At 43.1% G+C, this 144179-nt stretch overlaps 6 protein-coding genes and 1 pseudogene across 13 annotated transcripts in view; all 7 read left to right on the forward strand.

Annotated features, from left to right (window-relative positions):
• The window catches only part of LOC139407022 (BTB (POZ) domain containing 11b), a 139006-nt gene extending 120187 nt beyond the window's left edge, over positions 1–18819 (forward strand). Inside the window, exons 8-17 of one of the 2 annotated variants that reach the window (XM_071150314.1) lie at positions 1–14; positions 728–863; positions 1156–1388; positions 8626–8804; positions 11015–11120; positions 14088–14190; positions 15215–15296; positions 16348–16416; positions 16713–16826; positions 17169–18819. The exon at positions 1–14 is cut by the window's left edge and continues 80 nt beyond it. In XM_071150314.1, coding sequence (XP_071006415.1) covers positions 1–14; positions 728–863; positions 1156–1388; positions 8626–8804; positions 11015–11120; positions 14088–14190; positions 15215–15296; positions 16348–16416; positions 16713–16826; positions 17169–17378 — 1246 coding nt within the window. In that variant the 3' untranslated portion in view covers positions 17379–18819. The remainder of the gene's footprint in view (positions 15–727; positions 864–1155; positions 1389–8625; positions 8805–11014; positions 11121–14087; positions 14191–15214; positions 15297–16347; positions 16417–16712; positions 16827–17168) is intronic. The other variant, XM_071150305.1, reaches the window with a different exon arrangement.
• A 2685-nt stretch (positions 18820–21504) lies between these two features.
• Positions 21505–36505, forward strand: LOC139416233 (modulator of VRAC current 1). Of its 2 annotated transcripts, none has more exons than XM_071164667.1 (12): positions 21505–21618; positions 29889–30197; positions 30530–30619; positions 30945–30998; positions 32563–32664; positions 32878–32979; positions 34225–34296; positions 34487–34603; positions 34795–34851; positions 34941–35063; positions 35290–35451; positions 35933–36505. In XM_071164667.1, the coding sequence occupies exons 2-12, from the start codon at positions 29964–29966 to the stop codon at positions 36011–36013; spliced, it is 1194 nt and encodes a 397-aa protein (XP_071020768.1). In that variant the 5' UTR covers positions 21505–21618; positions 29889–29963; the 3' UTR covers positions 36014–36505. The 2 variants fall into 2 exon arrangements, with proteins under 2 accessions (XP_071020768.1, XP_071020759.1); XM_071164658.1 differs by lacking the exon at positions 21505–21618 and adding an exon at positions 25101–25185 and having other exon boundaries at positions 35933–36230.
• Positions 36506–46409: 9904 nt separating this feature from the next.
• LOC139416244 (pannexin-2-like) lies at positions 46410–54603 on the forward strand. Its single transcript, XM_071164678.1, has 5 exons — positions 46410–46638; positions 51070–52184; positions 52933–53059; positions 53295–53483; positions 54293–54603. Exons 1-5 carry the CDS (start codon positions 46410–46412, stop codon positions 54601–54603), a joined length of 1971 nt encoding a protein of 656 aa, XP_071020779.1.
• Positions 54604–66820: 12217 nt separating this feature from the next.
• On the forward strand, positions 66821–80341 carry LOC139407031 (TraB domain containing). Of its 4 annotated transcripts, none has more exons than XM_071150325.1 (10): positions 66821–66884; positions 67961–68037; positions 68391–68460; positions 68854–69035; positions 71060–71200; positions 73127–73237; positions 73467–73606; positions 73912–74084; positions 74467–74563; positions 74706–80341. In XM_071150325.1, the coding sequence occupies exons 2-10, from the start codon at positions 68014–68016 to the stop codon at positions 74884–74886; spliced, it is 1119 nt and encodes a 372-aa protein (XP_071006426.1). In that variant the 5' UTR covers positions 66821–66884; positions 67961–68013; the 3' UTR covers positions 74887–80341. The 4 variants fall into 4 exon arrangements, with proteins under 4 accessions (XP_071006426.1, XP_071006435.1, XP_071006453.1 ...); XM_071150334.1 differs by having other exon boundaries at positions 66821–66860; XM_071150352.1 differs by having other exon boundaries at positions 66831–67283; positions 67510–68037.
• Positions 80342–80657: 316 nt separating this feature from the next.
• Positions 80658–87632, forward strand: LOC139392797 (protein adenylyltransferase SelO-1, mitochondrial-like; annotated as a pseudogene).
• Positions 87633–92295: 4663 nt separating this feature from the next.
• On the forward strand, positions 92296–118913 carry LOC139407051 (mitogen-activated protein kinase 12a). Its single transcript, XM_071150366.1, has 12 exons — positions 92296–92609; positions 112800–112929; positions 113316–113374; positions 113586–113697; positions 113822–113851; positions 113933–113980; positions 116263–116377; positions 116726–116797; positions 117067–117146; positions 117235–117313; positions 117506–117679; positions 118150–118913. Exons 1-12 carry the CDS (start codon positions 92491–92493, stop codon positions 118215–118217), a joined length of 1086 nt encoding a protein of 361 aa, XP_071006467.1. The 5' UTR covers positions 92296–92490; the 3' UTR covers positions 118218–118913.
• Positions 118914–129646: 10733 nt separating this feature from the next.
• The window catches only part of LOC139407058 (protein MTSS 2-like), a 45025-nt gene continuing 30492 nt past the window's right edge, over positions 129647–144179 (forward strand). Inside the window, exons 1-3 of one of the 3 annotated variants that reach the window (XM_071150379.1) lie at positions 129647–130161; positions 141584–141645; positions 141836–141909. In XM_071150379.1, the coding sequence (XP_071006480.1) occupies positions 130093–130161; positions 141584–141645; positions 141836–141909 (205 nt within the window). In that variant the 5' untranslated portion in view covers positions 129647–130092. The remainder of the gene's footprint in view (positions 130162–141583; positions 141646–141835; positions 141910–144179) is intronic. The other 2 variants (XM_071150389.1, XM_071150400.1) reach the window with 2 other exon arrangements.

Consider the following 144179-nt stretch of genomic DNA (forward strand, 5'->3'; position numbering starts at 1 on the left):
GGCCTCCGCTGCAGGTACACTACTGGAACAGCATGCCTCTGACAGCCTGCAGCCGACCTTGCACAACCAATGTGGCCTACATCATGATGGCCCTGCTGATAATAACCACAAGATGCAGTGGGATGTTATGAATAGGTCCTGGATTTTGGGCTGACCACCTGCCTAGAGAAATCTCAGGGCCCCGCATTGGGGAAATAATTCAGCACTGTTATAAGTTTTATTTTTCTGGGAGATCTAGCGTACTCATGCACACACACACACACACACAGACACCTTGCAGATATACAGATGTAGGATCTTAATTTGAGTCAGTTTGCTACAGTAGGAGAATAATCCTGAAGCAACAGGAAATGTGAATTATTATGTGGATTCGAATTAATGGACATTTCTTGTAGGGGTTGATACATTTTTCATTAGGGAAAGTCAATTGGGATATTTTTAAGTGGAAATTACAACATTTTGAAGCCTTTTTAACCTTGAATACACTACAAGTTTGTATTTCCTGCACACTTCTCAGCAACAAAAAGGTGATCAAATTAAGATTTTACATCTGTAGGCACACTAGCGAAAATGTTCACACACACAAGAGCACAACTACGGCCTCATGTACACATGCATGGCACATGATTGACACACGCACACAACATCTGCAACAAACCACCCTCATACACACATTCTCAGCTCAACTTGACCCGGAACTTGACAGGCAACATTCTATTCCCCCTAGGTAACTTTGAGCTGGTCAGTCTGTTGTTGGAGCGGGGAGCAGACCCCATGGTGGGAACTATGTACCGTAATGGCATCTCTACAGCCCCTCAGGGAGACTTGAACTCCTACAGTCTAGCAGCAGCACATGGACACAGGTAACACTTCCATAGTAGGATCAAAACACTTTACAGAGAAAACACATCTTTCAAACCACCCTCACACCCTCACACACACACACACACACACACACACACACACACACACACACACACACACACACACACACACACACACACACACACACACACACACACACACACACACACACCAGACACCCCCCTCCCCACACACTCACATTGCATAGTTTTGTGTTGACATCATCATACCTTGCATTATCACAACTGTCACTACTAACAAATATTTCTGTCTGCTATCCTCCACGTACAGGAACGTGTTCCGTAAGTTGCTGTCCCAGACAGAGAAGGGAAAAGGGGACGTGCTGTCCCTGGAGGAGATCCTGGCTGAGGGGACAGAGGAGGAGAGGGGCCTGGAGGAGAGGAGCCCCTCCCAGCTGGACCTGGTCCGGACAGGCAAGGCCAAGCTCAAGGCCCTGAGAGAGGCCATGTACCACAGCTCAGAACACGGACACGTGGATATCACCATCGACATACGCAGCCTGGGTGAGTGCATACTTGGTAACACTTTATTGGGATAGTCCATCTATATAGGATAGATCAGTGGTGGCACTTTAAGTCGGAGGACAGGCTAATGGTTAGAACGGAACGAATGGTATCAAACAAATGGTTTCCTTTCCATTCACTCCATTTGAACCATAATTATGAGCCATCCTCCCCTCACCAGCCTCCTCTGGTATAGAGGCTCAACAAACAATCAATAGACCAGATCAGTAACATGTCAAGTTGTCAACTGCATGTCTGTGACCTTGCAACAGGAAACGATCTACAGATGTTTAATAAGACCCATGGTCTTATTATTTCTAAACAACATATACATTCTGTAGGCCTTCACAGTAGTTACAGTATAGATACGTGCAGCCTTTGTCAGTATACTAGATATACATTCAAATCAAATCAAATTTTATTTGTCACATACACATGGTTAGCAGATGTTATTTGCGAGTGTAGCGAAATGCTTGTGCTTCTAGTTCCGACAATGCAGTAATAACCAACGAGTAATCTAACTAACAATTCCAAAAACTACTACCTTATACACACAAGTGTAAAGGGATAAAGAATATGTACATAAGATATGTGAATGAGTGATGGTACAGAACGGCATAGGCAAGATGCAGTAGATGGTATCGAGTACAGTATATACATATGAGATGAGTATGTAAACAAAGTGGCATAGTTTAAAGTGGCTAGTGATACATGTATTACATAAAGATGCAGTAGATGATATAGAGTACAGTATATACGTAGACATATGAGATGAATAATGTAGGGTATGTAAACATTATATTAAGTAGCATTGTTTAAAGTGGCTAGTGATATATTTTACATCAATTCCCATTATTAAAGTGGCTGGAGTTGACTCAGTGTGTTGGCAGCAGCCACTCAATGTTAGTGGTGGCTGTTTAACAGTCTGATGGCCTTGAGATAGAAGCTGTTTTTCAGTCCCAGCTTTGATGCACCTGTACTGACCTTGCCTTCTGGATGATAGCGGGGTGAACAGGCAGTGGCTCGGGTGGTTGTTGTCCTTGATGATGTTTATGGCCTTCCTGTGACATCGGGTGGTGTAGGTGTCCTGGAGGGCAGGTAGTTTGCCCCCGTTGATGCGTTGTGCGGACCTCACTACCCTCTGGAGAGCCTTACGGTTGTGGGCGAAACAGTTGCCGTACCAGGCGGTGATACAGCCCGACAGGATGCTCTCGATTGTGCATCTGTAGAAGTTTGTGAGTGCTTTTGGTGACAAGCCGAATTTCTTCAGTCTCCTGAGGTTGAAGAGGCGCTGCTGCGCCTTCCTCACGATGCTGTCTGTGTGGGTGGACCAATTCAGTTTGTCTGTGATGTGTACTCCAAGGAACTTAAAACTTACTACCCTCTCCACTGCTGTTCCATCGATGTGGATAGGGGTGTATTCCCTCTGCTGTTTCCTGAAGTCCACAATCATCTCCTTAGTTTTGTTGACGTTGAGTGTGAGGTTATTTTCCTGACACCACACTCCGAGGGCCCTCACCTCCTCCCTGTAGGCCGTCTCGTCGTTGTTGGTAATCAAGCCTACCACTGTTGTGTCGTCCGCAAACTTGATGATTGAGTTGGAGGCGTGCGTGGCCACGCAGTCGTGGGTGAACAGGGAGTACAGGAGAGGGCTCAGAACACACCCTTGTGGGGCCCCAGTGTTGAGGATCAGCGGGGTGGAGATGTTGTTACCTACCCTCACCACCTGGGGGCGGCCCGTCAGGAAGTCCAGTACCCAGTTGCACAGGGCGGGGTCGAGACCCAGGGTCTCGAGCTTGATGACAAGTTTGGAGGGTACTATGGTGTTAAATGCTGAGCTGTAGTCGATGAACAGCATTCTCACATAGGTATTCCTCTTGTCCAGATGGGTTAGGGCAGTGTGCAGTGTGGTTGAGATTGCATCGTCTGTGGACCTATTTGGGCGGTAAGCAAATTGGAGTGGGTCTAGGGTGTCGGGTAGGGTGGAGGTGATATGGTCCTTGACTAGTCTCTCAAAGCACTTCATGATGACGGAAGTGAGTGCTACGGGGCGGTAGTCGTTTAGCTCAGTTACCTTAGCTTTCTTGGGAACAGGAACAATGGTGGCCCTCTTGAAGCATGTGGGAACAGCAGACTGGGATAGGGATTGATTGAATATGTCCGTAAACACACCAGCCAGCTGGTCTGCGCATGCTCTGAGGGCGCGGCTGGGGATGCCGTCTGGGCCTGCAGCCTTGCGAGGGTTAACATGTTTAAATGTTTTACTCACCTCGGCTGAAGTGAAGGAGAGTCCGCATGTTTTGGTTGCGGGCCGTGTCAGTGGCACTGTATTGTCCTCAAAGCGGGCAAAAAAGTTATTTAGTCTGCCTGGGAGCAAGGCATCCTGGTCTGTGACTGGGCTGGTTTTCTTTTTGTAATCCGTGATTGACTGTAGACCCTGCCACATACCTCTTGTGTCTAAGCCGTTGAATTGCGATTCTACTTTGTCTCTATATTGACGCTTAGCTTGTTTGATTGCCTTGCGGAGGGAATAGCTACACTGTTTGTATTCGGTCATGTTTCCGGTTCACGTGAATGCTGCCATCAATCCACGGCTTCTGGTTTGGGAATGTTTTAATCGTTGCTATGGGAACGACATCTTCAACGCACGTTCTAATGAACTCGCACACCGAATCAGCGTATTCGTCAATGTTGTTGTCTGACGCAATACGAAACATATCCCAGTCCACGTGATGGAAGCAGTCTTGGAGCGTGGAATCAGATTGGTCGGACCAGCGTTGAACAGACCTCAGCGCGGGAGCTTCTTGTTTTAGTTTCTGTTTGTAGGCAGGGAGCAACAAAATGGAGTCGTGGTCAGCTTTTCCGAAAGGAGAGCGGGAGAGGGCCTTATATGCGTCGCGGAAGTTAGAATAGCAATGATCCGAGGTTTTGCCAGCCCTGGTTGCGCAATCGATATGCTGATACAATTTAGGGAGTCTTGTTTTCAGATTAGCCTTGTTAAAATCCCCAGCTACAATGAATGCAGCCTCAGGATATGTGGATTCCAGTTTGCAAAGAGTCAAATAAAGTTTGTTCAGAGCCATCGATGTGTCTGCTTGGGGGGGAATATATACGGCTGTGATTATAATCGAAGAGAATTCCCTTGGTAGATAATGCGGTCGACATTTGATTGTGAGGAATTCTAAATCAGGTAAACAGAAGGACTTGAGTTCCTGTATGTTGTTGTGACCACACCACGTCTCGTTAACCATAAAGCATACGCCCCCGCCCCTCTTCTTACCAGAAAGATGTTCGTTTCTGTCGGCGCGATGCGTGGAGCAATCAGCTGGCTGCACCGACTCCGATAGCGTCTCTCCAGTGAGCCATGTTTCCGTGAAGCAAAGAACGTTACAGTCTCTGATGTCCCTCTGGAATGCTACCCTTGCTCGGATTTCATCAACCTTGTTGTCAAGAGACTGGACATTGGCGAGAAGTATGCTAGGGAGTGGTGCGCGATGTGCCCGTCTCCGGAGTCTGACCAGAAGACCGCTTCGTTTCCCTCTTTTACGAAGTCGTTTTTTTGGCTGGGATTCATTCCGTTGTCCTGGGTGAAAGGCAGAACACAGGATCCGCTTTGCGAAAGTCATATTCTTGGTCGTACTGATGGTGAGTTGACGCTGCTCTTATATTCAGTAGTTCTTCTCGACTGTATGTAATGAAACCTAAGATGACCTGGGGTACCAATGTAAGAAATAACACGTAAAAAAACAAAAAACTGCATAGTTTCCTAGGAACGCGAAGCGGGGCGGCCATCTCTGCATCAGTAGTACTGCATCAGTAGTAACAGTAGTACTGCATCAGTAGTAGCAGTACTGCATCAGTAGTAGCAGTACTAGCAGCAGTAGTAGCAGTACTAGCAGCAGTAGTGCAGTACTAGCAGCATTCTCACCCTATACATTGTAATCTAAGAGATCTAATAATCTGGGGTCATTGCATCCCAGTCACATGAGGTTAGCTGTAGATTTTCTGCCTGTGTTGTTGTCGTTTTCCCACTGGAATGAAGGCCTGGCTGTTTGTGTAACAACCTTGTGTTTTGTTTCCCTTTTGTCTCTTAGTTGCACTGAGCTCTCTTAGTGTGTTCTCACTTCAATCACTCACACTTCAGCCACTTAAAGTCTATAATGTTAAGCAAAGATCTTGTAGTTTATTGACAAGATACAGTACCAGTCAAAAGTTTGGACACACCTACTCATTCAAGGGTTTTTCTTAATTTTTACTATTTTCTATATTGTAGAATAATAGTGAAGACATCAAAACTATGAAATAACAATATGGAATCATGTAGTAACCAGAAAGGTGTTAAACAAATCAAAATATAATTGAGATTCTTCAAAGTAGCCACCCTTTGCCTTGATGACAGCTTTGCACACTATTGGCATTCTCTCAACCAGCTTCATGAGGTAGTCACCTGGAATGCATTTCAATTAACTTGTGTGCAAATAAGTTAATTTGTGGAATTTCTTTCCTTCTTAACCTGTTGCGACGACCAAACCCGGATCCGGGATTCTATTTATAGACCTAAGCTCATTACCATAACGCAACGTTAACTATTCATGAAAATCGCAAATGAAATGAAATAAATATGCTAGCTCTCAAGCTTAGCCTTTTGTTAACAACACTGTCATCTCAGATTTTCAAAATATGCTTTTCAACCATAGGAAAACAATCATTTGTGTAACAGTAGCTAGCTAGCGTAGCATTTAGCGTTAGCATTAGCGTTAGCATTAGCGTTAGCATTTAGCAGGCAACTATCACAAAAACAAGTAAAGCCTTCAAATAAAATAACTTACCTTTGAAGAACTTCTGATGTTTTCAATGAGGAGCCTCTCAGTTAGATAGCAGATGCTCCGTTTTTCCAAAAAGATTCTTTGTGTATTAGAAATAGCTCCGTTTTGTACATCACATTTGGCTACCAAAAAAAAAAAAAAAAAAAAAAAAAAAAAAAAAACGAAAATTCAGCCCTCAAAACGCGAACTTTTTTCCAAATTAACTCCATAATATCGACTGAAACATGGCAAACGTGGTTTAGAATCAATCCTCAAGGTGTTTTTCCACATATCTCTTCAATGATATATCCTTCGTGGAAGCCTGGTTTCTCCTTGCTCTCAAATGGAAAAATAATTGCACCTGGCTTTACGCTCCAATTTCGACGCAGGGACACCAGGCGGACACTTGGAAAATGTAGTCTCTTATGGTCAATCTTCCAATGATATGCCTACAAATACGTCACAATGCTGCTAACACTTTGGGGGAACGACAGAAAGTGTAGGCTCATTCCTTGCGCAATCACAGCCATATAAGGAGACAATGGAAAACAGAGCTTCAGAAATTCTGCTCATTTCCTGGTTGATGCATCATCTTGGTTTCGCCTGTAGAATGAGTTCTGGGGCACTTACAGACAATATCTTTGCAGATTCTGAAACTTCAGAGTGTTTTCTTTCAAAAACTGTCAAGAATATGCATAGTCGAGCATCTTTTCGTGACAAAATATCGCGCTTAAAACGGGAACGTTTTTTATCCAAAAATGAAATAGCGCCCCTAGAGATCAAAGAGGTTAATGCGTTTGAGCCAATCAGTTGTGTCGTGACAATTTAGGGGTGGTATACAGAAGATAGCCCTGTTTGGAAAAAGACCAAGTCCATATTATGGCAAGAACTATTCAAATAAGCAAAGAGAAACGACAGCCCATTATTACTTTAAGACATGAAGGTCAGTCAAAACTCGGAAAATGTCAAGAACCTTTCAAGTTTCTTCAAGTTCAGTCGCAAAAACCATCAAGCGCTATGATGAAACTGCCTCTCATGAGGACCGCCACAGGAAAGGAAGACCCAGAGTTACCTCTGCTGCAGAGGATGAGATCATTACAGTTACCAGCCTCTGAAATTGCAGCCCAAATAAATGCTTCACAGATTTCAAGTAACAGACACATCTCAACATCAACTGTTCAGAGGAGACTGCGTGAATCAGGACTTCATGGTCAAATTGCGGCAAAGTTAAACCACTAGTAAAGGACACCAATAATAAGAAGAGACTTGATTGGGCCAAGAAACACGAGCAATTGACATTAGATTGGTGTAAATCTGTCCTTTGGTCTGATGAGTCCAAATTTGAGATTTTTGGTTCCAACCACTGTGTCTTTGTGAGAAGCAGAGTAGGTGAATGGAGGATCTCCGCATGTGTGGTTCCCACCATAAAGAATGGAAGAGGAGGTGTGATGGTGTGGGGGTGCTTTGCTGGTGACTCTGTCTGTGATTTATTTAGAATTCAAGGCACACTTAACCAGCATGGCTACCACAGCATTCTGCAGCGATACGCCATCCCATCTGGCTTGGGCTTAGTCCCACTATCATTTGTTTTTCAACAGGACAATGACCCAACACATCTCCAGGCTGTGTAAGGGATATTTCACCAAGAAGGAGATTGATGGAGTCAATCTGGCCTCCACAATCATCCGATCTCAACCCAATCAAGATGGTTTGGGATGAGTTGGACAGCAGAGTGAAGGAAAAGCAGCCAACAAGTGCTTAGCATATGTGGGAACTCCTTCAAGACTCTTGGAACAGCATTCCAGGTGAAACTGTTTGAGAGAATGCCAAGAATGTGCAAAGATGTCAGGGTGGCTACTTTAAAGAATCTGAAAATATAAAAAATATTTGTATTTGTTTAACACTTCTTTGGTTACTACATGAATCCATATGTGTTATTTCCTAGTTTTGATGTCCTCACTATTATTCTAAAATGCAGAAAATAGTAAAAATAAAGAGAACCCTTGAATGACTACTTTTGATTGGTACTGTAATTCACAGAAGACAGAAATAGAACAAAACTGTTTGACATAGAAACACCAGATATTCGTCCAGTTTAAATTTTAAAAGACGTTATTATTGAATTATTAAACATTCCACCCATGAGGCTAAAGAGGGCGCTTTTGGTCATTGACTGCAGGAAAGGGCTACGGTTCGGCTGTCCCCATAGAACCATTTGAATAACTGTTTTTGGTTGCAGGTAGAACCCTTTTGCCTTCCATGTAGAATCCTTTCTACAAATGAGTTCTGTAGAACCCTTTCTACAAACGGGTTCTACCTGGAACCCAAAAAGGGTTCTTCCTGGAACCAAAAAGGGTTATCCTGTGGGGACAGCCGAAGAACCCATTTGGAACCTTTTTTTTTAATACATAATGCCTCTTGGTGTGTCTCAGGAGTCCCCTGGACGTTGCACACCTGGCTGGAGTCTCTGCGGACATGTTTCCTGCAGCACCGGAGACCACTGATCCAGGGCCTGCTCAAGGAGTTCAGCTGTATCGAGGAGGAGGAGTACACACAGGAGCTCATCACCCACGGCCTGCCACTCTTGTTTCAGATCCTACGAGCCAGCAAGGTGACTGGATATCAAGGCCTCTATTCAAAAAGTGTCTCAGACGATTGCTGATCTAGGATCAGGTCCCACCTCTTATTCATTATGATCTGAAAGGCAAAACTGATTCTAGATCAGCACTCTTACTCTGAGTCGGGCGCATATGTCACTGTCTGCCTTCTGCTTTTCTCCATATCCACATTCCACTTTCTGTCAACTTTCAACCTAATTTGTTGCGTAGGGAAATTAGTTTTGCAGGAAGATCATACACACATTAGAGGAATTTCAAAGGGCAATTCACAATGTGAAGGTTGTCATCAGATCCCAACACACAATCACTCTCTGTCCCGTGTCTCCATCTCCATGTGTCCCTCTTTGTCTCCTTTTCTCTCCTGACAGTGAAGATAATCATGTCTTCTCTCTGCCTCACAGCCAGACCCTGAAGAGATAACCTATAGTTGTTCTAATTTCCTTCTATGGGCCCTGGTCAAACGTGGTGCACTAAATACGGAATAGGGTTCCATTTGGAACTCAACCTATTTGTCTTCCTGTGATTATGTAATACAGCCCGTAGCTTCACAGTGACTGACAGAATCACCCAGAGGCCCAATCCATTTCAATTAGTGCCTTGATTTATGATTTATGCCCTCCGGTTATAACTTAGTACCCATTCTTGAAAAACCCACCTTCTCTCTTTTTCTCCTCAAGATTCACTGCAGCATTAGATCCAACAGAATATCTCTGTAATATATTAGAACTAGAATCTCCTATTTTGAGTCTCACAATAGAATGCCTTTCATTTCCAATCTAATGTTTGGCCTGTCATGTAGTAGGGTGTGTGCATTATTGCTGAGAGAGAGAGCAGATGAATACACACATGCACATGGGCACTCACACACAAATACACACATACACACACACACACCTATTCTCTCTCTCTCTCTCTCTCTCTCTCTCTCTCTCTCACACACACACAAACACACACGGACACACATTGCCCTCTCATGTGCCATTCCAGCAGCCGCCCTTGTCCCTGTCAGGGTTGATCTATGGCAGAGGCAGTGACCCCATCTCTTTGAGACCCCAGGGACCCCGTCACTGTTTGTCCTGTCATATCCCTGCTAATGATGTGTGACTTCAAGGTAGAACACATTCATCTTCCTCTAGCCAGACTGAGTGTGTGCCAGTCTATTCACACCTCCTTGTTCTCCTTGTTTAACACACACAAGGGAAGGCTGACGCACAACAGAGAGGGAGTGATACAGAGAACATTTGTACATTTGTTTTTCTGTTCACGATGTGATATGAGAATTTGCCTGTGTTATGTTTCAGTAGTTCTACTGTGTCTCTCAGGAGAGTATACATCAGGTATCCATGTGACACATTTTAATAGCTTTTGTTTGTACAACTACGAGAGCTCAGCCTCTGCCTGGAAAGTTAAAAAAAACACATGAACCTCCTTGTGGAGTGAAGTGGCTGGTAATTGATGTTGGAGGCGTCATGCTAGCGTGGTGCAGGGAGGCAGATTTGTTGAATACACAGGGGAATTGTTCTATAAAGCGCACCGGTCCATTGTGTATGCGCGCGTGTGTGTGCGCGTGCGTGAATGCATGCGAGTGTGCGAGACGGGTGTGTGCATGCTACTACCCCTCTACCTTCTCTCCCATAGGCTCTAGTACAAAACGCAGTGACTCAGACACACCCTCCAACAGGAGAAGCCCATTCTGTCCCTGGAGACGTCTCACACTCAAGCCCGACATATTATGTTTATCATCGTCACGTGGATATACAGCACATACAACAATTATAGCTACAGTACATCAGTGTGATACTCACCCCATCCACAGATAAAGGGTGTGGGTCACCTGATGTCTGCAAAGTGGCCTTTACTAATGGTTGACTGTGAGCTCCTGTGCTTGATCAGTTAGTCGCCTTTGTGACTTGGGATATTTGAAGATTTGTTAGTGAATGTGGTAGTGGATATCTCTACATGAACAGGCCTTTTAAATTATGGGTATGGAGTAATCTCGGAACCCAGAACTAAATTCTTGCATAAGCGCTGACCTCCGACCAGCTAATGGATTGTGGGTGTTGGGAGAGACTGGGTATGGAGTGTTGTATTTAAATACCCATGTATTGTGGGTAGGAGTGTTGTATCTAAATACACATGTATTGTGGGTAGGAGTGTATAAAACCAGTCTGATGTCTAACCCCTCCTGTCTGTTATGTTCCAGAATGAGGTAATCAGCCAGCAGCTGTCAGTGATCTTTACCCAGTGCTACGGGCCATACCCCATCCCCAAACTCACAGAGATCAAGAGGAAACAGACCTCACGCCTGGGTGAGCACTATAATTAGGATTTTGACACTTTGCAGCAATAGCTAGACTTCTACATACAGTGCCTTGCGAAAGTATTCAGCCCCCTTGAACTTTGCGACCTTTTGCCACATTTCAGGCTTCAAACATAAAGATATAAAACTGTATTTTTTTGTGAAGAATCAACAACAAGTGAGACACAATCATGAAGTGGAACAACATTTATTGGATATTTCAATTTTTTTTAACAATTCAAAAACTGAAAAATTGAGCGTGCAAAATTATTCAGCCCCTTTACTTTCAGTGCAGCAAACTCTCTCCAGAAGTTCAGTGAGGATCTCTGAATGATCCAATGTTGACCTAAATGACTAATGATGATAAATACAATCCACCTGTGTGTAATCAAGTCTCCGTATAAATGCACCTGCACTGTGATAGTCTCAGAGGTCCGTTAAAAGCGCAGAGAGCATCATGAAGAACAAGGAACACACCAGGCAGGTCCGAGATACTGTTGTGAAGAAGTTTAAAGCAGGATTTGGATACAAAAAGATTTTCCAAGCTTTAAACATCCCAAGGAGCACTGTGCAAGCGATAATATTGAAATGGAAGGAGTATCAGACCACTGCAAATCTACCAAGACCTGGCCGTCCCTCTAAACTTTCAGCTCATACAAGGAGAAGACTGATCAGAGATGCAGCCAAGAGGTCCATGATCACTCTGGATGAACTGAACAGATCTACAGCTGAGGTGGGAGACTTTGCCCATAGGACAACAATCAGTCGTATATTGCACAAATCTGGCCTTTATGGAAGAGTGGCAAGAAGAAAGACATTTCTTAAAGATATCCATAAAAAGTGGCGTTTAAAGTTTGCCACAAGCCACCTGGGAGACACACCAAACATGTGGAAGAAGGTGCTCTGGTCAGATGAAACAACAAAATTGAACTTTTTGGCAACAATGCAAAACGTTATGTTTGGCGTAAAAGCAACACAGCTCATCACCATGAACACACCATCCCCACTGTCAAACATGGTGGTGGCAGCATCATGGTCTGGGCCTGCTTTTCTTCAGCAGGGACAGGGAAGATGGTTAAAATTGATGGGAAGATGGATGGAGCCAAATACAGGACCATTCTGGAAGAAAACCTGATGGAGACTGCAAAAGACCTGAGACTGGGACGGAGATTTGTCTTCCAACAAGACAATGATCCAAAACATAAAGCAAAATCTACAATGGAATGGTTCAAAAATAAACATATCCAGGTGTTAGAATGGCCAAGTCAAAGTCCAGACCTGAATCCAATCGAGAATCTGTGGAAAGAACTGAAAACTGCTGTTCACAACTGCTCTCCATCCAACCTCACTGAGCTCGAGCTGTTTTGCAAGGAGGAATGGGAAAAAATTTCAGTCTCTCGATGTGCAAAACTGATAGAGACATACCCCAAGCGACTTACAGCTGTAATCGCAGCAAAAGGTGGAGCTACAAAGTATTAACTTAAGGGGGCTGAATAATTTTGCACGCCCAATTTTTCAGTTTTTGATTTGTTAAAAAAGTTTGAAATATCCAATAAATGTCGTTCCACTTCATGATTGTGTCCCACTTGTTGTTGATTCTTCACAAAAAAATACAGTTTTATATCTTTATGTTTGAAGCCTGAAATGTGGCAAAAGGTCGCAAAGTTCAAGGGGGCCGAATACTTTCGCAAGGCTACACTACATGACCAATAGTATGTGGACACCTGCTCATCGAACATCTCATTCCAAAATCCTGGGTATTAATATGGAGTTGGTCCCCTCTTCACTGCTATAACAGCCTCCACTCTGTTGGTAAGGCTTTCCACTAGATGTTGGAACATTGCTGTGGGGACTTGCTTCCATTCAGCTACAAGAGCATTAGTGAGGTCGGGCACTGATGTTGTGCGATTTGGCCTCGTAGTTGACGTTCCAATTCATCCCAAAGGTGTTCAATGGTGTTGAGGTCAGGGCTCTGTGCTCTCACCAATCTCGACAAACTATTTCTGTATGGACCTCGCTTTGTGCACATGCTAAAACAGGAAAGGGCCTTCCCCAAAATGTTGCCACAAAATTGGAAGCACAGAATCGTCTAGAATGTCATTAATTGTATGCTGTAGCTTTAAGATTTCCCTTCATTGGAGTTAAGGGGCTAAGCCCGAACCATGAAAACAGCCCCAGCCACTTATTCCTCCTCCACCAAACTTTACAGTTGGCACTATGCATTCGGGCAGGTAGCGTTCTCCTGGCATCCGCCAAACCCGAATTCGTCCATCGGACTGCCAGATGGTTAAGCGTGATTCATCCCTCCAGAGAAGGTGTTACCACTGCTCCAGAGTCCAATGGTAGTGAGCTTTACACTACTCCAGGCGACACTTGGCATTGCGCATGGTGATCTTAGGCTGCTCGGCCATGGAAACACATTTCATGAAGCTCTCGATGAACAGTTCTTGTGCTGAGGTTGCTTCCAGAGGCAATTTGGAACTCGGTAGTGAGTGTTGTAACCGAGGACAGACCATTTTTACACACTATGCGCTTCAGCACTCGGTGGTCCTGTCTGTGAACTTGTATGTCCTACCACTTCGCGGCTGAGCCTTTGTTGCTCCTAGACATTTCCACTTCACAATAACAGCACTTACAGTTGAACGGGGCAGATCTAGCAGGGCAGAAATTTGATGAACTGACTTGTTGGAAAGGGTGCCACGTTGAAAGTCACTGAGCTCTTCAGTAAGGCCATTCTACTGCCAATATTTGTCTATGGAGATTGCATGGCGGTGTGCTCAATATTATACTCCTGTCAGCAACGGGTGTGGCTGAAATAGCCAAATCCACTAATTTGACTGGGTGTCCACATACTTTTGTATATATAGTGCACAGATCCACATGAATATAGACATGTGCCATCTGGTGGCTAAAGATAGTAATAAACTGGGTATTCAGAAGTGACTTGGAATACATGATGAATCTGTGTGCCTTCCAGACCCTCACTTCCTGAACAACAAGGATATGTCAGATGTGACCTTCCTGGTGGAGGGCAAGCCCTTCTACGCCCACAAAGTCCTGCTCTTCACCGCCTCCGGCAGGTCAGGACGCTGCACTGCACTCTCTCTCTCTCACACACACACACACAGACAGACACAGACACACAGGGCAAGTTTTCTGGACACAGATTAACCTAGTCCTGGACTAAAACACACTTTCAACAGAGATTCTCCAATCATGATTTCTAATCTTGGATAGGCTTAAACTGCATGCTGGCATATTCCTACATTTCTCTTTGCCCCTAGATCTGAAATGATTGGATAAGTGTAAGTGAAAAGGTATAAACTCCCCCCAATCTATCTGAGGGAAAGTGAGAGCTTTTCCTGATCAGGTCACTAAACACTCCTGTCCCCAACTACCCATACATAACTCAAAACCATTAATGCCGAGGTCATTTGATCCCTATATTTCAAATGTGCTTGTGTTTCACCATATAGATCTGGATACTTGCGCCATCTGTACTCTGCTTACACCATTGACACACACACACACAAGCACAGCAATTGCACATTGGCTACACAATGATGAACAATATGACTGACTGCAGATATGTGTAGAGACTGTGTCTATATTGTCAGTGCGTTGATCCATAATGTCATTTTCTCCGGCCTTTGGGACCCTAAGAATACTCTCACTTCAGATCCTGTCACATGTCATTAAGGATGATTGACCCGATAGGTCATACAGTGAGTGAGGACTTGTCACAAGATGGTGGATGTCCTTGACAAATGCTCTGTTGACGTGTTCTGGAGATCTGGTGGTATGTGTGAGGGGCCTTGTAAAAACCTGGATCATATTTAAATGGATGGGAAGCATTACTTTCTCTATACCGTAAAATACACCGTTTTTTTCAGTCATTGTGTTTTACTCTGTACCATAGAATACAGTGTATGACTTGATCACAACAGTGATTACGGTTTTCATTGGTGAAGTGTAAAGACCATGATTGAAACGATTGTGAATCAAGGTTTACTACGGTAATATCAACCAAGATAAGGTTTCTAATTCCTCATTTTCTCTATCTGGTTTGTATTTATCTCTGTCTTTCTCGCTCCTCTCCTCAAGGTTTAAGTCTCTTCTGGCGAACAGACCAGCTGCTGAAAACACATGTATTGAAATCAGCCACGTCAAATACAACATATTCCTGGTATGTTCAAAGAGAAAACGACCGTTCTGTTTACTTAGATATCTGTTTTCCCCTTACAATCTGATCATATCGATACATAGATCCAGAAACGATCCAGACACATGCACAGGTCGGGCTCTATCTGTGCAGACCACATGCCACTTTCCCCTTCCAGTTTCTAAAGTGCCCTTTTATTGTTGCGCTGAACCCACTGCCCGCAAGTCAATGTTAAATATGTGTAATTTACAGTGTTGGGGAAGCTACTCTGAAAATATAGTTTACCAATCACTTCACACTGGAAGAAGTTAAGATTCCCTACAGCTACACTTAAGAAACATATAGTTGACTTAACTAAAGGTACTTTGAAAAAGTAGTTCACTACATCCAAACTACTTAAATGTTCAATATGTAAATCTGAAATGTCGTAGACTACAAATTGCATGAACAGGTCATTTTTGGGTCAGATGTTAACAGAATGTGTCCATTTAGCCTATTAAACACAACAACTCTGTTTCAAGTGAGAATTAGGCAGGTGTGATGCTGAAAAAGAAAGTCAATTCTTACCTACTTTACCCATATTCTCTTATTTAGTTCCTGTAGTTAGCTACACCATTACATGGCAAAAAGGTAATTATCTACTGAAAACACTAGTGGATTTGAATTTAGATAAACTACCACCAAGCTACTGCCTAATGTAGTTCAATTACTAGCTGAACTACATATAGTTCACTATTCCCCAACACAGGTCATTTAATTAGCCATTCATATTTGGCCATCTATTGCTTTTATGTAACTTAATAATCAAAGTCATAATTGCTGTGTCTGTGTCTGGTTCGTGCAGAAAATCTTTTTTTTGGGTGCCCTTTTTTTTTGTTAGAGCACCTACCCCTTAAAAGGTCTGTGCACGGCCCTGCATAGATCATACAATGTTGTGATACGTTCTCAAAATGGACTGTTCATACAACAACAAGAAAAGAACCCACATTATTTCCCATGACAAATCCATTTCCAGGTCGACTGAGTCTAGGTTTTATGAACGTTGTGTAAACGTCAGTTCTCACTACTGTTACAGCTGGTGATGCAATACCTGTACTGCGGTGGGACGGAGCATCTGCACATCAGAAACACAGAGGTTATGGAGGTAAGACTGGTACAGTAGCTCACTCCTGGACATTGTCAGTCGTGCTGAGTCATAACCTCTACGATGCAGTGAATCCTAGACTGATATGGATGCATCAATGTAGATACCTGATATGAGAAGATTCATGTTCTATTTGTCACAGTTCGTGAGAAGCAGTAATACAATATATGTCCAACAACATGTAATACTTTACCTAGCATGGACCCAGATTTGTGTCGTTGTGACCATAGGTCAGGAGTTAAGGCAGCACAAATAGATGCTACCAGGCTATAACTCCTCTTTTCTGGTGTGTGCAGCTGCTGTCAGCGGCCAAGTTCTTCCAGCTGGAGGCGCTGCAGAGGCACTGTGAGGTCATCTGCTCTAAGAACATCAACACAGAAACCTGTGTGGAGATCTACAGCCACACCAAGGTGAGAGGGTTGAGTTGAGTTGAGAATGGATGTATATGTGGATGGTTGGGTTTGGGGGTTGCCATGTGCATGTCTACTGTCTATCCATGTGTGTGTGTGTGTGTGTGTGTGTGTGTGTGTGTGTGTGTGTGTGTGTGTGTGAGGCTGTAGGTGTGCGTGTGCGTGTGATCATGTGTAAAAATCTTTGCCTGTGGTTGCCTGCCTGCTAGGTGTCTGTGTTTGTCTGTGCTGCTGCAGTACGCACGGTAGGCATGTGTGTGCGTGTGAGCAAAAATGAATAGGTTTGGCATACATCTCAAACTAGGTAACACTCATCTGTTCTCCAACCTTTCGCTCTATCAGTTCCTGGACTCCCCAGAGTTGGCTGCCTACATCGAGGGCTACTTCCTGAAGAACATGGTGGTGCTGATCGAGCTGGAGCCCTTCAAAACGCTGCTGTACGACACGCCCCCAGGCAGCCCCGCCACGAACGTACTGCTGGACCTGGAGAAGACCCTGGGCATCCGCATCCAGTCCATCCACCTGTCCTCCTCCAAGGGCTCCATCGTCTGATTGGTTGATTGATTGGTTGGTTGATTGATTGATTGAGCTGCTACTGGGACTGGAACTGTCTATCTGTCACCATTGTCCCCAGTACAATACATACCTGTACTGAACCACAATCGACAGTAACGCTATTGAATCACTTGCTGTGCTGACTCACGTCATTGCCATTCCCCTGCAGCCTACTGAGCCTATAGGTCCGAGCAGTTAGGCAAAGTGGACAGCGCTGGAACCTCAGAAATTTCTGTAGAGCTGTAGTAAAGCTGATTGATCAAAGCAATAGTGGGACTATATCACTGAGACCCAGTGAGAAGAGTGTGTGTGTCTGGGATCATTTGTAAAGCTCCAGTCAACATTGCTTCGCTCCTTGAAATTAGTCTCCAGACTGCAGTCAAACCTGCCATTGTCCACTTGTATTCTGGACAGAATCGTTGTTGGTACTTTTCTTAGCATTGTTCTGCAATCCTACATAGCTTTATAGTCTATTTATGACTGGACCTAGCCAAACTAAACATAAGAGCAGACCTGGGTTCAAATACTTTTTGAAATCTAGTCTGCCTGGAGTGTCAGATGGGTAGGGTTTGCACTTTTGCGACTAATATATTGGTTCCATTGCAACGGGGAAGCTCAATCGCCCAGTTCTTAAAAGGATGTAAAACGATTTCAAATAGTATTTGAACCCAGGTCTGTTAAATGTAACGTGATATATGGACATACTGTTTGTAATGTGTTCATATCGTTCAAGGGAGTCATGCAAAGGAGAGAGGTATTGGGAAATTCTTCAAGCTACGTTTGGGAAAGCTGGAGAACGCAGGAACACATTTCCTTCCTACATCCGCTGTTAGAACTGTGTAAATATTGTGAATAAAACACAGAGCTTTGGCTCTTCCTGTAAGTTAATGTATATATCCTACAGATGTTTCTTCTCATGCGTCTCACCGTTGAATATTGCTGTAAAAAAACGCTCTTCTTTTCAATGTGTTATCGTTCTGTATGTTTCAAGTTGCATGTCACGAGAATGACTGTTTTGTTTGTGTTCCGTTTGGTTTAAGAGTGGCATGAGACTGTAGGAGGGAGTGGGAGGGGTAGAGGATTGATACTGTCAGCATGAATCTCTAAATGTGTAGAAGTGTACTGGTGTCTTCATTTCAGGGGAGAACGACGAAGGGCCTGGATCTGTATTCAAAAAGTGTCTCAGAGTGGGAGTGCTGATCTAGGATCAAGTCCTCCTGTCTGTTTCGTCTTATTCATTATGATCTAAAAGGCTAAAACAGGCCCTAGATCAGCACACGTACTCTGAGACATTTTATGGTTAGGGGCCTGGTTCAAAATATTACCAGGGTCTTAAATCTTAAACCGGAGAAGCGTCTTTTGTGTTTTCCAGACATTGTGAAACCACATGTAAATGTGTGACTTCCTCTATAAAGATTAATATAAAGAATTATATGAATCCTCTCTCAACTGGTACAATTCTTGGCTCGACAACAATCTCAACTGTTTTTCCTGCTGTGAAAACTTCAAACCTAAATACATGTTTTCCAGTTGTTGTTGGAACCTGTGGATTTGCCCTCTGGTGTTCTGTCATTAGCTAGATCCCCCATGGCGGAAGGTTTGGATGGTTGTCTTCGATCCCAGCTAGGGAGTTGGTTCTGTGATACAACCACACACTTAGCACTGTACTACAGAGAATGAGTGAGTTTTAGGTTGCATTCCAATTCTCCACCCTTCTCTCAGTGTGCACTTGCAGTCTTCCAGTCATGGATTTAAAAGTAGTGGAAACTGCCTCCAGCCAATGCTTATGCCAATCCAATGGTTTTAAATCCATGACAGTGAGTGCGCAAGTGCACACTTTGGGAGAAGTTTGGAAAATAGGGATGTAGCCTTAGAATACAATCCTGACAACGTTGTCTTGTGCAACTGTTCAACCCATCTGTGATCATTAGATGTGAATGCCTTTAGCCTGGTCTCCAACGTGATATGATCCCTTTCACTATCATCTCACTCCACGAAAGGGGGCATATCAGTTTGGATCCTGGGCTAGAATGTCTGCAGAGCACTGCTGGAGCCCAATAGACAGGACTCAATGCTGGGAACACATACAATGCACCGTGTAAATAAGGCAGTATACAAACAGGATTGTGATATTCTTAGCAAAGTAACTCTGTGTCTAGAGGGAGAGAATACAAGTGGTCAGAGATAAGTAGTAAGCATTCGAGAAGGAGAGAGACGAGAGAGAGAGGCAGCCAGTCAGAGAGAAGAGAGAGACACTCGGACGAAGAAGAGAGATGGAGTTTAAAAGGGAGAAGAGAGAATCAGTGCCATTGTAACAGCAGTGCAGGGGAAACAGGCGTGTCATTGTACTCCGCTCTTCTCTTCTCTAGTCAAGAATCTGTGGTTCTACTTTACGGAACAGTGCTATAGCATCAATGGACTGCTGCATAATGGACTCCCAACTCTACTCTTTTCCATCTCCACAGTGTTTTCTCCCTTGGCTGTTTATGTGACAGATTGTTTAGATTCATCGTGCAGTTGGATGTTATTTATTATTAAATTGAGGCCACCATGCTGGCTGCCAGTCTGTCTGTCTGCCAGCCAACCTGTCTGTCTGTCTGTCTGTCTGTCTGTCTGTCTGTCTGTCTGTCTGTCTGTCTGTCTGTCTGTCTGTCTGTCTGTCTGTAGCAGCAGCCAAGTGTATCTGGCCTGCCAAACAACATAATGAATCAAAAATAAAACCATTACTCCTCATGTGTACAACATGGCAGGACTATAAGGACACCCCAGGTTAGTTACCTCTGTGTGTTTTTCTATTTGCAGGATAGATAGGTTTTTAAGAGGAACTTGTCCTCTCCCACAAGATGTATGTAGGCCTACTTATGTTGCCATGCAAATTCACCTATGGGGCATTTAAGGATTCTATTACATGATATTCTATTCTACTCTCCACTGCTTCAAACTTCTTCAAAACTCAGACATGATAGATCAACAACTCTGTGCTCTGCTGTGACCTTAGACACAGAATGGTACTGTGTTGAACTAAAGGCCTATGCTTTACTGAGACTGAGCAGCCATTCTGTGTCTTACGTTTGTTGAATTGTCCAGTGTGTGTAGAGGGGACGGAGGAAGGTGGAGGGGTGGAGGAGTTGTTGAAGAGTATCCATGGAAACGGCTGTCCAGGAACAATTTTAAACCAAGAGTATACTGCTTTGTTCCGAGTCTGAATGGAATCCCTGCTTGCGGGAACACACACACTCTCTCTCTCTCTCTCTCTCTCTCTCTCTCTCTCTCACACACACACACACACACACACACACACACACACACACACACACACACACACACACACTTTAAACACACACACAAACACTTTAAACAAACACTAATTATATTCAAAAGGATGTAATTTAGGGAAAAGTATTATGGGGAAACTTTCCATCAGATTAGCTGTTGCAGATGTGGCATGAAATCACGTGAACCAAATGCCTCTCTGTCTCCTCTTTTCTAAAGCCCTGCCGGACAATTTGATTTACTGGACTGTGAAGTGTAGCTAGCAACTGTTGGTCAGGCAATGGCAAGGAGCAGGGGGAACTTCTAGAGGGGAGAACCCAGAGTTATTTAACTGAAACAATGAGATTATTCTCGCTGTGTGTGTGTGTGTGTGTGTGTGTGTGTGTGTGTGTGTGTGTGTGTGTGTGTGTGTGTGTGTGTGTGTGACTGTTTGTCCCCATACCTTACGGAATTTGTGTGTGTCCGTGTGTTTGACCAAGTATCTGGGCCTGTGTATTAGCTAAAGTGTGTTTGTATGTTCTGGGTGTGTGAGTAGATGGGTGGAAGGACAGAAGGGAAAGGTGGTCTGCCCTATCTATCTCTGCCCCTAGCGCGAGCCCCTTCTCCCCTTGTTTCTCTCCCCTCCTCCTCTCCTTTCCGCCTCTCCTCTTCCCTCTTTGTCATTCACAGGCTGTATGCCTCTGGCACAGAACGCGCTGGCAGCCTGAGAGGCATGGGTTTTTGTTCCACTCTTTGAAAACAGCTAGCTCCAGAATTTTGTTGTCTCTTCTAAAGAGAGTGAGAGGGAGAGGGAGGGTGAGAGTGGGAGAGGGAGGGAGAGAGAGGGGGAGAGGGAAGAAACTTCTTTCCGAACGACAAAAACAAGTGTCTTCTATATGGGATTATAAAATTGCTGTGTGTCCATTGAGAGATATCTTGTGGGTAGATAAGTTGGGGAGATACTACAAGACGGACAACTAAACAGGTGAGTGGGAGAGGAAGACAAGGGAACGGGAGATGAGAGGAGGGGAAGGAGAGGGTGGAAAGGGGGGGGGGGGTGTTTGAGTCAGATGAGACCTGTAGGAGAGAGGGGAGTGGGTGTTGTTTTTGAAGTTCTGTAGGATTCATGTGAACATTTATTTGCGTGTACTTCCATTTGTATTGATCTTGTTCCTTGATATCCCATTTTTATCTTCTATCCACTCAAACATATACCTATTTTTCCTACACACCATTTTCACCCAGAGGTACATAATGCTCTCAGATGTTGTTTAGTCTGAACTACTTTGATGAATATAACTCATAATACATCCTGTTGATCTTCTATATTTTTTATTGGAAATAAGATTCAAGAAATCAAGATTAATGGTAAAGAAAACTATTTTGTCTTATGACACTTTGTGCAAAAACCTTATTTATCAACTGATAATTTACTGAAATAACTTATTATTTCCATTTGTGCAGCCATTTTATCTCCCTAAAGAACCAAAGATATTGATGTTATTGTTTGTTCACGATTCTGATTCCTCAAAGTGCCTGAATGTCACACAATAAATTATAATTTGATTCAGATACTGATTCTGTACTTCTGACAAAGTGTTGGAGCCCTTTCCTGCAGTCAAATGACCATGGGTGGAATGTTATTCATATTTTTCATATTTTCATAATTAATCAACATTATTCAACAACAAAAAACTGCCTAAAAGCCCGTGTTTCTACACTCTTAGAAAAAAAGGGTCTATCTAGAACCTTAAAGGGTTCTTCGGCTGTCCTCAGGGACGAACTGGGAATGAAAAATGGCCCTGGACTTTTTGACTCAGACCGGCCCACCAAAACCCCCCAGCGATACACCACCATCCACACAACCCACGCCACACTTTATGAAAAACAAGATTACTGAACAATGTTTATAACAATGACTTTAGTAAAAATAGATGTAAAATAGAACAAGGGGGATGTGTTGCTCTTAGGGTGAGGCTGGCTGGAAGGAGCACATATTGGCATAATGGCACTGGCAGCAAGGTGGCAAGAATCTCTGGAACCACCTGACCAGTAAAATTAATAATACAGGAAGAAATTTGGGGGTGAAAAGACTTGTGAGTAGGCAAGTCATAGAATAAAATTAAAAGAAACATATTTCCTACCTTGTAATATTAGCCATTTCTGCAGCAGCTCACTTCTCTCAGCAGTGCCATCTATAACCAGGTCATGGTCTAGGGCCGTTAAAACATCTCACTCAGTAGCCATGACCATAAAAGCCTCCAGGTGCTGTTGAGATAGAGTGCTCCTTTGCCTACTGTTGATACATTTCAGAGTAGAGAAGCTCCGCTCGCAAGCTACCTGGGTTACTGACAGGGTAAGTAGGAACTTCTAAGCAAGGCCCAGGATGTGGTATGCGTCGGTCAATAGGTTGTACTGACTAAGAATACGGTAGCAACACACTGGACAGTCCTTGCAAGATGAACAGCTCTTGTTCACCATCTCCACGTCGTCTTCATTTCCTTCAGGTCCATAGTCATCCATAGTCCTGGTTGTGTATTCTTCAAATCACGATTATTTTGACCTCTCTGGGATCGTTCGGGACGCTAGCGTCCCACCTCACCAACAGCCAGTGAAATTGCAGGGCGCCAAATTCAAAACAACAGAAATCTCATAATTAAAATTCTTCAACCATACAAGTATTTTACACCATTTTAAATATACACTTCTCGTTAATCCAACCACGGTGTCCGATTTCAAAAAGGCTTTTCGGCGAAAGCAGAACATATCATTATGTTAGGTCAGCAACTAGTCACAGAAAGCATTCAGCCATTTTCCAACCAAAGAGAGGTGTCACAAAAAGCAGATCAAATTAATCACTAACCTTTGACGATCTTCATCAGATGACACTCCCAGGACTCAATGTTACACAATACATGTATGTTTTGTTCGATCAAGTTCATATTTATATCCAAAAACCTCAGTTTACATTGATGCCATGTTCAGAAGTGCCTCCAAAACATCCGGAGAAATTGCAGAGAGCCACATCAAATAACAGAAATACTCATCATAAACTTTGATGAAAGTTTTTACATAGAATTAAAGAAAAACTTGTTCTTAATGCAACCACTGTGTCAGATTTCAAAAAAGCTTTACGGCAAAGGCACAATATTCAATAATCTGAGAACAGCGTTCAGCCACAAAAGCAAGCCATACAGTTACCCACCAAATTGTGGAGTCAACAAAAGTCATAAATAGCATTATAAAGCTTCACTTACCTTTGCTGATCTTCGTTGGAATGCAGTCCCAGGACTCCCACTTCCACAAGAAATGTTTGTTTTGTTCGATTACGTTCATATTTAAAAACAAATACCTACGTTTTGTTCGCGCGTTTAGTTCACTATTCCAAAGGCACAGGCGCAAGTGCAAAGTCCAGACGAAAAGTCAAAAGAGTTCCATTACAGTTTGTAGAAACATGTCAAACGATGTTTACAATCAATCCTTAGGGTCTTTTTATAATAAATCTTCAATAATATTCCAACCGGACAATAGCGTATTCATTACAGAGGAAAAAGAAGGAACGGGGTGACCGCGCAGTAAACAACTGATTGGCCTCAGCCTAGTCCACTTGTTGAAACAGCTCTTATTCGACACCCTTCCACAATAGAAGCCTCAAACAACTTTCTAAAGACTATTGACATCTGCTGGAAGCCTTGGGAAGTGCAATCTGGCCCCATAGACACAGCCTATTGGATAGGCAATCACTTAAATGAAACTACAAAACCTCAGATTTCCCACTTCCTGGTTGGATTTGTCTCAGGTTTTCACCTGCCATATGAGTTCTGTTATACTCACATACATCATTCAAACAGTTTTAGAAACTTCAGAGTGTTTTCTATCCAATACTACTAATAATATGCATATATTAGCATCTGGGACAGGCAGTTTACTCTGGGCACCTTATTCATCCAAGCTACTCAATACTGCTCAATACTACTAGTTTTAACCTAGTCCACTGTTCTACCAGACTCATGAGCTCACTCTGTAAATTGGTCACCGTTGCTCTGCTGTCAAATTTAATCAAACATTGTCTTAGTTATTGAAGGGCTGTCTGTGGAAGGCCACTGGCACTGCATGTTAGCTGACTAAAGTTTTTAGAGTCCAGAAGAGCCATGTCGGCATACAAAGTGCCATTACTCAGAAATTGCCGATGGATGCTATAATTGTATCCAGAATTTGATTATGGACACCAATCCTGTATGCACTCTCTGCCCAAGTCTCATCTTGTGCCATCTCTCCAGGCATGGTTTTCTCCTTTCTAGCCCTTTTCGTTGGCAGAGTGGTCTCTAACTCCAGCTCTGTTTCCTCATCCCGTTCCTGCAACTTTCTGTTGGCCCACTGGACAAATGTGTCTGCAGCAGCCTTGACTTTTTCAAAATCTCTTGCTGTTCCTTTCAGCTGTTCCTCTGTAGACACATCCATACGATGCGCAGACAGAATGTCCATTCCACTTGTTTGAAGATATTTTGAGACTGGTGAGGTGACCTACATAATTCTGAGGAATATCTGAGCTGTAAGTATTGTTTCATACTTCAGCAACCCCTCAATGTATCCTTGTGCCTTGACCCATGCAATGGTGTTGATGTTTTTCTGATCTTGTATGGTTGAAAGAGTGAGAAGGACATCAACATACAGACCCTCATCTGGATTTCCAAAAGTTCCAAGCCTTTCTTTAAGGCACTGTCTTCAGCCCACCAGCAGGTCTCTCCAATTGGAGCAAGACGTCTGTGTCTTTGGTCCTTGCTCTCCTTCTCCCAAATGTTCATCCTCTGGTAGGATTCACGGAAGAACACAGCTATGTTGTTAAGAAATACATAACCAACGTTTATCAATTTTTTAGGTTTTGTTCCATCGTTAAATCCTTTTGCAAGAAAAATGGTCTACAGTCAAGGCAAAAAGTTTTGAGAATGACACAAATATACATTTTCACAAAGTCTGCTGCCTCAGTATGTATGATGGCAATTTGAATATACTCCAGAATGTTATGAAGAGTGATCAGATGAATTGCAATTAATTGCAAAGTCCCTCTTTGCCATGCAAATGAACTGAATCCCCCCCCAAAATTCCACTACATTTCAGCCCTTCCACAAAAAGACCAGCTGACATCATGTCAGTGATTCTCTCATTAACATAGGTGTGAGTGTTGACGAGGACAAGGCTGGAGATCATTCTGTCATGCTGATTGAGTTCGAAGAACAGACTGGAAGCTTCAAAAGGAGGGTGGTGCTTGGAATCATTGTTCTTCCTCTGTCAACCATGGTTACCTGCAAGGAAACACGTGTCGTCATCATTGCTTTGCACAAAAGGGCTTCACAGGCAAGGATATTGCTGCAGGTAGGATTGCACCTAAATCAACAATTTATCAGATCATCAAGAACTTCAAGGAGAGCGGTTCAATTGTTGTTAAGAAGGCTTCATGGCGCCCAAGAAAGTCCAGCAAGTGCCAGGACCGTCTCCTAAAGTTGATTCAGCTGCGGGATCGGGGCACCACCAGTACAGAGCTTTCTCAGGAATGGCAGCAGGCAGGTGCATCTGCATGCACAGTGAGGCAAAGACTTTTGGAGGAAGGCCTGGTGTCAAGAATGGCAGCAAAGAAGCCACTTCTCTACAGGAAAAACATCAGGGACAGACTGATATTCTGCAAAAGGTACAGTGTTTGGACTGCTGAGGATTGGGGTAAAGTCATTTTCTCTCATGAATCCCCTTTCCGATTGTTTGGGGCATCCGGACAAAAGCTTGTCCGGAGAAGACAGGGTGAGCGCTGTGTCATGCCAACTGTAAAGCATCCTGAGACCATTCATGAGTGGGGTTGCTTCTCAGCCAAGGGAGTGGGCTCACTCACAATTTTGCCTAAGAACACAGCCATGAATAAACAGTGGTACCAACACATCCTCCGAGAGCAACTTCTCCCAACCATCCAGGAACAGTTTGGTGATGAACAATGCCTTTTCCAGCATGATGGAGCACCTTGCCATAAGGCAAAAGTGATAACTAAGTGGCTCGGGGAACAAAACTTTGATATTTTGGGTCCATGGCCAGGAAACTCCCCAGACCTTAATCCTATTGAGAACTTGTGGTCAATCCTCAAGAGTCGGGTGGACAAACAAAAACCCACAAATTCTGACAAACTCCAAGCATTGATTATGCAAGAATGGGCTGCCATCAGTCAGGATGTGGCCCAGAAGTTAATTGACAGCATGCCAGGGTGGATTGCAGAGGTCTTGAAAAAGAAGGGTCAACACTGCAAACATTGACTCTTTGCATAAACTTCATGTAATTGTCAATAAAAGCCTTTGACACTTATGAAATGCTTGTAATTATAATTTAGTATTCCATAGTAATATCTGACAAAAATATCTAAAGACACTGAAGCAGCAAACTTTGTGGAAATTAATATTTGTGTCATTCTCTAAACTTTTTGGACACGACTGTACATTGGTGGTTAGTCTCTAAGTACTAACTTGTCAATAATCATAACCATTCATGCATAACAATGACTTCAACATTTCGAAAGTTTGCTGTAGTACGTCAACCTTGTTTTAATGTCCAGCCCCATCCAGGCTGTGATTGGTCTGTTCACAAAAAGTGACATTGACGAGCGCTTGTTTCAACAAAAGGCACCCGATATAGCTAAATAGCCAGCTAGCTAAACCCAAACATTGCTTATCTTCCCTCTCTTTTTCGCCTGTAACATCAGTTCTGTGGCACTCACAGACAATATCTTTGCAGTTTTGGAAACGTCAGAGTGTTTTCTTTCCAAAGCTGTCAATTATATGCATAGTCGAGCATCTTTTCGTGACAAAATATCTTGTTTAAAACGGGAACGTTTTTCATCCAAAAATTTTAATAGCGCCACCTAGTCACAAGAAGTTAAGGAGAAGTGTATCTTTAATTCTATGTAAAACACTTGTATCTTTCATCAACATTTATGATGAGTATTTCTGTAAATTGATGTGGCTCTCTGCAAAATCCCCGGATGTTTTGGAGGCAAAACATTACTGAACATAACGCGCCAATGTAAACTGAGATTTTTGGATATAAATATGAACTTTATCGAACAAAACATACATGTATTGTGTAACATGAAGTCCTATGAGTGCCATCTGATGAAGATCATCAAAGGTTAGTGATTCATTTTATCTCTATTTCTGCTTTTTGTGACTCCTCTCCTCCGGAAAATTGATGTTTTTTTGTGACTAGGCGCTGACCTAACATAATGGTATGTTTTCGTTGTAAAGCCTTTTTGAAATCAGACACTGTGGTTGGATTAACAACAAGTTTATCTTTAAATAGTGTATAATACTTGTATGTTTGAGAAATTTGAATTATGGGATTTCTGTTGTTGGCTGTTGTCAAATCGATCCCGTTAACGGGATTTGAGCCCTAATTAACAGAGATGGGAAAAGGGGCGGTGCCCAGGTAAAGATAGAATGGACTGGACCAAAAGTATTTGGCACGGGAGAGAGAGGCTGACAGATGGGCCAGTCAGTCGCATGGGCCAGTCAGACACACAGCACTTGGTTATTTTAATTTAAGCAGGGGCTGGGGTAATTTATAGTTTGTGTTGCATGGGCCCCAATTGTCAAGCGGCCCACTGGGAAAACTCCCGGTGCTCCAGATGGCCAGTCCGTCATTGGCTGTCCCCATAGGAGAACCCTTTGAATAACCATTTTTGGTTGCAGGTAGAACCCTTTTGGATTCTTTGGGTACCAAAATGGGTTCTCTTATGGGGACAGCTGTAGAACCCTTTTGGAACCCTTTTAAATGTTTCTATCAACAATGATAAGCCACCAGGGTCTGACAATTTGAATGGAAAATTACTGAGAATAATAGCACATGATATTGCCACTCCTATTTGCCATATCTTCAATCTAAGCCTACTAGAAAGTGTGTGCCCTCAGGACTGGAGGGAAGCTAAAGTCATTCCGCTACCTAAGAATAGTAAAGCCCCCTTTACTGGCTCAAATAGCCGACCAATCAACCTGCTACCAACCCTTAGTAAACTTTGGAAAAAATTGTGTTTGACCAGATAATGGAAGCATCTCCAACATAATCCAGGTAGAATCATGAATTCCCCAGGGCAGCTGTCTAGGCCCCTTACAAATGTTTGCACTTTACTAATGACATGCCACTGGCTTTGAGTAAAGCCAATGTGTCTACATCTACTTAAATGACTGCAACACTTAACAAAGAGCTGCAGTTAGTACCAGAATGGGTGGCAAGGAATAAGTTAGTCTTAAATATATTTAAAAAAACTAGAAGCATTGGATTTGGGACAAATCATTCACTCATCCCTAAACCTCAACTAAATATTGTAATGAATAACGTGGAAATTGAGTAAATTGAGATGACTAAACTGCTTGGAATAACAATGGATTATAAACTGTCATGGTCAAAACATGTTGATACAACGGTAGCTAAAATGGGGAGAAGTCTGTCCATAACAAAGCTCTGCTCTGCCTTCTTATCAACACTATCAACAAGGCAGGTCCTACAGGCCCTAGTTTTGTCACACTTGGACTACTGTTCAGTCGTGTGGTCAGGTGCCACAAAGAGGGACTTAGGAAAATTACAATTGGCTCAGAACAGGGTAGCACGGCTGGCCCTTAAATGTACAGGAGGAGCTAACATTATTGATATGCATGTCAATCTCTCATGGCTCAAAGTGGAGGAGAGATTGACTTCATCACTACTTGTTTTTGTAAGAAGTGTTGACAAGCTGAATGTACCGAGCTGTCTGTTTAAACTACTAACACACAGCTCAGACACCCATGCATACCTCACAAGACATGCCACCAGAGGTCTCTTCACAATCCCCAAATCCAGAATAGACTATGGGAGGCGCACAGTACTACATAGAGACATGACTACATGGAACTCTATTCCTCATCGGGTAACTGATGCAAGCAGTAGAATCAGATTAAAAAAATTGATATACCCCTCATGGAACAGCGGGAACTGGGAAGAGACACATACACAGGTACAGCCACGTGCATATGCAGACAAACGCTAGTACTCTACACACACCTACATTGAAATAACGCTGTATGGTGGTATTATCCATTTTTGTATTGTAGATGTGTAGTGGTGTAATAATGTAATGATATGATGTACTGTTTTATCTTTTGTTTTATATGTAATGTAAGTGCCTTAATGTGTTTGGACCCCAGGACGATTTAACCCACTGCAGTAACAGGTTCATGTCCACTCTGCCAGACACACACAGGTTCCTCAGACCCAGTGTGACCGTCCCATTGGACTATCTGGGGGCGCTGTCACTCATCTCTCACTATGATGCAGCGGGACGATCTGTCTGCCATGGAGGAGTTCAGCTACACCCAGATGCCCACGCTGGAGAGGGGGGGTGGCGGGGGTACAGTGGGCCGGCGGGGGTGTGCGGAGAGGGAGCGGCCAGAGAGCTACACGGTGGACGTGAGGGCCAGTGACCTGCAGCTTGCCCACTCTGAGAAGCCCATGCACCCCTGCCTCAGCTACAGGACCTGGCTCTACAGCGTCCTCATTGGGGTGAGAGGTCGGGAGGTCAAGAGTTAAAGGGATGGACAAATGTGGTATTCCAAAAACCCAGTGCTGCTGTAATTGATTACTCAATGCCCTTGATTGGTTAGAGAGAGCCCATACATCTGGTTATTCCATTCACATTCATTCGGGTTTGAAGACAGAAAAACACGAGCATAAAATCATCCCTCAAAGGGGGAATGTACAACCTCCTCACAGGGGTGAGAGAAAAGAGAACAGGGGTGGGGGAGACAACTTTTTGGTAAGTGAACTCTCCTCTTGGCAGTTTACATGCTAACAATTGTGCGGTGTGTGTGTGTGCGTGTGTGTGTGGTTCACAGAGCAGTCTGTTGGTCACAGCAGGCTTCTCTCTCTACCTGGGCAATGTGTTTCCTGCTGCCATGGACTATCTGCGCTGTGCTGCAGGCTCGGTGAGTGGCTCTCAGCTGACCAGAGTCTGAAAACAGGCTGATCCTCATGATCGTTGTTATTATTATGATAATTATCGTTACTTGATAGTACAGTACCTTCAAAATAGAACCCTTACAAGAGCAGAGACACGTGCTTCTATTCATGTTCATTAAAATAAAGACAAATCTGCCCAGTTACAAAAACGTTTAACACCTGGTGCCTATGAAACAGCATAGCACTGCAGGCAAGCAAATATTGAGAGAATGTACTATATTTGTGTAATCATGCATGCCAGGCTTGAGAGCTACAGAGTGAGATTAGTATTTGTGTGTGTGTTTGTTTCAGAGTGTCCCGGCAGCAGTTGTCAGCTTTGCCATTGCCAAGAACCATCATGTTGCAGTGAGTACACAACAAATAGGCTTACGCTACTCAATGAGCAAATGTGCGTTTGTTGCATGAATGTTGTCCAGGGGCCACTGAGCTAATGCTGTCAGAATGTCCTCTTAATACTGTAAACATGTCCCCGTAATAATGTCAACGTGTCCCCGTAATAATGTCAACGTGTCCCCTTAACCTTAATACTGTAAACATGTCCCCGTAATAATATCAGAATGTCCCCTTAATACTGTCAGAATGTCCCCTTAATAATGTCAACGTGTCCCCTTAACCTTAATACTGTAAACATGTCCCCGTAATAATATCAGAATGTCCCCTTAATACTGTCAGAATGTCCCCTTAATACTGTAAACATGTCCCCTTAATATTGTAAACATGTCCCCGTAATAATGTCAGAATGTTCCCTTAATACTGTCAGAATGTCCCCTTAATACTGTAAGAATGTCCCCTTAATACTGTCAGAATGTCCCCTTAATACTGTCAGAATGTCCCCGTAATACTGCCAACATGTCCACTTAATACTGCCAACATGTCCCTTAATACTGTCAGAATGTCCCCTTAATACTGTTAACATGTCCCCTTAACACTGTCAACATGTCCCCTTAATACTGTCAACATGTCCCCTTAATAATGTCAGAATGTCCCCTTAATACTGTAAACATGTCCCCTTAATATTGTAAACATGTCCCCGTAATAATGTCAGAATGTTCCCTTAATACTGTCAGAATGTCCCCTTAATACTGTAAGAATGTCCCCTTAATACTGTCAGAATGTCCCCTTAATACTGTCAGAATGTCCCCGTAATACTGCCAACATGTCCACTTAATACTGCCAACATGTCCCTTAATACTGTCAGAATGTCCCCTTAATACTGTTAACATGTCCCCTTAATACTGTCAACATCTCCCCTTACTACTGTCAACATGTCCCCATAATACTGTTAACATGTCCCCGTAATACTGTTAACATGTCCCCTTAATACTGCCAACATGTCCCCTTAATACTGCCAACATGTCCCCTTAATACTGTCAGAATGTCCCCTTAATACTGTCAACATGTCCCCTTAATACTGTCAGAATGTCCCCTTAATACTGTCAACATCTCCCCTTAATACTGTCAACATGTCCCCATAATACTGTTAACATGTCCCCGTAATACTGTTAACATGTCCCCTTAATACTGTTAACATGTCCCCGTAATACTGTCAACATGTCCCCTTAATACTGTTAACATGTCCCCGTAATACTGTTAACATGTCCCCGTAATACTGTTAACATGTCCCCATAATATTGTCAACATATCCCCTTAATACTCTCAACATGTCCCCATAATACTGTTAACATGTCACCTTAATACTGTCAACATGTCCCCTTAATACTGTCAACATGTCCCCGTAATACTGTCAACATGTCCCCGTAATACTGTCAACATGTCCCCTTAATACTGTTAACATGTCCTCGTAATACTGTTAACATGTCCCCTTAATACTGTTAACATGTCCCCTTAATACTGTCAACATGTCCCTGATGTAGGTGCTAATAATATATATTACATCTGTGATTGACAGGTGTCAGATTTCCAGGTGGTATTTGTGTCCACCTTCGCTGTGACGACCACTTGCCTGGTGTGGTTTGGCTGTAAGCTGGTGTTGAGTCCCTCTGCTGTCAATGTGAGTCTACACAACTACTGGATGTAGTTGCCCTAAGGCAAAGCCTTGAGGGGCTTCAATTGTTTGTTTGCATGATACGCTAACACCTGACTTGCATTACAATCACACACACATGCATGTTGTAGGATACAGATGTTGAATGAATCTCTCTACCTGTCTCTGACAATCTCTCTTCCCTCCTCTGTTTCTCTCCCATGGCCCGCCGCTGTTCAGATCAACTTTAACCTCATCCTGCTGATTCTGCTGGAGGTGCTGATGGCCAGTACAGTCATCCTGTCTGCACGCTCTGCAGAGGACTGCTGTAGCCACAGGAAGGTGTGTGTGTTATTGTTAAAGCTGGGAAACAGTATACAGTATATACAGTATGTGCATGTGTTGGCTGTACTCTTATTTCTCTTATACTGTGCTGTGTAGGATTGTTTGTCTGCATGTCATTATAACATGCCATCCCTCTCTCTCCCCCTCCCTCCGCACTGTATGTCCTCTCTCTCCCCTTCCCTCCGCACTGTATGTCCTCTCTATCCCCCTCCCTCCGCACTGTATGTCCTCTCTCTCCCCCTCCCTCCGCACTGTATGTCCTCTCTCTCCCCCTCCCTCCGCACTGTATGTCCTCTCTCTCCCCCTCCCTCCGCACTGTATGTCCTCTCTCCGCACTGTATGTCCTCTCTCTCCCCCTCCCTCCGCACTGTATTTCCTCTCTCTCCCCCTCCCTCCGCACTGTATGTCCTCTCTCTCCCCCTCCCTCCGCACTGTATGTCCTCTCTCCGCACTGTATGTCCTCTCTCTCCCCCCCTCCCTCCGCACTGTATGTCCTCTCTCTCCCCCTCCCTCCGCACTGTATGTCCTCTCTCTCCTCCTCCGCACTGTATGTCCTCTCTCCCCCTCCACACTGTATGTCCTCTCTCTCCCCCTCCCTCCGCACTGTATGTCCTCTCTCTCCCCCTCCCTCCGCACTGTATGTCCTCTCTCTCCCCCTCCACACTGTATGTCCTCTCTCTCCCCTCCACACTGTATGTCCTCTCTCTCCCCCTCCCTCCGCACTGTATGTCCTCTCTCTCCCCATCCCTCCGCACTGTATGTCCTCTCTCTCCCCCTCCCTCTGCACTGTATGTCCTCTCTCTCCCCCTCCACACTGTATGTCCTCTCTCTCCCCCTCCCTCTGCACTGTATGTCCTCTCTCTCCCCCTCCCTCTGCACTGTATGTCCTCTCTCTCCCCCTCCACACTGTATGTCCTCTCTCTCCCCCTCCCTCTGCACTGTATGTCCTCTCTCTCCCCCTCCACACTGTATGTCCTCTCTCTCCCCCTCCCTCTGCACTGTATGTCCTCTCTCTTCCCCTCCCTCCGCACTGTATGTCCTCTCTCTCCCCCTCCACACTGTATGTCCTCTCTCTCCCCCTCCCTCTGCACTGTATGTCCTCTCTCTCCCCCTCCACACTGTATGTCCTCTCTCTTCCCCTCCCTCCGCACTGTATGTCCTCTCTCTTCCCATTCTCTCTCTCTGATTCTCCCTCTCCCCGACTTTGTATCGCCTCCTTCTCCCTCCCTTTCTCTCCCTCAGCCCGTGACATATGACGGTCCTGTGGTTCTGACACCGGCCGTCTTTCCCACCCGACTTCTAAAGGCCTACTCTGTGAGCACATAGACACTGAGTTTCTGTGTTCATGAATGAGATACATTATTACACATTCTACTATGTACTCTTAACAGTGGCTCTAATGTTTGTACATTGAAACACCACACGTACGCCGGCTACATTGTTGTTCAGCACAGTGCACCAGCATTGATACGGCATCCCAATGGTCACTGCTGTTTTCTGACAGGTGATTGAGGTGATAGTAGGAATCTCGGCTGTGTTTGGCGGTATCATCGCTCTCAACATGGACGTCTTGCTCCCTGGTCCATACCTGTCTGTCACCTTCTTCTGGATCTTAGTGGCTGTGAGTTAAGCTGCCTGTGTTACATTGGGCCTATATAACAGTGGTTCCAAAAAGTGTTGTACCCACCAAAGAGGCTAATTGTTTGCAGACACATCCCAGTCTTCATTCATGACCCAATAATCTGTCTGTGACTCAGCAATGGGTAAGAGACTGAATCACTTGTGCCTCTATTTTGGTCCCTGTCTCTGCAGTGTTTCCCCAGTGCCATTGCCAGCCATGTCGTGGCAGAATACCCCAACAAGTGTCTGGTGAGTTTTTAAAGGTTATGTATTCTGGACAGGTGTCACGCTCAACCACTACCTCACTGAAGACTATTTATCCCGCCGCCGCCTCTCAGGTGGAGATGCTGATTGCCATCAGCAGTGTGACGTCCCCACTGCTCTTCTCAGCCTCAGGCTTCCTCTCCTGCAGTGTGCTCAGTTTCATTGACATCTTCCTGCACGAGGTGCCTACAGCCAAGGTGAGCTGCCTAGTGCTCTGTGACACAGTAGGTAGAGTCTGTGTAAATAGGATAGAAATTCAATGAAATATAAAATCATACAGAGCTTTTTTCATGTGGTGGTTATAACTCAGATAGTGAGTGAATCCCAAAGTTTTGACAAAGGGACATGCGACATGCTCAAGAATGATTCTGTAGTTGTAACTTAGATGATGTACCAATACAACATGTATGTGTGTGTCCCTAGCAATCATATGAGATCCTGCTGCTGATTCTGATGGCGCTGCTGCTGGTGCAGGCAGTTCTGACTCTGGCCACCGTGGTGCACTGTGCCTCCTACAAGAGCCAGCTCCGCATGGGGGGTCCAGAGTGGGATGACAGCCTGCAGCTCCCAGCCTTCCACTCAGAGGTACACACACATACTGTTCACACAGTCATGCAGACTCCCATAGACATTAACTAGGACCAACACTCTCCTATTGTACTCTCCTATCATACTGCATACAGTCTCTCTCTCTCTTTCTCCCGCTTGCTGTCTCTCTCTCAAACACGCACGCATGCACACAGACACACACACACACATATCTTTAGCAGATGAGATGTTGTGCTCTATGACTCACTGATGAAGATTCGCTGATGAAGAGTCACTGACGAAGAGTCACTGATACTTTGACATACTGAGGTGAGAGATGCACCAGCTCTCTGAATGATGCCTATGTCTAAGCTGGTCATTCATGGAAAAACAGTATGTTGTGCATTGATGGTGTGCAGACCGCAGTGACAAAGTACTGTATAACTGTCTCTGCTCTGTCTCTCTATTTCCTTTTCTAAATGATCTCCTCTCCTTTCCTATCCATCCCCTCTTCCCTCCCTCCATCTTGCTCACTCAGCAACAAGCATCCAATGGAACACTGCGGGAGTTTGACAAAGACAAGGCCTGGAAGGCGGTTGTGGTCCAAATGGCACAGTGAACAGAGGAGGAGGAGAAGGAGGACAAAACAGAAAAGACAGACAAGGGAGAGGAAGAAAAAATAAATAATGAATACCGTCAGTCAGTTTCCCTGTCAGAGAAAAAAAAAAGAAAAGGAGCAAGGACAGGGGGAGGACAAAAGAGTGAGGGGCTGGAGAGGAAGGATTCAGTAGGAAGTGTGTGACGTCATAAGCATTCACATATCTGAGGTCTACATTTTAAAACATGCTATAACAATATCCTTACTGTGTACAATCTGTAGACAATTGAGTACTCTCATGCCTCCTTGTATTGTATTTGCGGCACAGTATTCTTTCAGTCTTTGTCTGTATGTAGTTATCTTTACATATAGAGCTTTAGGTCTAATTGATATTTACATGGAGATTTACATATACAACAGACCTTCAGTTTTTTACTATAAAACTATTGTGTCCTTTAGATACAGTTGGTGATTGTATTCCTGTCATGTCGACAAATAAAACAATTTATACACCATCATGTCACTTCACCATTTTATGAACGATCATATGTATCAATCCCCCTTTTCTGTCTGGCACGTGCTGAAGCACCAAGAAGACTATGCTTTTGACTTGTCTTTCTGGTCACAATATACGAATGGCACAAAATACTCAACTCAGCTTTCTAAGTTGGGATACAATGTTTAGCAAACAGTGGTGTCATATGCGACTTTGAGAAAACAAATGTGGTTGTTGGTGGGGAATTGCTAAACACTTGAGTTCCTTCCTTCGATTAATGTCTGGAAATGCTGTGAATTACTGTACCATTTGTTTTAATCTATAATGAGCAAAAATATAAATGCAACATGAAACAATTTCAATGATTTTACTGAGTGTTGAGGATCAGCGTGGCAGATGTGTTGTTGCCTACCCTTACAACCTGGGGGTGGCCCGTCAGGAAGTCCAGGATTCAGTTGCAGAGGGAGGTGTTTAGTCTCAGGGTCCTTAGCTTAGTGATGAGCTTTGAGGGCACTATGGTGTTGAATGCTGAGCTGTAGTCAATGAACAGCATTTTCATGTAGGTGTTCCTTTTGTCCAGGTGGGTGGGGGCAGTGTGGTGTGCAATAGAGATTGCATCATCTGTGGATCTGTTGGGGCGGTATGCAAATTGGACTGGGTCTAGGGTTCCTGGGATGATGGTATTGATGTGAGCCATGACCTATGGCTACAGACCATGAAGTGCTTTGGGTTGGTGCTAAGGGTCGGGAGTCATTTAAGCAGGTTACCTTGGTGTTCTTGGTTACATTACACAAGGTGCACCTGTGTAATGATCATGCTGTTTAATCAGCTTCTTGATATGCCACACCTGTCAGGTGGATGGATTATCTTGGCAAATGAGAAATACTCACTAACGGGGATGTAAACAAATTTGTCACAAAATGTTAGAGAAATAAGCTTTTTGTGTGTATGGAACATTTCTGGGATTTTTGTATTTCATCTCATGAAACATGGGACCAACACTTTAAATGTTGCATTTATATTTTTGTTCAGTATAAATCATAGCCTATTCCCACTTGATGTCCTCTTTGTTGTTTCAGCACCAAAGACAGGTGCGTGAAAGATAGCCTAGCCTATTCATCAAAAGTGCATGCAGATCTCACCAGCAGATCGATCAAAACATAGATGAAACTTTTCTATGTAAAGCCAAATCCATAAAAAAAGAAGAACATTGCCTCAAGCCACTGCCACTTGTGACAACACATTTGTTTCTTCGGTCACCATTGCGACGCTGCAGTGGCGGAGAGGAAACCCTATATTTGGAAGCAGTCGTGAGGAGCGCCACCTAACCGGCGAAAACCGGCTAGTAATCTAACATGTCGCTGAACGGAGTCTGGAGTGGCCCGCTTTGGCTTCGCTGCGCGTTTGCCGAGAAACTTTGCTGGCTTGCTATTGATCTGACCTGTCTTGCCAGAAACTGCCTTCATATAACATCCAGACGCAGTACACCCCTGAGCAAAACCACAGCTGCTGGTGGGGGGCATGATTGGGGTTGAGGCGAGTTATGGCAGAGTGTCCCCTGTCTAGCTGCTGGCTGTTCTCCCACTGGCGCGCTTATGCGATCTGTCCACTCAGACCTGCTCAAATTATGAGTCTGGGGGGTTATAATGCCTACATAACAAGGAAAGATTGGTTGACTGACTGACTGCTCCGCTCATCCTGAAACGCCAGACAGAGACTGCTCCATACAGTAGCGTAGCCTACCGGTGAATGAGGAAATCCTTAAGGTTGGTGCTATCCGGAATCCTTGGGACGTCCCTACCCTAAACCCTAACCCCCTACCATAACCTTGACCATAAATAACCCTTATCTAACCTTAACCCCGATCTTAAACGTTTGGCTAAATTAAATAGCTAAACTAAATGGATAATAAGACGATAGTTGGAGCTGTATTAGATTTCAGGCTCTAATCTTGTCCCATCTTGATACTGTGTCCAGCAATATGGTCAGGTACAGCAAAGAAAGACCTAGCAATGATGCAGCTGGCTCAAAACAGAGCATCACGCCTTGCCCTTAGCTACACATACAGAACTAACATCAGCAACATGCATGACAGTCTTTCATGGTTGGGGGGTGAGGAGAAATGGACTACTTCTCTTCTATTATTTTTAAGAAACATGTATGTGTTGAAAATTCCTAACCACTTGTATAATCTATTTGCATGCACTTCAAACAGACATACTGTACATACTCCACCAGACATGCCACTATGGGTTTCTTCACTGTACCCAAAACAAAACAAAAAATATAATGCATCGCTAAATTCTGTATAGCGCCATGTTATCATTGAAAGTTCTGCCACCAGATGTTACTTGGGCAGAGAGCAAGTGTATCTTAAAAAAAACAGATAAAAAACATATTGTATCACAGCGCCTCTCCTCTTTCTAAATATCGAATTTAACTGTACTGTATATAAGAATATGAATATAGGAATTGTATGTAAATAGTATTTTTGTTGTTTCTTGGTGTCTTTCCAATATATAACTCTTATTTGTTTTAAATATTTTGAATTTCATTTAATATCTTATGTTGTCGTGTCTATAATATACTTTGTCATATATTTATAGCCTACGTTTTATGTGGAACCCATGAAGAGTAGCTGCTGCATGTGCAGTAGCTAATGGGGACCCTAATAAATGAGACTAAACTTAACTATTTTAAATGTAAACTTCAATGGGGTGACGTCAGAGTTTGGACGTCCCAAGGATCCCGTTTAGAGTACATCCAAGGTTTCGCGCTTGTTTCCCTATCTGAAGATCACAACCCGTGGTCCGGGTTTTCACAACACAGTGAAATATACATCTAAATCAGTATTTTGTCGTTTCAATTTGGGCAAGGGGCGTGGAAGCAATAATTAGTTGAATCCTAATGCATTATTGCGTCTTTGGTTCTGAAGAGAGGAGAGACAAAACCGGGAGGGGAGGGTGAGGAGGGGTAAAGGCGGAACAAACCGGTGTGCCCTGATAGACGCTGTAGCGGCTCGCCCGCACTGCAGATTAACTCTTAGCAGGCCGAGGATGCACAGGACCGGTGAGTACATTATTTCCTCTCTTTGTGTAAATGGGCGAATTTGAATCCACAGTAAATTCTCGGGCTGATATATTTTCCTTATAGATGGACGCTGAATTTCCTGTGCCTGTCACCAATATGGACAGGTGGACTGCAGCTAATACAGGTAGCCTATTGAATCTCACAGAGCTGAAAGTCTAGTACGAGTCCTTCAGCATCCCATCTACATTTCAGGAGCTGTCCACCGCTCCACGCTTAAACGGCGTGATTTATAGCAAGCAGTGTTTCGTGTACTGCTCCTTTGATGTAAAGTAGCCAATAGCCTGTGGAGGACTAGTCAAACCAACAGTGCGGCATGTTTGAGAATGACTCTTGGGAAATGTCACTAGACTAGTAGAGGAAACCCTGTAATATCATATTATAGCCAGTAAGTAGCATATAATTATAACCACAATGGCTTCATTGTTATGTTATTGGAGCCTTTCGTTTAGCAAAGGAGTTGCATTTGGTGTAGTAGGGGTAGCCTAATCGCTATTGTTTGCAGGGATAACTATCTTTTTAAGTTGGCTCAACCTGTTATTTGTACACTTGAAGAATGCTAGCCTATAACAGATTGAATTGGTGTTATACTGCCGATATTGTTGACCTAAGATTACACCATTCCCCATGCTCACTTTATGACAACTTTATGACAAGAGTAGCTTGTTCTTTTTGGAAGGAGGCCAAGCTATAAATTGAGGATCACACTTGGAATGGATGTTCACTAATGCTCAAAATGAGGAGGACCGGTGAGAGTACTTGAAAGATCACACAGTTCCACTCACTTTCCTTTAAAACATACAGTGAATTGTGTTAACAGCTTCAGCAAAAGTCTACACCAGCAGCGACTGTCTATAAAACAGGGACAGCCATAACCAAACATGTGGTTTACAGTAGCTAGTGAATGTGGGCATCCCTTTAAAAAAATGTTTAACTGTGGGGCATAAACTATTGTAGGACTTTTGCCAAGGGCTCACCACTGCCAGAAGCTGAGTGTTTGAAATGTGATATTGTCCCCGACAAGACTACATTGATTTACAATTGGCAACTGTTGGTTGTAAACCAGATATTTGGACTTGTGGGACAAACATTTACAAGAATCATCAGGTCATAAATCTGGCCTACACCAGTAGCCTAAAGAAAATACTGTTTTATTTTTTTGTGCCCAAGTTGAAGCTGCCCTTTCACCTCTGTCTCAGGGCTTTCTCTTCCGTGATGCATCTGCATCTTCGCTCCGGGGTGAAGTTTCCTCAAGTAGGTACAGATCTAAGATCAACTTCACGTCCCCCAATCCTAACCTTAACTATTAGTTGGGAAAATGCTAAACTGACCCCAGATCCGCATCTAGAGGCAACTTCACCTTACACCTGTATCTTCAAAATTAGTAAAAGCGTGTTATCTATTCATCCTTACAAGTCAGCACTGTCGCTACCCATGACTAATGTTTCATTACTGGCGACTTGACAAGTTGACAGTTTATCTCACAGTGATTTATTTCAGATACTTTTACAGTAGATGAACTTCATTCTATTCTACATATTGCAGTATGTTACGCTCCGATACATTCCATTTGTCATCATAAATTGTATCATGCATACGCTGAAAAATGTAACGCTTCATAGCATTCAACAGTAAAAAAGTAGAAACGCTATTATTGGAGGGCATAATAGAGCAGAATTCTATGAAAACCAAATTGTTAGAATATTAATGATTGGTCTCAGCTAGGGGCAGGGAGGGGAGGGTCCGGGAAGCCATTTTATGGAGTAAGTCATGATTCAAACAATCCAGTAAGTAGACATGTTTCCCGTCCCTCTGTCCTTGCACAATATAATCATTACAGTCTCTCTTCCCCTCTATCTGCAGAATGAATGGGCAAGCTTCTGTGTGAATGATGAGAAAGAGATGGAAAGAGAGGTAGAGAAAGTAAGATGGAGAGAAAGAGAGGGGAGGGGTGTTTGCGGTGGGGTGAGCCGGGACAATGTGATCACAATCCTCTTGAAGGACATTCACGTAACCTTCCTGTAGTGTGCATGCAGCAGCAGCAACCCCCTCACTTGCAGAGTGCAGCAGTGGCAATGGGGTGTACACAAACGCATGCATGCACACCTACACACACACACGCACACCTGCACACACGCCTACACACACACACACCTGCACACACACACACACCTGCACACACACACACACACACCTGCACACACACACACCTGCACGCACACACACACACACACACACACACACACACACACACACACACACACACACACACACACACACACACACACACACACACACACACACACACACACACACAAAGCATTAAGAGGCATCCCTGACAGGTGTCCTGGAGTCTGACATTTGACATCCATAGGTTGGACATAGTGTTCAATAAAGATAATGCCTCACAGCTCCAGGGGGAATAATTTCAAATCAAAGTTTATTGGTCACGTACACAGAATTGCAGATGTTATTGCAGGTGCAGCGAAATGCTTGTGTTTCTGGCTCCAAAAAGTGCAGTAATACCTAGCAATTAAAAAATACATACCAATAAATAATGAATTAACAAAACACACATAAAAATAAGTTATGTAGTATGAGCCACTAGAATATCACATATACATATAAAGTGGAAGAAAGTATGTAAACATTATTAAAGTGACCAGTGTTCTCTATGTACATAGGGCAGCAGTCTCTAAGGGGCAGGGTAGAATACCTGCTGGTAGCCGGCTAGAATAGTGACTAAGGTTCAGGGGAGGGTACTGGACGTAGATAGAATCTATTTCTCAGTCGCTCGGTCCCAGCTTTGATGCACCTGCACGGTCTCCTCCTTCTGGGTGGCAGCAGGGTGAACAGGCCGTGGCTTGGGTTGCTGATGTCCTTGATGACCGCCGTACCAGGCGGTGATCCACCCCCACAGGATGTTCTCAGTGGTGCATCTGTAAAAGTTTGAGGGTCTAAGAGGCCAAGCCAAATTTTTTCAGCCTCCTGAGGTTGAAGAGGTGCTGTTGCACCTTTGTCACCACGCTGTCTGTGTGAAAAGGAACCATTTCAGGTTGTCATTGATGTGCACACCGAGGAACTTGAAGCTTTTGACTCTATCCGCTGCGGCCCCCTCGATGTGCATGGGGGTTTGCTCTCTCTGAATGACCAGAATATGAGCATATGTCATATGACAAACAATAACATGATATAAATCGCAATCTGATAATATTGATTGACATATACAGTGCCTTGCGAAAGTATTCGGCCCCCTTGAACTTTGCGACCTTTTGCCACATTTCAGGCTTCAAACATAAAGATATAAAACTGTATTTTTTTGTGAAGAATCAACAACAAGTGGGACACAATCATGAAGTGGAACGACATTTATTGGATATTTCAAACTTTTTTAACAAATCAAAAACTGAAAAATTGGGCGTGCAAAATTATTCAGCCCCCTTAAGTTAATACTTTGTAGCGCCACCTTTTGCTGCGATTACAGCTGTAAGTCGCTTGGGGTATGTCTCTATCAGTTTTGCACATCGAGAGACTGAAATTTTTTACCATTCCTCCTTGCAAAACAGTTCGAGCTCAGTGAGGTTGGATGGAGAGCATTTGTGAACAGCAGTTTTCAGTTCTTTCCACAGATTCTCGATTGGATTCAGGTCTGGACTTTGACTTGGCCATTCTAACACCTGGATATGTTTATTTTTGAATCATTCCATTGTAGATTTTGCTTTATGTTTTGGATCATTGTCTTGCTGGAAGGCAAATCTCCGTCCCAGTCTCAGGTCTTTTGCAGACTCCATCAGGTTTTCTTCCAGAATGGTCCTGTATTTGGCTCCATCCATCTTCCCATCACTTTTAACCATCTTCCCTGTCCCTGCTGAAGAAAAGCAGGCCCAAACCATGATGCTGCCACCACCATGCTTGACAGTGGGGATGGTGTGTTCAGCTGTGTTGCTTTTACGCCAAACATAACGTTTTGCATTGTTGCCAAAAAGTTCAATTTTGGTTTCATCTGACCAGAGCACCTTCTTCCACATGTTTGGTGTGTCTCCCAGGTGGCTTGTGGCAAACGTTAAACAACACTTTTTATGGATATCTTTAAGAAATGGCTTTCTTCTTGCCACTCTTCCATAAAGGCCAGATTTGTGCAATATACGACTGATTGTTGTCGTATGGACAGAGTCTCCCACCTCAGCTGTAGATCTCTGCAGTTCATCCAGAGTGATCATGGGCCTCTTGGCTGCATCTCTGATCAGTCTTCTCCTTGTATGAGCTGAAAGTTTAGAGGGACGGCCAGGTCTTGGTAGATTTGCAGTGGTCTGATACTCCTTCCATTTCAATATTATCGCTTGCACAGTGCTCCTTGGGATGTTTAAAGCTTGGGAAATCTTTTTGTATCCAAATCCGGCTTTAAACTTCTTCACAACAGTATCTCGGACCTGCCTGGTGTGTTCCTTGTTCTTCATGATGCTCTCTGCGCTTTTAACGGACCTCTGAGACTATCACAGTGCAGGTGCATTTATACGGAGACTTGATTACACACAGGTGGATTGTATTTATCATCATTAGTCATTTAGGTCAACATTGGATCATTCAGAGATCCTCACTGAACTTCTGGAGAGAGTTTGCTGCACTGAAAGTAAAGGGGCTGAATCATTTTGCACGCCCAATTTTTCAGTTTTTGATTTGTTAAAAAAGTTTGAAATATCCAATAAATGTCATTCCACTTCATGATTGTGTCCCACTTGTTGTTGATTCTTCACAAAAAAATACAGTTTTATATCTTTATGTTTGAAGCCTGAAATGTGGCAAAAGGTCGCAAAGTTCAAGGGGGCCGAATACTTTCGCAAGGCACTGTATATATATATATATATATATATATATAAAAATAATCATTTTTTTGTTTGGGAATAAACATATGCCCTTGTACTCGGCGGTGCAGAAAAGCTTTGTAAGGCTTTCCAAGGTCCTCTTTCTCATCATAGAGGGTGACTTTGCCCTTCAGACTACTGAGCTACTTTCAGACTACTGAGCTACTTACAGACTACTTCTTTCAAATTCTCTAAAAGGTTTACAGCTGCATCATTGAGAGCATCTTGACTGGCTTCATCACTGCTTGGTATGGCAACAGCACCACCCTTGATCGCATGGGGCTACAGAGGATGGTACACACAGCCAAGTACATCATTGGGGCCGATCTCCCTGCCATCCAGGACCTCTATATCAGGCGGTGTGAAAGGAAGGCCCGGAATATTGTTAAAGACTCTAGCCACCCAAACCATAGACTGTTCTCTCTGCCACTGCATGGCAAGCAGTTGCGGTGCATGAAGTCTGACACCAACAGGCTCCCAAGCCATAAGACTGCTAACTAGCTAACAAAATGTCTTCTCAGGCTATCTGAGTTGACCCTTGTACACACACACACACACACACACACACACACACACACACACACACACACACACACACACACACACACACTCACACTCACACACTCACTTCATTTGCTCACACACACATAACATGCACACACATTTATACTGAGTCTGCACACATTCACACACACACTCACATACAATCATCATATACGCTGCTGCTACTCTGTTTATCACATATACCTGATGCCTATTCACCTTACCCCCTATACATACAGTATCTACCTATATCACTCCAGTATCCCTGCACATTGTAAATATGATCTTGGAACAGACCCTGTATATAGCTTACTTATTTCTTCAGTTTTTTTGTTCTACCTTATGTTATGTTTAGTACTACATTGATATTGATTACTGCATTGTTGGGTTTAGAGCTTGCAAGAAAGGCATTTCACTGTACTTGAGTCCCCACTACTACCAAGTGGGTATTTAAGGAACATAGCCACACAAGGTGACACATAGTAATACTATTATTTATATCATATAGATAATATGGCTCCCAAGTGGCGCAGCAGGCTAAGGTACTACATTTCAGTACAAGAGGTGTCACTGTAGTCCCTGGTTCAAATCCAGGCTGTTTCACATCCGGCTGTGATTGGAAGTCCCATTGGGCGGAGCACAATTGGTCCAGGGTAGGCTGTTTTTGTCAATAAGAATTTGTTCTTAACTGACTTGGCTGGTTAAATTTAAAAAAAAATATATATGGATGAACACTGGATGAGACAAATGGTGTACCTGTGTGCTTCTCTGATTATAGAGATTATCCTAACTTACTTCAACTCTTTTTAATGTTCACTAAGCTTGTGTTTTATCTTTTCAGTCTCTTTTTGGAAAAAAAAGGCCAACATTTTGTATGTTTAAATCAAACTAATTGCCAATCTGTCTTTCACAGGAAGAAGGACAGGAGGTATCCCTGTTGCTCTGGGCACGGTACAAACGTACAAACTCATCTGCGAGGAACCACACTCTTTGAGAACTAAGAGAAAGATCATATGTCCTCTCATCAACCTGACACACTGTGTGTGGACAAAATCACAGAATGTACACAGCACAACTGGAACACACTGAAAACCTCTGACTGAACCTAACGTCCTTTCTCAATGTTGGAAGAGACAGTCAGAGAGCGTTGTTTGTCCCACTCACTCTCAGTGAACATACCCCAGACTGTCCTGTGTGAGTAAAGGTAGCTAGGAGGACGGGGCAAAAGGTGGGAGGTCTCACTCACAGTCAGTGAAGATCCCAAGACACCCAAGAGACTATCCATCAAGACCCAGCCATTACTGACTTTACATAGCCACATAACCAGGTCTGGCCCGGAGACAGCCAGTCCTGTGTGTGTGGAAGTAGCCCAGTGTGTGTGGGTGGGGGTAGCTAGGAGGAGGGGGCGCCAGTTGTCTTCTCAGGCCGGATGCAGAACATCCTCGAGCAGAACTTAGACATGGCCACGGCTCTGCTGGCGGGGGAGAAGCTGAAGGAGCTGATTCTGCCTGGCTCTTCCCAGGATGAGAAGGGAGGCATGCTGGCCGGCCTCATGGTCCAGCTCAAACTAGAGCTACCATTTGACCGCGTCGTCACCATCGGCACCGTCATTATCCCCATCCTGCTTGTCACACTCGTCTTCACAAGGAATTTCGCAGGTCAGTGGGTCGGCCAGACGGCAGATCTGGGTTCAAATACTATTTGAAGCCATTTGAAATACTGTGCTTGATTGAGCTTGTCTGTGGTAATTGAACCAGTAGAATAGTTGCAACAGTACAAACCCCACCCATTTGGCACAGCAGGTAGACCAGAGCAAACGCTAATAGCACTTAAGATTTAGAGTAGTATTTGAACCCAGGTCTGGCAGAGTGCCCATAGAGGGGGCTGTGACAGTGCTGTGCTGCAAACCCCAAACACACACAGCAGGCTGGGAACGTTCTGTCCTAATGTGTTGTTGTTGACTCATCACATCAGCCTCTCACTTAACACTGAACCAGAGCACAGATACTGTAGTAGTCAGCTGTAGTAGCTTCATGTTATTCATGCTATGACATTGGTATATAGAAAAAACAACAACAAAGGTAGCTCTCACAGAAAAATCCCCAACAACATTGGCATTCAGAATGTCAAACATGCAAGGGTGCTCTATGTTATTTTTATCAGAATGATTGAACACCATAGAGAGACCTGGGGAGTTGAGGGTTAGTATGCAATGTATTTGGTGTTTGATGTGAGAAAGATCAGTGCAGACATTAGGCTGGGCCACTCTGGTGAACAGAGAGGGAGAGGAGAGGAAGGTGGGGGCGTAGCTTAATGCTGAGTCAGGCTGTCTGCATAGCAGCACCAACCAGCTGTGACTGAGCATTTCACATAGTGTTGGGCGGAGCCCATTTCTGCATTTTCTGCACTGCTCCTCCCCAAAACTCGAAAACATGGGTCACCCATAGGACTCATTCGATAGGCCGCACACACATCTGAAGTGCCATGGCAGCAACCGATGACAGCAGTGCAATGTGCACAATATTACATTTAAGTACAATGCAATACTTATTGTATTGATGTCCTTGGTTAGTGCCCTCAAATTGTACACACTTATTGTATTGATGTACTTGGTTAGTGCCCTCAAATTGTGCACATTCTGGTGGATTTAACTCTCCTAATATAGGTGGAAGAACAATAAAGAACAATAAAATAAAAGTTGTCAAGCCCGAAAAACAGCCTTTTCCCAGACACAGTACTCGTCCCCCAGCCACCTGACTCAGCGCTCTGCACTCAGTGTGCAATGTTGTCATGCTCGGTCCAACACTCATTAAATGAAAGTCACAAGTGCGCCTCAGGGACAGATCTGCCCCTGAACCACCCAGACCTTGGCAGTCGGCAGTCGGCAGCCGGCAGCCGAATGGCCTTGCTGCTACCGTGCTCAGCATAACAGGGAAAGAGTGGATGGAATACAAGTGTGGCTTGAAGTGATGCCTCCTCCTCAGTCTCCTCTGCATTTGGTTTTATACCATGAATCAGCACTATCAAATCAAATTGTATTGGTCACATACACATATTTAGCAGATGTTATTGTGGGTGTAGCTAAATGCTTGTGTTCCTAGCTCCAACAGTGCAGTAGTATCTAACAATTGACAACATTACACACAAATCTAAAAGTAAAATAATGGAATTAAGAAATATATAAATATTAGGACGAGCAATGTCGGAGTGGCATTGACTAAAATACAGTAGAATAGAATACAGTATATAATATGAAATGAGTAAAGCTGTATGTGAACATTATTTTAAGTGACTAGTGTTCTATTATTAAAGTGACCAGTTATTCCATGTCTATGTATATAGGGCAGCAGCCTCTAAGGTGCAGGGTTGAGTAACCGGGTGGTAGCCGTCTAATGATGGCTATTTAACAGTCTGATGGCCTTGAGATACAAGCTGATTTTCAGTCTCTCAGTCCCAGCTTTGATGCACCTGTACTGACCTCTCCTTCTGGATGATAGCGGGGTGAACAGGCCGTGACTCGGGTGGTTGATGTCCTTGATGATCTGTTTGGCCTTCCTGTGACATCTGGAGAGCCCTGCTGTTGCAGACGGTGCAGTTGCCATGCCAGGTGGTGATACAGCCCAACAGGATGCTCTCAATTGTGCATCAGTAAAAGTTTGTGAGGGTCTTAGGGGCCAAGCCACATTTCTTCAACCTCCTGAGGTTGAAGAGGCACTGTTGCGTCTTCTTCACCACACTGTCTGTGTGGGTGGACCATTTCAGATCGTCAGTGATCTGTATGGCGAGGAAATGGAAGCTTTCCACCTTCTCCACTGCAGTCGTCAATGTGGATAAGGGTGTGATTCCTCTGCTTTTTCCTGAAGTACACGATTGTTGACATTGAGGGAGAGGTTATTTTCCTGGCACCACTCTGCCAGGTCCCTCACCACCTCTTTGTAGGCTGTCTCATCATTGTTGCTTATCAGGCCTACTATGGTTGAGTCGTCTGCAAACTTGATGATTGAGTTGGAGACGTGTGTGGCCACGCAGTCATGGGTGAACAGGGAGTACAGGAGGTGGCTGAGTACACACCCTTGTGGAGCACCTGTGATGAGGATCAGTGAAGTGGAGGTGTTGTTTCCTACCTTCACCACCTGGGGGCGGCCCTTCAGGAAGTTCAGGACCCAGTTAGACAGGACCGGATTCAGACCCAAGGCCCTGAGCTGAATGAGGAGCTTGGAGGGTACTGTGGTCTGTATCAGATGGACGAGGCAATCCTTGTCTTCCAGAGATGAATGAAACCTGAGAGCTCTTCAGACATACAGTACCAGTCAACAGTTTGGACACACTCATTCCAGGGTTTTTCTTTATTTTTACTGTTTTCTACATTGTACAATAATAGTGAAGAAATCAAAACTATAAAATAACACATATGGGATCATGTAGTAAGTAACCAAACAAGTGATAAACAAATCAAAATATATTTTATATTGGAGATTCTCTTTTGCCTTGATGACAGCTTTGCACACTCTTGGCATTCTCTCAACCAGCTTCATGAGGTAGTCACCTGGAATGCATTTAAATTAACAGGTGTGCCTTGCTAAAAGTACATTTGTGGAATTTCTTTCCTTCTTAATGCATTTGAGCCAATCAGTTTTGTTGTGACAGGGTAGGGGTGATATATAGAAGATAGCCTTATTTGGTAAAAGACCAAGTCCATATTATTGCAAGAACAGATCAAATAAGCAAAGAGAACTGACAGTCCATTATTACTTTAAGACATGAAGGTCAGTCAATCCGGGAAAATGGCAAGAACTTTGAAAGGTTATTCAAGTGCAGTCACAAACACCAAGCACTATGATGAAACTGGCTGTCATGAGGACCGCCACTGGAAAGGAAGACCCAGAGTTACCTCTGCTGCAGAGGATAAGTTCATTAGAGTTAACTGCACCTTAGATTGCAGCCCAAATAAATGCTTCACAGAGTTCAAGTAACAGACACATCTCAACATAAACTGTTCAGAGGAGACTGTGTGAATCAGGCCTTCATGATCAAATTGCTGCAAAGAAACCACTACTAAAGGACACCAATAATAAGAAGAGACTTGATTGGGCCAAGAAACATGAGCAATGGACATTAGACTGGTAGAAATCTGTCATTTGGTCTGATGAGTCCAAATTTGAGATTTTTGGTTCCAACTGCTGTGTCTTTGTGAGACGCAGAGTAGGTGAACGGATGATCTCTGCATGTGTGGTTCCCACCGTAAAGCATGGAAGAGGAGGTGTGATGGTGTGGGGTGCTTTGCTGGTGTCATTGTTTAGAATTCAAGGCACACTTAACCAGCATGGTTACCATAGCATTCTGCAGCGATACGCCATCCCATCTGGTATGCGCTTAGTGGGACTATCATTTGTTTTTCAACAGGACAATGACTCAACACACCTCCAGGCTGTGTGAGGGCTATTTGACCAAGAAGGAGATTGATGGAGTGCTGCATCAGATGACCTGGCCTCCACAATCACCTGAGCTCTACCCAATTGAGATGGTTTGGGATGAGTTGGAACGCAGAGGGAAGGAAAAGCAGGCAACAAGTGCTCAGCATATGTGGGAACTCCTTCAAGACCGTTGGAAAAGCATTCCAGGTGAAGCTGGTTGAGAGAATGCCAAGATTGTGCAAATCTGTCATCAAGTCAAAGGGTGGCTACTTTGAAGAATCTGAAATATAACAAATATTTTGATTTGTTTAACACGTTTTTGGTTAGTACATGATTCCATATGTGTTATTTCATAGTTTTCATGTCTTCCCTATTTTTCTACAATGTAAAAAATAGCAAAAATAAAGAAAACCCTTGAATGAGTAGGTGTGTCAAAACTTTTGACTGGTACTGTATGATGAAATGGATCAATGGTATTTCCCCCCCACATAAGAAACATCAATAGAATGAACATTATTCTTATAAGGACTGACTGTAAAAAGTTTGGCAATTCAATTGAACTAATTGTATATTAATTTCATTCACTTACTGTAGAGATGACAAACGTCCATAAACATCAGTCATGTTGTAATGTCTCATTATGACAACTAATTCTCTCCATCTTTTCCCTCTCAGAGGAGTCAATCTACTGCTACACGCCTCACAACTTCACCCGTGACCAGGCCCTGTACGCGCGAGGCTACTGTTGGACAGAGCTGCATGACGCCGTGCCCGGGGTGGAGCCTGAACTTCGACCTTCGCTGTTCGAGCACAAGTTCCTGCCCTATGCTCTGCTGGCCTTTGCTGGCATCATGTACATCCCTGCTCTCGGCTGGGAGTTCATGGCCTCCACAAGACTTACCTCCGAGCTCAACTTTCTGCTTCACGAGATCGACAACTGCTACCACCGGGCGGCCGAGGGCCGGGCCCCTAAAATCGAGAAGCAGATCCAGTCTAAAGGACCGGGTATCACTGAGAAAGAGAGACGTGAGATCATTGAGAATGCGGAGAAGGAGAAGAGCCCCGAGCAGAACCTGTTTGAGAAGTACCTGGAGAGACGAGGCCAGAGCAACTTCCTGGCCAAGCTGTACCTGGGGCGCCACCTGGCCATCATCTGCCTCAGCTCCATCCCCATCTCCTACCTGAGCGCCTACTGGCACCGCCAGCGCCAGAACGAGTTCAGCTGTGCCCTGGGGGAGCCTCCAGACACCAGCAGCATCCCAGAGCTGAGGCTCAGCGTCAACTGCAAACTGCCGGCCGTGCAGCTGCAGAGGATCATGGCCGCCGTGGACATCGCCCTGCTGAGCACCATGAACCTCGTCATCCTGGTCAACCTGCTGCACCTGTTTGTGGTGCGCAAGTCCAACTTTGTGTTCGACAAACTGCACAAAGTGGGCATCAAGACGCGGAGGCGCTGGCAGAAGTCCCAGTTCTGCGACATCAACATTCTGGCCATGTTCTGTAATGAGAACCGTGACCACATTAAGTCACTCAACCGCCTGGACTTCATCACCAATGAGAGCGACCTCATGTATGACAACGTGGTGAGGCAGCTGCTGGCCGCGCTGGCCCAGTCTAACCAAGATGTCACGCCCACAGTGAGGGACTCAGGCATCCAGACCCTAGATCCCAATATGGACCCCTCTCTCCTGGGGGTAGGGGAGCTGGGAGGGGAGCCACTGGTCATCAAACGACCACGCAAGAAGATGAAGTGGATCCCCAGCTCCAACCCTCTCCCGCAGCCCTTTAAGGTAGGACCCCATACACTAGGCCTAAATGTTGCCTGTCAAAGGTCTGCATATTTTGGCCACTTATAATAGGCTGGAAACACTATATGTTTGTCTAAAGGTAAATTACACCTAGTAAGTTTATTTATGTTATGACTAATTACCACCAAAAGAAAAGAGAAGATTCCAGATTTTAGACCCAAATTAACTTGTTAATCTTGTAACTTGCCCGGCCTCAAGATACCTGTGGATTTCCTTCAGGTTAATACCGGAGGATAATAATTTAAATTAATATAAGCAGTAAAATAGTCTTCACCCACTGTGCTGAAAAACCAAAGTACCACTTACTGTACAGTGGGTTGTACTCAGTGGACCAGAGTAATATCAGCGATATTCTTATCAGCGTTTATTGTGAAGACTTGACATGGGCCTTTTCCGATTGAAAGGCCCATAGAGAAATTAGGCTCTCAGCAAGAGATGTGTACTCAATTAGAACTCTCTAAAGGCAGAGAACCCAATCGGTTTCAATCAGAACTAACAATATTATATCTGTTAAAGGGATTGTTCACTTTTTAAGTTTGAGCTTTTTTGCAAATTTATTAGGGTGATGTCATTTCATCCAAATTGTTTTTAAGTTTGTTAAAACCTGAGGTAACCCTTACTAAGTCGGGGAAAACCTTAGGTAAGGAAAACCTACAAAAAGTGAACTATCCCTTTAATAATCTATTCCATGTTGGGATAATTGTACTAATTGTCCATGTCCATTGTGAAGGAACCTCTGACAATGACGCGTTTGGAGAACAGCATTAAGCCTGAGAAGCCCAAACTGGTGAGGAGGAAAACAGTGGCAGAGAGCTACGTCGCTCCTTTAAGCAAGAGCACACAGTACTCTGCTAAAGGTACTGTACTGAGAGCAGTGACATTACTGTAGAAAATTAGGGTAAATGAAGGTAACGTTTATGGTTACTCAGAATTTTGCTATAGGACTCTATTTTGTATATTTGACTAAAACATTTGCTTCTGGAATGTCACATGCTGTTCATAAAGTTGTGCAATTTGTGCACGATTCAGTCCCACTGTTGTGTTCCATCTCCGCTGACCATATCTGTTGAATCTGTTGAATGCCGACTGCAGATATGAGCACGCTGGAGAAAAAGCATAGTCGCAACTTTTCCCTGGATGTCCACCCGTACATGCTGACCATCCGTAAGCCCACCAAAGTAGAGACAGTCAGCGCAGAGCCTCTACCCCCAGACCACACCCTGGACTCGGTGTTCATCGAGGGCACACACACCATTGTCCATGTCTCCGCTTCTATCACAGGTAAGATTGCCATGCCTAATCTCAGGAGGGATCTGTCACCAAGGCAACCAAACCATATTCTATATATACTCCTGTGTCCTCTGATTCTGGTTGACGTTTTAGATCAAGGAGAAAAAGGTGAAAAATAGCCCACTAACAGAACACTTCACTTAATGGAATGGTGAGGTTTATTTGCAATATATAGAACCCAGAGTTTTTCATTACCAATTCATCCTTATAAGCTACACCAAGATTGCCCAACTGGCGACCCATGGGTGATTTTACTTGGTCCCTCAAGTTTTCTGAGCAAAAACTTCAATAAATAATAATAATAATAATGGTGTGAATAATTTTCATTGTTGGACATAAGACTGTAAAAACACCAGGAAATCAGTGATTTTAATCTTAGAAACCTGTGAAATCAGTGATTTTATACAAATGTAAACAAGGTTTGAGTTGGTTATGTGTTAGTCAAACATATCTGTTTGGGCTTCTTGCGGTCAATTGGCCCACGGTTGAATGTAGTTGATGATCCATGGGCTACACTCTTAGAAAAAAGGGTTCAAAAGGGTTCTTTGGCTGTCCCCCATAGGATAACCCTTTTAGGTTCCAGATTGAAACCTTTTTTTTTAACCTGGAACCAAAGGGGTTCCTCAAAGTGTTCTCCTTGGGGACAGCTGAAGAAGCCTTTTAAGTTCTAGATCACACCTTTTTTTCTAAGAGTGTACAAGTAGGCTATAACTAGGGTCTAATGTTTTTCCGGGTTAGGTCATGTGGTCTGGAAAAATTCTGGGCCTGTGTACCGTTCTGTTTTCTCTCTCTCTCTTTAGAAAAGAAAGATCGCACTCCAGAATCCACCAACACAGTCTTCTCTACAATGACCGTCCCCACCAGCACCTATATGAACGGTGCCACTCCCAGCCCTAACCCACCATTTCTCGCTGACCGCCACCTTATAGAACCCCTGATCGAGCAAGAGGAGCCTGAAGATGCCCAGCCTGCAGTCTTCACTCGGATCCCTTCCCACCAGCTGCTCAGTATGCATCAGCTACTCAGTATGGAGGAAGAGGAGGCTAGAGGCCAGGGGGCCAGACTGTCTGAGAGACCCGGGGGGGAACTGATCTCTGCTGGGGAGTGTTGAGGAGGAGAAACACACATCCCATCCCACCTATAGCCAAAAACCACATTGTCCCCCTAACCCCTAGTTATGCTGTGCTCATACCTCACTACTCCTCTGGTGAAGGCACTGAGTGCGAGTGCTGATGGTGCTGAACCAGAATTCTTAGCTGGAGTGTTGAAGATTTAACAAGATGGAGCATAAGAGAGGATAGTGGTTCAATGTTTTCTGATCTACCCATAGTCATCTGACTGCTGTTACTCTCTCCACACATGAAGACTTCGGTGGAATGCACACAGGAGCATTACCTTTGTAGATCCTGCACAGTTGAATGGAGCATTTGTTGGTCATGTTCTTGACTTGGAGAGGAAGCAGCTCTTAATGAAAAAGATAAGAAAGAGAATAGGGAAGACATACGGTTTGAAGCTTTTTAAACACATTTTTGAAAAGCACACAATCTATAGTCCATTCAGAGAGTAATCAGGGCCCTTCACTTTTTCCACATTTTGTTACGTTACAGCCTTATTCTAAAATGGATTAAATCGTTTTTTCCCCCATCAATCAACACACAATACCACATAATGACTAAGCAAAAACAGGTTTTTTGACATTTTTGCAAATGTATAAAAAATAAATAATGAAATATCACATTTACGTACACTACCGCTCAAAAGTTTGTGGTCACTTAGAAATGTAATTGTTTTTGAAAGAAAAGCACATTTTTTTGTCCATTAAAATAAGATCACATTGATCAGAAATACAGTGTAGACATTGTTAATGTTGTAAATCACACCTGCCTATTGACTATTGTAGCTATTGTAGCTAATGACTATTGTAGCTGGAAACAGCTGATTTTTAATGGAATATCTACAGTTGAAGTCGGAAGTTTACATACACCTTAGCCAAATACATTTAAACTCAGTTTTTCACAATTCCTGACATTTAATCCTAGTAAAAATTCCCTGTTTTAGGTCAGTTAGGATCACCACTTTATTTTAAGAATGTGAAATGTCAGAATAATAGTTGAGAATGATTTATTTCAGCTTTTATTTCTTTCATCACATTCCCAGTGGGTCAGAAGTTTACATACACTCAATCAGTATTTGATAGCATTGCCTTTAAATTGTTTAACTTGGGTCAAAGGTTTCGGGTAGCCTTCCACAAGCTTCCCACAATAAGTTGGATGAATTTTGTCCCATTCCTCCTGACAGAGCTGGTGTAACTGAGTCAGGTTTGTATGCCTCCTTGCTCACACTCGCTTTTTCAGTTCTGCCCACAAATGTTCTATAGGATTGAGGTCAAGGCTTTGTGATGGCCACTCCAATACCTTGACTTTGTTGTCCTTAAGCCATTTTGCCACAACTTTAGAAGTATGCTTGGGGTCATTGTCCATTTGGAAGACCCATTTGCAACCAAGCTTTAACTTCCTGACTGATGTTGCTTCAATATATTCATATACTTTTCCTTTCTCATGATGCCATCTATTTTGTGAAGTGCACCAGCTCCTCCTGCAGCAAAGCACCCCCACCACATGATGCTGCCACCCCCATGTTTCACTGTTGGGATGGTGTTCTTCGGCTTGCAAGCCTCCCCCTTTTTCCTCCAAACATAACGATGGTCGTTATGGCCAAACAGTTCTATTTTTGCTTCATCAGACCAGAGGACATTTCTCCAAAAAGTACGCTCTTTGTCCCCATGTGCAGTTGCAAACTGTAGTCTGGCTTTTTTATGGTAGTTTTGGAGCAGTGGCTTCTTCCTTGCTGAGTGGCCTTTCAGGTTATGTCGATATAGGACTCGTTTTACTGTGGATATAGATACTTTTGTACCCGTTTCCTCCAGCATCTTCACAAGGTCCTTTGCTGTTGTTCTGGAATTGATTTGCACTTTTTGCACCAAAGTACATTCATCTCTAGGAGACAGAACGCGTCTCCTTCCTGAGTGGTATGATGGCTTCGTGGTCCCATGGTGTTTATACTTGCGTACTATTGTTTGTACAGATGAACGTGGTACCTTCAGGCATTTGGAAATTTCTCCCAAGAATGAACCAGACTTGTGGAGGTCTACAATTTTGTTTTCTGAGGTCTTGGCTGATTTCTTTTGATTTTCCCATGATCTCAAGCAAAGAGGCAGTGAGTTTGAAGGTAGGCCTTGAAATACATCCACAGGTACACCTCCAATTGACTCAAAGTATGTCAATTAGCCTATCAGAAGCTTCTAAAGTCATTACATAATTTTCTGGAATTTTCAAAGCTGTTTAAAGGCACAGTCAACTTAGTGTATGTAAATGTCTGACCCACTGGAATTGTGATACAGTAAAATAATCTGACTGTAAATAATTGTTAGAAATGATTTACAGACAGAGATGTGCTAACCGACTTGCCAAAACTATAGTTTGTTAACACGAAATTTGTGTGTCATTGAAAAATGAGTTTTAATGATACCAACCTAAGTGTATGTAAACTCCTGACTTCAACTGTACATAGGCGTATAGAAAACCCTTTTGCAATTATGTTAGCACAGCTGAAAACTGTTATCCTGATTAAAGAAGCAATAAATCTGGCTTTTAGACTAGTTGAGTATCTGGAGCATCAGCATTTGTGGGTTCGATTACAGGCTCAAAATGGCCTTTCTTCTGAAACTTGTCAGTCTGTTCTTGTTCTGAGAAATGAAGACTATTCCATGCGAGAAATTGCCAAGAAACTGAAGATCTCGTACGACGCTGTGTACTACTCCCTTCACGGATCAACGCAAACTGTCTCTAATCAGAATAGAAAGAGGAGTGGGAGGCCCCGCTGCACAACTGAGCAAGAGGACAAGTACAGTAGAGTGTCTAGTTTGAGACACAGACGCCTCAAGTCCTCACCTGGCAGCTTTATTAAATAGTACCTTCAAAACACCAGTCTCAACGTCAACGGTGAAGAGGCGACTCTGGGATGCTGGCCTTCTAGGCAGAAAAAGCCATTTCTCAGACTGGCCCATAAAAATAGAAGATTAAGATGGGCAAAATAACACAGACACTGGACAGAGGAAGATTGGAAAAAAGCGTTATGGACAGACTAATCTGTGTTTGGGGTGTTCAGATCACAAAGAACATTCGTGAGACGCAAAAAAAAAAATGAAAATATGCTGGAGGAGTGCTTGACGCCAACTGTCAGGCATGTTGGAGGCAATTTGATGGTCTGGGGGTGCTTTGGTGATGGTAAAGTGGGAGTTTGTACAGGGTAAAAGGGATCTTGAAGAAGGAAGGCTATCACTCCATTTTGCAACGCCATGCCATACCCTGTGGACGGTGCTTAATTGGAGACAATTTCCTACTACAACAGGACAATGACCCAAAGCACAGCTCCAAACTTTGCAAGAACTATTTAGGGTATTCTGTCTCTAATGGAGTGGCCAGCACAGTCACCGGATCGCAACCCTATTGAGCTGTTGTGGGAGAACCTTGACCGTAAGAAGTGCCCATCAATCCAATCCAATTTGTGGGAGGTGCTTCTGGAAGCATGGGGTGAAATATCTTCAGATTACCTCAACAAATTGACAACTAGAATGCCAAAGGTCTGCAAGGCTGTAATTGCTGAAAATGGAGGATTCTTTGACAAAAGCAAAGTTTGAAGGACACAATTATTATTTTAATTCAAAATCATTATTTATAACCTTGTCAACGTCTTGACTATATTTCCTATTCATTTTGCATCTAATTTCATGTATGTTCTCATGGAAAACAAGTACATTTCTAAGTGACCCCAAACTCTTGAACGGTAGTGTAAGTATTCAGACCATTTACTCAGTACTTTCTTGAAGCACCTCTGGCAGAGGTTACAGCCTCGAGTCTTCTCGGGGATGACACTGCAAGCTTGGCACACCTGTATTTGGGTAGTTTCTCCCATTCTTCTCTGCAGATCCTCTCAAGCTCTTTCAGATCGGATGGGGAGTGTTGCTGCACAGCTATTTTCAGGTCTCTCCAGAGATGTTTGATCTGGTTCAAGTCTGGGCTCTGGCTGGGCAACTCAAGGACATTCAGAGACTTATCCCAAAGCCACTCCTGCGTTGTCTTGGCTGTGTGCTTAGGGTCGTTGTCCTGTTGGAAGGTGATCCTTCGCCCCAGTCTGAGGTCCTGAGCACTCTGGAGCAGGTTTTCATCAAGGATCGTGCTGTACTTTGCTCTGTTCATCTTTCCCTCGATCCTACCGCAGAAAAACATTCCAACAGCATGATCAAGGATGCCAAACAGTCACATTTCGGTTAAATTCGCCGTTTTGAATACAAAATAGTTTGCCTTCGTGATTTGTGTAGATCCAATGAGAAACGTTTTAGCGGGGGTGATGCACGTTTGGAGCAACACTGGCTGTATCCAAGGCTCAGCCAATCGTTCACATAACAACATACTGCAGCACGCGACTGAAGAGAGAACCAATTTGCTAGTTACAGCATCAGCGCGCGCTCTGGAAAGACAACGGAGAGCGGAACGGCTGCTCATTTACAGCAGCGCGTCCCCTGACCCATAACGAAGAGGTAGGTGAGAATGTGATGAAGCGTACTTCATGAGCTGTAACCGAAAAACACCTGGCATTTCGAAAGTTTGAGGTGAGGGAGAAAGTGTGGTAGAACAAATATTGTTAGCATTGTTAAGTATCTTATTAGCTGGATCGAATTCTCTGTTAGCTAGCCAGAGAAATGGTGAGCAACATTAGCCAACTTAACTGATCAAATCATTGAGTTTATGGTGTGAAAATTAGCTGGCTAATAAAGCCAGGCAGCTAATGTTAACGGTAGCTAATGTTACAACATCAGATGAGCTAACTTTAGTGACCTAACCAATTCGCTCTAGTATTAACTGGTAACGTTATACAACTTCTTGCCATTTCTCAAGTTATAACTTGTTAGTTGCCCACTGGACCCTGGTAATCTGTGTGAGTAGTTAACTAGCTAACGAACTAACTACTATCTGTGAACTAATGTTTTCTCTCTACAGTATGTGGTTAATTTTCAGAATGAGAGAATTAGGTGAAAATGAGGCATTGCTTGTTATACAAGTGCATTCAGGGATCAAGTGAAGCTGGAGCTGGGCCTGGCTTAAGCTGGATGCCACTATAGGGGTGAAAGGAACACCACACACTTTCCTTCTTTCTCATTTTTTCAATACAGTGGATAAAAAGGGGTATGCCAGGTGTACTCTCTGCCTGAAAGAGCTCACTTCTGCCAACAAAGAGTATCATGCTCTGCTGACACATTGTAGAACAGATGTCCACAGGCAGAAAGTGTACAATGTAGTAATGTACAGTGTAGCCCAAGATATTGCTTTTGTTGTGTTGAATTTGACAGTAACACTTGTGTGTAGGTGAGGGGGGATTATTTGGTCACGGCCGGCAGCGACAGAGCCTGGACCCGAACCAGGATCTCTAGACCACTTCGCCACCCGGGAGGCTGCTTTCTGTTCCTTTTTGAAAATCTGTGAGTTAGGTTCACATTAACCACTTTTTATTTTACACACAGAGACTGATCATGTAGATCATATTATTTGTTGTTTAATTAGTTAAAACCTGCATTTCCCCCTACCAGGGATTTTTTTTAAAAATGTTTCAGTGCCAAAAACAAAGTGTCACTTTTTTGGGCCCTTAACCGGTTTGCTTCCATGCATGATGCTGCCACCACCACCTTGCTTCACCGTAGGGATGGTGCCAGGTTTCCTCCAGATGTGACGCTTGGGATTCAGGCATAAGAGTTCAATCTTGGTTTCATCAAACCAGAGAATCCTGTTTCTCCTGGTCTGAGTCCTTTAGGTGCCTTTTGGCAAATTCCAAGCAGGCTGTCATGTGCCTTTCACTGAGGAGTGGCTTCCGTCTGGCTGCAGAGATGGTTGTCCTTCTGGAAGGTTTTCCCATTTCCACAGAGGAACTCTGGTGCTCTGTCAGAGTGACCACCGGGTTCTTGGTCACCTGCCTGACCAATTCCCTTCACCCCCGATTGCTCAGTTTGGCCGGGCGACTAGGTCTAGGAAGAGTCTTGGTGGTTCCAAAATTCTTCCATTTAAGAATGATGGAGATCACTGTGTTCTTGGGGACCTTCAATGCTGCATACATGTTTTGGTACCCTTCCCCAGATTTGTGCCTCGACCCGATCCTGTTTCTGAGTTCTGAGGACAATTTCTATGCCCTAATGGCTTGGTTTTTGCTATGACATGCGCTGTCAACTGTGGGACCTTATATAAACAGGTGTGTGCCTTTCCAAATTATATCCAATCAATTGAATTTACCACAGGTGGACTCCAATCGAGTTGTAGAAACATCTCAAGGATGATCAATGGAAACAGGATGCACCTGAGCTCAATTTTGAGTCTCATAGCAAAGGGTCTGAATACTTATGTAAATACGGTATTTCTGTTTTTATTTTTCATAAATTTGCAAAAATATCTAAAAAAAGAACTGTTTTTGCTTTTTCATTATGGGGTATTGTGTGTAGATTGACTATTAAAAAAAAAATTGTTTCATCCAGTTTAGAATAAGACTGTAATGTAACAAAATGTGGAAAAAGTCAAGGGGTCTGAATAGTTTCAGGATGTACTGTATATACTGAACAAAAATATGAATGCAACATGTAACAATTTTTTTTTTTTTACTGAGTTACAGTTCATAAGGAAATCAGTATATTTAAATAAATTAGGCCCTAATCTATGAATTTCACATGATTGGGAAGGGGCGCAGCCATGCGTTGGCCTGGGAAGCCATAAGCCCACCTACTTGGGAGCGAGGCCCACCCACTGGGGAGCCAAGCCCAGCCAATCAGAAAGAGTTTTTCCCCACAAAAGCTATTTTTTAAGACAGGAACACTCCTCAGTTTCATCAGCTGTCTGGATATGCCAGATGTGGAGGTCCCTGGCTGGCGTGGTTACACGTAGTCAACAGTTGTGAGGCCGGTTTGATGTACTGCCAATTTTTTTTAAACAGCGTTGGAGGTGGCTTATGGTAGAGAAATTAACATTAAATTCTCTGGCAACAGCTCTGGTAGACATTCCTGCAGTCAGCATGCCAATTGCACCCTCCCTCAAAACTTGAAACATCTGTGGCATTGTGTTGTGTGACAAAACTGCATATTTTAGAGTGGCCTTTTGTCCCCAGCACAAAGTGCACCTGTGTAATGATCATGCTGTTTAATCAGCTTCTTGATATGCCACACCTGTCAGATGGATGGATTATCTTGGCAAAGAAGGCATGTTCACTAACAGGGATGTAAACATATTTGTGCACAAAATTTGAGTGAAAAAAGCTGTTTGTGCGTATGGAAAAATTCTGGCATCTTTTATTTCAGTTCATGAAACATGGGACCAACACTTAACATGTTGCCCTTATTTTTGTTTAGAATAGAATTCCATAAAGACTGCTTCACCAACAGCCACATTATGAAAACATGTTTATAAAACATTCATACTATTGCTTATGGTCCCTCTATCGATGTGTACTGAAAGCCAATGCAATATACTTTTAAAAAATCTGCACTGCAATATATGCAAAATATCACATCATGTTGTTTGTGGCAATAATGTTTACGCTCACAAGTTTAATTTTTTTTTACATACTATAAATAATCTATAGACTGTATGTAGCCCTATCTCAGTTGTTGTGGTGTGCTCACACATAAATATTCCATTAGTTAATCAGTGTCATTTGACCATACAGAAGACAGAGAGAGGAGGCAAAGTGAGAACGCACCTACCTTATAGAAGACTGGGCTCCTTAAAGGTGCAATATTGCAACTTACATTTTACCATTTGCACATTTAGCCCGGAAGCAAAAAAAAATAAAAAATGGTTGCATTCGTTTAAGTTCCCATACAAACAAGTGCATGGGCAGTACTTTTGACTGGGAATGAAAGTTACAGATTGCACCTTTTAAAGTACTTTTGACTGGGAATGAAAGTTACAGATTGCACCTTTTAATGGGTTCCTCTCACACCACTAGTGCACTTATTAGGTAAGGTTCGCTGATCCATCCACAAGGGAAGTCATAGGATGGATTTTCGTGTGTTAACAAAAATGTCAAATTCAGAAACACCTTCACTTTAATTAATATAGGCAAGCATATGCATTATTGCCAACATTCAAGTTAAAATCTCCATGCTATGGATCTACGAAAGGTATTCCAAACCTGCCACCTCTCAACGTCAGTAGAAGTGACTGTTTTCATGGCCTTTCAATGTGCAGTGGTCTGAAACCTGGACTCATTCAGGGAGAGTGCTGGACATTACAGTCATATCCAGCTCTTCTTGTGGAAGTTATGAAGAATAAGGGAAGTTATACGTAGATATAGAAAGCATTGTACACAATAAAATGCACAGCATCTGAATGCTTTGCTTTTGACTGTCCTACCTTTTCACCATAGGCCTACGTTGCCACGCACCACCACATTGAGAGCAACAACAGCACCCCATGTCCAATGCCGCGTCAGTAAGTCTTGGTTATTGTGGTTGCTCATTACTCACCAAAAACAATGCCCCCTGAAGTTAACGAATGAGAAGTAGAGTACTGTAGTTAGTAGAATTGGTATTAGCATATAATAGCACCTTTCACTAGGTATGATGCAGTTAACAAGGGGGGGATGTGTAGCAACCACCATCAATCGTATATCTAAGCAATTGGTAACCTAAACTGAACAGTGATGGCAGAACAATCTACAACAAGCATGTATTCTGAATGAACACACTGACGATTCCTTAATGCTGTGAATCTGTCATCTTGGGCAATAAAACATGTCTCTGTATAAAAGGGCCATATGATGTGCATGTAAAATATATTAGAAACCTTAGAATATCTCACTGGTATGTGACAAGAGGAAGGCTTAGAACACGTATAAATCAAATGTTTTACTTACACGGTTTGTGACAATGCAAAGTTCACTTTCAAATGAGATACATGTGTTGTTATGTTCACAGTCTAACATGCACTAAATACATGGTTTGGGAAACTACCTGCCTGGGTATGCTACCTAATAAGATATTATTTATGACCAGTGGTTAGCACACTATCCCCTTGATGTACTTAGCACACTAATGCATTCAAAAGCACTTTAAATATGTAGCACAAGTTTATGAGTGTGAGCATGTCGATAGAGCAGTGCTCCTCACCGTTTTTTGGGGTTGGGGACCTCAGATTGGGTAAAGAAACAGTTTTGTTCCTGGAGGCTCTGTCTGGGTAGATCTCCTTGGGCACAGATCTATGAACAGTTTATCCACCCAAAATCCTAGTCCAAGTAAAACAGGTGAAAGATACAAAACTACTTCTTGAGGCAATGTTGGGTGGTGTTTCTGGTGACAGAGTCAAAAGTTGTCTGTGACTGTATGATGTAGTCTGTGTAATAAAAGTTTTTTGTTAAGATAAAAGTTGAACAAGAGTTCCTTGTATAAATGTTTTTGCAATTAATAGCATATGCATATAAATATAATTATATGGCCGTTGGTTTGCACAACAAAAATAATAAGAACTACAAATCTATATTACCACCAGTAGTGTAAAGTACTTAAGTAAAAATACTTTAAAGTGCTACTTAAGCAGTTTTTTAAGGTATCTGTACTTTACTTTACTATTTATATTTTTGACAACTTTTACTTTTACTTCACTACATTCCTAAAGAAAATAATGTACTTTTTACTCCATACATTTTCTCTGACACCCAAAAGTACTTGTTGCATGTTCAATGCTTAGCAGGACAGGAAAATGGTCCAATTCACTTACTTATCAAGAGAACATCCCTGGTCAAATCAAATTGTATTTGTCACATGCGCCAAATACAACAGGTGTAGACTTTACAAGCCCTTAACCAACAATGCAGTTTTAAGAAAAATAAGTGTTAAGTAAAAAATAGATAAGTAAAAACAAAAAAATGAAAGTAACAAGTAATTACAGAGCAGCAGTAAAATAACTGTCACGCCCAGGCCATAGAGAGGCTTTTATTCTCTATTTTGGTTAGGGCAGGGTGTGACTAGGGTGGGGATTCTAGTTTCTTTATTTCTATGTTTTCTATGTCTATGTTTTGGCCGGGTATGGTTCTCAATCAAGGACAGCTGTCTATCGTTGTCTCTGATTGGGAATCATACTTAGTCAGCCTCTTTTTCCACCTTTGTTGTGGGTAGTTGACTTTGTTAGTGGCCTGTATAGCCGAAGTAAGCGTCACGGTTGTGGCCGTATTCTTTGGTTTGTTGGTGACATTTATAAATAAAAAGAAATGTACGCTCACCATGCTGCACCTTGGTCCGGTCGTTCCACCCTGACGACGTTCGTGACAATAACAAGGCTATATACAGAGGGTACTGGTACAGAGTCAATGTGTGGGGGCAGCGGTTAGTATTAGGGAATATGTACATGTAGGTAGAGTTATTAAAGTGACTATGCATAAATAATAAACAGAACAAAGAGTAGCAGCAGCGTAAAAGATGCGGTGGGGGGGGGGGGGGGGGCAATGCAAATAGTCTAGGTAGCCACTTGATTAGGTGTTCAAGACTCATATGGTTTGGGGGTAGAATCTGTTAAACCTTTTGGACCTAGACTTGGCGCTCTGGTACCGCTTGCCCTCCGGTAGCAGAGAGAACAGTCTATGACTAGGGTGGCTGGAATCTTTGACAATTTTTAGGGCCTTCCTCTGACACTGCCTGGTATAGAGGTCTTGGATGGCAGAAAGCTTGGCCCCAGTGATTTCCTGGGCCGTACGCACTACCCTCTGTAATGCCTTGTGGTCAGAGGCCGAGCAGTTGCCATACCAGGCAGTGATGCAACCATGCTCTCGATGGTGCAGCTGTATAACTTTTTGAGGATCTGAGGACCCATGCCAAATCTTTTCGGTCTCCTGAGGGGGACTAGGCTTTATCGTACCCTCTTCATGACTGTCTTGGTGTGTTGGATCACGGTAGTTTGTTGGTTATGTGGACTCCCAAGGAACTTGAAGATCTCAAACTACTCAACTACAGTCCCGTCAATGAGAATGGGGACGCGATCGGTCCTCCTTTTCCTGAGGTCCACAGCCGTCTCCTTTGTCTTGATCACGTTGAGGGAGAGGTTGTTGTCTTGGCACCTCACGGGACAGGTCTCTGACCTCCCTATAGGCTGTCTTGTCGTCGGTGATCAGGCCTACCACTGTTGTGTCATCGGCAAACTTATTGATGGTGTTGGAGTCGTGTTGAGAATGACACAAATATGAATTTTCACAAATGTTGATGTCTTTAATATTTTTGTCAGATTTTACTATGGAATACTGAAGTATAATTACATGCATTTCATAAGTGTCAAAGGCTTTTATTGACAATTACATGAAGTTGATGCAAAGAGTCCATATTTGCAGTGTTGACCCTTCTTTTTCAAGACCTCTGCAATCCGCCCTGGCATGCTGTCAATTAACTTCTGGGCCACATCCTGGCTGATGGCATCCCATTCTTGCATAATCAATGCTTGGAGTTTGTCAGAATTTGTGCGTTTTTGTTTGTCCACCCGCCTCTTGAGGATTGACCACAAGTTCTCAATGGGATTAAGGTCTGGGGAGTTTCCTGGCCATGGACCCAAAATATTCATATTTTGTTCCCCGAGCCACTTAGTTATCACTTTTGCCTTATGGCAAGGTGTATGCTGGAAAAGGCATTGTTCGTCACTAACTGTTCCTGGATGGTTGGGAGAAGTTGCTTTCGGAGGATGTGTCGGTACCATTGTTTATTCATGGCTGTGTTCTTAGGCACAATTGTCAGTGAGCAATTAATTGCAATTCATCTGATCACTCTTCATAACATTCTGGAGTATATGCAAATTGCCATCATTCAAACGGAGGCAGCAGACTTTGTGAAAATTAATATTTGTGTCCTTCTCAAAACTTTTGGCCATGACTGTACAGTAGGGGACTGAGCACGTCTGCGTGTTATCCCTACTGCCTCTGATCTGGAGGACTCACTAACACAAATGCTTTGTTTGTAAATGAGGTCTGTGTGTTGTGGTGTGCACCAGGCTATATGTAAAAAATATGTCTTGTGCTAATTATAAGCAATTTGAAATAATTTATCATTTTTCTTTTGATACTTAAGTATATTTAAAACCAAATACTTTTAGACTTTTACTTAAGCAATATTTTTCTGGGTGACTTTCACTTTTACTTTAGTCATTTTCTATTAAGTTATCTTTACTTTTACTTAAGTATGACAATAGGGTGCTTTTCACCACTGATTACCACAACGCACTCAAATCTCAATTGAACTACAAGTACCAGAAGACAACGTTAACAAACGAGTCGAACACATCATTGGTCGAAGTGCAGGTGAGAGCACAGGTTGGCTAACTTGTACGTTTTATTTTATTAATGTATAACATTGTAAGCTGTAGTTATTATATGTTAATTACAAATTGATATGACATTGTTTGCCAAGTAGTTAGCAGCAGTTAGCCAGTTAACCGATATGTCAGCTGTTAGCTAGTAGTAAGCTAGCTGCTATTCGGCGAGTAGTAAGCTAGCTGCTAGTCGGCAAGTAGTTAGCTTTGGCCAACTTGCTAACTTAATGAATAATGTTAGCTAGTTTGTCTAGCTAGCTATATAATATGTGGAAACGAGGGGAATATCAGCTAAGGGTGTTCATGTTTTGTCTCTAACCAGCAGGTTTGACAGCTTTAGCTAGCTAACTTGACTTTGTAGCATGTGGTTAGCTAGCAAAATAGCTAGCTATGTCAACACTTTTGTGTGAAGGTGATGTTTTTATTTATTTATTTTTTTTTATTTCACCTTTATTTAACCAGGTAGGCTAGTTGAGAACAAGTTCTCATTTGCAACTGCGACCTGGCCAAGATAAGGCATAGCAGTGTGAACAGACAACACAGAGTTACACATGGAGTAAACAATTAACAAGTCAATAACACAGTAGAAAAAAGGGGAGTCTATATATACATTGTGTGCAAAAGGCATGAGAAGGTAGGCAAATAATGTAATCGTGTTGAAGTACGCAGCTACATGCAGCAGCAGGAGAGCGTTTAGCCATGACAGTTTGCTCATGATATTTGTCTATACACTGTAATGTACCTGTCACAGTAAAACCTGGCTCACAAATTGTCTTACCTACTAGAATTAGCTACCTGTGACAGGTAACGTTAACTAGACGGTTTTATTTTCCAACTAACTTTATCGCCATATACTGATGGTAGCTAACTAGTGAGAATGGGTAGTTTATTTATGGTTTGGTACACTGCACATATATCTAGTTAGCAAACGTCAGCAGTTGGGCCTTAGCTTAGTCACAAAATAAGCATCACAGCTGATAGCATTGCAGAGAAAAGCAATTTTGGTCAACAAACCTACTTGATGAATTTGGCTAAATGTATTCATACATTTGATCATACTCTTTCCTCCTGTTTTGCTTTCCTTTTCAGTAAGGAAGGTGGGACATTGCTTTAGTTTTTGCCCAGCTCTTAAAGGTTGAATCATGGACCAAGACAACAACTCCGAGGTAAGTTTGGGGACTGCTGGACATGGGTCACTGCATAATGCTTTGACAGCTGTTATTTTGATCATTTTAAAAAGGCACACAGAGTACAGCTTCACACACATCTGTTATGTCCCATACAGCTGTGTTATTTGAAGAACACAGCTCTATGCTGATCATAATACATTAAGCAAAACAAACATTCTTAGAATTTTGTCCCACTCCTGTACTAGCCTTGATGTTAATTGTCTAAGAATCAGTGTCACAATACATCTGGCTACTAAGCCCTTGAGCACATTGACAAAATGTTTTCATTGACATGTACACTTTTAGAATGACTTAATGACTACATATGCTTTTTTACTTTTTTTTTTTAGGATGACTTGGTAGGTCCCTCTGAAGATGCGTCTGAAGATGAGTCACTGCCTAGTCCTCCCGCTGGACTCTGTGAGTACCCTTATTTACGTAAAATGTATTTACTTTTCTCTCCGTCTGCTTGCCACCAAAAGCTTATATTGTTCACAATGCCCATGTGTGAGAAAAAGGGGAGCCGTCCTTTACTTTCCAAGCTTTGACACTACTATCCATGTTCTCTTAATGTCTGTGAAGTCCTCCCACAGCGATGTTATGTTTGAAAGTCTGTTCTAACTTGTTTGTAACCTTTATTTCAGTAGGCTACAACATGCACTGTTCACTCTACCCATATCTGACAATCACATTCCTTTGGCATATCGAAGTATGTTGTCTTTCCTGCCATCCAATTCAGTGATGTAGGAACTAAAGGTTCTTTCCGTTCTTGCCTTTGTCTTTCGCTCTTACTTGCTCTATTTCTCTCCCCAGCTGGTTCCTTTATAGCGAACTCTGAGGCGGTGGAGCTGCTATGGCAGGTGCGTGCCCAGCGGCGCCAGTCTTCCCCAGAACTCCCTGAAACGGTCACCCGGCTGACTGCCCCGGATGGCAGCCTGCTCTACTTGGTAGGCACCGCCCACTTCAGTGACAGCAGCAAGAAGGACGTGGCCACGGTGAGCACAACAAATCTGACATGCAAGCATTAAGGGCTGTTTTCCTTGACACAGCTTATCCTAGCCAGTTTGGCCGGACAAATTTGAATTACTGTTTAACGGATGCCCCGCCTCACTTTTCTCCACACTGAAAAAAAATATATATATATCCTATGTTATTTTTTTGGCCAATCTATGCGTCTCTTTGTTTATAATGCACTGTCCGCTCTCCCTTGAGGCATTCCCAAGTTGATGCCCAAGAGACCAAACAGCCTCAGATCATGTGCTCAGATCATGTTCGAGCCTCTGATTGGACAGTGAAATACACACACACACTCGCACCTGCAGGTGACGTGCAAATGTTTAATTTCTCTCTCACGCAGCCAAGGCTAAAGCCAGCATAAATTCCTACTATTTATGTGTCCAGGTTAAACGTGGGACGTCCCTCATTATAAACAAACAGTCGGTTAAATTCATGGTTATTGCATCATTTTCAGATGAATAAGAAATGATTTAATAGACGAAACGACAATGTAACTTAACTAATTGAATGGCCAGAGATCAGGGCATTCATCAGCAAAGACGCAGTGCAAGCTGATAGTGTTTTGGACAACCAAATTGAAGTCAAAGTGATTAATGAAATCGAAGTATCAGCTGTATGGTGATTTGCGATTCATAACTTACATTTTACCGGTACTACCAGTAGTAGTAGTAGGCCAACCGATAACACCACAACAGAATGCGTTTGAAGTGATGATGCGCTGCTGACAACAGCTAGCATGTCCAGCAAAGTACATTGCCAGTGGCACGCACACACTTTGTGCAGATCAGCAGGTGGGGTTTTTCGTGGCAGCCAGATGAGACAATCGAAGAAGTATACGGTGAGCAAAGTTACTGGGCTTGAATTTAGTCACTCTTGATCTATATAAATTTATGCTTCTAATTGTGCATGTTATAAACCCAAAAAATATTTTGATGATGATAGGTTATACTCTATGGCTGGATTTATACATTTTATACATTCATTTGATAGACCTAACTTGATTGACCCTCTTTCTACAAGGCCTACTAGTCTGAGAGGCCCAATCATATTTGTATGAATATTTTGTTAACGCCTAGGCTATAGAGATGCATTCAGGTAATTAACTCATTATGTATCAACATTTGAATTTGATTACAATTATTTATTGTCAATCTTTCTTGAATTTGTTAGGCTATACAGTTAAGTAGATGATTAATGAACTGATACATTCATACAACTTAAAAAAAATAAAAAATAATTTGAATGTGATAGGATGTATAATAGAATGCAATATTCTATGTGAATAATGTTCATTAATAATCTGAAAATCAGTCAAATTGAATATTTATCCTATTGTTCATGTCCATATAGCCTAGGACAATGTGGCAAAGTACTGTTATTCCTTATCCACCTAATTATATATTTTTTAAATTGTTCGCCTCGCTTTTTGGGGGGGAAATCTGTTAAATAGTGAATCAATTTTGTCTGGCCTTCCTAAAAAGTATGCCGAATGAGGAATCTCCATTCAAGTACATTTTTGAACTAGACAGAATCTGTGTCTGGGAAACCGGCCTTAAATGATTGTCATAGGTATCTCCTGGAATGGCCTCTGTTGAGTTCGTTCAAATTCATGGGATTCATACATTTTCTAAATGATTGTCCTTCAGAGATGATTGAATAAAAAGTATTTTGAAATCTGCCCATCAGAACTATCTATTTAACCTTTTTTCAACCAGTCAAGTCAGTTAAGAACAAATTACTATGACATCCCCCTTACATGTCCTGGTTTCCCAGACTCCTGTTTGTTTTGTTCCCTCGGGCAAAATCCATGCTATTGTCAGTCTTGTACTTATACCTTTGGCTTTCTCTCTCTTACCGCCCTTTCTCCCCTTTCTCCCTTCCTGTCCTCTCCTTCTACCCCCTTTCCCTGTTTTCCTCCTCTCCTTATCCTCCCACTCTCTCCTCCCCCTTTCTCCCCTGTCCCCTTTGTTTGCCTTCTTCCCCATCTCTTCCCCTCCCTCAGACGATCCGCGCAGTGCAGCCAGACGTGGTGGTGGTGGAGCTGTGCCAGTACAGAGTGTCCATGCTGAAGATGGATGAAAAGACACTGCTGAAGGAGGCAAAAGACATTAATCTGGACAAGGTCCAGCAGGCCATCAAACAGGTACGACTATTGGGGTGGGGGGGGGCAGTTTGGCTTTTTTTTGGCCCTGAAATGAGTAAAAAAAAAAAAAAAAGATGTATCACCACCAATAAATCTACGATAATCGATAATTTCAAGAAGCATTTTTCTAACGCTTGCTAGTGGACTCAAACTGTTACAGACGTATATCTCCTACCCTGCCTTTCTAAAGTCTTCAAAAGCCAAGTTAACAAACAGATCACCGACCATTTCGAATCCCACCGCACCTTCTCCGCTATGCAATCTGGTTTCCGAGCGGGTCATGGGTGCACCTCAGCCACGCTCAAGGTCCTAAACGATATAAACGCCATCAATAAAAGACTATTCTGTGCAGCCATCTTTATCGACCTGGCCAACGCTTTCGACTCTGTCAATCACCACATTCTTATCGGCAGACACAACAGCCTTGGTTTCTATAAATATAGTTTAAATATAGTATCGGCTTCCTATTTCGCAACAAAGCCTCCTTCACTCATGCTGCCAAACATACCCTCGTAAAACTGACTATCCTACCAAACCTTGACTTCGGCGATGTCACTTACAAAATAGCCTCCAACACTCTACTTAGACTGCATCCAATTTGCTATCACAGTGCTGTCCGTTTTGTCACCAAAGCCCCATATACTACCCAACACTGCGACCTGTATGCTCTCGTTGGCTGGCCTTCGCTACATATTAGTTGCCAAACCCACTGGCTCCAGGTCATCTATAAGTCTTTGCTAGGTAAATCCCTGCCTTATCTCAGGTCACTGGTCACCATAGCAGCACCCACCCGTAGCACATGCTCCAGCAGGTACATTTCACTGGTCATCCCGAAAGCCAACTCCTCCTTTGGCCGCATTTCCTTCCAGTTCTCTGCTGCCAATGACTTGAACAAATTGCAAACATCACTGAAGCTGGACACTTCTATCTCCCTCACTAACTTTAAGCATCAGCTGTCAGAGCAGCTTACCGATCATTGCACCTGTACGCAGCCCATCCATAAATAGCCCACCCAACTATCTCATCCCCATATTGTTATTTATTTGTTTGATCCTTTGCACCCCATTATCTATACTTGCACATTCATCTTCTGCGCTCTCACTCCAGTGTTTAATTGCAAAATTGTAATTATTTTGCCACTGACATATTTATAGCCTTACCTCCCTAATCTTACTACATTTGCACACACTGTATATAGATTTTTCTATTGTGTTATTGTGACTGTGCGTTTGTTTTATCCCATCTCTCTGTGCGCAGTGCTAGGATTTTTTTTTAAACACACCTCAATGTGAGACAAAATGGACAACGCAGACAGAAGACCGCTGGCAACAGCACAAATACAACAGCAAACAAACAGTGTGTGTGCGTACGTGCAGGCATGCGCGTGTAAAGTAACACAGCATGCTTCCTTACATGAGGCAACGCAAACTAGTGACATCGGGTGACAAATGGAAACAACTACGTGTCTCAACAACCTGTTCATCTATTTGTCCTTTGAACTCATCCATGAACACCAGGTCCTAGACTTTTAGGTTGGCTTGGAGGGAATTCCAAGACCAGGGGGATGAGTAATGAAAGGACCCCTTTCCATGCTCAGTTCTAATTATCTGGACTGTTAGCATAGAACAAGATATTGAGATCTGAGCTTGTATGTGTTTTAATTGCTCTGCTAGAAGAGAGGATAGATTGGATGTTAACTTACAGTTCACCGTTTTGTCTCTTTGGTATTGGTATTTGGTATTTTATTATGATCCCCTATTAGCTGTTGTAAAAGGAGCAGCTACTCTTCCTGGGGTCCACACAAAACATGAAACATAATACAGAATGACATAATATAGAACATCATTAGACAAGAACAGCTCAAAGACAGAACTACATACAGCTTTCTCCTATTTGTCCTTCCCCCTCTTTATTATGTCCTCACAGAATGGAGTGATGTCTGGCCTGATGCAGATCCTGCTGCTCAAAGTGTCGGCTCACATCACAGAGCAGCTGGGCATGGCTCCTGGAGGGGAGTTTAGGGAGGCCTTCAAACAGGTGAGACATTCACGCACTCACTAAAAATAGTTCATCTTGATAAGGGTCACAGGTTTGTTCTCGCACAAGGTGTCAGGTCAAGGTCACAAATACTTTCAAATACACACTAATGTTCTTATCTCACACAGCATAACATACTGAACTTAACACCCTCTTACCTGTTACCCACTAGGTACAGTATTAGTAAAGTTGTATGTAAAGACCCTCCCTCTCTCTTCTCTCCACCCAGGCGGGCCGAGTGCCCTTCTGCAAGTTCCACCTGGGGGACCGGCCTATCCCGGTGACATTCAAACGGGCCATCGCTGCTCTCAGTCTGTGGCAGAAAGCCAGACTGGCCTGGGGCCTGTGCTTCCTGTCAGACCCCATCAGGTACAATAACCTGACAGTTACTCCTCTCTAGTGTCTAGGTTAAGTCCACAGCTTACTCCACTATACACTTCCTCTCAGTAGTTCCTTTGGTTAGTATGTAGTAAGATTAGAGCAGAAATATTATTAGGGTGGTACTGTATTTAGTAATATCCAATGTAATAATAGATTTAATTTATATAGGGCTTAATTTATTTACTTGAATACAAATGATGGCAAGCTATTGGGAATTCATTTGGGGACTTGGTTAAACCCAGTTGGTGCAATGCTTTTGTTATTGCAATATGTTTGTTGTTGTTGTGTGTCAGTAAGGAGGACGTGGAGAAGTGCAAACAGAAGGACCTGCTGGAGCAGACGATGCTAGAGATGATCGGCGAGTTCCCCGCTCTCCACCAGACCATTGTAGCTGAGCGAGACATCTACCTCACACACACGCTCCGCCAGGCCGCACGCTGTGTGGAGGCGCCCCCCAATGCCCAGAGTGAGTATCGCAGCATCTGCCTGTTTCACTTTTCACCTGAGGAAGTCCACAGACAAGTTTCTCCATTAGTCTGTTCACACTGCTCGTGGGAAAAACACTACCATATCATTGGTTGTAGTCTCCGCAAGATTGCAATTAAATCAATGAAAAGGCTTACTTTCTGGCATAGTTTTCCGTCAGCAGTTTGATTGGACCCTTACTCTGAAAGATGGACGAGCTGGGTTATTGTGTCTGTGTTTTGCACACTGCCTAAGATGCCAATTAAGTTTATCCTCAACTCCTAATGTATCTATGCATAATAGATGGACTGTTACAGACCAATGTTTTTTGGGAACATGGATGCCATTTCAGCTGGATAAATTCGCTTTGTTTCTTGTAACAGAAGTGCCTGCTGTGGTGGTGGGAGTGGTGGGGATGGGCCATGTCCCTGGCATCGAAAGGAACTGGGAGAAGGATCTCAACATTCAGGAGATAATGAGGTGTGTGTATCTTTCTTAGCAGTCTAGACCAAGTTATTACTACTTATATTATAGAGCAATAGGATCATTGTATTTCTGCATCTTCTAACTTTTATGAGTTAATATTGACCCTCTTTCTTTTGCTTTTCTGTGTGACTGTCAGTGTTGCTCCTCCATCTCGTTTTGGCTGGATGTTGCGCACGGTGCTGAAGGCTGGGGTGATAGGAGTACTGGGATACGCCTGCTACCGTGCAGGAGGGGGCATGGGGAGGGCTCTTCTTTCCCTACCCGCTGTCCAATCACTACTGGACAACCTGCGACCACTGCCCCCAGCAGCGGCGTGACCCCTCTCCTATACCTGTGACATGAACGATCCCCTCTAATACGAAAACAATGCATCTACCACCAATGGCCTTATTGATAGGAGGGGTTAGAGGTCAAGATTCACCTCCTACCCTATGAACTGACATGGACGTAAGGGGTCCGAGGGCTTGAGCCGCCCTCCCTCTCGTTTCCTTCCTTCCTCTCCTCCATGTCCCTGTGGAACACAGAACAGTACTGCCTAAGAAACCATGACAGTACCCTTATTTTATTTTTGTATATTTAAAAAAAGAAATGGCAAAAGAAGGATTTTTGTAAGATTTACAAATGTTTTTCCATTTATATTACATCTGCTATCCCCCACATTCCAATTAATGTTACATTGAAATTTGAGATTTTGGTGCATATGGTCTTTGAAGTTGATATTATTGGCACAAGTCATTATATATCAAAATAAACTGGGTGGTTCGAGCCCTTAATGCTGATTGGCTGACAGCTGTGGTATCAGATCGTATACCATGGGTATTACAAAACATTTGTTTTTACTTCTCTAATTACATTGATAACCAGTTTTATAATAGCAGTAAGGCACCTCGGGTTTGTGGTATATGGCCGCCTCGTTGCACTTAACATATATATATATATATACACAGTTGAAGTCAGATGTTGACATGCACGTTAGCCAAATACATTTAAACTCATTTTTTCACAATTCCTGACATTTAATCCTAGTAAAAATGCCCTGTCTTAGGTCAGTTAGGATCACCACTTTTTATTTTAAGAATGTGAAATGTCAGAATAATAGTTGAGAATGATTTATTTCTGCTTTTATTTCTTTGGGTCAGAAGTTTACATACACTCAATTAGTATTTGGTAGCATTGCCTTTAAATTGTTTAACTTGGGTCAAATGTTTCAGGTAGACTTCCACAAGCTTCCCAAAATAAATTGGGTTGATTTTGGCCCATTCCTCCTGACAGAGCAGGTGCAACTGAGTCAGGTTTGTAGGCCTCCTTGCTCACGCATGCTTTTTCAGTTTTGACCACACATTTTCTATAGGATTAAGGTCAAGGCTTTGTGATGGCCACTCCAATACCTTGACTTTGTTTTTCTTAAGCCATTTTTCCACAACTTTGGAAGTATGCTTGGGGTCATTGTCCATTTGGAAGACCCATTTGCGACCAAGCTTTAACTTCCTGACTGATGTCTTGAGATGTTGCTTCAATATACCCACATCATTTTCCATCCTCATGATGCCATCTATTTTGTGAACTGCACCAGTCCCTCCTGCAGCAAAGCACCCCCACAACATGATACTGTCACCCCCGTGCTTCACGGTTGGGATGGTGTTCTTTGGCTTGCAAGCCTCCCCATTTTTCCTCCAAACATAACGATGGTCATTATGGCCAAACAGTTCTATTTTTGTTTCATCAGACCAGAGACATTTCTCAAAAAAGTGCAATCTTTGTACCCACGTGCAGTTGCAAACCGTAGTCTGGCTTTTTTATGGCGGTTTTGGAACAGTGGCTTCTCCTTGCTGAGCGGCCTTTCAGGATATGTCGATATAGGACACGTTTTACTGTGGATATAGATACTTTTGTACCTGTTTCCTCCAGCATCTTCACAAGGTCCTTTGCTGTTGTTCTGGAATTGATTTGCGCTTTTCGCACCAAAGTACGTTCATCTCTAGGAGACAGACCGAAAAGGAAGGAGATGCGTTCTGACGGCTGCTTGGTTCCATGGTGTTTATACTTGTGTACTATTTTTTGTACAGATGAACGTGGTACCTTCAGGTGTCTGGAAATTGCTCCCAAGAATGATCCAGACTTGTGGAGGTCTACAATTTTGTTTTCTGAGGTCTTGGCTGATTTCTTTTGATTTTCCCATGTCAAGCAATGAGGCACTGAGTTTGAAGGTAGGCCTTGAAATACATCCACAGGTACTCTTCCAATTGACTCAAATGGTGTCAATTAGCCTATCAGAAGCTTCTAAAGCCATGGCATCATTTCCTAGAATTTTCCTAGATGTTTTAAGGCACAGTCAACTTAGTGTATGTAAACTTCTCACCCACCGGAATTGTGATACAGTGAAATAATCTGTCTGGAAACAATTGTTGGAAAAATTTCTTGTCATGCACAAAGTAGATGTCCTAACCGTCTTGCCAAATCTATAGTTTGTTAACAAGAAATTTGTGGAGTTGTTGAAAAAACAGTTTTAATAACTCCAACCTAAGTGTGTAAACTTCCGACTTCAACTGTTCATAGATACAGTACGTTCGGAAAGTATTCAGACCCCTTGATTCCCCCCCCCCCCCCCCCCCCCCCCCCCCACACACACATTTTGTTACGTTACAGCCTTATTCTAAAGTGGATTAAATTGTTTTCCCCCTCAATCTACACACAGTACTCCATAATGACAAAGCAAAAACAGTTTTGACATGATCACATTTATTTAATTATTCAGACCCTTTACTCAGTACTTTGTTGAAGCAGCGATTACAGCCTTGAGTATGACACTACAAGCTTGACACACCTGTATTTGGGGAGTTTCTCCCATTCTCTGCAGATCCTCTCAAGCTCTGTCATGTTGGATGGGGAGCGTTGCTGCTCAGCTATTTTTAGGTCTCTCCAGAGATGGAAAAAAATCCCCACCGCATGATGCTGCCACCCCCATGCTTCACCGTAGGGATGGTGCCAGGTTTCTTCCAGATGTGACACTTACATTCAGGCCAAATACTTCATTCTTGGTTTAATCAGACCAGGGAATCTTGTTTCTCATGGTCTGAGATACTTTAGGTGCCTTTTGGCAAACTCCCAAGCATCGCTGCCTTTTTACTAAGGATTGACTTCCGTCTGGCCACTCATACAGGCCTGTTTGGTAGAGGAAGGGCCATGGTCACATTCCCCGATTGCTCAGTTTGGCCCGGCGGACAGCTCTAGGAAGAGTCTTGGTGGTTCCAAACTTCTTCCATTTTAAGAATGATGGCCACTGTTCTTAGGGTCCTTCAATTTTTATTTTACCTTTTATTTACTAGGCAAGTCAGTAGTGGGTTAACTGAACGACAGATTTCTACCTTGTCAGCTCGGGGATTTGAACTTGCAACCTTTCGGTTACTTGTCCAACACTCTAACCACTAGGCTACCCTGTCGCTGCTGCCTAAATGTTTTGGTACCCTTCCCCAAATCTGTGCCTTGACACAATCCTGTCTCGAAGCTCTGGACAATTCCTTTTGACCTCATGGCTTGGTTTTTGTTCTGACATGCATTGTTAACTGTGGGACCTTATCAACAGGTGTGTGCCTTTCCAAATCATGTCCAATCAATTGAATTTAACACCGGTGCACTCCAATCAAGTTGTAGAAACGGCTCAAGGATGCTTCATGAAAACAGAATGTACCTGAGCTGAATTTAGAGTCTCATAGCAAAGGGTCTGAATACTAAATAATGTACTTTAGTTTTACAATTTTAATACATTTGCAAAAATGTCTAAACTTGTTTTTGCTTTGTCATTATGGGGTATTGTGTGTAGATTGAGGACATTTTTTAAAATTTAATCCATTTCAGAATAAGGCTGTAACGTAACAAAATGTGGAAAAGGTCAAAGGGTCTGAACTCTTTCCAAATGCGCTGTAATGGACACCAATAGTTGAAGCATAGAGCTACCGCCCCACTAATGACTTTTCATTCTCGTACAGTCTCTTTAATCCTGGATCCAGGACCTCCATCGGACCATCTAGGCTTTAACAATGACCATGTTTAAATATAGCACTTTATTATATTTTTGGGTACAGATTCCCACTCATGGCTAGTAAGGAATTTAACAAATTAACTAAATTTTTAAAGTCAAAAAGTACAAATTTTACCAAATAATGTATGTAACTGACTACACTGTAGTTTACCACCACAGTGGGGGTTTTGGGGAAAGTTCTCTCCCCAGCCAAGAAACAGAAGGTTTTAGTAACAAATTGTAGTTGCGCTATCCCAACATGGACACCTAAGTTCCTCCATCGCTCATGAGGAAAGTCAGCCCAGGGACTAGCCTATATCTGGTGTTATAGTGACTACTTCTCCTGGTCACACAATATACTGTTCCTCAAGGCAAACTGATCTGTGCTGGTTGTTGTTACACACAACCAACCATACTGATTGATAGACGGTACAACCTAATGCTTCGACGTGTGTTATAAATACCTGTACTGTATAAGGCAATGCCCATCTCAAATATGTACGGGTATTTTGAGTGCATATTTGTTTTTTCAAAGAATGCTACATGCTGGAAGATCAGTTGTCTGTTTTGTATTGGTTGGAGTTGGAAGGGTAAAATACCATGACCACCACACTTATAACACTTAATTTAACAGAGGGCTAATGTGGGATTTAAAAAAAAAAAACAACGATAAATATGCAGAGGAGGGTGGAGTAAAATTGCGTCAAAGCAAGCAATGTATTTTAAATGGGGGCATTTTGTATATTTGACTGTACTTGCAATGAGGCACCTTCAACATGTATGTTGTAAAACAAACTGCCACTTTCTGCGTGATTGTGGTAGATACTGGACATGATCAGAAAATATGCACTTTGTACGACAAGCCATCAATGAACTCTCTCTTTGTACGGGAACATCTGACATTTCAGACTACATGCTTCTACAACATGCATGATTTTAGTACAGCCGATTGCCAGATTGTTCCCTAATCCCTAGGAATGAATGGGGAATGTTGGGGATTATTTTCGATGGGAGCTGGGAAGGGTTGGTTGGGGTTAACGCCTTATTCTGCTATCGCCTTATTCTGCCTTGGACCTGTAGATTGCCTGCCTCTGCTGCAGCTGTGGCTTGTTCATTTCTCACTGTCCTCTTATTGTTTTGTGTCTCCCTCTCCCTATCTCAGTCTGTTCATACTGTATGTCTGGGTCTGCTGGATAGGACCAGGTTGGGTGACACCCTCAGACAAATAGTTGTAGATTCTGTTTCCCTCAAAATGAAATGTTTATCTGATAGATGTACTTTTGAGAGATAATGCCATGTTGCATTTACATATCTCAGTCATTGCCCCTTAAAATGTATTTAGAATTTGTAATGAAAATATATTGGAAAATTTGCCTACCGCTGTAGCTCAATCGATCATCTCAGCGGGTGTATTTAGGACTACAGTTTGAGTTTACTCTGAGCCAATAAGGAAACCACTGTCAGAAAATAGTTGGGTCATTTACAACGATAACTTGATATCTATATGTTTCCCAACCTACTGTAGTTTCTGATGTGTATGGTGGAATAGGGCCATGCAGCTGTCCTATATCACCTGCACCATTCTGTCAGTATTGATGTAGTTTGTTTTGTTTGTTGACAAGAGAAAAAGGTATGTATGAATGACAATCTGTATTCCCATCCTCACTCTTCTCATTGTAAACAAGCCAAATATTGAAGCCTACATTCTGTATTGAACTATACAACTTTTAAATAAAAATGTATATAAATAAAAAGTATTCCATCTATTTTTTTATTATTTCTTTGCTGCCATCCTTGGGTGCCATGACCAATGTAGTTCCGTCTTAGTTTCCCGTAGGACCAATACTAGAGCTGCACAATATTTTAGACAAATATCCGTTGTGCAGTGTTGCGACAACTGACTCGGACAGCGACGTGTCTTGATATGAAATGGTGAATGACGTCTCTGGTGACTTTAAACAAACAGATATATGGCCTTTAGTTTGATGGCTGCTTGTAAACTTCGTCTGACACAGTGTAGTTTTCTTCGCTCTGGTATTGTCTTCGTTGTTATACTTATCCACTGTCAGGATGGACGGCATGGGTCTGGCGGTCAGTCGTTCATCGCTCGAGCGCCTCGAGTTTGACAATGTCGCACTCAAGAAACTTCTGTTGGATACATCAGAAGAGCCTGGTCCGCGAAGGCTGGAAGGAGCCTGTTTCTCCCGAGTAAAGCCGAAGCCAGTAGTGGTCAAGCATCGGTTCGTGGCAGTCTCTAATGAACGCCGCGAAGGTTCTGAACCTTGGTCCAGAGTAACTGAGCGGCTCCAAAGTAATGCCAGGGTCCGAGCCTGCCGCGCACTGCTACTGCGGTCACCAGTTCGGCTCGTTCGCCGGACAGCTGAGGGACGGGGCAACCTGCTATCTGGGTGAAGTTAAAGCTCCAGCTGACTAGAGGCCAGTGCTGCTCCGGGAGAACCCCAGTGTCCGGTGGGAGATTCAGGTCAAGGGAGCTGGTCTGACTCCCTACTCCTGGTCGGGAAGTTTACACAGTATTACATGACTAGACAGATGTTTTTTTGTTGTTTACTATTTACCTAATGAAATCTGTTTTCTCAGTTTTTGGCTAGCATTGTGTCTTTTGGCCTATATATTGTTTGTTTTTTCATATGCAGTGCACATTCTGGAAGCACAGTCTATGGAATTATGAATACACATTTGTATAATTAATTCTCTCATTCCCAGACAAGCTGACGGCCATAAGGCGCAGCGCTCCAGCATCAGAGAGTTTCTGTGCAGTGAGGCGGTGTTCGCTCTGGGGGTGCCCACTACCAGGGCAGGGTCACTGGTGACAGCAATGTGGTACGAGACGTGTACTACAGAAGGTACCCCACTAAAGAGAGGTGCTCTGTTGCCCTCCGCATCGCACCCACCTTTATCAGGTTACCAATACATCCTATCCCTTGGCCACTGCATTAGGTTTAAAAACAAAGTGTTGGTAGAGAGATTCCCAGTTGACAAAATTACATGAACAATATGGAAATGTGTCACTCTGATCATTGTGTGCAGGTTCGGGTCCTTTGAGATCTTTAAGGTGGCTGATGAGAACACAAGCTGGCAGGGCCCCAGCTACGGCCACGATGAGATCAGAGGTCAGATGATGGATTATGTCATATAGAGCTTCTACCCAGAGATCCAGCAGAACCACACAGACAGAGTGGAGAGGAATGTGTCATTCTTCAGAGAGGTAATCATGGACACTAGATTCAGTGAAGCATCAATCATTCATAGGGAGTATAATAATGCTCTGATATGATTTTTGAAGGAATATGGCTATCCTTTTTGACAGTATCAAAGCAGACTCTAGGCCTACATTGGAGCTCTCTCTATCCTTTACCTTTTTGTTGTGTAGCCAAGGACACTGCTATCTATCCTCTTATCCTGTTCATCCCTGCTGTGACAGGAAGTCTTAATACAGTGAGAGTGTGACTTCCTTAGCGCACACACACTGCTATTAATTCATTATCTTCTTTAATGCTAAATGGTATTAACAAAGTAATAACATGTAAGATGCTATTGTTTAGCGATTAACTATGCATTGTTATGCACATTCACATCCCTCATGAAGATGATCAAAAGCACAGCATACGATCCCCAAATATTTTTGCCTAACCCAGCGCCTATGCATGATATGACTGAAATCAGTAGACCCAAATCAACTCTTCTCGTCCAGTCTGACCCATCTCTGTGTGCGTCCATGTTTTGGTGGTAGGTGATGCTGCGTATTGGTGGCCCAGTGGCAGTGTGTGGGCTTCTGCCATGGAGTCCTCAACACAGACAACATGAGCATCCTGGGGCTCACACTACGGCTTCATGGACAGGTACAGTAATTTACAGTACCTGACATACTGTCTACAATATCATCTTAGATCCACATTATTTCAACAAGGATCTGGCTTTACGCTGTCTATTTCCTCCTCTCGCCTTGTCTGCAGGTTTGATCCTGATTTCATCTGCAATGCCTCAGACAACTCAGGCTGCTACACTTATCAGGCCCAGCCTGCCGCTGGAACCTGGCTTGTCTGGCCGAGGCCTTGGACCCAGAGCTGCCCCAGGCCGGGCAGAGGCTGTCCTGGATGAGTACCTGCCCCTCTACAACACCTTCTACCTGGGCAACATGAGGAGGAAGCTGGGCCTGCTGAGGAAGGAAGAGCCAGAGGATGAGATGTTGTGCATGGTCTGCAGGAGCTCAGTGATCAACACAGGTAGGGAGAGAGACTCACTACATACTCAAATCAAATTTGTCACATACAGGTGTTTAGCAGATGTTGTTGCGGGTGTAGCAAAATGCTTGTGTTTCTGGCTCCAACAGTGCAGTAATATCTAACAATTTCATAACAAAATACAAATCTAAAGTAAAGGAATTAATATATAAATATAGGATAGAATACAGTATATACAGTGGCAAGAAAAAGTATGTGAACCCTTTGGAAGGAATTACCTGGGTTTCTGCAGAAATTGGTCATAAAATTTGATCTGATCTTCTAAGTCACAACAATAGACACACAGTCTGCTTAAACTAATAACACAAACAATTATATGTTTCCTTGTTTTTATTGAACACACCGTGTAAACATTCACAGTGCAGCGTGGGAAAAATATGTGAACCCTTGGATTTAATAACTGGTTGACTCTCCTTTGGCAGCAATAACCTCAATGTCTTCTGTAGTTGCGCATCAGACCTGCACAACGGTCGGGAGGAATTTTGAACCATTCCTCTTTACAAACGGTTTCAGTTCAGCAATATTCTTTGGATGTCTGGTGTGAACCACTCGAGGTCATGCCACAGCATCTCAATCGGGTTCAAATGTATTTATATAGCCCTTCTTACATCAGCTGATATCTCAAAGTGCTGTACAGAAACCCAGCCTAAAACCCCAAACAGCAAGCAATGCAGGTGTATAAGCACGGTGGCTAGGAAAAATTCCCTAGAAAGGCCAGAACCTAGGAAGAAACCTAGAGGAACCAGGCTATGAGGGGTGGCCAGTCCTCTTCTGGCTGTGCCGGGTGGAGATTATAACAGAACATGGCCAAGATGTTCAAATGTTCATAAATGACCAGCATGGTCAAATAATAATAATCACAGTAGTTGTCGAGGGTGCAACAGGTCAGCACCTCAGGAGTAAATGTCAGTTGGCTTTTCATAGCTGATCATTGAGAGTATCTCTACTGCTCCTGCTGTCTCTAGAGAGTTGAAAACACAGGTCTGGGACAGGTAGCACGTCCGGTGAACAGGTCAGGGTTCCAAAGCCGCCGGCAGAACAGTTTAAACTGGAGCAGCAGCACGGCCAGGTGGACTGGGGACAGCAAGGAGTCATCATGCCAGGTAGTCCTGAGGCATGGTCCTAGGGCTCAGGTCCTCAGAGAGAGAGAGAGAGCATACTTAAATGCACACAGGACACCGGATAAGACAGGAGAAATACTCCAGATATAACAGACTGACTCTAGCCCCTCGACACACAAACTACTGCAGCATAAATACTGGAGGCTGAGACAGGAGGGGTTAGGAGACAATGTGGCCCCATCTGATGATACCCCTAGACAGGCCCAAACAGGCAGGATATAACCCCACCCACTTTGCCAAAGCACAGCCCCCACACCACTAGAGGGATATCTTCAACCACCAACTCAAATCAAATCAAAGTTTATTTGTCACGTGCGCCAAATACAACAAGTGTAGACCTTACAGTGAAATGCTTACTTACAGGCTCTAACCAATAGTGCTGAGGAATAAAAAGTGTATGTGTAGGTAAGTAAAGAAATAAAACAACATTAAAAAGACATTTGAAAATAACAGTAGGAAGGCTATATACAGACACCGGTTAGTCAGGCTTATTGAGGTAGTATGTACATGTGGGTATGGTTAAAGTGACTATGCATATATGATGAACAGAGAGTAGTGGTAGCGTAAAAAGAGGGGTTGTCAAGGCTGAGACAAGGCCGATTATAGCCCACAAAGATCTCCGCCACGGCACAACTCAAGGGGGGGCGCCAACCCAGACAAAAAGACAACGTCAGTGACTCAACCCACTCAAGTGACGCACCCCTCCTAGGGACGGCATGGAAGAGCACCAGTAAGCCAGTGACTCAGCCCCTGTAATAGGGTTAGAGGCAGAGAATCCCAGTGGAAAGAGGGGAACCGGCCAGGCAGAGACAGCAAGGGCGGTTCGTTGCTCTAGTGCCTTTCTGTTCACCTTCACACTCCTGGGCCAGACTACAATCAATCATAGGACCTACTGAAGAGATGAGTCTTCAAAAAGACTTAAAGGTTGAGACTGAGTCTGCGTCTCTCACATGGGTATGCAGACCATTCCATAAAAATTGAGCTTTATAGGAGAAGCCCTGCCTCCAGCTGTTTGCTTAGAAATTCTAGGGAAATTCTGCGTCTTGTGACCGTAGCGTACGTGTAAGTATGTACGGCAGGACCAAATCGGAAAGATCGGTAGGAGCAAGCCCATGTAATGCTTTGTAGGTTAGCAGTAAAACCTTGAAATCAGCCCTTGCCTTAACAGGAAGCCAGTGTAGGGAGGCTAGCACTGGAGTAATATGATACATTTTTTTGGTTCTAGTCAGGATTCTAGCAGCCGTATTTAGCACTAAATCTGGGTTGTCGGAAAGTAGAGCATTGCAGTTGTCTAACCTAGAAGTGGCAAAAGCATGGATTAATTTTTCGACAGAAAATGTTTGGTTTTTGCAATGTTACGTAGATGGAAAAAAGCTGTCTTTGAAACAGTCTTGATATGATTGTCAAAAGAGAGATCAGGGTCCAGAGTAACGCTGAGGTCCTTCAGTTTTATTTGAGACGACTGTACAACCATCAAGATTAATTGTCAGATTTAACAGAAGATCTCTTTGTTTCTTGGGACCTAGAACAAGCATCTCTGTTTTGTCCGAGTTTAAAAGTAGAACGTTTGCAGCCATCCACTTCCTTATGTCTGAAACACAGGCTTCCAGCGAGGGCAATTTTGGGGCTTCACCATGTTTCTTCGAAATGTACAGCTATGTGTCATCCGCATAGCAGTGAAAGTTAACATTATGTTTTCGAATGATCTCCCCAAGAGGTAAAATATATAGTGAAAACAATAGTGGTCCTAAAACGGAACCTTGAGGAACACCGAAATTTACAGTTGATTTGTCAGAGAACAAACCATCCACAGAGACAAACTGATAACTTTCCGACAGATAAGATCTAAACCAGGCCAGATCTTGTCCGTGTAGACCAATTTGGGTTTCCAATCTCTCCAAAAGAATGTGGTGATCGACTGTATCAAAAGCAGCACTAAGGTCTAGGAGCACGAGGACAGATGCAGAGCCTCGTCTGACGCCATTAAAAGGTTTACCACCTTCACAAGTGCAGTCTCAGTGCTATGATGGGGTCTAAATCCAGACTGAAGCATTTCGTATACATTGTTTGTCTTCAGGAAAGCAGTGAGTTGCTAAGCAAACAGTTTTTTCTGTTGAGGTCAGGACTCTGACTGGGCCACTCCAGAAGGAGTATTTTCTTCTGTTGAAGCCATTCTGTTGTTGATTTACTATGTGTTTTGGGTTGTTGTCTTGTTGCATTACCCAACTTCTGTTGAGCTTCAATTGACTGATTCTCCTGCAAAATGTCTTGATAAACACGGAAATTCATTTTTCCATTGACGATAGCAAGTTGTCCAGGCACTGAGGCAGCAAAGCAGCCCAACCATGATGCTCCCTCCACAGTACTTTACAGTTGGGATGAGGTTTTCATGTTGGTGTGCTGTGCCTTTTTGTTCTCCACACATAGTGTTGTGTGTGCCTTCCTAACAACTCAACTTTAATCCTTCCACAGAATATTTTGACAGTAGCGCTGTGGAACATCCAGGTGCTCTTTTGCGAACTTCAGACGTGCAGCAATGTTTTTTTGGACAGCAGTGGCTTCTTTCATGGTGTCCTCCCATGAACAACATTCTTGTTTAGTGTTTTGCATATCGTAGACTCGTCAACAGAGCCGTTAGCATGTTCCAGATATTTCTGTAAGTCTTTAGCTGACACTAGGATTTTTTCTTAACCTCATTGAGCATTCTGCGCTGTGCTCTTGCACTTATCTTTGCATGACGGACACTGCTAGGGAGAGTAGCAACAATGCTGAACTTTCTCAATTTATAGACAATTTGTCTTACTGTGGACTGATGAACATCAAGGCTTTTAGAGATACTTTTGTAACCCTTTCCAGCTTTATGCAAGTCAACAATTCTTAATCTTAGGTCTTCGGAGATATCTTTTGTTTGAGGCATGGTTCTCATCAGGCAATGCTTCATGTGAATAGCAAACTCACATTGTGTTTTTTTTATATTGCAGGGCAGCTCTAACCAACATCTCCAATCTCGTCTCATTGATTGGACTCCAGGTTAGCTGACCCCTGACTCCAATTAGCTTTTGGAGAAGTCATTAGCCTAAGGGTTCGCGTATGTTTCCCAACCTACACTGGGAATGTTTAAATTAGGTATTCAAAATAGACAAGAAAAATACAATTTGTGTGTTATTAGTTTAAGCACACTGTCTCTATTGTTATGACTTAGAGGAAGATCAGATCACATTTTTTGACCAATTTCTGTAGAAATCCAGGTAATGGTCAGCAGGTAGCCTAATGGTTAGAGTTAAGCCAAGTTTGGTACCACAAACACTCATGGCTTGGTTTTTGCTCTGACATGCGCTGTCAACTGTTGGACCTTATATTAACAGGTGTGTGCCTTTCCAAATCATGTCCAATCAATTGAATTTACCACAGGTGGACTCAAATCAAGTTGTAGAAACACCTCAAGGATGATCAATGGAAACAGGACGCACACAAGCTCAATTTTGAGTCTCATAGCAAAGGGTCTGAGTACTTATGTAAATACGGTATTTCTGTTTTGTATTATTTAATAATTTTGCTAAAATTTTTCCAAATGCATTGTCTCTCTTTACTCTCTGCCTCTTTTTACAATATTTTTCCTTCCTCTCTGCTTCTCCCTTCTAAAAGAAAATGTTTTGCAATCAAATTTTATTGACTTTTTGCATTAAGAGACACCGCTCGCCGTTCAGTGAGTTGACCATGGTACTGCATTTGGCCCAGAGCAACCCGTCCCTGTTCCAGATGGTCTCGGAACGGAGGACGGTGACCATGAAGCTGGGTGTGGCTCGAAGGAGCTGCTGGAGGTCGAGGCCAAGCACAGAGAGAACTGGGTCACCTCCTACAGGTCAGAAATAAGTTATGTAGTCTTAGTTACATACTTACCTCTTTCTCATACTCTGTGTTTGACACTAGGTGACTTACTCACCCCTCTACCACCAGTGTGTATATCCCTAGCACTCACCTGCTCTAGAAATATAGCATGAGGAATTAAAGGCATGGAAAAGAGCAGGTTTGGTCTAGTGTTTGCACTAGAGGTGTTTTTAGTCATAGATATTTTTGTCTGAGTCATCCAGCTCTGTGTTGTGACTGGTGCAGCAAGCGTCTGGTTAAGGGCCAAAGGGCCGTCCAGGCACTGCAGGAGGAGAGGGTGAAAGTGATGAACGGCACCAACCCACAATACGTCCTCAGGAACTACATCACCCAGAATACAATAGAGTCCGCCGAGAACAGAGACTTCTCTGAGGTCAGGCGCCGATCCATGTTTTCTTCATTATTCTGTAATAGGGACCAAACTTTCAATACCGCTTCACTCTTAACTTTCATTAGTGTTATTCCAAGCAATGATGTCACCATTACAGAAGCATTCTCACAATGAAAAAAACATACTCTCTTTCCCTTAACTTGCTTCTCTGGATTTCCATCTCATAGTTTGATCTTTCTCCCATCTCTCTGTGCCATAGGTCCAGCGGCTCTTGAAGGTTCTGAAAAATACTTTCTCTACCCAGCCGGGTCTGGAGCAACTGAGTTGGCTGGACCAAGGGGTGGTGGAGGAGCAGGGAGAGATGGAGCAGCAGGTGGCAGAAGCGGCAGCATCCCAAATGTGTGTTCCCTATGACAGCAAGCCCCCAAGTTTGGGCCAATGAAATTTGTGTCACCTGATCTTCCCTTCTGATCACCCTTCCCTGACAGTCTACCCACCCATATGTACAATAGAAACTGTCACTGTCTTTTCTTCCTTTGTTTACCTATACCTCTCTCCTCATACTCTCTTTACTTGGGTGGGTAATGGCACGGAAGGTACATTTTAATGAGGTAAGATGCTCCTATGTTAACCACTCAGCCTATAGATATGCAAGGTAAGGATGTGTTAAGAGTTTTGGCACATTTCACAAAGTACAACTCCAGAAATCTGAAATGACACCTTTTTTTGATCTAAGTGATAATTACATTTATGGAAATATCATGTGTTCAGTTGATTTGTAGTCTTTATACAGATGTCTCTGTAGATCTGTGTAGCCTATTGGCTGTCTGGTTATGAACGACAGCCCAGACGTCCAGTCCTACAATGACCCATCTGAGTCCAAGAGACTTGGAGTATCACCTCTATGTACCAAATAATGTGTGTGAAAGGGAATGTACATGATTTACATATCATCTGAATTTTACAGAATGAGTCACATAATGTTACTAATTGAGCCACAAAGGACTTCATACACAAGTATAACGCATAACATAAATGTCAATGTTGTAAATGTCATAGCAATTGTAACACTGACCATTTGGTGCTTCATTGCACAAATACTACTACACCACATTGCATCGTGTAGGTCATGATAACATTCTATGTATTGCATACATTTTCCAGAAAGCTTCAAAACTGCCATTGTCAACTAAATACAGTGCCTTTTTTTGACCTTTTGCCACATTTCAGGCTTCAAACATAAAGATATAAAACTGATTTTTTTTGTGAAGAATCAACAACAAGTGGGACACAATCATGAAGTGGAACGACATTTATTGGATATTTCAAACTTTTTTAACAAATCAAAAACTGAAAAATTGGGCGTGCAAAATTATTCAGCCCCTTTACTTTCAGTGCAGCAAACTCTCTCCAGAAGTTCAGTGAGGATCTCTGAATGATCCAATGTTGACCTAAATGACTAATGATGATAAATACAATCCACCTGTGTGTAATCAAGTCTCCCTATAAATGCACCTGCACTGTGATAGTCTCAGAGGTCCATTAAAAGCGCAGAGAGCATCATGAAGAACAAGGAACACACCAGGCAGGTCCGAGATACTGTTGTGAAGAAGTTTAAAGCCGGATTTGGATACAAAAAGATTTCCCAAGGTTTAAACAAGCGATAATATTGAAATGGAAGGAGTATCAGACCACTGCAAATCTACCAAGACCTGGCCGTCCCTCTAAACTTTCAGCTCATACAAGGAGAAGACTGATCAGAGATGCAGCCAAGAGGCCCATGATCACTCTGGATGAACTGCAGAGATCTACAGCTGAGGTGGGAGACTCTGTCCATAGGACAACAATCAGTCGTATATTGCACAAATCTGGCCTTTATGGAAGAGTGGCAAGAAGAAAGCCATTTCTTAAAGATATCCATAAAAAGTGTTGTTTAAAGTTTGCCACAAGCCACCTGGGAGACACACTAAACATGTGGAAGAAGGTGCTCTGGTCAGATGAAACCAAAATTGAACTTTTTGGCAACAATGCAAAATGTTATGTTTGGCGTGAAAGCAACACAGCTCATCCCTCTGAACACACCATCCCCACTGTCAATCATGGTGGTGGCAGCATCATGGTTTGGGCCTGCTTTTCTTCAGCAGGGACAGGGAAGATGGTTCAAATTGATGGGAAGATGGATGGAGCCAAATACAGGACCATTCTGGAAGAAAACCTGATGGAGTCTGCAAAAGACCTGAGACTGGGACGGAGATTTGTCTTCCAACAAGACAATGATCCAAAACATAAAGCAAAATCTACAATGGAATGGTTCAAAAATAAACATATCCAGGTGTTAGAATGGCCAAGTCAAAGTCCAGACCTGAATCTAATCGAGAATCTGTGGAAAGAACTGAAAACTGCTGTTCACAAATGCTCTCCATCCAACCTCACTGAGCTCGAGCTGTTTTGCAAGGAGGAATGGGAAAAAATGTCAGTCTCTCGATGTGCAAAACTGATAGAGACATACTCCAAGCGGCTTACAGCTGTAATCGCAGCAAAAGGTGGCGCTACAAAGTATTAACTTAAGGGGGCTGAATAATTTTGCACGCCCAATTTTTCAGTTTTTGATTTGTTAAAAAAGTTTGAAATATTCAATAAATGTCGTTCCACTTCATGATTGTGTCCCACTTGTTGTTGATTCTTCACAAAAAAATAAAGTTTTATATCTTTATGTTTGAAGCCTGAAATGTGGCAAAAGGTCGCAAAGTTCAAGGGGGCCGAATACTTTCGCAAGGCACTGTATTTGCCAAGGAAATCATGAGCAATGGTTTTGTTTAATTTCTTGGGATAAATTGTTTTTTATGAATTGATATGGAAATTATATGTCATGATGCTGAAGAAATGGCTTTTATAGGGTGTTCCTTGGTAACTTGAATTTCTTTGAAACGTTAATATTGTGGCCCAAAGTTGAGCTATTTGTAACGTCAAGGTAATGTTCAATATTCTATTTTTGTAAGTTGGAAGATTTTACTTATGGCAATTTTTGTATAGGAAAACAAGATGCACTACTCAAATTGCTTCTCTTGGGCTCCAGGTAAATTCTCTGAGGTACATATGAATCAAACTCATAAATTAACGTTTCAACCACTGTGACCACCACCATATGTCTTTGTCATTACCCCCTTCAAAACATGTCATACCATGAGGAATAGAGGGACCTCTGTCAGGTGACGGATGAGCAATAATTCTGTTCATATTGATCAGCAAAATATTGCTTATAATAGAATAGACTATCCTAAATTATAACCTGTGGTGTTTTTATTTATTGATTATGAATGTACATATGAAATGTATTATCTTCTGAGAGCTTCCTCTATATGCGAACTGTAGTTGGTAAACTTATACAAAAATATGTTGGCTGTTTTTTTCTGTTTTTTGTGTGCACATGCACAACATTATAGCCTTCATTGACATTACATTCCAGCCTGTCTCTTCATGCCTGGTTTCAGTAACCTTTCATCTGAAGGATTAATGTTGCTCATGTTAAACAGTAAATACTAGAGTCCACCAAACCTACCATAAAATATTCTGAAAATAGACTGGAGGCCATTTGATTTGACAGTGTTAAGAATTTTGTCGCCATGTTTGTGCGAGGGTATTGTGTAGCTGTGTCTTCCTCAGGCACTAACTGGCCTACACACAGCATTGCGATTCTCTCAAACCAACCTCAGAGCAGTGGGAGGAATGTATGTACTGTACTGTGCCTCCTTAGTGTACAGGTCCCAGCAAGCCCTGAACACAGTAGGTACTCTACATCTCAACATGCCCAAGGCAGAAAGCCACATAGGGACGAGTAGCAACAACAAGCAGGTCTGTAACAATTAATCTTACACACAGTCATACTTGTATTCGATCCTTGTTGTATACCATTGGATCATCTTCCAGGTGATCTAATAATAGGAATTGATTAGGGTGCTTTCTTGACAATATTCTACGGTGCAGAGTTATTTATCGAAATAGAACTCATACAACACTAATCAGCACTTGTATTGTGCACCCAGCATGGGTCTACATATGATTGTCCCTTTTTAGTTAGTGGCTGTCTTGTCACACTACACTTCATGAGACTCGGGAGTGGCTGTGCTGTGGTTGACCCCAGGCGGCATCTTATAGCTGCGCAAGCTGCGCGTTCGACGCGCTGCGCATTCGGTGACGAGAATGAATTCAAGAACACATAGGTAGGACAATGGGTGTGTAAACGAAACTGGGGAATCACTTCTTGGAACACGTACTAGATTTGTTAGATCGGGTCAAGTAAGATGTCGAGCCGGACCAGACCTGGCTACTGTCGCCAGGACGTGAACAAAACCACCTGGGAGGTACCGGAGCGGTACAGGGATCTAAAACAGGTGGGGACAGGGGCGTACGGTACAGTCTGGTAAGTGTCGTGGCAACTGGGGTGGGAAGATATGTCAGGCTAACGTTACGTGCTTTGTTGCACTTTGACATAGCTTGGTACAGGGCTCTCCAACACTGTTCCTGGAGAGCTACAGTCCTGTTGTTTTTCACTCTAACCCTAATCTAGCGCACCTGATTTACTGAATGTTTAGTTTTTCGCAGTAGAACAAAACGAGAGAAAAGCTATAGCTTCTCTCGAGTTTCACACAAAAGAGGGCCACTTCCTTGTTTAAGGGACACATTTAATTTCTATCATATCAACCCATTTTGAAATTTCACTGCCTTTGGATTTCTGACTAGCCTCCCTGGTCTTTGCAATAGACCTACACATGTAATGTATGTCTGTAGAATGACAATCTGTATGATACATCCCAAATAAAGCGTGTATTCCTATTACATCAAAAGTGTACATAATCAAAAACGAAGAGAAACAGATGTGCTTTAAATCATTTGCGCATTGCCGTTGTACTCTAGACACAATACCTTTGTGTGGCTCAGCATGAGGTCGTTACATTGTTATCAATGATTAACTCTATGGGCGTATTCAGAGTTGTGTTGGCTGGCTGAATGGTTTTTGCAATTTGGGATCCTTGGGACGCCCTTTAGTTACCCCCATTGAAGTTTATATTTAAAATTGTAAGGGTAAAATGCGCTGCATGGTAAATCCGACGTATGCATTTACGGTGATATGGCCTCTGCAGAAGTCAGGGCATTCACACTTCTTGCGCTTCTCCGAGCAGCACAGAGCTGTTGTGAAGAAGGTTGTCATGATGGTGAGTTTGTGTTTATACACTCCCGCCCTCACCTACATCAACCAATCATGTAATTGCGGAGCAACACTATTGCGCGAGATGCCTGCCAAATGGTTGAACATACGTATCGTTAGGATCGTAAGAAAAGCCATGCGTGAAACAAACGTTTTTAATGAAATATTTTGATATTTATTCTCTCAACATCTTGCCAAGGCATGTTTTGTAGGAGGGGTTAATATGAATTTTAAATAATTTGACACAATTTATATGAATCGGGTCATGCACATATTGACTTTGAAATTAACAAGAGAGAGGTTAAACGTAGGCTAAGTCTGACATAAGCTTATTTCCACACTTTACAATAACTGTTGCAGTGGTCTTAGTCTCCGTATATAGGCTCTTACATAGGCTTTGGGGGTGACCAGTTAAATATACCTGCTGGAGCGCATGCTATGGGTGGGTGCTGCTATAGTGGCCAGTGAGCTGAGGGGCTTTACCTAGCAAAGACTTATAGATGGCCTGAAGCCAGTGGGTTTTGGTGACGAAAATATCGCAGTGGTGGGTAGTATATGGGGCTTTGGTGACAAAACAGATGGCACTGTGATATACTGCATCCAATTTGCTCAGTAGAGTATTGGAGGCTATTTTATAAATTAAATCGCTGAAGTCTAGGATCAGTAGGATAGTCAGTTTTACGAGGGTATGTTTGGCAGCATGAGTGAAGGATGCTTTGTTGTGAAATAGGAAACCGATTCTAGATTTAATTTTGGATTGGAGATGCTTAATGTGAGTCTGGAAGGAGAGTTTATAGTCTAACCAGACACCTAGGTATTTGTAATTGTCCACATATTCTAAGTCAGAACCGTCCAGAGTAGGAATGCTTGACGGGCGGGCATGTGCAGGCAGCGATCTGTTGAAGAGCATGCGTTTTGTTTTACTTGCATTTAAGAGCAGTTGGAGGCCACGGAAGGAGAGTTGTATGGCATTGAATCTCGTCTGGAGGTTAGCTAACAGAGTGTCCAAAGAAGGGCTAGAAGTATACAGAATAGTGTCGTCAGCATAGAGGTGGATCGGAGAATCACCAGCAGCAAGAGCAACATCATTGATGTATACAGAGAAAAGAGTCAGCCCGAGAATTGAACCCTGTGGCACCCCCATAGAGACTGCTAGAGGTAGGGACAACAGGCCCTCCGATTTGACACACTGAACTCTGTCTGAGAAGTAGTTGGTGAACCAGGCGAGGCAGTCATTTGAGAAATCAAGGCTGTTGAGTCTGCCAATAAGAATGTGGTGATTGACAGAGTCGAAAGCTTTGGCCAGGTTGATGAATACGGCTGCATTATCGATGGCGTTATGATATCGTTTAGGACCTTGAGCATGGCTGAGGTGCACCCATTGAACAGGCTAGTAATAAGGGTTGCAACCATTTCGGCAGATAAGTTTAGAAAGAGAGGGTCCAGATTGTCTGTCCGAGCTGATTTGTAGGGGTCCAGATTTTGCAACTCTTTCAGAACATCAGCTATCTGGATTTGGGTGAAGGAGAAATGGGGGCGGTTTGGGCAAGTTGCTGTGGGGGGTGCAGGGCTGTTGACCAGGGTAGGGGTAGCCAGGTGGAAAGCATGGCCAGCCATAGAAAAATGCTTATTGAAATTCTCAATTATCTTGGATTTATCGGTGGTGACAGTGTTTCCTAGCCTCAGTGCAGTGGGCAGCTGGAGGAGGTGCTCTAATTCTCCATGGACTTTACAGTGTCCCAGAACTTTTGGGAGTTTTTGCTACATTATGCAAATGTGCTTTCCTAACTGCCTGTGTATATTGGTTCCTGACTTCCCTGAAAAGTTGCATATCGCAGTGGCTCTTCGATGCTAATGCAGTACGCCACGTTTTTGTGCTGGTCAAGGGCAGTCAGGTCTGGAGTGAACCAAGGGCTATATCTGTTCCTGGTTCAACATTTTTTGAATGGGGCATGCTTATTATGGCGAGGAAAGCACTTTTAAAGATTAACCAAGTCATCCTCTACTGACTGAATGAGGTCAATATCCTTCCAGGATACCCAGGCCAGGTTGATTAGAAAGGCCTGATAGCTGAAGTGTTTTAGCGAGCGTTTGACAGTGATGAGGGGTGGTCGTTTGACCGCAGACCCATTACGGGCGCAGTCAATGAGGCAGTGATCACTGAGATCCTGGTTGAAGACAGCAGAGGTGTATTTAGAGGGCAGGTTGGTCAGGATGATGTCTATGACGGTGCCCGTGTTTACAGATTTGGGTTTGTACCTGGTAGGTTCATTGATACTTTGTGTGAGATTGAGGGCTTCTATCTTCGATTGTAGGACGGCCGGGGTGTTAAGCATGTCCCAGTTTAGGTCACCTAACTGTACGAGCTCTGAAGATAGATGGGGGCCAATCAATTCACATATGGTGTCCAGGGCACAGCTGGGGGCAGAAGGTGGCCTATAACAAGCGGCAACGGTGAGAGACTTGTTTCTGGGAAGGTAGATTTTTAGAAGTAGAAGCTTGAATTGTTTGGGCACAGACCTGGATAGTATGACAGAACTCTGCAGGCTGTCTCTGCAGTAGATTGCAACTCCGCCCCCTTTGGCAGTTCTATCTTGTCTGAAAATTTTATAGTTAGGGATGGAAATTCCAGGATTTTCGGTGGCCTTCCTATGCCAGGATTCAGACACGGCTAGGACATCCGGGTTGTCAGAGTGTGCTAAAGCAGTGAGTAAAACATACTTAGGGAGGAGGCTTCTAATGTTAATATGCATGAAACCAAGGCTTTTACGGTTACAGAAGTCAACAAATGAGAGTGCCTGGGGAATGTGAGTGGAGCTAGGCGCTGCAGGGCCTGGATTAACCTCTACATCACCAGAGGAACAGAGGAGGAGTAGGGTAAGGGTACGGCTAAAGGCTATTAGAGCTGGTCGTCTAGTGCGTTGGGAACAGAGATGAAAAGGAACAGGTTTCTGGGCACGGAAGAATAGATTCAGGGCATAATGTGCAGACAAGGGTATGGTAGGATGTGAATACAGTGGAGGTAAACCTAGGCATTGAGTGACGATGAGAGAGTATATGTATGTATATATATACACAGGACACGACAAGACGAAGACAAAGACGGCTGAACTGCTACGCCATATTGGAAGAATGTTGAAGAACTTATGATCTCCATGCAGCACCACAGCACCATTCGCCTTCGGAAAAGCACCCCTCAGCCTCAGAAGATGCCCTTCTGGAGGCATGCAGCCATAGTCAATTTGCCTACTAGCCAAGTAAAGTGCAGAGCATGTGTAATGCGTGCAACTCATCATTCCAACATATTTGAACATTTAATTCATCCTTCATTCAGTATGTCATCCATACAGTCATTTGTCTGAGTTGCAATAGGAACTAAATCAAAGAGAATAGAACAGTCTTATCCATTTGTTTGTTATCACTTCAAGTAAATGTTTAATTTAGGCATATCCAAATACAAAATAGGCCATCAACTTGGAGGCATTGCCATTCAGGCTATTATTTTGGGTACTGGTGTCTTGCAGAATCATTTTAGAACTCTATTTGTGTTTTATAACTGTTTTTATTACAGGGCTCCGCTTAACAAGAGACCTTAGCTCACAGGCCTCTAATTATAGCCTCCTAATAGATTTTTAACAAAATACTTGAAAAAGCACATGCAGTGGCTGATAGGGACAACAGATCTGGCAATAAGAATAGGCCATGGATAGTTTTGACCATTTGGGGCCCCTTGGTTATTTCGCTCAGGACAGGTTATAGCCAACACTTAATCAATATTTTGTTTTGTCTCATTTATGGTTATAGCCTCTGTGATGGGGTTGTGCAATGCAAATGGCTATAACAAGCCTACACACAGAGTGGAATGCACAATACAACAGTCAAAATGCCTAATATAAGGCCTACAGTCCGTGCTCCCAAATACTAGAAAAAGTGTGATTGATTAGGTTACATGATCACCACAGTAGCCACACACGGCTATAAAAAAATAATTGTGCAATTATATGGCTATTAAATAAGACACAACAGCATGACAGAATAAGCCTAGCCTACAACATTAATATTTTCTATTTTGCCGCCCAGGCAGTTATTCTAGACAAGGCTCTTCTGTGTCTTTCATTCTCAGTCAAGTCATTTGCTGAAGGTCCAAGCATATACTACGCCATCTACTGGTATAACGTTGTTATTTAATGCAGTTCGAAAACAAGCTCAATACTTTTATTTTGGAAATGAAACCGGAAGCTGCAAAGCATCTCTAACGTCTGGGCTAGAGTTGCTTGATTGACTAGCTAACTTCGATTAGCTACGTTCGGTTCGTCCTTTGCAGATGCCACATAAGTATAAAAATATATGTAACCAAGTAAAGGGAGACTTAAAATAAGAATTGAATATGTAAATGTTAATTCATAGTCATAACATAAGGTTTGTAAGTTTACAGATCTAATTTAATGCTTACATTTCATGTTTCACGCATGGCTTTTCCAAACAATTTCCGTATGGATTTTCTTACAATCCTAATGACACATACATTTAACCTCCACATTGTTACATTGCACGTCTCCAGAGGATTCGCAATTGCGTCACACAATCCATAAGGCGCCTCCGACCACATTTTCAGATCAAGCATAAATTGTCTCTTAGTGTAGGGTATGGACTTCCCAAGGATCCCGGATAGTACTAATTCTAGGTGAATGTCAATTTGTAACACATGATCAACTCAGTGTTCCAAAGGTTGCTTTTACACAGGCAATTCTGATATTTTTATCCACTAATTGTTATTTGGACCAATGACGTCAGAACTTCTCACGTCAGATATTTTTCAGATCTGATCCGATTGGTCAAAGACATTAGTAAAGAAGATAACCATCCTCTTTCCTACTTTTGAAAATGGTCAAAGTTAACCGAGGAGAGGCGGAGAGGAGAAGGAAAGTGGATGAAAATGTGCTTGTATGAAATGAGACCTTTTTAAATTAATTTGGTGTCATGATTCGGAAAGGTAAGATAGCTATCAAAAATGACAAGCTACTATGTGGGGAATTGTAGGTGGCTTGTTTCAGCTCATTGTATCATGTTATTGATACCATAACTGAGAGGTTGCACTTTTCTTGCACATTTGATCTTACACAGCCTAGTGCATTTTAGAGTTGAAGAACACCAACTGCAGATACACATGCTTGTTTTTGTGCATCAGAAAAAAACTAAATAAAATGTAGAATCATTTTGACAGGTGACAGGCATATTATTTTACTATTAGCATGCAGTGGGATAATTATATTGTCCCAGTCAGGAGCCCAGGCTTTTGCCATTGATGGTAGAGTTCTCATCTCTGGACTGTGCAATGTTTGGATTGCATTCTGCTTAAGGCACTTGTCTCTCTCTACATTGGTCAGCTACGTTTGTGTCCAGGGTGGGATCCTTTCGATACACTTATGGGGTATGGGCACACAAATGCTCCTAGAGAGAAGGGGGAATACTGAAGCATGCATTGATGACAGTTCTACAGTCTCCATCAGAGGCCCAGGCTTTTTGCATAGATGGTAAAAGCTCTCATTTCTGGACTGTAACATTGTAAGATTGTGCCATCCATGGGACTTGATATACATTGATTGGTAGGTTACACTATATTTAGATACTTAAAATACTGCCTGATACACCTTTGCTAGTTTTCTCCATACTCAATAAATGGTGAAACACTTTGTTATGGTGTTTTTTATTCAAATGTATAAGAATGTCAAAGGACAAAAATAGTACAAAATACAATACAATACATACTGATGATAGACACAAGGAAGCACATTAGATGTGCAGGACAACAGTATGTTGATGGCTGTAGATTCATGATTTGCCTGTTAGCATGGAAATAACTATAAATTAGCAGGGAGCTAATGCGACCATTACAATTAGAGCATGCTAACTCACTCTTACTGCAATAACATACACAAGCACATCCCAGATTGCACCCAGGTACCACACACATATACAGTGGGAAGAACAAGTATTTGATACACTACCGATTTTGCAGGTTTTCCAATTTACAAAGCATGTAGAGGTCTGTAATTTTTATCATAGGTACACTTCAACTGTGAGAGACAGAATCTAAAACAATAATCCAGAAAATCACAATGTATAATTTTAAGTAATTAATTAGCATTTTATGACATAAGTATTTGATCACCTACCAACCAGTAAGAATTCCGGCTCTCACAGACCTGTTCGTTTTTCTTTAAGAAGCCCTCCTGTTCTCCACTCATTGCCTGTATTAACTGCACCTGTTTGAACTCGTTACCTGTATAAAAGACACCTGTCCACACACTCAATCAAACAGACTCCAATCTCTCCACAATGGCCAAGACCAGGGAGCTTGTGTAAGGACATTAGGGATAAAATTGTAGACCTGCACAAGGCTGGGATGGGCTACAGGACAATAGGCAAGCAGCTTGGTGAGAAGACAACAACTGTTGGCTCAATTATTAGAAAATGGAAGAAGTTCAAGATGACGGTCAATCACCCTCGGTTTGGGGCTCCATGTAAGATCTCACCTCGTGGGGCATCAATGATCATGAGGAAGGTGAGGGATCAGCCCAGAACTACACGGCAGGACCTGGTTAATGACCTGAAGAGAGCTGGAACCACAGTCTCAAAGAAAACCATTAGAAACACACTACGCCGTCATGGATTAAAATCCTGCAGCGCACGCAAGGTCCCCCTGCTCAAGCCAGCGCATGTCCAGGCCCGTCTGAAGTTTGCCAATGACCATCTGGATGATCCAGAGGAGGAATGGGAGAAGGTCATGTGGTCCGATGAGACAAAAATAGAGCTTTTTGGTCTAAACTCCACTCGCCGTGTTTGGTGGAAGAAGAAGGATGAGTAAAACCCCAAGAACACCATCCCAACCGTGAAGCATGGAGGTGTAAACATCATTCTTTGGGGATGCTTTCCTGCTAAGGGGACAGGACGACTGTACTGTATTGAGGGGAGGATGGATGGGGCCATGTATCACGTGATCTTGGCCAACAACCTCCTTCCCTCAGTAAGAGCATTGAAGATGGGTCGTGGCTGGGTCTTCCAGCATGACAACGACCTGAAACACACAGCCAGGGCAACTAAGAAGTGGCTCCGTAAGAAGCATCTCAAGGTCCTGGAGTGGCCTAGCCAGTCTCCAGACCTAAACCCAATAGAACATCTTTGGAGGGAGCTGAAAGTCCGTATTGCCCAGCGACAGCCCCGAAACCTGAAGGATCTGGAGAAGGTCAGTATGGAGGAGTGGGCCAAAATCCCTGCTGCAGTGTGTGCAAACCTGGTCAAGAACTACAGGAAATGTATGATCTCTGTAATTGCAAACAAAGGTTTCTGTACCAAATATTAAGTTCTGCTTTTCTGATGTATCAAATACTTATGTCATGCAATAAAATGCAAATTAATTACTTAAAAATCCTACAATGTGATTTTCTGGATTTTTGTTTTAGATTCTGTCTCTCAGTTGAAGTGTACCTATGATAAAAATGACAGACCTCTACATGCTTTGTAAGTAGGAAAACAAATACTTGTTCTCCCCACTGTATATGATCCAAGATGGCGTAGCAGTCAGACGTGTTTGTCTTGTCCAATCTTGTCCCATGTAAATAGTCGGTCTCATCGTTTTTCGTATATATATTTTAATCTCACTTTCCACCTATGATCTAAATATACTTTCCTGCAACCCGCCCCAACCAATGTGGTACGGATCTGCTATTTTTATACATTATAACTGGAACCTCCATCAGGTGCTAACTAGCTACTAGCTAGTAGTCACTGTTAGCCACGGCTAGCGGTCTTCACCTTTAGCTCGGTCAATACCTGCCAGTCTGCACAGCGCAATATTGGACTGCTTTTCTCCACCACATCACTGTATTCCTGCTGCAAGCTCTGGGCCATTACACAGGATCATCGTAGCTAGCTAGCTGCAATCGAGTGGCTTCAACTGACTTAACGCCTCTGTCCTGAAGCAAGCACCAGTTAGACTTGAGCTAGCCTCGAGCTAGGCCCATCTCCCGGCTAGCCGAAGAGGTATGCCTGCTAATTCGTGGGCTACAATACCTCTTTTGCCAATTGGCCTGGACCCTTTATTGCCAACACGAAACCCAGCCGATCCATCACGACTGGTCTGCCAAGGTAATCGTCTGTGGTCTCAACAGGCTTTTCCGTTGCGTTGTCACCGAAGACCCAACTGCTAGCGCCGGCCCGCTAGCTTTCTGAATGCTGTGCCTCCCACTCGCCTAGCATAGTAACGACTACCGAACAGCTCCTGGACTAACCTATTTTTGCTTATTGGACCCTATGATCACTCGGCCACACATGCCTCTCTCTAATGTCAATATGCCTTGTCTTCTGCTGTTTTGTTTAGTTATCGTTTTATTTCACTGTAGTGCCCCTTGTCCCGCTCAACATGCCGCAGATAGCTCTTGTCACACACCCCACACATGGGGAGACCTCACCTGGCTTAGTTGGCGCCTCCAGATATGCAAGCTCTCTCATCGTCACTCAATGCTTAGGTTTACTCCCACTGTACTCACATCCTACCATACCTTGTCTGTACATTATGCCCTGAATCTATCCTACCATGCCCAAAAATCTGCCCCTTTTACTCTCTGTTCCCAACGCACTAGACAACCAGCTCTTATAGCCTTTAGCCGTACCCTTATCCTACTCCTCCTCTGTTCCTCTGGTGATGTAGAGGTTAAGCCTGGCCCTGTAGCCCCCAGCATCACACCTATTCCACAGGTGCTCTCATTTGTTGACTTCTGTAACCGTAAAAACCTTGGTTTCATGCATGTTAACATCAGAAGCCTCCTCCCTAAATTTGTTTTATTCACTGCTTTAGCACACTCTGCCAACCCTGATGTCCTAGCCATGTCTGAATCCTGGCTTAGGAAGGCCACCAAAAATTCTGAAATTTCCATCCCTAACTAAAACATTTTCCGTCAAGATAGAACTGCCAAAGGGGGCGGAGTTGCAATCTACTGCATAGATAGCCTGCAGAGTTCTGTCATACTATCCAGATCTGTGCCCAAATAATTTGAGCTTCTACTTTTAATAATCCACCTTCCCAGAAATAAGTCTCTCACTGTTGCTGCTTGTTATAGATCCCCCTCAGCCCCCAGCTGTGCCCTGGACACCATATGTGAATTGATTGCCCATCTATATCTTCAGAGTTCGTACTGTCAGGTGACCTAAACTGGGATATGTTTAGAACCTCGGCCATCCTACAATCTAAACTAGATGCCCTCAATCTCACACAAATTATCAAGGAACCTAACAGGCACAACCCTAAATCAGTAAACATGGACACCCTCATGGATATCATCCTGACCAACTTTCCCTCTAAATACACCTCTGCTGTTGTTCTTTAAAAGTGCTTTCCTCACCATCTTAAATAAGCATGCCCCATTCAAAAAATGTTGAACCAGGAACAGATATAGCCCTTGGTTCACTCCAGACTTGACTGCCCTTGACCAGCACAAAAACGTGGCGTACTGCATTAGCATCGAATAGCCCCCGCGATATGCAACTTTACAGGGAAGTCAGGAACCAATATACACAGTCATTTAGGAAAGCTGAGGCTAGCTTTTTCAAACAGAAATTTGCATCCTGTAGCACTAATTACAAAAAGTTTTGGGTCACTGTAAAGTCCATGGCGAATTAGAGCACCTCCTCCCAGCTGCCCACTGCACTGAGGCTAAGAAGTACTGTCACCACCGATAAGAGAATCGAGAATTTCAATAAGCATATTTCTACGGCTGTCCACGCATTCCACATGGCTAACCCTACCCCGGTCAACAGCTCTGCATCCACTGCAGCAACTTGCCCAAGCCCCCCCCCCCCCCCCCACTCGCTTATCCTTTAGTTTATCCACACCCAAATCTAGATAGCTGATGTTCTGAAAGAGCTGCAAAATCTGGACCCCTACAAATCAGCTGGACTAGACAATCTGGACCCTCTCTTTCTAAAATGATCTGCCGAAATTGTTGCAACCCCTAATACTCCCTCTTCAAAGGGGGAGACACTCTAGACCCAAACTTTTACAGACCTATATCCATCCTGCCCTGCCTTTCTAAAGTCTTCGAAAGCTAAGTTAACAAACAGATCACCAACCATTTTGAATCCTTATCCACTATGCAATCTGTTTTCCAAGCTGGTCATGCGAGCACCTCAGCCACGCTCAAGGTCCTAAACGATATCATTACCGCCATAGATAAAAGATAGTACTGTGCAGCCATTTTCATCGACCTGGCCAAGGCTTTCAACTCTGTCAATCACCACATTCTTATCGGCAGACTCAACAGCCTTGGTTTCTCAAATGACTGCCTCGCCTGGTTCACCAACTACTTCTCAGACAGAGTTCAGTGTGTCAAATCGGAGGGCCTGTTGTCCGGACCTCTGGCAGTCTCTATAGGGGTGCCACAGGGTTCAATTCTCGGGCCTACTCTTTTCTCTGTATATATCGCTCTTGCTGCTGGTGATTCTCTGATCCACCTCTACGCAGAAGACACCGTTCTGTATACATCTGGCCCTTCCTTGGACACTGTTAACAAACCTCCAAACGAGCTTCAATGCCATACAACACTCCTTCCGTGGCCTCCAACTGCTCTAAAATGCTAGTAAAACTAAATGCATGCTCTTCAACCGATTGCTGCCAGCACCTGCCTGCCCGCCAAGCATCACTACTCTGGACGGTTCTGACTTAGAATATGTGGACAACTACAAATACCTAGGTGTCTGGTTAGACTATAAACTCTCCTTCCATTCTCACATTTAAGCATCTTCAATCCAAAATTAAATCTGGAATCGGCTTCCTATTTCGCAACAAAGCCTCCTTCTCTCATGGTGCCAAACACACCCTCGTAAAATGGACTATCCTACCGATCCTTGACTTCAGCGATGTAATTTACAAAATATCCTCCAACACTCTACTCAGCAAATTGGATGCAGTATATCACAGTGCCGTCCGTTTTGTCACCAAAGCCCCATATACTACCCACCACTGCGACCTGTGTGCTCTCGTTGGCTGGCCCTCGCTACATATTCGTTGCCAAACCCACTGGCTCCAGGTCATCTAAGTCTTTGCTAGGTAAATCCCCGCCTCATCTCAGCTCACTGGTCTCCATAGCAACACCCACCCGTAGCACACGCTCCAGCAGGTATATTCCACTGGGCATCCCGAAAGCCAACACCTCTTTGGCCACCTTTACTTCCTGTTCTCTGCTGCCAATGACTGGAACGAATTGCAAAAATCACTGAAGCTTATATCTCCCTCACTAACTTTAAGCATCAGCTGTCAGAGCAGCTTACCGATCACTGTACCTGTACACAGCTCATTTGTAAATAGCACACCCAACTACCTCATCCCCATATTGTTATTTATTTATTTTGGCTCTTTTGCACCCAAGTATCTCTACTTGCACATCATCTCCTGCACATCCATCACTCCAGTGTTAATGCTAAATTGTAATTATTTCGCCACTATGGCCTAGTTAATGCCTTTCCTCCCTAACCTTACTACATTTGCATACACTGTACATAGATTTTTCTATTGTGTTTTTGACTGTACGTTTCTTTATCCCATGTGTAACTCTGTGTTGTTGTTTTTGTCGCACTGCTTTTCTTTATCTTGGCCAGATCGCAGTTGTAAATGAGAACTTGTTCTCAACTGGCCTACCTGGTTAATTAAAGGTAAAAATAAAAAATATATGTGTGTACAGTGCATTCGGAAAGTACTCAGACCCCTTGACTTTTTCCACATTTTGTTACGTTACAGCCTTATTCTAAAATGGGTTAAAATATATATATATACCTTCAGCAATCTATACACAATAGCCAATAATAACAAAGCAAAAACAGGTTTTTAGAAATACCATATTTACATAAGTATTCAGACCCTTTGGTATGAGACTCGAAATTGAGCTCAGGTTCATTCTGTTTCCATTGATCATCCTTGAGATGTTTCTACAACTTGATTGGAGTCCACCTGTGGTAAATTCAATTGATTGGACATGATTTGGAAAGACACACACCTGTTTATATGAAGGTCTCACAGTTGACAGTGCAGGTCAGAGCAAAAACCAAGCCATGAGATTGAAGGAATTGTCCGTAGAGCTCAGAGACAGGATTGTGTCGAGGCACAGATTTGGGAAAGGGTACCAAAATATGTCTGCAGCATTGAAGGTCCCCAAGAACACAGTGGCCTCAATTATTCTTTTGGAACCATCAAGTTTGGAACCACCAAGACTTTTCCAAGTGCTGGCTGCCCGGCCAAACTGAGCAATCAGGGGAGAAGAGACTTGGTCAGGGAGGTTACCAAGAACCCGATGGTCACTCTTGACAGAATTCTAGAGTTCCTCTGTGGAGATGGGAGAACCTTCCAGAAGGGTGAGGTCTTTATGGTAGAGTAGCCAGACTGAAGCCACTCCTTAGTAAAAGGCACATGACAGCCTGCTTGGAGTTTGACAAAAGCCACCTAAAGACTGACACCATGAGAAACAAGATTCTCTGGTCTGATTAAACCAAGATTGAAGTCTTTGGCCTGAATGCCAAGCGTCACGTCTGGAGGAAACCTAGCACCATTCCTACAGTGAAGCATGGTGGTGGTAGCATCATGCTGTGGGGATGTTTTTCAGCTGCAGGGATTGGGAGACTAGTCAGAATCTGAGCAAAGTACAGAAAGATCCTTGATGAAAACCTGCTCCAAAGTGCTCAGGATCTCAGACTGGGGGCGAAGGTTCACCTTCAAAGCACACAGTCAAGACAACGCAGGAGTGGCTTCGGGACAAGTCTCTGAATGTCCTTGAGTGGCCCAGCCAAGGCCCGGTCTTCAACCTGATCAAACATCTCTGGAGAGACCTGAAAATAGCTGTTAAGCAATGCTCCCCATTCAACCTGACAGAGCTTGAGATGATCTGCAGAGAGGAATAAGAGAAACTCCCCAAATACAGATGTGCCAAGCTTGTAGCTTCATACCCAAGAAGACTTGAGGCTGTAATCACTGTAATCACTGCCAAATGTGCTTAAACAAAGTACTGAGTAAAGGGTCTGTTTTTGCCTTGTCATTATGGGGTATTGTGTGTAGATTGATAAGGGAATACATCTTTTTAATCAATTTTAGAATAAGGTTGTAACAAAATGTGGAAAAAGTCAAGGGGTCTGAATACTTTCCAAACACTGTAGATACATACGCACATCAGGACATGTACATAGCAAATATGACAATAGAATACAGTATTTCAGAACGTGCGATTTCCCCCTATCTGCAAGCATGACCAATGGCATAACACTTTGACATCTGACTTGAACCAACCAATTAGAATACATAAACATGCAATACATATTTCTGCAGTGTCTAGTGGAAATGTACCAACCCTGTTTGTTCTTAATGAAATGTACGTTATGGAAAACATCTCGCACTAAGTCATAGTTATAGAATAATGAATGGATTGGCAAGATTTTGGCACTGTAAACCTTTAAAATGTTAGTAGTTACAATCAATTAAATCACCTAAATGTACTCACATTTAGTATTTGAAACACAAACATTCATTTCCCTACTGCTTTTTCTATAATCCTACAGCCTCTTTCTCATTCTCCATACTTTATACTCCAATGCATTCAATATTATGCATGCCCACCATGGTGTTGGGCAGCTGCTATTTGAGAACTCATCTGGTTTAGAAATCAAACTGGTTCAAACTGAAATCAAACTGATCTTATTGCAGAGCACATTGTACACCTGTTTTATAGAGAAGATTGGTATGCTATATGTGTAGGCTATTCCACATGTATTGGCTAATATGCATATGTCGTTTTTAAACCTCCATTCTAGCATACAGTAACTTATATGACACATATCTTCATCTGCATTATTTTACTTGGGTTTCTATGCAAATTAAATGATTGAATGTTTCTTTAAGCCTTCAGCTAGTTACTTGAAATTAGACAATCATGCCAAAACATTATTCAAAATTGAATTCACTGACAGATAACTAATGAAAAACTAGCTTCCTGAACAGGCACATTGACGTTAAGAGCAAATATGTTTAGAACTGTGTGTTTACAGCTGGCTAGGCTAGTCAACTGTAACATAGGCTAGCTTTCAATAAATTAGCTAAACGGTCAACGGCGTTACCTCTTCATATGATCAAGACCATTCCTATTGCATGCTGCATATTTAAAGTGTACTCGAAAACAGATATTTATATTTTTTCAATCTTTGGGAGTTGACAGCAGATCACGATTTCATGTGAGGCTGTTTACATCTTAGAAGCAGGCCATTGGCTGCCTTCATCACGAGGGGTATGTACGAAAGTTCTGATTTGTTTCAAGTGTAGAAGTTCCCAAATATGAAATATACTATTTTTCTAAGAAAATGTGTAAGAATTAAAGGTGCCAACAAATGTTGTCACATATAAAATAAAAAAAACATGCTCCTCCCTCGACGTAGATCGATCAACTTCACTGTTTTCTGCTTCGGCCCACCACATAATTGAAGCCACGGAAGTTCAAGGCTGACCACAGTCCTGCATGTATTGTTTGCAGAAAACAGAATTCCTCATTATAGTGAATTGAAAATTGGCAATATTCATCTAAGCAATTGTTTTCCCCGAAGACAATCATAGTACCAATAATTGCTTCTAATACACCAGATGTAAGTCATTGATCCAATTATACATTTTTAAAAATCGCACACATAAGTAGTTCTAAGGATAATTTAGTTGATAATAGCAGCCTGCAGTACCCAGGTTGTCCTTCAACTGGAGTTAGCCTGCAACGTCACTTCTTGGAGTAGCTCAAACCGCATTAATTTGGCTTCAAAAGAGTATTTACATAGGAATGAATGGTGTCACATGATCGATGGCTTTGTCTTTCATATATACAGTAACATGTTCTATTACAAAGAAGCATAGAACAATGAGACATATTTCACTGGGTGTATAAAGGATGTATAAATATGAAGCATCTGCTTGGCGTTTCCACTCGGAATGGAACAAGATGGATTTTGGCCAACATTCTGCACATTTTCTCATCGATGAAACATTTTATCTCAATGCAGTTTTCTGTTCCCAAAACCAGAATCTATTATGAACAAAGTGGAGTTTTAAAAATCGCATTGTTTAGGAGTGCAAAGTCGAATTTGGCATTGCTTTCTAGGTTTGAGTGAGAAATAGTGTATTGTAGCCCTGCTACCAACAGATGGCGTTATTATTCCTTACATATTTTGTAATTTTTGTCAATTTCAAAATGAGAAAAGACCTAAGGACTACAGACTAATGGGTTGTTATATTGTGTTAGTCTATTTAAAAATCAAATCACATTTTATTCATCACATGTGTAAACAACAGATGTGGACTAACAGGGAAATGCTTACTTACGTGCCCTTCCCAACAAAGCAGAGAGAAAGAATATAGAGAAATAATAGAAAAGTAAAACACATAATAATTATAAAAAGTAATAATAGATAATAGATACATAGTGAGTAACAATAACTTTCCTATATACAAGGAGTATTAGTACCAAGTCGATGAGCAGGGTTATGAGGTAATTGAAGTAGGTATGTACATATGCATACATGTACATACATGTGAATTGTTAGATACTTCTGCACTGTTGGAGTTAGGAACACAAGCATTTTGCCACACCTGCAATAACACCTGCTAAATATGTGTATGTGACCAATACAATAATTTGATAACTATGATTAAAGTGAAATATATTAAACAGTAGCAGCAGCGTATTCACTGTAATGAGTCAAAGTTAAAGGGTCAATGCAGATAGTCCTGGTAGCTATTTGGTTAGCTATTTATCAGCCTTATGGCTTGGAGTTAGAAGCTGTTCATGTTACCGCTTGCCGTGCGGTAGCTGAGAGAACAGTCTGACTTAGGTGGCGTAAGTCTTCTGACACCGCCTGCTATAGAGGTCCTGGATGGCAGAGAGCTCGGCCCCAGTGATGTACTGGGCTGTCCACACTACTTTCTGTAGCGCCTCGTGGTCGGTTGCCAAGCAGTTGCCATACCAAGCAGTGATGCAGCCAGTCAAGATGCTCTCAATGGTACAGCTGTATAACCTTTTGAGGATCTGTGAGCCTGCCAAATTTGTTCAACCTCCTGAGGGGGAAGAGGCATTGTTGTCCCCTCTTTACGACTGTGTTGGTGTGTTTGGACCATGATAGATCCCGAGTGAATGTGGACACTGAGGAACTTGAAGCCCGCAACCCGCTCCACTACAGTCCTGTTGATGTAAATGGGGGAGTGCTCGGCCTTCCATTTCCTGTAGTCCACAATCAGCTCCTTTGTCTTGCTGATGTTGAGGGAGATGTTGTTGTCCTGGCACCATACTGCCAGGTCTCTGACCTTCCTATAGGCTGTCTCATCGTTGTCGGGAATCGGGCCTACCACCTGTGTGTGATCTGCGGCCACGCTTTCGTGGGTGAACAGAAAGTACAGGAGTGGACTAAGCACACACCCGTGAGGGGCCCCTGTGTTAAGGGTCAGCCTAGTGGATGTGTTGTTGCCTACCCTCACCACCTGTGGACATCCCATCAGGAAGTCCAGGATCAAGTTGCAGAGGGAGATGTTCAGTCCCAAGGTCCTTAGCTTAGTGATGTTTATGGAAACTGAGCTGTAGTCATTGAACAGCATTCTCACGTAGGTGTTCCTTTTGTCCAAGTGGGAAAGGGCAGGGTGGAGTGCAATAGAGATTGCTTCATCTCTGGATCTGTTGGGGAGGTATGCGAATTGGAGTGGGTCCAGGCTTTATGGGATGATGGTGTTGATGTGAGCCATGACCAGCCTTTCAAAACATTTCATGGCTACAGATGCGAGTGCTACAGTGCGATAGACATTTAAACAAGTTACTATGGCGTTGTTGGATACAGGGACTATGGTGGTCTGTTTGAAACATGTAAGACACTTGCCAGCTTGTCGGCGCATGCTCTGAGTATGCGTCCTGGTAATCTGTCTGGCCCTGCGGTCTTGTGAATGGTAACCTGTTTAAAGGTCATACTCACATCGGCTACAGAGAGTGTGATCACACAGTCATCCAGAACAGCTGGTTCTCTCACACATAATTCAGTGTTGCTTGGCTCGACACGAGCATAGAAGGTATTTAGCTAGTCTCTTAGGCTTGTGTCACTGGGCTGCTCATGGCTGGGGTTCCCTTTGTAACCCGTGATAGTTTGCAAGCCCTGCCACATCTGACGAGCATCAATCAGTGTAGTAGAATTCGATATTAGTCCTGTTATGAAGCTTTGCCTGTTTGAAGGTTCGTCGGAGGGCCTAGCAGGATTTCTTATACACGTACAGGTTAGTGTCTCGCTCCTTGAAAGCGGCAGCTCTAACTCAGTGCGGATGTTGCCTGTAATCAATGGCTTCTGGTTGGCATATGTACGTATAGTCACTGTGTGGATGATATTGTCAATGCACTTATTAATGAAGCTGGTGACTGATGTGGTAAACTCCTCAACGCCATCGGATGAGTCCCGGAACATATTCCAGTCTGTGCTAGAGAAAATGTGCTGTAGCTTATCATCTGCTTCATCTGACCATTTCCGTATTCAGCTTTGACTTCTTGTTTGAGTGTTTGCTTGTAAACAGGAATCAGGAGGATCGAGTTATGGTCAGAGGAGGACGAGGGAGAGCTTTGTATGTGTCTCTTTGTGTAGCCTAAAGGTGTTGTAGAGTTTTTTTCACCTCTAGTTGCAAAGGTGACATGCTGGTAGAAATGAGGTAAAACGGTTTTCAGTTTCCCTGCATTAAAATCACCGGCCACTACGACCTTTGCCTCTGAATGAGCATTTTCTTGTTTGCTTATGGCCCTATACAGTGTCCTTGAGTGCGGTCTTAGTGCCAGCATCAGTTTGTGATGGTAAATAAAATATAATGGATAAAAATTATTCGTAAATAGAAGGGTCTACAGCTTATCATGAGGTATTCTAACTCAGGCGAGCAGAACCTCAAGACTTCCTTAATATTAGAGCTTGCACACCAGCTAACAAAGAGACACACACCACTCCCCTTGAGCTTACCTGACGCTGCGGTTCTGTCCTGCCGATGCATAGAAAAACCAGCTAGAATATTATCGATGTCCTTGTTCAGCTAAGTTTCAGAGAAACATAGGATATTACAGTTCTTCAGATCCCGTTGACAGGACAGTCTCGAACAGAGCTCGTGTACATTGACCAATAGAACAGAGCTTGTGTACATTGACCAATAGAACAGAGCTTGTGTACATTGACCAATAGAACAGAGGGTAGAGGTGGATTATTTACTCCCCTCCATAGTTTCATCCGGGTTCCCGCACTTCGACCTCTATACCTCTGTATCTTTCTCTTCAGGTTGTCTGGGATTAGGGCCTGATCCGGGGCTAACAGTATGTCCTGTGCTGCCGACTCGTTGAGGTAGAAATCTTCATCCAAATCGAGGTTAGGGCTGAGCTAAAGCAGTGTTTGTGAGTCAAGGGCGGATCCCGAAAATGGTTCTTCTTACAAAAACATCTGCAAAATCCGAATGGTTTGAGCTACAAACTATTATGACCCATCTATGAGAACCTGAAACTCTTACGGACATGCACTGTTGTTCTCTATGACGCTCACAAGCCACACGAGCCGTTAGAAGGTAAGAAGTTATTCTACATAGAAGATCTTAGGAAATCACAGGACATAGTGTCTATAATACTGTAATAATCTCACAGTTTCTGTCACAAACTCCAAACTCCACACAATTGTCACTGACTAGTTGGATATTAATTTTCCACTAAGCAAACAATTTCAGGCTTTTGCTTGGCAGACCTGTCACGTCTACTCCCGCTCCTCCTCTCTGGCGCTCGTTGTCACCAGTTTACTCATCATTACGCACACCTGCCACCATCGTTACGAGCACCTGCGCTTCATGAGACTCACCTGGACTCCATTACCTTCCTGATTTCCTCCCCTATATCTGTCATTCCCTTTGGTTCTTTCCCCAGGCATTATTGATTCTGTTCCTGTGTTTTATGTTGGTACGCTACTCGTGGTTCAGTTATTATTAAATTCACTCCCTGTACTTGCTTCCTGACTCCTAGCATACGCTACAAGACCTTTTTTGTTTATTGACATTTTTCAATAAAATCCATGAATTTAAATGTTTATGTCAAATAGTTTTGTGTTCTACTTGTAACCCTGGTTGTCCGCAAAAGAAAATGATAAAACAGAAAGTAGAGAATTCCAGCTTTTTCACTGTGGGAGGCCTGGGACCAAGGGAGTTGAAACAGAAATAACCGGATTCCGCGTTTGTATAGGACTCAAAGCTAAAATGTATGTTTTAAATAACTATTTGAGAACCAGAGGACCTTCTACCACTCTTCCTCTCTCCTTCCATCTCACCCTCATCTCCATGTCCATCTCTAGCTCTGCGGTGGACTTCAGGACAGGCACCAAGGTGGCCATCAAGAAGCTCCACAGGCCCTTCCAGTCTGAGCTCTTTGCTAAGAGGGCCTATCGGGAGCTGAGGCTGCTCAAACACATGAAACATGAAAATGTAAGACTTGCAAGCCAAAAGTCCGAAATCAACTCTTATCCCATTTATTGCACTACTTTAGTCCTTAAGGGTTGCAGTCCTCAAGGTTTTTTTGCATCCTGAGTGACACTTAGTAATTGCAAGCAAGTAGCCTAAGTGATTGCCTTGGGTAATCCACTCCACACACAGTCTCTGATTTAAATGGCAAGATGAAAACCAGAGAGGCTCCCGAAGACCAGAGTTATGCAAACCTTCCCTAAAAACACTAGGCTTATTAGCAATATACTGTAAGCTAGGCCTATAGGGTGTTTGTTTCTTACTGTATCTCCCCTCCAACTGCTATGTAACAACCTGATCAAAACCTAATATAAGTTGTTTATTTTTCCTCATTCTCTCTCTGGGGTTAGGTGATTGGCCTTGTGGATGTATTCACTGCTGACCTCTCCTTAGACAGATTCCATGATTTGTGAGTACACTTTTTTTTAAATTTTTTATATTTGGTCACGAACTTCAAGTAAACAAAAATGGAAGTTGGAGACACAATATCCACATTCCATGCCACTGGATGTTTAGCAAAGTCAAAGTTCCATCTTTCCTCTCCATGTTGGTTGGTCATTGCAAAGATATATAGACATTTAGTCTCTCTGACTCTCTCTGTCTCTCTCGCTCTCGCTCAGCTATCTGGTGATGCCTTTCATGGGAACCGATCTGGGGAAGTTGATGAAGTTACAGCAGCTCTCAGAGGACAAAGTACAGTTCCTGGTCTATCAGATGCTGAAAGGACTCAAGGTGTGTCTCAGTCACACACAATCTCATAAATACTTCTATACAGTACATGCATGAATATAAATATGTGTACACTCTGATATTGTATGTTATTGATGGAAGTGCCTGTTGTATTCTTTTATTACAGTATATCCATTCTGCTGGCATAATTCATAGGGTAAGTGAATCTCCTTTTTCCTGTGTGTGTTTGTGTGTGTGTGGCTCCTCAAAATGACCCACTGAATGCTTGTATCTGCAGGACCTCAAACCAGGGAATCTGGCCGTTAATCAGGAATGTGAACTCAAGGTACCCAGTCACACACCCAGTGCTCTGATATCCTATAACATAGCATATGAATTGGATTCATAACATATCATATGAATTGGATTTGTAACATATCATATGACTTGGATTCATAACATACAGTATCATACGAATTGGATTCGTAACATATCATATGAATTGGATTCGTAACATATCATATGAATTGGATTCATAACATACAGTATCATACGAATTGGAGTCGTAACATATCATACGAATTGGAGTCGTAACATATCATACGAATTGGAGTCGTAACATATCATACGAATTGGAGTCGTAACATATCATACGAATTGGAGTCGTAACATATCATACGAATTGGAGTCGTAACATATCATACGAATTGGAGTCGTAACATATCATACGAATTGCACACAAAAAAACAGGGACAACTTTTGGCTCGTGAGCACCACTTTCAAAACTACTGGCTGAAAGAGGGCATCTTTAATAGCCTTCGCACAGACCAACAGACAACATTTCTCTCCGTTGACTTTGTTGTAATGGTTTGATGCCTGAGCACAGTTTTGCAGCAATAATAACTTCCATAGTATTTTGTAGTGTTATAGCTGTTATGATGTAGATACAACGGTATGGTGCAGTCATGAACTGCTATTTTGAAGGATGTTTTACTTATGATTGTGATACATTTGAAGTCTGAAGTTTACATACACCTTAGCCAAATACATTTAAACCCAGTTTTTCACAATTCCTTACATTTAATCCTAGTAAAAAATTCCTTGTCTTAGGTCAGTTAGGATCACCACTTTATTTTAATGTGAAATATCAGAATAATAGTAGAGAGAATGATTTATTTCAGCTTTCATTTCTTTCATCACATTCCCAGTGGGTCAGAAGTTTACATACACTCAATTAGTATTTGGTAGTATTGCCTTTAAATTGTTTAACTTGGGTCCATTCCTCCTGACAGAGCTGGTGTAACTGAGTCCAGTTTGTAGGCCACCTTGCTCGCACACGCTTTTTCAGTTCTGCCCACACATTTTCTATAGGATTAAGGTCAAGGCTTTGTGATGGCCACTCCAATACCTTGACTTTGTTTTCCTTAAGCCATTTTTCCACAACTTTGGAAGTATGCTTGGGGTCATTGTCCATTTGGAAGACCCATTTGCGACCAAGCTTTAACTTCCTGACTGATGTCTTGAGATGTTGCTTCAATATACCCACATCATTTTCCATCCTCATGATGTCATCTATTTTGTGAACTGCACCAGTCCCTCCTGCAGCAAAGCACCCTCACAACATGATGCTGCCACCCCCGTGCTTCACGGTTGGGATGGTGTTCTTCGGCTTGCAAGCTTCCCCTTTTTCCTCCAAACATAACGATGGTCATTATGGCCAAACAGTTGTATTTTTTGTATCATCAGACCAGAGGACATTTCTCCAAAAAGTATGATCTTTGTCCCCATGTGCAGTTGCAAACCGTAGTCTGGCTTTTTTATGGCAGTTTTGGAGCAGTGGCTTCTTCCTTGCTGAGCGGCCTTTCAGGTTATGTCGATATAGGACTCGTTTTACTGTGGATAAAGATACTTTTGTGCCTGTTTCCTCCAGCATCTTCACAATGTCCTTTGCTGCTGATCTGGGATTGATTTGCACTTTTCGCACCAAAGTTCATCTCTAGGAAACAGAATGTGTCTCCTTCCTGAGCGGTATGACGGCTACGTGGTCCCATGGTGTTTATACTTGTGTACTATTATTGTACAGATGAATGTGGTACCTTCATTTGTTTGGAAATGGCTCCCAAGGATGAACCACACTTGTGGAGGTTTACATTTTGTTTTCTGAGGTCTTGGCTGATTTCTTTTGATTTTCCCATGTGTCAAGCAAAGAGGCACTGAGTTAGCCTATCAGAAGCTTCTAAAGCCATGACATAATTTTCTGGAATTTTCCAAGCTGTTTAAAGGCACAGTTAACTTAGTGTATGTAAACTTCTGACCCACTGGAATTGTGATACTGTGAATTATAAGTGAAATAATCTGTCTGTAAACAATTGTTGGAAAAATTACTTGTGTCATGCACAAAGTAGATGTCCTAACCGATTTGCCAAAACTCTAGTTTGTTAACAAGACATTTGTGGAGTGGTTGAAAAACGAGTTTTAATGACTCCAACCAAAGTGTATGTAAACTTCTGACTTCAACTGTATGTGGTTGTTTTACCTACATTGGTTGAATGCAGAGAGCATCATCAGAATGACTAAAATGCTAATGTAATGTCCAGTAATAATAAGAGTGTGTTGTGTCTGTGTCAGATCCTGGACTTTGGGTTGGCGCGGCAGGCGGACAGTGAGATGACAGGCTACGTGGTGACCCGCTGGTACAGAGCCCCTGAGGTTATCCTCAGCTGGATGCACTACACCCAGACTGGTCAGCGGAACACCACCCTAACACTCCTCTTAACTGGTCCAGGATCAGATGTGTTGTTAAGTCGCTTATAGTTTAGGCTAATACTGGAATACAGACAACAGTTCCTGGATCAGCTTTTTAACAAGGCTGTAAATTCATCTGAGTGGTCTACATAGATGACAGAGTCAACTGAATGCATTAAAGCCTATGGAGACTGGTAGATTGTCCACAAGGTAGTGCTCAAGCCTGTATTTTCTGCCTAGTGATGAATGCCCTTCAACATGGTTCTACCAGATTTAAACACCAACCATGTAAATGGAGGTCCTTTCTATCAGTTAACAGTATTCTCTCCCTTTCCTCTCTTCTCAGTGGACATCTGGTCTGTGGGCTGCATCATGGCAGAGATGCTGTCAGGGAAACCACTGTTCAAAGGCAATGACCGTATCCTGATCTGACCTGCCCATGAACCCTCCTATCCACGGTTGCACAATACACATATGAAACTCTATTACTGTGGTTAATGTTGTTTATGTTGGAATCATACTTGCTTCCATTCTTACTTTTCGGTTTGACTGACTAGAACTAGATTATAACCTTATCATGGCCAGGTGGATTTGTTTCACTTTCACACTACTAGACGCAATGTATTTCCCGATGAGGATGTGTTCAGTATGTAGTTTGACCTTTGAACCTTGACCTGTGGAGCACAGACCTGGATCAGCTGACTGAGATCATGAAGGTCACAGGGACACCCACTCAGGAGTTCATCACCAAACTGCAGTCTCAGGATGTGAGTCATGTACTTACATGCCAAACACATACTATAGGTCTACATGCACACAGGCCTTGATTAAATAGGTTGACGTTCTCTTTCTCAGGCTAAAAACTATGTCAAAAGCCTTCCCAAAGTGCAAAAAAAAGACCTCCAGGCACTCTTTTCCACAGTCAACCCACAGGGTAAGACCATCACCATGTCATGTATAGTGGATCTGCAGTATCTCATCGTCATGACTACTGTTCCTATGTCTGCTGTCTGTATCCCTCTGTTTAGATGTGTCCATTCCCTCCTCTTAGGTGTATTGAGACTCTGATGATGCACTTTAAATGAAATTTGACTTGATTCTATATCTCCCTTCCCGTCATCTCCAGCGGTGACAGTTATAGAGCGCATGCTGCTGCTGGACCCAGAGAGCAGGGTGACGGCAGCAGCAGCCCTCGCCCTGCCATACTTCTCAGAGTTCAGGGAGCCAGAAGAGGAGACCGAGGCCCAGCCATACGACCACTCTGTAGACAACTCTGACCTGCCTCTGGAGCAGTGGAAACGTAAGGAGAAGGGGAAGGCTAGGACAGAACCCACGGTGTATTCATTAGGCTCCAAATGGAAGATTATGTACTGAAACAGGGAGGGTTACCCGGACTTGTCCATTCGAAGCGCTCGTTTTCTGTTGCAAAACGTTTTGCTCCTGTGTGTCTTAATGAATATGATCCCAGGACAGAGGTGAGGAGGTGTCAATAGGGACCTGTTTGTTTTCATTGGTTAACATTATAACATTAAACTACTATTTAAGGCATTTTTGAAAGATATCCAGACAAGTTCTGGGGTGGTATGACAGAGTCAGGCCTCTCTGGAATAGGGACTTACTTTTGATGTGTTGCTGATGGATTTTACAACGAGCTACCTCAATATGCATATTTTCACAATTTCCTTCTCTTCCATGAATTTCAATGATAACCTTCTCTATGTAAACACTGTTATGTATCTGTCTTCTCTTTCTCCTTCTGTTTGTTTACAGGTCACACGTTCACAGAGATCCTGTCTTTCCAGCCCATAGTGGTAGAGTCCAGGGAAACCGCACTGTAAGATGAAGCGTCACACAAGGGAAAACAACCCCAACCCCCCCCCCACACCATTTTTACAAGTGTGTCATCCTCTGTTCAATCATCATTCTCAGTCCATTGTGTGTGTGTGTGTGTGTGTGTGTGTGTGTGTGTGTGTGGGGGGGGGGAGGGGGGGGTCCTCCTCTTGTGTGTAGTTTTTCAGCCATTTTCACACCAATGTGTTGTTGCCTCCTGTATAAAGCCCATATTCAACTGAAATTCTAGGATGTTTCCTTGTGTGTGTGTACCTGTGTAGTCTAAACATTTGTCTGTAACCACTACTGATCTTTCCTAAACCTTGTAATTACCTCTTATTGCCTTAAGGAAAGAACAATAGCATACAGCCAAACAACATCTGAAAACCATTTACTAAAGTGTAAGCACAGAAGCAGTTTTCTACCAAGGAATGTTGCGTAAAAAAATATATTTGTTTATTTGCCAATTTACTGTAATTTTTCCTTACACTGGTTGTATTTTTTTATTAAACCCAGTTGTTCAAAAAAAAAAATCCCAGATATGCCACTATGCAAATATCATGCCATTAGGCTACTTACCCCAATATGTAATCAATATAGCTTTTTTTTTTAGATGTATGTAAAAAAATAAAAAATTCAAGTATGTTTTATGATGGGAACATGCAGTGAATGCTCTGCCTGTAATAAAACAAGGCAACAGTAAACATGTCGTCCCCCATGAATGATGCGGCGCACCCCCAATTGCAATATTGCGTGTACCCACCCAAGATCCATTATTCTTGACCAGATACTCAAGTGGCCGCTCTAACAATGAAAATAAATGTCTCCAAAAAGGGAAGGCAGTTAGCCTGGGTACCAGGCCAGGGCTTGACATTCAGGTAAATTTGCCAGTGGCACACCGGGTCAAGATCACAGGAAAGCAAGTTATATTCAATTCTGGGTGATTTCATGTTTCATTTGCAGTCTGGGCAAGTATCTTATATTATAGCCAACCATAAAATCTGATATTTACACTGTTTGTTTGGAGAGAAAAAATATAAAGCCACCCCCCCCCCCCCCCCCCCCCTCAATGATGACATATAGCCTATATTAAACTGTTTAAGATGTAATATTACCCAGAAATGAGCTCAATAACAAATTGATGAAAAGCAATATCTTTAGGTACATAGTCCATGTTAATCAGGCAGGTGTGCTATTTTAGCAATAAGCCTTATCACCTGTCTGGATGCAGCATCGTGACTACATGGCTGAAGCATGGGGTTGCACCTCTGCATCGTTTACCACAATGGGCTAATCATTAGCTAGATCGCAGACTCTACATATGATCTTGTTGCTTGTTTAATGTCCTAAAAATAACTCTCACTGGCACTAATAAAATCATGGGATTTTATTAGTGCAGTGTAATTGTGTGAATTGTACAATGACTAATAGGTCTACCATTTATGCATTGGAATGGCTGACGCACTTCCCGTGGTTACGGAAGGGCTAAAGGCTGGAGCTACTTCTTACAAGGAACAGGACATGGACACATACAAGAAGCCCACTATGACCTCCGCCGAGACATCAAACATGCAAAAGGACAATACAGGAGGAAGGTGGAATCCTGTTACACCGGCTCCAACGCTTGTCGTATGTGGCAGGGCTTGCAGATGGATTACAAAGGGAAACCCGTGAGATGCCCAGTGATGCAGAACTCCAAAATGAACTAAATGCCTTTTATGCTTGCTTTGAGTAATACGACACTGAGTCTTGCGTGAAAGCTTCCATTGTTCCGGATGACTGTGTGATCTCGCTCTCCGTGGCCGATGTGAGTAAAACTTTTTAAAAGGTTAATACTCGCGAAGCTGCCAGGCCAGACGGAATACCAGGGCGCGTTCTCAGAGCATTCGCTGACCAGCTGGCAAGTGTCTTCACGGACATTTTCATCTCTCCTTGTCCCAGTCTGTAATCCCAACATCTTTCAAGGTGACTATTATTGTCCCTGTTCCCAAGAACTCCAAGGTAAATGACTATCGCCCTGTAGCACTCACATCTGTAATTATCAAGTTCTTTGAAAGGCTAGTCATGACACACATCAACACGATCATCCCAGGCACCCTGGACCCACTCCAACTGCCCCACCACCGACCACCCCACCCCACCACCGACCACCCCTCCTCTCTGATTAAATAGGGTCCCAAGTATCCAAAAATGTCATCAGTGCTTTTAAAGTTGATGACACTGCTCTTAAAATAGCGTGTTCTCTCATCTGTAAAATAAATATCCAGAACTGATTAGTGTTATTAGTTTGGATGGCTGCCCTACACTATGTATGCCTGACTCTATCTGTATATGTGTGTACTGTAACTCTATACTGTATATTTAATGTCTCACAGGAGCAACAAACAGCCTGTTATTTGTGTATTTCAATTACACCATGTGACTATGTGCTTGGTTCCAGATGTTTGAGCCTATCTGGAATCCAGAGCAAGGCGTTCTGTGGCTAGTTTACAGCAGCCTGCATTTCCTTATACTGTACATGACATGTGTTGTGTACAGTACTGTAATATAAAGGCAGAGTGATTGGTGTCTGTAAGGAGATGTAAACTGAAATGACAGAGTAAAGTCATAAGCAGCATTGCCATGTACACAAACTGGACATTTACTGTAGTGGTGCTCTGTAAATATGAAATATTCGGGGTAGAACCCTTTTGGGTTCCAGGAAATGGTTTAACATGGCTCACATCAATAACAGCCAGTGGAAAGACTGGTCATGGCTCACATCAACACCAGCATGCCGAAAACTATAGACCCACTCCAATTCGTATACCGCCCCAACAGATCCACAGATGATGCAATCTCAATCGCACTCCACACTGCCCTTTCCCACCTGGACAAAAGGAACACCTATGTGAGAATGCTGTTGATTGACTACAGCTCAGCGTTCAACACCAAATCTCAAATCTCAAATCTCATCACTAAGCTAAGGACCCTGGGACTAAACACCTCCCTCTGCAACTGGATCCTGGACTTCCTGACAGGCCGCCCCCAGGTGGTAAGGGTAGGTAACAACACATCTGCCATGCTGATCCTCAACACTGGGGCCCCTTAGGTGCGTGCTTAGTCTCCTCCTGTACTCCCTGTTCACACATGACTGCGTGGCCACACACAACACCAACACCATCATTAAGTTTGCTGACAACACAACAGTGGTAGGCCTGATCACCGACAACTATGAGACTATAGGGAGGAGGTCAGAGACCTGGCAGTGTGGTGCCAGGACAACAAACTCTCCCTCATTGTGAGCAAGACAAAGGCGCTGATCGTGGAATATAGGAAGAGGAAGGCAGAACAGGCCCCCATTAACATCGACAGGGGTGAAGAGGAGTGGGTCGAGAGTTTCTTGGTGTCCACATCACCAACGAAATATCATGGTCCAAACACACCAAGACACTTATGAAGAGGGTAGAATGAAAGAAAAGGAGAATGAAAAGATTTGGCATGGGTCCCCAGATTCTCAAAACGTTCTACAGCTGCACCATCGAGAGCATCCTGACCTGTTGCATCACCGCCTGGTATGGCAATCGGCATCTGACCGTAAGGCGCTACAGAGGGTAGTGTGGATGGCCCAGTACATCACTGGGGCCAAGCTTCCTGACATCCAGGACCTATATACTAGGTGGTGTCAGAGGAAGGCCCAAAAAAAAGGTCAAAAAGACTCCAGTCACCCAAGTCATAGACTGTTCTCTCTGCTACCGCACAGCAAGCGGTACCGGAACGCCAAGTCTAGGACCAAAAGACTCCTTAACACCCTTCTACCCCCAAACCATAAGACTGCTGAACAATTAATCATATGACCTCAACTAACCTGTGCCCCCGCACATTTACTCAGTACCGGTACCCCCTGTATATGGCCTCGTTATTGTTTTGTAATTTTCTTGTGTTACTTTTTTTACTTTGTTTATTTAGTAAATATTTTCTTCATTCTATTTCTTGAACTGCATTGTTGGTTAAGGGCTTGTAAGTAAACATTTCAAGGTAAGGGGTCTTACCTGTTGTATTCAGCGCATGTGACAAATAAAAATGTATTTTTTTTTTGGGACATGGAACCAAAAGAGTTCTTTATGGTTCTCCTATGGGGACAGCTGAAGAACCCTTTTAGGTTCTAGATAGCACGTTTTTTCTAAGCGTGTAAATGAATCAGAATTATCTGTCCAACAGAGCCCAGGAATGCACAATGTTCCAACATCGCGTAACCATTTCCCAGGACTGTATTTGTGTTTTCTGGGTATTTGTTTGGGAGTGGATATGCCTGTGTTTATTGTCCGTGAGGGTTTATTTTCCCATTTGCAGTATCACTGTGCATTTGTGCGTGTGTGTATAAGTGTGTGCGTCTGTATTTGTCAAGTAAATCTCATGTGGCCTGGCTCGCTCTCTCTCTCTCTCTCTCTCTCTCTCTCTCTCATGCTCTCTCTCATGCTCTCTCTCTCTCTGAGATATACCGGGGGAAGCACACTTGTCTGTGGCTCCTTTGAACGAATCACTGGGCTAGCCAGGCAGGTGGAACGGGGGGATTCCACAGGCTCACATGTTCAATGTCAACCTAACCCACCAGTTTGGCTCTGGGGATCTTCTCCAGCTCCCCTGACCTTATTGGAGGTGTCAGGGTTGCGGAGAGGGGGTACTATAGGGGTACCGATGGAGGAAGATGGGGTAAGAAGAGGTGGGAGAGAAGGGAATGGTGGGGGAAATAGAGATAAGCAAGAAGGGAAAGTGCAGGGAAATATAGGGGAAGAGGGAAAAGATGGGGAAGGGAGATGGAGGAAGGGAAGTATGGAGAGACCGAGAGAGGGAGGTCAAAGAGAAGGCCCCAGGACAAGGCTCCAGGGAGGGCCTTTGGTACCTCCACTACAGGGAGTTGTTTCATTTACATCAGCTCATTCATTAGCTGGCCTCCCTCTGTTTGAAGGCTTCTGTCAAACACTCAATAGTGCAGCATGCCACTGTCTGATTGTGTTCACATGGAACCATTACTTAGGAAGAAGCTCTATGGACATAGAAGTATCTGCTAGATGTTGTTGATATATGTGTCCCAAATGGCACTCTATTCTCTATATAGACCAAAAGTAGTGCCCTACATATGGAACAGGGTGCCATTTGGGACGCATCCATGATGGAGGTACAGTATGTGCTGGTGAAGAGCACTCAAACCCCACCCCCACGCACCCCACAGAGAGGTCACTTTCATAAGGCCTTCAGTTTATGGAGTGGGTCTTGTAAGTTCCACTTTTAGCCAAAGATCACGTTTAAAGTCAAGGTCAACGCCGAGTCTCATATTGCAGCTGGCTTGCCACAGAGAAGGTCAAATGTTGGGCCTGCTTCTTTTTGTCCTAGTGTGAGGTGAGGATTTTGGATATCCTGCATCTGTTTCTCACTGAGAGCATTGAATACAGCTGTCAGCAAGAGCAGAATGTTTGTCTAACTCAATCAAGCAACTATGGCGTTTTTGCAGCTATTGTGGAGGGCATTTCCTTTGGTTTTTGCAGTTTTTCTGGATATTATATTCACTCAGTTCCTACTATAGTTTAGAATGTAAGATGTGTATTGTTGAGATCTACAGGTAACTGACAAAATAAAGGAAACACTTGAGTAAATGAGGGATAAAAAGTATATTGAAAGCAGGTGCTTCCACACAGGTGTGGTTCCTGAGTTAATTAAGCAATCAACATCCCATCATGCTTAGGGTCATGCATACAAATGCTGGGCATGCCATTTATTTTGGATACCAAGGCTATGCCGCAGTAGGATGGCAATGCACCCATCCACAGGGCACGAGTGGTCACTGAATGGTTTGATGAGCATGAAAACAATGTAAACCAAATGCCAAGGCCGTCTCAGTCATCAAAACTCAACCCAATTGAACACTTATGGGAGATTCTGGAGCAGCACCTGAGACAGCGTTTTCCTCCACCATCATCAACAAAACACTCAATTATGGAATAGTTGTGGAAGAATGGTGTCACATCTTTCCAATAGAGTTCCAGACACTTGTAGAATCTATGCCAAGGTACATTGTCACTGTTATGACTCATGGTGGCCCACACCTATTAGGAAGCTTTATGTTGGCATTTCCTTTATTGTGGCAGTTACCTGTATGTGTGTGGCCCAATCGTTATGGTAAGCAATTTGATTCAGACTATCACAGGGCAATTCCTCCTGCCTCAATTCATCAGCTTATGCAATATCAGATCCACCAAACACATTGGAACCTTTTGCTTTAATGTATACTGCCAAATATTAGATGGTGTGAAATTGGATTACAAAGTATTAACACACATTCCAACGTGTGTGTAATTGCACATCATGGACACCAATAGTTCAGCCTAGCTGAGTCCAATCATCTGCCAAGATGAGACCCCCCCCCCCCCCCCCCCCCCCCCCTTGTGGGTTCATCTTATTTACAGCCTGGCGAAGCCCTTCCTGTCGAAACGTTGGGAGCAATCAACAGTGTGCAGGCATTTACATTGTATTCATTTAGCAGACGCTCTAATTCAGAGCGACTTAAAGTCAGTGCATTCATCTTAAGCTAGCTAGGTGGGACAACCACATATCACAATCATAGTAAGTAAACATGTTCTCAAAGTAGCTATCAGCAAAGTCAGAGCTAGTAAGGGGGGAAAGTTTGAGTTACAGTAAGCGCCAAAAGTATCATCAGTTTACTTCTTGTACCCTGCACCTGCATGTTACTGGATTTGCATACTTTAAAACGTATTTAGTGAACATATTTACTTAACTTGGGACGACATACAGGGATTACTTACGTAACAGCCGTGCCTAGTATTTGGAGGAACAATAGTAAATCATTATTGATTTTATGGTCAAGTGGACATATGGCCAGCTGACCCCGGAGTAGACCCCAGCCGTCCCTATGTTATCCCTCACCAAGGGTAACCTAATGCAGCAGGCGTAAATGAAATGCCTGAAACTAGATCCCCTACATACTGGTCTTGACGAGAGGAAACAAAAAAATGTCTGGGGAGGTTCTCTTCTGCGCTATTCAATCAACCCAGTAAATGTGGAGGAGAAGTTAAGATGGAATGTAACCTTGTTAATGTCCAAAAGTCGAGTCACAGGCTCTCTTTCCATTTCTCTGAAAACGGGAACATCCGGCTGTTTGGGACTTGGCAGAGGGTACAGAAAGGGTGATAAACCCAAGAGGCAGGGGGGCCCAAGGGATCATGGGTAAGGCCTTGCTAGGGGGTCAAAGGTCACAGTAAATCATGGTGGGCATCTTTCTCTTTTTAGATCGGCTGTGGAGAGGGGCTCTCTCATGTGATCAGGTCAAGGTTGACAGAACTGCATGTTTCAGATGGAGTAGTCTGTTAGGAGTAGCTAGGACTGTTTCTGGTACCAGGCCAGCCAGGTTCATGCTCTGTTAATGGAATGCTAAGACAACTTAGATTTAAATGCTATGATGATTTTATGCAGTTATCACATTTTAAAATGAACATCACATGGTTTATATCATTTTTTTTTGCCTATTTGAAAAGATAAACTGTTCTTTCACTCCCACACCTGATGCAATGGTATATCCACGCACTGGCCATAGTGCAAAGGACCAGGGATGTGTCTGAAATCTTTGAGCTATTTTCACAGCTAGATTAATGAGCGCAATAGCTGGTGGTGGCGCGAAAAGGCTGGGTTTTAATGAATACACAAGTTTGAGGAGGTCTTGGCCAATGAACACGTTCCATGACTTAATACTGCATGCATGTGTCTCAAGTTCTGAAGGATATTAAAGGTCTTTGCATTGTCATCAACTCCAATTTGGCTGAGGGCACATAATATTCTCATCCTGGTATTGATAGCCTAATACAGTTTATTAAATAGCGTAGGACACAGTAATGTGCGATAGCAACAGTAAAACAACATCAAGTGTTTGCGCAATAGCCTATGCTTGGAGTGTTAGCAGTCAACATTGTTGTAATTGGCTTCAACGAGCCTAGCCTACATGTCTTTACGCATTGCACTTCTCCTAAAAAAAAAACACTAGACCCCCGTAAATTGTATTATATGTGTGATGCACATTCGCAATAAGCAAAATGTAGCCTAGGCCTACCATTGATACTATATTATAGAACTGAATCATTTAAATACGTTTGGAGGAGCGCAGCTTTGGTAACCGGATGAGATGCGCTCTTTGGAGATGGGGATGGATACTTGAACAAGTGAAATGAAGGTGTGCAGGTAGGCATATGTGTGTGTATGTTTTAGGATGTGCAGTATATTTTCAATTCAAGGCACTATGACGAATAGACCATTTAAACACCTTTATTCGATAGGCTACTTTGCAAGGCCAGAATAAAAAAGACACAGCACATTACTGTTGAACCAGACAGTATACAGCCCCTTCAGAAAGTATTCATACCCCATGACTTATTCCACATTTTGTTGTGTTACGGCCTGAATTTAAAAATGGATTGAATCTATTTTTTGTCTATACACAATACCCCATAATGACAAAGTGAAAACATGGTTTTAGAAATGATCGCAAATACAGAAGTACCTTTGGCTGTGATTACAGCTGTCAGTCTTTCTGGGTAAGTCTCGAAGAGCTTTCCACACCAGGATTGTGCAACATTTGCACATGATTATTTTCAAAATTCTTCAAGCTCTGTCAAATTGGTTGTTGATCATTGCTAGACAACCATTTTAAGGTATTGCCATAGATTTTCAAGTAGATTTAAGTCAAAACTGTAACTCGGCAACTCAGGAATATTCACTGTTTTAAAGTCACCATTGGCCTCATGTTGGTTTCCTTCCTCTCGTGCAACTGAGTTAGGAAGGACGACTGTATCTTTGTAGTGAATGGGTGTATTGATACACCATCCAAAGAGTAATTAATAACTTCCCTATTCTCAAAGGGATATTCAATGTCATCTTTTTTATTTTTACCCATCTACCAATAAGTGCCCTTTACGAGGCATTGGAAAACCTCTCTGGTCTTTGTGGTTGAATCTGTGTTTGAAATTCACTGCTTGACTGAGGGACTTTACAGATAATTGTATGTGTGGGGTACAGAGAGGAGGTAGTCATTCAAAAATAATGTTAAACACTATTATTGAACACAGAGTGAGTCCATGCAACTTATTATGTGACTTGTTAGATCATTTTTTACTCCTGAACTTATTTAGGCTTGCCGTAACAAATGGGTTGAATACTTATTGTTCCAAGACAAATTTTCAGCTTTTCATTTTTTATTAATTTGTAAACATTTTGAAAAGCATAACTCCACTTTTACATTATATGGTATTGTGGGTAGGCCAGTAACAAAACACTCTCAATTTAATCCATGTTAAATTCAGGCTGTAACACAACAAAATGTGGAAAAAGTCAAGGGGTGTGAATACTTTCTGAAGGCACTGTAGGTATGGGTAAGGGTAGCCTATGGAGGGCTTGATATAAAATAGAAAACAATCTGTTTGGGGTCAGAAACATGATATCATAAATCGCTTCTCGCGTTCCATGGCACTGTATGCACACTTATGCCTACATGTATCTACGAATAACATTTGCGCGTCTATACAAATGCTAGACTTCTGTAAATTGTATCATTGCTTTTTGTGGGTCTTAAAACTTCCCATTAGCGCTGCATGAAATTGTCACTTTTGCGCTTGTTTTTAAAGACACCTCAAATACGGCCAACCCTCCGACCGCAGCGCAAGCGCACTGCTGTTAGAAAGGTAAATAGCCGAGCCAGACATTATTTTGCTGTGCATAGAATTGAGTAATGAGTGCATTCAGATGCGTGGTCTGTGCCAAATTTTCTTCACAATACAATAAACAGGCTCATTCTGTTCTGGACAACCCAAAGTACCGCGCCATGTCATCTTGTAACTGTACATCAAGCATAGTGATCATAAACGTTGACATTGTATATTATATGAGTTTTATGATATGGAAATGTGAAGTGCACATTTGGACTCAAGGGTGTTCGGCTTGCTTGTATGACATCAACATTATATTTATTATAATCATCAACATCTCGTCTTTTACAATACATTGAGTTCTCGTAATTTCCAGAATTTCCCTCACTCGGACAACAAAACATTTGCAAAAGTTGGCCAATTAGCGGGAGGGATGGAGGCAACTTTTTTCCGCACGGTGTTCAAGTTTAGAACAGCTGTCAGTCAAAACCCATACAGTCAAAACCCATACAGCGCGGTGAAGCACAGAGACAGTGCTCTGACGTCATGTATAGCGTGGTACTTTCCAGCCTCTGCGTTCCAATTTAGCCGCTTATCAGTCTCCAATGTTTAACTCGTATACGGGTAGAAGTGTAAAGGGCTACACTTAAGTTACGTAAGCTTTCAAGATCTTCAAAGTCTCAAGCTTGACACATTGAGAGTGGATAATTGATTTCCGTCATACAGCCTTACAGTCTTACGGAAAGTGAGTATAAACAGAAGAGTTGGCGTTTTCCCCCCTTACTAAAGCCATCATTCACTGAATTAGGTAATAAGGGAAAATCGTGCAGACACACATGCATTTGTGGGTTGGTGGTGGAGGAGGGAGGTGGTTTCAGTGTCGGGATATTTTCTGTATATATATTTTTTTAATGCTGAGGATGCCAAGAGGCTGAGCGAGGTCTGTGGTTCAGACTGACTGGGCTGCAGGCCCACATACAGGCCTCTGACAGACTCATCATGGCTGCCCACGTGGTTGGGGAAACACTGAACCAGAATCTGGCTTTACAGGAGACGGTGATATGGCGATTCTCCTTTAAGCCCAAGAAGCAGTCATTCAACATGCCATTTACTAGCTTTTCAAGTTTAATCAGGTCAAAATACGTTCTTTACTCACCAATTAGCAACTATCATCATTTACTGCCGTAATGGCCGGTATGGACTTCCAAAAAATGTCTAAATAAAAAGTTACATGCAACTGAAAAAACATAATCTTCTGCACAGTAGACAATTTACAAAAAAAATTGGGATTTCAGATACCTTTTATTGTTGTCACATGTGGAATAAAGAACAGTTCATATTTCAAACAACAACGGTCAATTTTGTTGCTATGCAATGTAATTAATACCGCTAGTGTATGTACTAAAGAAAAACATTAAGGTTCCTTTAACTTGAAATGACATGTTTGCTTAAAATAACATATTCAGCAGCATATGTGCATGGTGGGGTCTAGATGTTGTGTTGGATCCATTGTTGCTTTGCAACAAAAACTCGGGATTGATACAGTCAATGATGAACAGGCGCGTGCATGCTGAAAGCACATTTGGAGCTGGGGATATCCTTTGTTTTTCTCTTCAGAGTATGCTTGAATGAGAATACGGACTCACTTTTGTTTGAATCGGGGGTGTTCCTCCCTCCACGCTGCATGTGACAAAAACACTGACCGGCCCCCTTCAATTCCTATGGATCGAACTACAGAACCTCCGCTTCAAGACATCTGTTCCTTTCTAACAGAGCGCGCCCCCGTTTCCAGAGCTGTGACTGAACGACTGACTCTCGTGGTCCCCGGACTGGTGATTTCCACATTTCCCCGTGAAATCAACCAAAGATGAAGATCGACGTTGACTCAAACTCACCCTGCTCCTCTTTTCGTAGTTTGTAGACTGGAGGGAATTGGAACAAGGATTTCGCCTCCTCTCCATCACTCTCGTCCGAGCAGAGAGAGTCACCACCGAGCGTCAAAAGTCCGGTGCCATTGAGTAGCCGATTTCTTTTTGTCTGCCCTCTAGCCGGGGGTTTCGCATCCTCTGAGTCTGGCTTGGATGGGAAAGGACAACGAAGGGCGAGTGAAAAGATCGGGGTTCTGATGTTTGAATATTTTGCGCTTCTGGACATTTAATTGATCGTATTCAGTCATCGTTGAGAGACTACTGTGATTATGGAGTCGGTAGAAAAGGAGTGCGGAGCGTTGGGTGGATTATTCCAAGCTATCGTCAACGACATGAAGGTACCAGAGCTCGATTAATGTCGACAGGTTTTACCGAGCTATTGCATTGATGATCAGACGCAATTTACTGCCTTTGTTTCCTCTCCTATTCCCTACCCCCTCACTGGCTATGCAATAGCATAAATTGTGATACATATTTTTCCTTTGTGTTATTTGCCTAGAGTGGGCAGGTTTGTAGGGGGGCAGCTATTCTGGTGACGACCAACATGTATGTCCTTGAATAGAATCAGGCTGTTTATTTTTTTTATGAGTTAATATTTGTAGGCTATAGGCTATACTTTGTTATGCAAAATGTATGTTATACTATTGTTATCTTTAACTAAATAATAACAGAATAATGTCTGAATAAAAAAAGCCTGGGTTCCCATTGACCCACCTCCTAATCAGTCACTGTTATAACCACAGTTATTATGGATGTCTTGATGGATGTATGACAGCTCACTAACCTAATCTGACAAACATGACAAACAACCTTTATATCGCCTCAACAGCTGGGATGTGGACATATAAAGCATGATGTATACATTGATCACATAACCCATTACATGTTTTTAGTGTGTGCCTGTGTGCCTACACATTTTCCTGTGTCTAACGTCAGGCCAATGATGGAGAGAGGGGTTGATTGATCAAATTTGGCGACCCCTTCTCATCCAAGGAAGGCACCTCTTTGACAAAGACATCATGTGTCAAATCACTTGACCATTATGGCCACTAGGCCCTGGTCCCTGTTGGCTGTGGTCTGGCTCACGGACACCATATGGCCACTGGCCAGTGTCCACCACCAAAGATTGTGATGTCTCTCTTTATATTTAGACGATGGGGGTTTTGGGGAATGGGCAGCCAAGCTGGACAAGTGCAAATCGGTTGAGGCCGTGGCCTGGTTTGGTCTGTTGTACAAAAGATGGAAAGTATGAACAGGCATGGTCATCAGCCGTGGAGGAAGACAAGTTGGGTCGCTGCCAAGAATTGTCGGGTGACATTGTTCTACAAGGATAGGCTAGGGGAAAACCAGGACGAAGGTAACATTTGTAGCTTTTTCCCTAATTACTCAGAGATCGTTACAGCTAGAGACTCCATATTTTATGACAAAACACTTATATATATCCTCTATCATTAGCAACTGTCATTTCATTTCTAAGATAAACTAGTTGCAATGAAATAGACAGAGAACATAACTACTGCTCCGTTATTTATGTACCTGTTGGTAGTGCGGGAGTAACAGAGCATTGGGGCAAAAGTAACAGCTGGCGAGTGCACAAAATCTGTCTTATCTCCATGTTTCTGGTTTGTAATGCTTATTACATTCAACAAATGTACTATCGGCCATAATTTCATGTTTGTGTCGATTTGAATAATTTATGCTATAGGTTTATAATTTATGAAAATTAACCATGCGTCAACATCACAATGTTGCGCCACCACAATATTTTGCCGTACAATATTAGTCAGACGAAAATGGATGACATAATAGCTTTATTAACCATAATTTTCTCATCTTACCTGAATGGGGATGTAGTAGGAGGTGTTTTTCACAATTTTCACTGACTATTCATGCTTAGCCCTTCCAATCAGGTGCGCTCCAGCTGTTCTTGTCATACGTGATAGAATAAATGTCTGTATGCCCTTCACAAAGGGCAAACTCATCATGCTCATCGTTCAAAAAATGCAGAACTAAGAACAGATATAGCCCCTGGTTCACTCCAGACCTGACTGCCCTCGACCAGCACAAAAACATCCTGTGGCGGACTGCACTAACATCGAATAGTCCCCGCGATATGCAACTGTTCAGGGAAGTCAGGAACCAATACACACAGTCAGTCAGGAAAGCTAAAGCCAACTTCTTCAGGCAGAAGTTTGCATCCTGTAGCTCCAACTCCAAAAAGTTCTGGGACACTGTGAAGTCCATGGAGAACAAGAGCACCTCCTCCCAGCTGCCCACTGCACTGAGGCTAGGTAACACGGTCACCACCGATAAATCCATGATTATCGAAAACTTCAACAAGCATTTCTCAACGGCTGGCCATGCCTTCTGCCTGGCTACTCCAACCTCGGCCAACAGCTCCCCCCCCCCCGCAGCTACTCGCCCAAGCCTCTCCAGGTTCTCCTTTACCCAAATCCAGATAGCAGATGTTCTGAAAGAGCTGCAAAACCTGGACCCGTACAAATCAGCTGGGCTTGACAATCTGGACCCTCTATTCCTGAAACTATCCGCCGCCATTGTCGCAACCCCTATTACCAGCCTGTTCAACCTCTCTTTCATATCGTCTGAGATCCCCAAGGATTGGAAAGCTGCCGCAGTCATCCCCCTCTTCAAAGGGGGCGACACCCTGGACCCAAACTGTTACAGACCTATATCCATCCTGCCCTGCCTATCTAAGGTCTTCGAAAGCCAAGTCAACAAACAGGTCACTGACCATCTTGAATCCCACCGTACCTTCTCCGCTGTGCAATCTGGTTTCCGAGCCGGTCACGGGTGTACCTCAGCCACGCTCAAGGTACTAAACGATATCATAACCGCCATCGATAAAAGACAGTACTGTGCAGCCGTCTTCATAGACCTTGCCAAGGCTTTCGACTCTGTCAATCACCGTATTCTTATCGGCAGACTCAGTAGCCTCGGTTTTTCGGATGACTGCCTTGCCTGGTTCACCAATTACTTTGCAGACAGAGTTCAGTGTGTCAAATCGGAGGGCATGCTGTCCGGTCCTCTGGCAGTCTCTATGGGGGTGCCACAGGGTTCAATTCTCGGGCCGACTCTTTTCTCTGTATATATCAATGATGTTTCTCATGCTGCGGGCGATTCCCTGATCCACCTCTACGCAGACGACACCATTCTATATACTTCCGGCCCGTCCTTGGACACTGTGCTATCTAACCTCCAAACGAGCTTCAATGCCATACAGCACTCCTTCAGTGGCCTCCAACTGCTCTTAAACGCTAGTAAAACCAAATGCATGCTTTTCAACCGTTCGCTGCCTGCACCCGCACGCCTGACCAGCATCACCACCCTGGATGGTTCCGACCTTGAATATGTGGACATCTATAAGTACCTAGGTGTCTGGCTAGACTCTAAACTCTCCTTCCAGACCCATATCAAACATCTCCAATCGAAAATCAAATCAAGAGTCGGCTTTCTATTCCGCAACAAAGCCTCCTTCACTCACGCCGCCAAACTTACCCTAGTAAAACTGACTATCCTACCGATCCTCGACTTCGGCGATGTCATCTACAAAATTGCTTCCAACACTCTACTCAGCAAACTGGATGCAGTTTATCACAGTGCCATCCGTTTTGTCACTAAAGCACCTTATACCACCCACCACTGCGACTTGTATGCTCTAGTCGGCTGGCCCTCGCTACATATTCGTCGCCAGACCCACTGGCTCCAGGTCATCTACAAGTCCATGCTAGGTAAAGCTCCGCCTTATCTCAGTTCACTGGTTACGATGGCAACACCCATCCGTAGCACGCGCTCCAGCAGGTGTATCTCACTGATCATCCCTAAAGCCAACACCTCATTTGGCCGCCTTTCGTTCCAGTTCTCTGCTGCCTGTGACTGGAACGAATTGCAAAAATCGCTGAAGTTGGAGACTTTTATCTCCCTCACCAACTTCAAACATCTGCTATCTGAGCAGCTAACCGATCGCTGCAGCTGTACATAGTCTATTGGTAAATAGCCCACCCATTTTCACCTACCTCATCCCCATACTGTTTTTATTTATTTATTTTTCTGCTCTTTTGCACACCAATATCTCTACCTGTACATAACCATCTGATCATTTATCACTCCAGTGTTAATCTGCATAATTGTAATTATTTGCCTACCTTCTCATGCCTTTTGCACACAATGTATATATAGACCCCTTTTTTCTACTGTGTTATTGACTTGTTAATTGTTTACTCCATGTGTAACTCTGTGTTGTCTGTTCACACTGCTATGCCTTATCTTGGCCAGGTCGCAGTTGCAAATGAGAACTTGTTCTCAACTAGCCTACCTGGTTAAATAAAGGTGAAATAAAAAAAATAAATAAAAAATCACATTTCCATGTAATTGACCACCAGAATCATGAAGATATACAAATCAAATCAACATGTGATTTGTCACATACACATGGTTAGCAGATGTTAATGATCACATACACATGGTTAGCAGATGTTAATGGTCACATACACATGGTTAGCAGATTTAAATGCGAGTGTAGCGAAATACTTGTGTTTCTATTTCCAACAGTGCAGTAATATCTAACAAGTATTCTAACAATTCCCCAACAACTACCTGATACGCACAAATCTAAAGGGATGGAATAAGAATATGTACATATAAATATACGGATGAGCGATGGCTGAGCGGCATAGGCAAGATGCAATAGATGGTATAAGGTACAGTATATACAGTGCCATGCAAAAGTATTCGGCCCCCTTGAACTTTGTGACCTTTTGCCACATTTCAGGCTTCAAACATAAAGATATAAAACTGTATTTTTTTGTGAAGAATCAACAACAAGTGGGACACAATCATGAAGTGGAACGACATTTATTGGATATTTCAAACTTTTTTAACAAATCAAAAACTGAAAAATTGGGCGTGCAAAATTATTCAGCCCCCTTAAGTTAGTACTTTGTAGCGCCACCTTTTGCTGCGATTACAGCTGTAAGTCGCTTGGGGTATGTCTCTATCAGTTTTGCACATCGAGAGACTGAAATTTTTTCCCATTCCTCCTTGCAAAACAGCTCGAGCTCAGTGAGGTTGGATGGAGAGCATTTGTGAACAGCAGTTTTCAGTTCTTTCCACAGATTCTCAATTGGATTCAGGTCTGGACTTTGACTTGGCCATTCTAACACCTGGATATGTTTATTTTTGAACCATTCCATTGTAGATTTTGCTTTATGTTTTGGCTTATTTTGCTTTATTGTCTTGTTGGAAGACAAATCTCCGTCCCAGTCTCAGGTCTTTTGCAGACTCCATCAGGTTTTCTTCCAGAATGGTCCTGTATTTGGCTCCATCCATCTTCCCATCAATTTGAACCATCTTCCCTGTCCCTGCTGAAGAAAAGCAGGCCCAAACCATGATGCTGCCACCACCATGTTTGACAGTGGGGATGGTGTGTTCAGCTGTGTTGCTTTTACGCCAAACATAACGTTTTGCATTGTTGCCAAAAAGTTCAATTTTGGTTTCATCTGACCAGAGCACATTCTTCCACATGTTTGGTGTGTCTCCCAGGTGGCTTGTGGCAAACTTTAAACAACACATTTTATGGATATCTTTAAGAAATGGCTTTCTTCTTGCCACTCTTCCATAAAGGCCAGATTTGTGCAATATACGACTGATTGTTGTCCTATGGACAGAGTCTCCCACCTCAGCTGTAGATCTCTGCAGTTCATCCAGAGTGATCATGGGCCTCTTGGCTGCATCTCTGATCAGTCTTCTCCTTATATGAGCTGAAAGTTTAGAGGGACGGCCAGGTCTTGGTAGATTTGCAGTGGTCTGATACTCCTTTCATTTCAATATTATCGCTTGCACAGTGCTCCTTGGGATGTTTAAAGCTTGGGAAATCTTTTTGTATCCAAATCCGGCTTTAAACTTCTTCACAACAGTATCTCGGACCTGCCTGGTGTGTTCCTTGTTCTTCATGATGCTCTCTGCGCTTTTAACGGACCTCTGAGACTATCACAGTGCAGGTGCATTTATACGGAGACTTGATTACACACAGGTGGATTGTATTTATCATCATTAGTCATTTAGGTCAACATTGGATCATTCAGAGATCCTCACTGAACTTCTGGAGAGAGTTTGCTGCACTGAAAGTAAAGGGGCTGAATAATTTTGCACGCCCAATTTTTCAGTTTTTGATTTGTTAAAAAAGTTTGAAATATCCAATAAATGTCGTTCCCCTTCATGATTGTGTCCCACTTGTTGTTGATTCTTCACAAAAAAATACAGTTTTATATATTTATGTTTGAAGCCTGAAATGTGGCAAAAGGTCGCAAAGTTCAAGGGGGCCGAATACTTTCGCAAGGCACTGTACATATGAGATGAGTAATGTAAGATATGTTAACTTTATTAAAGTGGCATTTATTAAAGTGGCCAGTGATAAGAGTCTCTATGTAGGCAGCAGCCTCTCTGAGTTAGTGATTGCTGTTTAGCAGTCTGATGGCCTGATGTCTCTTGGTCCCAGCTTTGATGCCTTCTGGATGGTAGCGGGTCAAACAGGCAGTGGCTCAGGTGGTTGTTTTCCTTGATGATCTTTTTAGCCTTCCTGTGACATCAGGTGCTGTAGGTGTCTTGGAGGGCAGGTAGCTTGCCCCCCCCCCCCCCCCCGGTGATGCATTGTGCAGACTGCACCACCCTCTGGTTGAGGGCTGTGCAGTTGCCGTACTAGGCTGGGATACAGCCCGACAAGATGCTCTTGATAGTGCATCTGTAAAAGTCTGAGGGTTTTAGGTGACAAGCCAAATTTCTTCAGCCTCCTGAGGTTGAAGAGGTGCTGTTGCGCCTTCTTCACCACACTGTCTGTGTGGGTGGACCATTTCAGTTTGTCTGTGATGTGTACACAGAGGAACTTAAAACTTTCCACCTTCTCCTCTACTGTCCCTTCGATGTGGATAGGGGGTGCTCCCTCTTCTGTTTCCTGAAGTCCACGATCATCTCCTTTGTTTTGTTGACGTTGAGTGAGAGGTTGTTTTCCTGACACCACACTCCGAGTGCCCTCACCTCCTCCCTGTAGGCTGTCTCGTTGTTGTTGGTAATCAAGCCCACTACTGCTGTGTCCTCTATAAACTTGATGATTGAGTGGTAGGTGTGCATTGCCACGCCGTCATGGGTGAATAGGGAGTACAGGAGGGGGCTGAGCATGCACCCTTGTTGGGCCCCAGTGTTGAGGGTCAGCGAAGTGGAGATGTTGTTTCCTACCTTCACCATCTTGGGGGTGGCCCATCAGGAAGTCAAGGACCCAATTGCACATGGCGGGGTTGATTACCAAAAGTATGTGGACACCTGCTTATCGAACATCTCATTCCAAAATCATGGGCATTAATATGGAGTTGGTCCCGCCTTTGCTGCTATAACAGCCTCCACTCTTCTGGGAAGGATTTCCACTAGATGTTGGAACATTACTGCGGGAACTTGTTTACATTCCACAACAAGAGCATTTTTGAGGTGGGCACTGATGTTGGACAATTAGGCCTGGCTAGCAGTCGGCGTTCCAATTCATCCCAGAGGTGTTAAATGGGGTTGAGGTCAGGGCTCTGTTCAGGCCAGTCAAGTTCTTACACACTGATCTCAACAAACCATTTCTGTATGCCCCCTCGCTTTGTGCATGGGGGCATTGTCAAGCTTAAACAGGAAAGGGAATTCCCCAAACCGTTGCCACAAATTTGGAAGCACAGAATTGTCTAGAATGTCATTGTATACTGTAGTGCTAACATTTCCTCACTGGAAATAAGGGGCCTAGCCCAAAACATGAAAAACAGCCGTTGTTCCTCCTAGACGTTTCCACTTCACAATAACAGCACTTACAGCTTACCGGGACAGCTCCAGCAGGGCATACATTTGACGAACTGACTTGTTGGAAAGATGGTAAGCTATGACTGTGCCACGTTGAAAGTCACTGAGCTCTTAAGTAAGGCCATTCTACTGCCAATGCTTTCCTATGGAGATTGCATGGCTGTGTTCTTGATTTTATAAACCTGTCAGCAAGGGCTGTAGCTTAAAATAGCCAAATCCACACATTTTAAGGGCTGTCCACATACGTTTGTATATATAGTGTATATTTAACTATTAACCTGTCGATAAAACCTTATGTGAGCTGATCCATCAAGTCAATTGATTCAGGTGTAATTCTAATTATGTCATATCATTTTCAAACATTCAGTCACTTGTTGATATTTTGATGACAATATAAAAGCAATATGAACTAGAAGAGACAATGGCCTGTGCTTAAATGTTGTATTTTATTCCATGTCATCAATTTACATACTTCCATCCCACCCATCTCTCCTGTCACTTCTCCCAGGCTAACAACAAGACTAGCTAGCTTGGTACTTTGAACCTATGCTGTCATTTAGTCACTAGATGGGTTCAGAAAATGACATATGTTCGGAACCTTAACAACTTAACACAACTCTACAACCAACAAATATTTCCGGGTCTGTTTTTTTTTCTATACTTACGTCGCTTAAAACCACTTTTTGTTGATTACTCGGCAAAGCGTGGTCACACTGGGCTGTTTCTTTTTGTTGCAGGGAGGGTCGTCCTCCACATTAGGAATGTGCTGACTTCACTACGTCATTCTAGCTTCTGTGTTATCTGAGAAAACGGGCGTGTTACTTTCACCCCGTGTCACATTCGTCCCGGCTCTGCCCTACTCGCCATAAATAGGACTAGGAGTTTCCTGACCACATAATCTGATAAACTCTGGGCCCTAGTTATAAACTACATAAATATATAAAGTGTCATATGATCTGACCAGGAAGAACTCTGGGCCCTAGTTATAAACTAGATCTAAACTGTATATATACAAAGTAGAATGATATAGAATGATTATGTCCTTCCTATCTCTAGGCTTGAAGCTCTGTCAGTCCTTAATGCTCATTTCATTTTTAATTTTTTTAATTAAAAAAAAATTATTTCTTTATTCTTTATTCTTTATTATTATTATTTTTTTTAAATTTTACCCCTTTTTCTCCCCAATTTCGTAGTATCCAATTGTTGTAGTAGCTACTATCTTGTCTCATCGCTACAACTCCCGTACGGGCTCGGGAGAGACGAAGGTTGAAAGTCATGCGTCCTCGGATACACAACCAACTTCAGTGCTTCTTTAACACAGCGCACATCCAACCCGGAAGCCAGCCGCACCAATGCGCCGGAGGAAACACTGTGCACCTGGCCACCTTGGTTAGCGTACACTGCGCCCAGCCCGCCACAGGAGTCGCTGGTGCGCGATGAGACACCCCTACCGACCAAGCCCTCCCTAACCCGGGCGACGCTAGGCCAATGGACCTCCCGGTCGCGGCCAGTTACGACAGAGCCTGGGCGCGAACCCAGGGACTCTGATGGCACAGCTGGCGCTGCAGTACAGCGCCCTTAACCACTGCGCCACCCGGGAGGCCCCTCTCATTTAATTTTTTGAATACTGAATGTCCAATCAGTAAGTTTCAAGTGATCAAATCAGATTTGTGTGTGTTCGGACAGTCGGTCATTTGTCATAGTAACGACGGGTGTGTGCACGGTGGTGTAGGCTGATTGGTGGTGGCGCTCGTGCTTCGTAAGCTCAAAAGTTATGAAGCAAGCTGACAATGCCCGCCGTGGACGTTTCCCAGTTCTTTCAAATGTCCTAAATCATTGTGTATGAAAACGTTTAGCGCCTCAAGGGATAAGATGCGATTTTTTGTCTAACCACAGCGGTGGGTCAAGATTCATAAACCTTCACTCAGCAGTCAGCACAACTGGGTCTTATTCACTAGGGCCTTCAAATTCAAGTCTGGACCTTGAAGCCAGTTCCGCTGTATTTTTTCATTCCTTCCTTCTAATCAGGGACTGATTTAAACCTTGGACACCAGGTGGGTGCAATTAATTATCAGGTAGAACAGAAAACCAGCAGTAATCCGGACCTCGTAGGGTAAGATTTGAATACCCCTGCGCTAGGGCATGCAATGAAAAACGTTTTCAAGCGCTGCAATGGAAAAATGGAAATGAGCCTTTCTTATTGAAAAAGTCCAAGTAATCCCTCCCGGTTTCAGTCAGTTTTCTTCCATTTGGTACCTAACGGATATTACTCAGGTGCCTAGTGCTTGGCCTCTGTCCTGGCAAGCCAAGGAGAGAATTAGCCCCATGTCTCTATGACTAACCCAGCTATTTAGGCTAGGCACACACTGTCAGTGTTGCAGCCTGCTGAGAGTTCAGCGTGTATCACTAACTCCTCTATATCTAACAGCGCAACATGACACAGACCAGCCAGCATCTGATGCAGTTATATAACAGCCATTTCCCCTGCTCTCTTCAGATGAATTCATTAACTGAGGAAGGAAGGGTCTGCCTGGATATTAGGAGCTCTGTATGTGTGTTGATGCGTTCACGCATATGTGTGTGTGTGTCTTCCTTCGCTGCACTGCGTGGCTCTCTTAACCCTGCATTCCCCCTGCTCCCTCAGCTGTCCTGGCTCAACCTCCTCTCAGCCTCTTCTCAGCCTCCTCTGTTGTCGCCGGGAGGCGCAGGGCTGAAAAGCTGATTAGCCACCTGTTGCAGCCCAGTGAAGACAGACAGGGAGAATGGTGAAGCATGGGGAAAACATTTTAACAGTGAATGTGATAGCCTTTATAGTGAAACCAGATCACTTTGTGAGGAGTTAATTGTCTCATAGAAAGATCTGGAAAACATGGAATCTCTTCTTTTTTATTTTTGTTTAACCTTTATTTCTTGGGAGGATATGAGGAGAGAAATAGGATGAGAGTGAATGATCTGGGATGTTTTTTTTGCCTATTTTCTCCTTTCTCTGCTGTCTTCTCACTTCTCTGCAAGGGAAGATTGTGAATATGCAGTCAGGCTGTGTCCCCCTCTCTCTGGGGAAAACTGAAAACTATCTGTTATTGGCAGAGAGGTTTGGAACTGTCTTTCCTATTGGTCTATTAACTAATTTACTGCCTGCCAGGCAGGCCAAAACTCCATCCCACCAAACAACTCTTACGCTAAAAGGGCATTATCACAATTTCACAGTATTATTCCAACCCCATAGTTTGGAAATGTATATAAAACACAGACAAATCACATTTTTGACTGCATTGGGCCTTTAAAGAGCCGGCATGCAACCTGTTCTGTCCCCCCCCCCAATTTCCCCCTTTCCCACATACACCCCAGCCCGCCCTGCAGCACCCCACAGGAGCAGAGACGCTATTAGATAGTCACACAGTCTGGGAAAGTTGTAGCAACGTAGTTAAATGGCCTTTTAAAATACATGTATCAGCAGGAGTTTGTTCTTTAGGCATGCTGTGTTGACTTCAAGACTTACCCTTGGGGGAGAAGCTACCTTTCAGAGTTATGCATCCATGTTGGGCACATGTTTCATTTTCACAGTCAACTAACTGTGTCTTCAGCTTTGTTAGGTAAGAGAGAATATGCAAGCTTGATAGGACGATAATGCATTATGTTGTTCTGAGTCATACAAATGAGTCATATCAAAATGCTGAGCACAGAAAGTGCTCCAAAGTGCCGGCCAACTGGAACAAAGCGTGTGTGTGTGTGTGTGTGTGTGTGTGTGTGTGTGTGTGTGTGTGTGTGTGTGTGTGTGTGTGTGTGTGTGTGTGTGTGTGTGTGTGTGTGTGTGTGTGTGTGTGTGTGTGTGTGTGTGTGTGTGTGTGCGCGTGCGTGCGTGCGCGTGCGTTGCTGTGCAAAAGGTGTTAACTAACATTTGCTTCCTTTTTCATCCAGAGTTCATATCCAGTGTGGGAAGACTTCAGTGCCAAGGCTACTAAACTGCACTCCCAACTCAGGTGAGACCTTCATTTCTTTAGTATTTATGTCTATGAGACTGACTGTAATTGAATATCCTATCCAATCCCTCTTCAGTAGACTGGTAACTCCAACTGTCCTGTGTTGACATTCTGGACTGTTGATGGTTTCTAGTCAATGTAGATGTTGAATGCTGAATGCTGACTGTTTCCTCCTCCTGTCCACATGTAGGACCACAGTTCTGGCAACAGTGGCATTTCTAGATGCCTTTCAGAAGGTGGCAGACATGGCGACCAACTCAAGAGGTAAGGAGACTTTCTAATATCACTTTCTAGATTCCTCATCCTTGACACAACCAATCTGAAAAAAATGGTATAGGTGAAACACTTATCTTACAGTGATTTTGTTATTGCTTTCACTTATCTAGTATTTTTCACATCATTGTGGCTCAGGAAAAAGCCACTTAAACAGATTGAATGGGATCTTACGCAATTACAACTTCAAAACATATCGTATGAATTGGAATTCGTAACATATCATCCGAATTGCAGGAAATTTGTCAGGACGTAACCTATTTCGAAATGTACGATGTTCTACACAATCGTGCACAATTTTCCAATAATGTCTGTCTGTGGACTGCGATTACTAGAAGAAAAGCTGCAAGCATTGGGCCGGTAACCAAAAGGTCACTGGTTCAAATACCTGAGCCGACAAGGTGAGAAATCTGTCGATGTGCCCTTGAGCAAGGCACTTAACCCTAATTTGCTTCAGGGACGCTGTACCACAATGGCTGACCCTGTAAAACAACACATTTCACTGCATCTATCCGGTCTATGTGCCAATAAATTACATTACTGCCTTCGGGAAACACAAATACAAGGCTCGTGAGCACTACTTTTAAGACTACTGGCTGAAATTATACAAAACCTTTATAACGCATCTTTTAAGACTACTGGGAAGCGCACAGTGTCTGCTATCAGCAGTATACGGGCTCTATGGTCCTGTTCAAAAACTCTGAAAATGCAGCCTTCTTTGGTAGAGGTAGTCAATGAGATAACTTGATTGAAGGAAGGATGCATTTGAAGAGTATTTGAACAGGACTCATGTCCAGATTCAGTACCGTATCGTAATTTAAGATCTGAAAGGAGGGGTGAATCTGCATGGAAACAACCCACTAAAGTGTAGAGCTGAGCTTATTGTATGTATGGCTGGTGATGAGGTCGTGTTTTGATCTTGCTTTGCCACTGTATGGAGTGGCAGACAGATCCGATGTAGGACAATGATTAAAACAGATTTCCACCCAGTTGATCATCGAGAGCAGTATTTAGGTCAAAAACCTACACGCACAGTCATATGCACGCACGCACACACAGACACACACACACACACAACAGCTGGTGCTCAGCCACCTGACCTTAGACCTCATGCTGACACACACGAAGCAGTCTGTAGAATGTAGTAGTGTGCTATGTATACTTTACATGTGTACCGTCCTATAGAGAATAATCTATACCTCCACATAACCACCTCTGAGTCTGTATAGTCTGCAACAGTTGTTCTATAGTCGCCCATTCGTTACAAAGGTAGACTGATGAATAGGGTAGCACGTTATTTGGAGAGTCCATTTGTCGATGCTCTACAAAACGCCTGTGGTTTCTCAGTAACATGTCAACAGCATTGTCTAATGATAGTTTACTAAGCATCTACAGATAGGGCTATCCAAATAAAGTGTTACCATGAATAGGGATACACCAGCTAATTGCCAAACGGGACTGCATCACGGATGAGGCTGCATCAACGTAACCTAAAGTGAGGTCAGATGCTGTAACAGTGGGCCGCCAGGTGTGATGAGGCTGTCCGATGCCCTAGACATAAGAAGGTCCAATATGTCAGTCATCCTCACAGCATGGGAGCTCTCAGAGGGGCTGGATCCTGGCAACATCTGGCAACCTGAACCTATTCTCACTAGTAATGTAATGACTGTGCCAGGGCAACTCTTCAAAGGAGTTTGTGGATGGAGTGAGAGCCAGGAGGGAAGGGGGGAGAGAGAACGAGAGCAAGAGAGACAGAGAGAGAGGCAGGAGAAAGAAGAGCAGAAGTATTTGAAATGCTTAGAGAGGACATGATGTAAATCTCTGTCACTCATACGCCCGCTCACACCCCCACCCCATCACTCTCCCAGGGACATTAGCTTTAGGATTAAAGACAGACATCATTGCATCCAGGGCTGCAGCATCAGAAGGATGCATATGCACACAGTATGGAGAGAGATGTTCTAAAACGAATGATTAAAGAAGAATTGCCTCCATTGCACCAGGCAAGTGCCTTCAAGCCCAGATCAAATATTTCAATTGATTTCAAGTGGTATTTGAACCCAGGTCTGTGGAAGACGCACAGCATCCCAGGTTATAAACCATAAACAGTACTAACTGATCCCTGTGTCTATGTAAAGAAGATGGAGATTCTGAATGTTCTGCTCTGAATCATTAGCGATTTGTCAGTGACACCAATTCCATTCCGTTTGTCCTCTGGGAGCACTCTGGTGCTCAGTGCCAGTCAGTGGACTCTACAACCG

The sequence above is a fragment of the Oncorhynchus clarkii genome, chromosome 1, assembly GCF_045791955.1.
Source record: "Oncorhynchus clarkii lewisi isolate Uvic-CL-2024 chromosome 1, UVic_Ocla_1.0, whole genome shotgun sequence".
Classification (NCBI taxonomy): Eukaryota; Metazoa; Chordata; class Actinopteri; order Salmoniformes; family Salmonidae; genus Oncorhynchus; species Oncorhynchus clarkii.

Coding starts and splice junctions, on each gene's coding strand:
- LOC139416233 (XM_071164667.1), top strand. CDS start 29,964: ATGATGCAGCGGGACGATCTGTCTGCCATGGAGGAGTTCAGCTACACC. Junction 35,064..35,289: donor ACGAGGTGCCTACAGCCAAG/GTGAGCTGCCTA, acceptor GTGTGTCCCTAG/CAATCATATGAGATCCTGCT. Junction 35,452..35,932: donor TCCCAGCCTTCCACTCAGAG/GTACACACACAT, acceptor TTGCTCACTCAG/CAACAAGCATCCAATGGAAC.
- LOC139416244 (XM_071164678.1), top strand. CDS start 46,410: ATGCAGAACATCCTCGAGCAGAACTTAGACATGGCCACGGCTCTGCTG. Junction 52,185..52,932: donor CTCTCCCGCAGCCCTTTAAG/GTAGGACCCCAT, acceptor TCCATTGTGAAG/GAACCTCTGACAATGACGCG. Junction 53,484..54,292: donor TGTCTCCGCTTCTATCACAG/GTAAGATTGCCA, acceptor CTCTCTCTTTAG/AAAAGAAAGATCGCACTCCA.
- LOC139407031 (XM_071150325.1), top strand. CDS start 68,014: ATGGACCAAGACAACAACTCCGAG. Junction 73,607..73,911: donor TTCCTGTCAGACCCCATCAG/GTACAATAACCT, acceptor GTTGTGTGTCAG/TAAGGAGGACGTGGAGAAGT. Junction 74,564..74,705: donor AACATTCAGGAGATAATGAG/GTGTGTGTATCT, acceptor TGTGACTGTCAG/TGTTGCTCCTCCATCTCGTT.
- LOC139407051 (XM_071150366.1), top strand. CDS start 92,491: ATGTCGAGCCGGACCAGACCTGGCTACTGTCGCCAGGACGTGAACAAA. Junction 92,610..112,799: donor GGGGCGTACGGTACAGTCTG/GTAAGTGTCGTG, acceptor GTCCATCTCTAG/CTCTGCGGTGGACTTCAGGA. Junction 113,981..116,262: donor ATCAGGAATGTGAACTCAAG/GTACCCAGTCAC, acceptor TGTCTGTGTCAG/ATCCTGGACTTTGGGTTGGC.